The following is a 144,179-nucleotide window of genomic DNA, read 5'->3' as shown; positions in this document are numbered from 1 at the left end:
CTACTCCTGTTATAGTACCTTCACTACACCCTACACTACTCCTGTTACAGTACCTTCACTACACCCTACACTACTCCTGTTACAGTACCTTCACTACACCCTACACTACTCCTGTTACAGTACTTTCACTACACCTTACACTCTGATGTGTCATCCAAAGGGTCCCAGCTATAACATGTAGTGTTGTTTTGTTAGATAAAATCCTTCTTTATATCCCAAAAAGTATCTTTAGTTGGCGCCATCGATTTGAGTAATACACCCGTTCAACATGCAGAGAAAGGAATCCGAAAATATACCCCTAAACTTTGTTTCAACAAGTCAAAATACGTTTCTATTTACTCCTCAGATACCCTAAAATGTAATCAAACTATAATATTTCTTACGGAAAGAAGTATGTTCAATAGGAAATCGATTTTAGCAGGTGCGTCTTGTCTTCATGGCGCCCAAACACGAATTTCCAAGACTGTGTCCCTGTACTAAAACTGAAATTTCTTATTCATTTTGGAAGTTACAAGCCTGAAACCTTGAACATAGATTACTGACACCCTGTGGAAGCCATAGGAATTGCACTACACCCTAGTAGTCGGACGCCGCTCTGGTCTGGTGGAAGTTGCTACTGAGTCCGCTCTCTCTGTGGCTTTTCAGTGTGAATGTGTGTGTGTGCGTGTATCTCAGGTGGTTCTCGTCGACACGCTTCCTCTACATGTCCAGACACAAACACACTGAAAAACACACACTACACTACACACTCACACACATACACAAAAACAAATACACACACATACACATACACACACAATACTCCACATTCACACTGTTTTAAACATTTTGATGAGATTTAATGAAAAGCTTTAGAAGGCACAGTTTATGTACATATACAATAGCTATGTAAATCTGAAAGGTACAGCTGACTATTATGGTATTACTGTCTTCATTATTATAACAGCCAAAATGAAGGCAAAATTATATGACAAAACACTTTCACAAAATCTGGAACTAAAACTGATTTTGAAGTCAGATGTTCATATTTTACATACATTATATACAGTAAAACCACATGAGCTGTTTTAATACAAAATGTCAAGGAGGATTTGAAACAGGAAAGGGATTGTTTTCTTCATGTCATTCCAAGATGGCGGCTCTGTGGTGACAACCCTTCATCTCTCTACAGGGAGCTTCTCTTCATCCCAGATGTCACCTTGTTCTCTATAGAACACTGCCTTTGACCAGGGTCCATATGGGGAAAGATAATAGGGTGTAATTTGGGATGCATCTCTTGTAGAGATTATATACTACGACATTATTTTGGGTGGCTGGGCTGCAGAGTAGATGGCATCTTCTGGAGTGTCTTTAGAGAGGTCTACAGCAGGGTATCTTGTAGATTCTACAGTATCTTTGGGTAGCTGGGCTGTAGAGTAGATGGTGTCTTCTGGAGTGTCTTTAGAGAGGTCTACAGCAGGGTATCTTGTAGATTCTACAGTATCTTTGGGTAGCTGGGCTGTAGAGTAGATGGAATCATCCTGGGATCCACTGGCTGTTGGAGGTCTTGAAGAGACTCTAGAATCTTTGGGTAGATCCACACTGGAGTAGATGAGAGAAGCTGGTTGATCTGCAGTAGAATAGCTTGGATTTATATCATCTTTGTGGCAGCTAGCGTTAGCATAGATGTCACAGTGTGAGACACTGGTAGCATGGCCAGCAGGGTAGGTTGTAGAGGCTTGGCCAGCAGGGTAGGTAGATGGTTGACAAGCAGAGTATGTTGTAGAGGCTTGGCCAGCAGGGTAGGTTGTAGAGGCTTGGTCAGCAGGGTAGGTTGTAGAGGCTTGGCCAGCAGGGTAGGTTGTAGAGGCTTGGCCAGCAGGGTAGGTTGTAGATTTGGTAGGTGAGTTGACATTGGAGTTGACTGAAGAGATGACCACAGGGAGTGTGTCTGTCTGTCTGTCTGCCTCTCTGATCTCCTCATACACACTTTCAACCTGCATACAGAACCAATGACAATAGATACATGTTCAGATATGAAAAGAAGTGGAGGCCCTCAACCATCAACATGTCAGCCACTGTTTTTCTCCATGATAACAGACTACAGTAGAAACCCACTAGAGGCTGTAGACTCACACACTCAACCCTTAGATGGTTAGTTTATCACATTACATTTACATTTAAGTCATTTAGCAGACGCTCTTATCCAGAGCGACTTACAAATTGGTGCATTCACCTTATGACATCCAGTGGAACAGCCACTTTACAATAGTGCATCTAAATCTTTTAAGGGGGGGGGGGGGGGGGGGGGGGGGGTCAGAAGGGTTACTTTATCCTATCCTAGGTATTCCTTAAAGAGGTGGGGTTTCAGGTGTCTCCGGAAGGTGGTGATTGACTCCGCTGTCCTGGCGTCGTGAGGGAGTTTGTTCCACCATTGGGGGGCCAGAGCAGCGAACAGTTTTGACTGGGCTGCGCGGGAACTGTACTTCCTCAGTGGTAGGGAGGCGAGCAGGCCAGAGGTGGATGAACGCAGTGCCCTTGTTTGGGTGTAGGGCCTGATCAGAGCCTGAAGGTACGGAGGTGCCGTTCCCCTCACAGCTCCGTAGGCAAGCACCATGGTCTTGTAGCGGATGCGAGCTTCAACTGGAAGCCAGTGGAGAGAGCGGAGGAGCGGGGTGACGTGAGAGAACTTGGGAAGGTTGAACACCAGACGGGCTGCGGCGTTCTGGATGAGTTGTAGGGGTTTAATGGCACAGGCAGGGAGCCCAGCCAACAGCGAGTTGCAGTAATCCAGACGGGAGATGACAAGTGCCTGGATTAGGACCTGCGCCGCTTCCTGTGTGAGGCAGGGTCGTACTCTGCGGATGTTGTAGAGCATGAACCTACAGGAACGGGCCACCGCCTTGATGTTAGTTGAGAACGACAGGGTGTTGTCCAGGATCACGCCAAGGTTCTTAGCGCTCTGGGAGGAGGACACAATGGAGTTGTCAACCGTGATGGCGAGATCATGGAACGGGCAGTCCTTCCCCGGGAGGAAGAGCAGCTCCGTCTTGCCGAGGTTCAGCTTGAGGTGGTGATCCGTCATCCACACTGATATGTCTGCCAGACATGCAGAGATGCGATTCGCCACCTGGTCATCAGAAGGGGGAAAGGAGAAGATTAATTGTGTGTCGTCTGCATAGCAATGATAGGAGAGACCATGTGAGGTTATGACAGAGCCAAGTGACTTGGTGTATAGCGAGAACAGGAGAGGGCCCAGAACAGAGCCCTGGGGGACACCAGTGGTGAGAACACGTGGTGAGGAGACAGATTCTCGCCACGCCACCTGGTAGGAGCGACCTGTCAGGTAGGACGCAATCCAAGCGTGGGCCGCGCCGGAGATGCCCAGCTCGGAGAGGGTGGAGAGGAGGATCTGATGGTTCACAGTATCGAAGGCAGCCGATAGGTCTAGAAGGATGAGAGCAGAGGAGAGAGAGTTAGCTTTAGCAGTGCGGAGCGCCTCCGTGATACAGAGAAGAGCAGTCTCAGTTGAATGACTAGTCTTGAAACCTGACTGATTTGGATCAAGAAGGTCATTCTGAGAGAGATAGCAGGAGAGCTGGCCAAGGACGGCACGTTCAAGAGTTTTGGAGAGAAAAGAAAGAAGGGATACTGGTCTGTAGTTGTTGACATCGGAGGGATCGAGTGTAGGTTTCTTCAGAAGGGGTGCAACTCTCGCTCTCTTGAAGACGGAAGGGACGTAGCCAGCGGTCAGGGATGAGTTGATGAGCGAGGTGAGGTAAGGGAGAAGGTCTCCGGAAATGGTCTGGAGAAGAGAGGAGGGGATAGGGTCAAGCGGGCAGGTTGTTGGGCGGCCGGCCGTCACAAGACGCGAGATTTCATCTGGAGAGAGAGGGGAGAAAGAGGTCAGAGCACAGGGTAGGGCAGTGTGAGCAGAACCAGCGGTGTCATTTGACTTAGCAAACGAGGATCGGATGTCGTCGACCTTCTTTTCAAAATGGTTGACGAAGTCATCTGCAGAGAGGGAGGAGGGGGGGGGAGGGGGAGGAGGATTCAGGAGGGAGGAGAAGGTGGCAAAGAGCTTCCTAGGGTTAGAGGCAGATGCTTGGAATTTAGAGTGGTAGAAAGTGGCTTTAGCAGCAGAGACACAGGAGGAAAATGTAGAGAGGAGGGAGTGAAAGGATGCCAGGTCCGCAGGGAGGCGAGTTTTCCTCCATTTCCGCTCGGCTGCCCGGAGCCCTGTTCTGTGAGCTCGCAATGAGTCGTCGAGCCACGGAGCGGGAGGGGAGGACCGAGCCGGCCTGGAGGATAGGGGACATAGAGAGTCAAAGGATGCAGAAAGGGAGGAGAGGAGGGTTGAGGAGGCAGAGTCAGGAGATAGGTTGGAGAAGGTTTGAGCAGAGGGAAGAGATGATAGGATGGAAGAGGAGAGAGTAGCGGGGGAGAGAGAGCGAAGGTTGGGACGGCGCGATACCATCCGAGTAGGGGCAGTGTGGGAAGTGTTGGATGAGAGCGAGAGGGAAAAGGATACAAGGTAGTGGTCGGAGACTTGGAGGGGAGTTGCAATGAGGTTAGTGGAAGAACAGCATCTAGTAAAGATGAGGTCAAGCGTATTGCCTGCCTTGTGAGTAGGGGGGGAAGGTGAGAGGGTGAGGTCAAAAGAAGAGAGGAGTGGAAAGAAGGAGGCAGAGAGGAATGAGTCAAAGGTAGACGTGGGGAGGTTAAAGTCACTGTGAGAGGTGATCCGTCCTCAGGAAAGGAGCTTATCAAGGCATCAAGCTCATTGATGAACTCTCCGAGGGAACCTGGAGGGCGATAAATGATAAGGATGTTAAGCTTGAAAGGGCTGGTAACTGTGACAGCATGGAATTCAAAGGAGGCGATAGACAGATGGGTAAGGGGAGAAAGAGAGAATGACCACTTGGGAGAGATGAGGATCCCGGTGCCACCACCCCGCTGACCAGAAGCTCTCGGGGTGTGCGAGAACACGTGGGCGGACGAAGAGAGAGCAGTAGGAGTAGCAGTGTTATCTGTGGTGATCCATGTTTCCGTCAGTGCCAAGAAGTCGAGGGACTGGAGGGAAGCATAGGCTGAGATGAACTCTGCCTTGTTGGCCGCAGATCGGCAGTTCCAGAGGCTACCGGAGACCTGGAACTCCACGTGGGTCGTGCGCGCTGGGACCACCAGGTTGGGGTGGCCGCGGCCACGCGGTGTGAAGCGTTTGTATGGTCTGTGCAGAGAGGAGAGAACAGGGATAGACAAACACATAGTTGACAGGCTACAGAAGAGGCTACGCTAATGCAAAGGATATTGGAATGACAAGTGGACTACACGTCTCGAATGTTCAGAAAGTTAAGCTTACGTTGCAAAAAATCTTATTGACTAAAATGATTAAAATGATACAGTACTGCTGAAGTAGGCTAGCTAGCAGTGGCTGCGTTGTTGACTTTGTTTGAAAGTGTAGCTGGCCAGGTAACTGGCTAGATAATTAGTCTAAGCTACACAAATTGTCTTAGAACAAGGACAGCAAAGACAACTATGTAGCTAGCCAACACTACACTAATCAAGTCGTTCCGTTGTAATGTAATAGTTTCTACAGTGCTGCTATTCGGTAGAAGTTGGCTAGCTAGCAGTGTTAGCAGTGCTAGCTAGCCTCCCTGTCTATCACCTCTACACTACATTATGGACGGACGGACGGACGGACGGATAAAACAAACTATGCAGGGATTTTTCTGCTGACCTACAATTGAGAAATGTATGAATTGAGTCAGAGGAATAAGAACCTTTGTTAACTTTCAGTAAAGTAATTTTGACTTCTGAATAAAACATATCTGAGCTAGTTTAATTTGACACTTAAAAAAATAATAATTAATAACTATGAATGCAAATACACACACGCGCGCGCGCACACACACACTCTCACACACACACACACACACATACACACAAACAAACACACACACACACACACACACACACACACACACACCCCTTTGTATCTCTCACCTCTCCAGTATGGTCAGGTTGTGTGTTGGAGGAGACTGGTGGTGGTGGTGTTCTCCTGGTTCCTCTCCTCTGTCTGTAGAACAGGAGCAGGACCAGTCCTAACACTGTCACCATGACTACCAGACCAACACTGGTCCACACCATCAAACCTGACCACAGACAGGAGGAAAGACTTTACAGAGTGCTGTATCTATTATAGATACCATCAGACCTGACCACAGACAGGAGGAGAGACTTTACAGAGTACTGTATATATCATAGATCCCATCAGACCTGAACACAGAAAGGAGGAGAGACTTTACAGAGTACTGTTTATATCATAGATACCATCAGACCTGACCACAGACAGGAGGAGAGACTTTACAGAGTACTGTATATATCATAGATACCATCAGACCTGACCACACACAGGAGGAGAGACTTTACAGAGTACTGTATATATCATAGATACCATCAGACCTGACCACAGACAGTAGGAGAGACTTTACAGAGTACTGTATATATCATAGATACCATCAGACCTGACCACAGACAGGAGGAGAACCTTTACAGAGTACTGTATATACACTGCTCAAAAAAATAAAGGGAACACTTAAACAACACAATGTAACTCCAAGTCAATCACACTTCTGTGAAATCAAACTGTCCACTTAGGAAGCAACACTGATTGACAATAAATTTCACATGCTGTTGTGCAAATGGAATAGACAAAAGGTGGAAATTATAGGCAATTAGCAAGAAACCCCCAATAAAGGAGTGGTTCTGCAGGTGGTGACCACAGACCACTTCTCAGTTCCTATGCTTCCTGGCTGATGTTTTGGTCACTTTTGAATGCTGGCAGTGCTTTCAATCTAGTGGTAGCATGAGACGGAGTCTACAACCCACACAAGTGGCTCAGGTAGTGCAGCTCATCCAGGATGGCACATCAATGCGAGCTGTGGCAAGAAGGTTTGCTGTGTCTGTCAGCGTAGTGTCCAGAGCATGGAGGCACTACCAGGAGACAGGCCAGTACATCAGGAGATGTGGAGGAGGCCGTAGGAGGGCAACAACCCAGCAGCAGGACTGCTACCTCCGCCTTTGTGCAAGGAGGAGCACTGCCAGAGCCCTGCAAAATGACCTCCAGCAGGCCACAAATGTGCATGTGTCTGCTCAAACGGTCAGAAACAGACTCCATGAGGGTGGTATGAGGGCCCGATGTCCACAGGTGGGGGTTGTGCTTTACAGCCCAACACCGTGCAGGACGTTTGGCATTTGTCAGAGAACACCAAGATTGGCAAATTCGCCACTGGCGCCCTGTGCTCTTCACAGATGAAAGCAGGTTCACACTGAGCACATGAGCACATGTGACAGAGTCTGGAGACGCCGTGGAGAACGTTCTGCTGCCTGCAACATCCTCCAGCATGACCGGTTTGGCGGTGGGTCAGTCATGGTGTGGGGTGGCATTTCTTTGGGGGGCCGCACAGCCCTCCATGTGCTCGCCAGAGGTAGCCTGACTGCCATTAGGTACCGAGATGAGATCCTCAGACCCCTTGTGAGACCATATGCTGACACATGCAAATTTGTGGCCTGCTGGAGGTCCTTTTGCAGGGCTCTGGCAGTGCTCCTCCTTGCACAAAGGCAGAGGTAGCGGTCCTGCTGCTGGGTTGTTGCCCTCCTACGGCCTCCTCCACGTCTCCTGATGTACTGGCCTGTCTCCTGGTAGCGCCTCCATGCTCTGGATTCATTCGATCAGTTGTTTTCTCAGCGGGTTGTTCAGTCAGTCTCTCAGTAAAGCAGGAAGAAAATAAAGGTGTGATAAAGGAGGAGCCCGAAACCTCAAGTGTTGCATCACTTCCTGTAGACTTCTGAATAAACTCACGTCTACACCATATTTTAGCCCCCTGCACTCTGACTCTGTCCTACACCAGAAGAGAGAGAGAGAGAGAGAGAGAGAGAGAGAGAGAGATTGCTTTGGCAATGTTAACACATGTTTCCCATGCCAATAAAGCCCCTTGAATTGAATTGAATTGAATTGAGAGAGAGGGAGATTTGTCCAAAGCATGAACTGTTACATTTGATTTCCTACAGCATTTAATATCACAACATATTAGTTGTAATGTCTTAGATGAGAGATTGGTCATACCTGCTCTAGATGACGGAGGACCATTGACTTCTACAGATGCCAGAAACGTTGTAGAGATGTTAGATAATGTTGCAGAGAGGTTTGGGATGGTTGTGGAGATGTTAGATAATGTTGCAGAGAGGTTTAGGAGGGTTGTGGAGAAATGAGGTCTGGAGGTGACAGTAGACGGTTTAGGAGGAGCTGTGTGTAAAACAAAATAACTGGTATCCACAAATACTGTCACCATTTTGCTTTTCTCTAATGAAGTCATGAAGCCTGTAACAAACATTAAGCTCTGAATTTGTCAAGACAAATGTGATTGAGTGTTAACTTACCATCTGTAACTGTTAGATACACCTCTTTGTATGTGTCTGGGCCATATCTCTCCACTCCACACCAGTAGGTACCAGAGTCTGACTTCATCAGGTTCTTGATGGTCACATAGAAGACTCCATTCCTTAAGTCTTCTATGATGTATCTCTGTTTCTCAATATAATGCTTGTTGCCCTGAGTTTGAACAAGACGATCTCCATGGTAACATTCTCTTCTACAGAAATATTTTTCATTGTCACCTGCCCATGTGTGAGAGCATTTGATTTTGACTTGTCCTCCTACCACCTCCGTCACATTAATGCCAGCTGACTCCACAACACACAGAGCTGTCAAACAGAAACACACAGTATAGTCACAACTAATGACCTGTGAGATATATTTTAACCCTGCTCAAATCTAACTTTAACCCTGCTCAAATCTAACTTTAACCCTGCTCAAAGCTAACTTTAACCCTGCTCAAATCTAACTTTAACTCTGCTCAAATCTAACTTTAACCCTGCTCAAATCTAACTTTAATCCTGCTCAAATCTAACTTTAACCCTGCTCAAATCTAACTTTAACCCTGCTCAAATCTAACTTTAACCCTGCTCAAATCTAACTTTAATCCTGCTCAAATCTGACTTTAACCCTGCTCAAAGCTAACTTTAACCCTGCTCAAATCTAACTTTAACTCTGCTCAAATCTAACTTTAACCCTGCTCAAATCTAACTTTAATCCTGCTCAAATCTAACTTTAACCCTGCTCAAATCTAACTTTAACCCTGCTCAAATCTAACTTTAACCCTGCTCAAATCTAACTTTAATCCTGCTCAAATCTGACTTTAACCCTGCTCAAATCTAACGTTAACCCTGCTCAAATCTAACTTTAACCCTGCTCAAATCTAACTTTAACCCTGCTCAAATCTAACTTTAACCCTGGATAAATCTGACTTTAACCCTGCACAAATCTAACTTTAACCCTGGAAATCTGACTTTAACCCTGCTCAAATCTAACTTTAACCCTGCTCAGATCTGACTTTAACCCTGCTCAAATCTAACTTTAACCCTATTCAAATCTAACTTTAACCCTGCTCAAATCTAACTTGAACCCTGTTCAAATCTGACTTTAACCCTGCACAAATCTAACTTTAACCGTGGATAAATCTTACTTTAACTCTCTACAAATCTGACTTTAACCCTCTACAAATCTTACTTTAACCCTCTACAAATCTGACTTTAACCCTCTACAAATCTGACTTTAACCCTGCTCAAATCTAACTTTAATCCTGCTCAAATCTAACTTTAACCCTGCTCACATCAGACTTTAACCCTACAAATCTGACTTTAATCCTGCACAAATCTAACTTTAACCGTGGATAAATCTTACTTTAACACTCTACAAATCTGACTTTAACCCTACAAATCTGACTTTAACCCTCTACAAATCTGACTTTAACCCTCTACAAATCTGACTTTAATCCTGCACAAATCTTACTTTAACCCTCTACAAATCTTACTTTAACCCTCTACAAATCTGACTTTAATCCTGCATAAATCGAATTTAACCGTGGAAAAATCTGACTTTAACCCTACAAATCTTACTTTAACCCTCTACAAATCTAACTTTAACCCTGCTCAAATCTGACTTTAACCCTGCTCAAATCTGACTTTAACCCTGCTCAAATCTGACTTTAACCCTACAAATCTGACTTTAATCCTGCACAAATCTAACTTTAACCGTGGACAAATCTTACTTTAACCCTTTACAAATCTGACTTTAATCCTGCACAAATCTAACTTTAACCGTGGATAAATCTTACTTTAACCCTCTACAAATCTTACTTTAACCCTCTACAAATCTTACTTTAACCCTCTACAAATCGAACTTTAACCCTACAAATTTGACTTAAACCCCCTACAAATCTGACTTTTACCCTCTACAAATCTAACTTTAACCCTCTACAAATCTGACTTTAACCCTACAAATCTGACTTTAACCCTCTACAAATCTGACTTTAACCCTCTACAAATCTGACATTAACCCTCTACAAGTCTTACTTTAACCCTACAAATCTGACTTGAACCCTCTACAAATCTAACTTTAACCGTCTACAAATCTGACTTTAACCCTACAAATCTGACTTTAACCCTATAAAAAATCTTACTTTAACCCTACAAATCTAAATTTAACCATACAAATCTGACTTTAACCCTCTACAAATCTTACTTTAACCCTACAAATCTAACTTTAACCTTCTACAAATCTGACTTTAACCCGACAAATCTTACATTAACCCTCTACAAATCTGACTTTAATCCTGCAAATCTGACTTTAACCCGCTACAAATCTGACTTTAACCGTCTACAAATCTGACTTCAATCCTCTACAAATCTGACTTTAACCCTACAAATCTGACTTAAACCCTACAAATCTGACTTTAACCCTACAAATCTTACTTTAACCCTCTACAAATATAACTTTAACCCTCTACAAATCTTACTTTAACCCTCTACAAATCTGACTTTAACCCTCTACAAATCTTACTTTAAACCTACAAATCTGACTTTAACCCTACAAATCTTACTTTAACCCTCTACAAATCTGACTTTAACTCTCTACAAATCTGACTTTAACCCTCTACAAATCTTACTTTAACCCTACAAATCTGACTTTAACCCTACAAATCTTACTTTAATCCTCTACAAATCTTACTTTAACCCTACAAATCTTACTTTAACCCTCTACAAATCTTACTTTAACCCTCTACAAATCTGACTTTAACCCTACAAATCTTACTTTAACCCTACAAATCTGACTTTAACCCTCTACCAATCTTACTTTAACCCTCTACAAATCTGACTTTAACCCTCTACAAATCTTACTTTAACCCTACAAATCTGACTTTAACCATCTACAAATCTTACTTTAACCCTCTACAAATCTGACTTTAACCCTACAAATCTAACTTTAACCGTGGATAAATCTTACTTTAACCCTCTACAAATCTGACTTTTACCCTGCAAATCTTACTTTAACCCTACAAATCTTACTTTAACCCTCTACAAATCTTACTTTAACCCTCTACAAATCTTACTTTAACCCTACAAATCTAACTTTAACCCTCTACAAATCTTACTTTAACCCTCTACAAATCTTACTTTAACCCTCTACAAATCTGACTTTTACCCTGCATGTCACGCCCTGGCCTTAGTATTCTTTGTTTTCTTAAGTATTTTGGTTAGGTCAGGGTGTGACATGGGGAATGTATGTGGTTTTTGTTGTGTCTAGGGTGGTTGTAAGGTTTAGGGGGTTTATTAGAGTAGTTGGGTTTATGTTTAGTATAGTTGTCTAGCTGTGTCTATGGTTGTGTGTATGTTTCTAGGTATGTCTATGGTTGAGTGTATGTTTCTAGGGTTGTCTATGGTTGCCTGAGTGGTTCTCAATCAGAGACAGATGTCGTTCATTTGTCTCTGATTGGGAGCCATATTTTAGGCAGCCATAGGCATCAGGTTTTTGTTGGGTCATTGTCTAGTTCTGTTCTATGTCTTGGTCTGTGTCAAGGTTGCATGTGTGCATTTTGTCGGTTATAGCTTCACGGTCATCTATTTGTTGTTTTTGCTTCGTTGGTTATCTTCTAATAAAGAGAAGATGTATTTTTTACACGCTGCGCCTTGGTCCTCTCTCTCTCCCATGGTCGATCGTGACACTGCAAATCTTACTTTAACCCTACAAATCTTACTTTAACCCTCATCAAATCTGACTTTAACCCTACAAATCTTACTTTAATCCTCTACAAATCTTACTTTAACCCTCTACAAATCTGACTTTAACCCTACAAATCTTACTTTAACCCTACAAATCTGACTTTAACCATACAAATCTTACTTTAACCCTCTACAAATCTGACTTTAACCCTCTACAAATCTTACTTTAACCCTACAAATCTAACTTTAACCCTCTACAAATCTTACTTTAACCCTCTACAAATCTTACTTTAACCCTACAAATCTAACTTTAACCCTCTACAAATCTGACTTTAATCCTGCACAAACCCAAGTAAAAGACTCACCTAAGAGGAGATAGCATGAGACAACATGGAGTATCTTCATTCTGGACAGGTACTCCTCAGTTACTATACTGTTAAAGTTACTTTACAATCACTGTTACTATACTGTTAAAGTTACTTTACTATCACTGTTACTATACTGTTAAAGTTACTTTGCTATCACAGTTAGTATACTGTTAAAGTTACTTTGCCATCCTACCAGCTAGTTCAGGTCCACAACAGCTTGTCTGTCAGCTACTCATTTGACAGCAGTGTGTTTCTGAAACTCTCTGTCTTCCTTAAATGAAGCTCTCACTCTCTCTATCTCTCTCTCTCTCTGTCTCTCTCTCTCTCTCTCTCTGTCTCTCTCTCTCTCTCTGTCTCTCTCTCTCTCTCTCTCTCTCTCTCTCTCTCTCTCTCTCTCTCTCTCTCTCTCTCAATTAAATTAAATTCAAAGGGCTTTATTGGAATGGGAAACATATGTTTACGTTGCCAAAGCATGTCAGAGAGATTGAGATAGTGATGGTGGTCATGAAGGGCTGGGCATTAGCCTGCACATCCTAATTTCTCTGTAGTGAGCTCAGTATCTGCAGGTCTATATGTGCTGCAGAGTGAAACTGGTTCAAACCGGCCGGAGGATAGATTTCTAAACCACAAGAGAACTCAGCTAGGTGTGGTGACTAAGTGTGAAAACTGTCAACTTCTCTGTTCTAAAGTTACCATGTTTGTTTCAGCAGAGGAGGAACACATTGTTAAGATGATGACATTATAGTTAAAGTACACATCAATATATTTTATTACATTTTTCTGACATTTAATTGATCCAAATACAGTCTTTGTAAATGATCAACTCAACAGATGAGTTTCTGAACAGAAGAAACATCCCTCCTCTACAACCCAACTCCCCCTTAATGAATGATGTCACCACATAACAGACAAGCTACTGAGATCTCAGTAAACCAACAGAACGACCTCCACATCGCCCCCTACAGACTGTTATCAGTACTGATGAATAAATCTACTATAATCTCCACCACCAGTCGTCTCTCTCTCTATTGATCCTGGGGGACGAGGTTACAGTCTAATAAACTACATGTTTCAACTCAGTCAATTCAGGAAGTGAAGGGAAATTCCATTCATGTATTGAGAATCCACATGGAAAATGATGGTCATCAATGATCAATTGAATTGCTTTTCATTGTCTGTATTGAAATGGAATTAAAGAAAATGTCATTGGACCCCAGCTCTGGTAACAAGAACACTGTGTCACAACCAGACGATCAGATGACCTCTTCTCTTCAGACTACAGAATATAGAATTACATATTAGAACTTAATTACATAATAGACTTTAATTAGTTCTACAGAGTCTATTCAGAGTCAGTAGCTGTGACATCGTCGAGGCTCTGGTAGACAGCCAATGCTTTGTGGTCCTGATTGGTAGAGGGCGGGGTCATGAGCAATGCATTCTGGGTCAGCGTTGGACACAGGCTAAGGGTCCACTGCATTCTGGGTAGAAGTTATACTTTCTTCATGCTCACCATCCTCTTCATCAACATAAGGAGGCTGGTGAGGAGGATCATTAGGTGAAGAAAGACACACACACACACACACACACACACACACACACACACACACACACACACACACACACACACACACACACACACACACACACACACACACACACACACACACACACACACGTTCTCTCTCTCACCTCTCCAGTGCTTCCTGCATCAGGCCTGTTAGAGATTGACCCAACATATATTATTTTTTATTTATTTATTTTACCGTTATTTTACCAGGTAAGTTGACTGAGAACACATTCTCATTTGCAGCAACGACCTGGGGAATAGTTACAGGGGAGAGGAGGGGGATGAATGAGCCAATTGTAAACTGGGGATTATTAGGTGACCGTGATGGTTGAGGGCCAGATTGGGAATTTAGCCAGGACACCGGGGTTAACACCCCTACTCTTACGATAAGTGCCATGGGATCTTTAATGACCTCAGAGAGTCAGGACACCCGTTTAACGTCCCATCCGAAAGACAGCACCCTACACAGAGCAGTGTCCCCAATCACTGCCCTGGGGCATTGGGATCTTTGTTTAGACCAGAGGAAAGAGTGCCTCCTACTGGCCCTCCAACACCACTTCCAGCAGCACCTGGTCTCCCATCCAGGGACTGACCAGGACCAACCCTGCTTAGCTTCAGAAGCAAGCCAGCAGTGGTATGCAGGGTGGTATGCTGCTGGCATGCTACACTACTCCTATTACAGTACCTTCACTGCACCCTACACTACTCCTGTCACAGGTCCTTCACTACACCCTACACTACTCCTGTTACAGTACCTTCACTACACCCTACACTACTCCTGTTAGAGTACCTTCACTACACCCTACACTACTCATGTTACAGTACCTTCACTACACCCTACACTACTCCTGTCACAGTACCTTCACTACACCCTACACTACTCCTATTACAGTACCTTCACTACACCCTACACTACTCCTGTTACAGTACCTTCACTACACCCTACACTACTCCTGTTACAGTTCCTTCACTGCACCCTACACTACTCCTGTTACAGTACCTTCACTACACCCTACACTACTCATGTTACAGTACCTTCACTACACCCTACACTACTCCTGTCACAGCACCTTCACTACACCCTACACTACTCCTGTTACAGTACCTTCACTACACCCTACACTACTCCTGTTACAGTACCTTCACTACACCCTACACTACTCATGTTACAGTACCTTCACTACACCCTACACTACTCCTGTTACAGTACCTTCACTACACCCTACACTACTCCTGTTACAGTACCTTCACTACACCCTACACTACTCATGTTATAGTACCTTCACTACACCCTACACTACTCATGTTACAGTACCTTCACTACACCCTACACTACTCCTGTTACAGTACCTTCACTACACCCTACACTACTCCTGTTACAGTACCTTCACTACACCCTACACTACTCCTGTTACAGTACCTTCACTACACCCTACACTACTCCTGTTACAGTACCTTCACTACACCCTACAGTACTCCTGTCACAGTACCTTCACTACACCCTACACTACTCCTGTTACAGTACCTTCACTACACCCTACACTACTCCTGTTACAGTACCTTCACTACACTACTCCCGTTACAGTACCTTCACTACACCCTACACTACTCCTGTTACAGTACCTTCACTACACCCTACACTACTCCTGTTACAGTACCTTCACTACACTACTCCCGTTACAGTACCTTCACTACACCCTACACTGCTCCTGTTACAGTACCTTCACTACACCCTACACTGCTCCTGTTACAGTACCTTCACTACACTACTCCTGTTACAGTACCTTCACTACACCCTACAGTACTCCTGTCACAGTACCTTCACTACACCCTACACTACTCCTGTTACAGTACCTTCACTACACCCTACACTACTCCTGTTACAGTACCTTCACTACACCCTACACTACTCCTGTTACAGTACCTTCACTACACTACTCCCGTTACAGTACCTTCACTACACCCTACACTACTCCTGTTACAGTACCTTCACTACACCCTACACTATTCCTGTTACAGTACCTTCACTACACTACTCCCGTTACAGTACCTTCACTACACCCTACACTGCTCCTGTTACAGTACCTTCACTACACCCTACACTGCTCCTGTTACAGTACCTTCACTACACTACTCCTGTTACAGTACCTTCACTACACCCTACACTGCTCCTGTTACAGTACCTTCACTACACCCTACACTTCTCCCCCCCCCCCTTAAAATAGTTAGATGCACTATTGTAAAGTGGTTGTTCCACTGGATATCATAAGGTGAATGCACCAATTTGTAAGTCGCTCTGGATAAGAGCGTCTGCTAAATGACTTAAATGTAAATGTGGTTCTAGTCGACACTCTTCCTCTACATGTCCAGACACACACACACTGAAAAACACACACTACACACACACACTCACACACATACACAAATACACACACATACACATACACACAATAATACTCCATATTCACGCTGTTTTAAACATTTCGATGAGATTTTATGAAATGCTTTAAAAGGCACAGTTTATGTACATATACAATAGCTATGTAAATCTCAAAGATACAGTTAACTATTATGGTATTACTGTCTTCATTATTATAACAGACTAAATGAAGGAAAAATTATATGATAAAACACAAATATTTACAATAATGTTGGTTGACTTTCACAAAATCTGGAACTAAAAGTGATTTTGAAGCCAGATGTTCCTATTTTACATATATTATATACAGTAAAACCACGTGAGCTGTTTTAATACAAAATGTCAAGGAGGATTTGAAACAGGAAAGGGATTGTTTTCTTCATGTCATTCCAAGATGGCGGCTCTGTGGTGACAACCCTTCATCTCTCTACAGGGAGCTTCTCTTCATCCCAGATGTCACCTTGTTCTCTATAGAACACTGCCTTTGACCAGGGTCCATATGAGGAAAGATAATAGGATGTCATTTTGGATGCATCTCTTGTAGAGATTATATACTACTACAGTATCTTTGGGTAGCTGGGCTGTAGAGTAGATGGCATCTTCTGGAGTGTCTTTAGAGAGGTGTACAGCAGGGTATCTTGTAGATTCTACAGTATCTTTGGGTAGCTGGGCTGTAGAGTAGATGGTGTCTTCTGGAGTGTCTTTAGAGAGGTCTACAGCAGGGTATCTTGTAGATTCTACAGTATCTTTGGGTAGCTGGGCTGTAGAGTAGATGGCATCTTCTGGAGTGTCTTTAGAGAGGTGTACAGCAGGGTATCTTGTAGATTCTACAGTATCTTTGGGTAGCTGGGCTGTAGAGTAGATGGTGTCTTCTGGAGTGTCTTTAGAGAGGTCTACAGCAGGGTATCTTGTAGATTCTACAGTATCTTTAGGTGGCTGGGCTGTAGAGTAGATGGAATCATCCTGGGATCCACTGGCTGTTGGAGGTCTTGAAGAGACTCTAAAATCTGTAGGTAGATCCACACTAGAGTAGATGAGAGAAGCGGGTTGATCTGCAGTAGAATAGCTTGGATTTATATCATCTTTGTGGCAGCTAGCGTTAGCATAGATGTCACAGTGTGAGACACTGGTAGGATGGCCAGCAGGGTAGGTTGTAGAGGTTTGGCCAGCAGGGTAGGTAGATGGTTGACAAGCAGAGTATGTTGTAGAGGCTTGGTCAGCAGGGTGGGTTGTAGAGGCTTGGCCAGCAGGGTAGGTTGTAGAGGTTTGGCCAGCAGGGTAGGTTGTAGAGACTTGGTCAGCAGGGTAGGTTGTAGAGACTTGGCCAGCAGGGTAGGTTGTGGAGACTTGGCCAGCAGGGTAGGTTGTAGAGGCTTGGCCAGCAGGGTAGGTTGTAGAGACTTGGTCAGCAGGGTAGGTTGTAGAGACTTGGCCAGCAGGGTAGGTTGTAGAGGCTTGGCCAGCAGGGTAGGTTGTAGAGACTTGGTCAGCAGGGTAGGTTGTTGGGTCTTGGCCAGCAGGGTAGGTTGTAGAGGCTTGACCAGCAGGGTAGGTTGGTGATTTGACAGTAGAGTAGACTACACAGATGACCACAGGGAGTGTGTCTGTCTGTCTGTCTGCCTCTCTGATCTCCTCATACACACAGTCAACCTGCATACAGAACCAATGACAATAAATACATGTTCAGATGTGAAAAGAAGTGGAGGCCCTCAACCATCAACATGTTAGCCACTGTATATCTTCATGGAATGATAACAGACGACAGTAGAAACCCACTAGAGGCTGTAGACTCACACACTCAACCCTTAGATGTTTAGTTCACCACCTCCCTGTCTGTCACCTCTACACTATAAGTTATTATGGACACACACACACACACACACACACCCACACACACCTACACACACCTACACACACACACACACACACACACACACACACACACACACACACACACACACACACACACACACACACACACACACACACACACACACACACACACACACACACACACACCTTTGTATCTCACCTCTCCAGTAGGGTCAGGTTGTGTGTTGGAGGAGACTGGTGGTGGTGTTCTCCTGGTTCCTCTCCTCTGTCTGTAGAACAGGAGCAGGACCAGTCCTAACACTGTCACCATGACTACCAGACCAACACTGGTCCACACCATCAAACCTGACCACAGACAGGAGGAGAGACTTTACAGAGTACTGTATATATCATAGATACCATCAGACCTGACTACAGACAGGAGGAGAGACTTTACAGAGTACTGTATATATCATAGATACCATCAGACCTGACCACAGGCAGGAGGAGAGACTTTACAGAGTACTGTATATATCATAGATACCATCACACCTGACCACAGACAGGAGGAGAGACTTTACAGAGTACTGTATATATCATAGATACCATCAGACCTGACCACAGACAGGAGGAGAGACTTTACAGAGTACTGTATATATTATAGATAAGAAAGAAGACAGACAGGCAGGCAGACAGGCAGGGAGTCAGATAGACAGGCAAGAAGACAGACAGAGAGACGGAACATAAAGGTGTGATAAAGGAGGAGCCAAAACCTAAAGTGTTGCATCACTTCCTGTAGATTTCAAGAAACTCAAATCTAAACCATATTTTAGCTCAAATCAGTACACAGACAGACAGACAGACAGGAAATAAAGATGTGATAAAGGAGGAGCCAAAACTAAAGTGTTACATGAAACTTACCAGCCCTCTGACTCTGTCCTGCACCAGGAGAGTCCAATGTAGGATCTACTAGAGAGAGAGAGAGAGAGAGAGAGAGAGAGAGAGAGAGAGAGAGAGAGAGAGAGAGAGAGAGAGAGAGAGAGAGAGAGAGAGAGAGAGAGAGAGAGAGAGAGAGAGAGAGAGAGAGAGAGAGAGAGAGAGAGAGAGAGAGAGAGAGAGAGAGAGAGAGAGAGAGAGAGAGAGAGAGAGAGAGAGAGAGAGAGAGAGTTGATTTCCTCCAGCATTTAATATCACAGAACATTATTTGTAATGTCTGATGTGAGAGATTCATCATTTCACAACATATTAGTTGTAATGTCTGAGATGAGAGATTCATCATACCTGCTCTTGACGAAGAGTGAACACTGATTTCTCCAGATGTCAAAAACGTTGTAGAGATGTTAGATAATGTTGCAGAGAGGTTTGGGAGGTTTGTGGAGAAATGAGGTCTGGAGGTTACAGTTGATGGTTTAGGAGGAGCTGTGTGTAAAACAAAAGAACAGGCATCCACAAATACTGTCACCATTTTGCTTTTCTCTAATGAAGTCATGAAGCCTGTAACAAACATTAAGCTCTGAATTTATCAAGACAAATATGATTGAGTGTTAACTTACCATCTGTAACTGTGAGATGCACCTCTTGGTATGTGTCTGGGCCATATCTCTCCACTCCACACCAGTAGGTTCCAGAGTCTGTCTTCATCAGGTTCTTGATGGTCACAGTGAAGTCTCCATATCTATTGTCATGTATGGCGTATCTTCCTCTCTCAATATAGTTCTTGTTGTTCTGAGTTTGAACCAGAATGTCATTGTAACTGTCACATTTCTTCCTACAGAAGTACTTGTCAATGCTTTTTACAAACCATGTATCTGCATATGAACACTGAATTGTGACCTGTCCCCCAACAACTCCAGTCACTTTGGTGATGACTGACTCCACAACACAGAGAGATGTAAAACAGAAACACACGCTCACTAAAGAGGACCTGTCCCCCAACAACTCCAGTCACCTTGGTGATGACTGACTCCACAACACAGAGAGATGTAAAACAGAAACACACGCTCACTAAAGAGGACCTGTCCCCCAACAACTCCAGTCACCTTGGTGATGACTGACTCCACAACACAGAGAGCTGTAAAACAGAAACACACGCTCACTAAAGAGGACCTGTCCCCGAACAACTCCAGTCACCTTGATGATGACTGACTCCACAACACAGAGAGCTGTAAAACAGAAACACACGCTCACTAAAGAGGACCTGTCCCCCAACAACTCCAGTCACCTTGGTGATGACTGACTCCACAACACAGAGAGCTGTAAAACAGAAACACACGCTCACTAAAGAGGACCTGTCCCCGAACAACTCCAGTCACCTTGATGATGACTGACTCCACAACACAGAGAGCTGTAAAACAGAAACACACGCTCACTAAAGAGGACCTGTCCCCCAACAACTCCAGTCACTTTGGTGATGACTGACTCCACAACACAGAGAGATTTAAAACAGAAACACACGCTCACTAAAGAGGACCTGTCCCCCAACAACTCCAGTCACCTTGGTGATGACTGACTCCACAACACAGAGAGATGTAAAACAGAAACACACGCTCACTAAAGAGGACCTGTCCCCCAACAACTCCAGTCACCTTGGTGATGACTGACTCCACAACACAGAGAGATGTAACACAGAAACACACGCTCACTAAAGAGGACCTGGACCCCAACAACTCCAGTCACCTTGGTGATGACTGACTCCACAACACAGAGAGCTGTAAAACAGAAACACACGCTCACTAAAGAGGACCTGTCCCCCAACAACTCCAGTCACCTTGGTGATGACTGACACCACAACACAGAGAGATGTAAAACAGAAACACACGCTCACTAAAGAGGAACTGTCCCCCAACAACTCCAGTCACCTTGGTGATGACTGACTCCACAACACAGAGAGATGTAAAACAGAAACACACGCTCACTAAAGAGGAACTGTCCCCCAACAACTCCAGTCACCTTGGTGATGACTGACACCACAACACAGAGAGATGTAAAACAGAAACACACGCTCACTAAAGAGGACCTGTCCCCCAACAACTCCAGTCACCTTGGTGATGACTGACTCCACAACAAAGAGAGATGTAAAACAGAAACACACGCTCACTAAAGAGGGACTGGACCCCAACAACTCCAGTCACCTTGGTGATGACTGACTCCACAACACAGAGAGCTGTAAAACAGAAACACACGCTCACTAAAGAGGACCTGTCCCCCAACAACTCCAGTCACCTTGGTGATGACTGACTCCACAACACAGAGAGCTGTAAAACAGAAACACACGCTCACTAAAGAGGACCTGTCCCCCAACACCTCCAGTCACCTTGGTGATGACTGACTCCACAACACAGAGAGATGTAAAACAGAAACACACGCTCACTAAAGAGGACCTGTCCCCCAACAACTCCAGTCACCTTGGTGATGACTGACTCCACAACACAGAGAGCTGTAAAACAGAAACACACGCTCACTAAAGAGGACCTGTCCCCCAACAACTCCAGTCACCTTGGTGATGACTGACTCCACAACACAGAGAGCTGTAAAACAGAAACACACGCTCACTAAAGAGGACCTGTCCCCCAACAACTCCAGTCACCTTGGTGATGACTGACTCCACAACACAGAGAGCTGTAAAACAGAAACACACGCTCACTAAAGAGGACCTGTCCCCCAACACCTCCAGTCACCTTGGTGATGACTGACTCCACAACACAGAGAGATGTAAAACAGAAACACACGCTCACTAAAGAGGACCTGGACCCCAACAACTCCAGTCACCTTGGTGATGACTGACTCCACAACACAGAGAGATGTAACACAGAAACACACGCTCACTAAAGAGGACCTGGACCTCAACAACGTTATACTGTTCTTCTTATTCCTTATTTGGAATGATAGTGTATTTCTTTCTACCTCATGTTATTTATAGTATTACCTTATAGTCAGTCAGACAGCCAGACAGATTACAGACATTATATAGTCTAGTTCTATAGAAACGAATAAAGACTACAGACAGTATACAGTCTAGTACTATAGAAACTGATACACACTACAGACAGTATACAATCTAGTACTATAGAAACTGATACAGACTACAGACAGTATCCGGTCTAGTACTATAGAAACTGATAAAGACTATAGACAGTATCCAGTCTAGTACTATAGAAACTGATACAGACTACATACAGACAGACAGTCTAGTTCTATAGAAACTGATACAGACTACAGACAGGCAGACATACAGGCATATAGGAGGACAGACAGACAGACAGACAGACAGACAGTATTATGGAACCTGATACAGACAGACAGTATTATGGAACCTGATACAGACAGACAGACAGACAGACAGACAGACAGACAGACAGACAGACAGACAGACAGACAGACAGACAGACAGACAGACAGACAGACAGACAGACTGTCACGCCCTGGCCTTAGTATTCTTTGTTTTCTTTATTATTTTAGTTAGGTCAGGGTGTGACATGGGGTATGTTTGTGTTTTGGGTGTTTATTATGGTAAAGGGGGTGTTGGTTTTAGTGTATGGGTTTGTGTTGAGTGTATGTGTCTAGGAAAGTCTATGGTTGCCTGAATTGGTTCTCAATCAGAGACAGCTGGTTATTGTTGTCTCTGATTGGGAGCCATATTTAAGGTAGCCATAGGCTTTAGGTGTTTGTGGGTAATTGTCTATGTTTGAACGTTTGTAGCCTGTGTGTGTGTGCACAACGTTTATAGCTTCACGGTCGTTTGTTTAGGTTATGTATAGTGTTCGTTTCATGTTTTCTCTCTTCTGAATAAAAGAAGATGTTCTTTTCACGCGCTGCGCCTTGGTCCTCACTCTCTTCAGTAGACGATCGTGACAGAATTACCCACCAACGGACCAAGCAGCGTGACAAGCGGCAACAGGAGCAAGGCATCAAGGATTCTTGGACATGGGAGGAGATATTGGAAGGAAAGGGACCTTGGGCACAACCGGGAGAATATCGCCTCTCTCGTGAAGAGCTGGAGGCAGCGAAAGCCGAGAGGAGGCGATATGAGGAGGCAGCACGGAGGCAAGGCTGGAAGCCCGTGAGTACTACCCAAAAATTTCTTGGGGGGGGCTAGGAGGTAGTGGGCCGAGGGCACGTAGGAGACCTGCGCCCACTTCCCAGGCTTACCGTGGAGAGCGAGAGTACGGGCAGACACCGTGTTACGCAGTAGAGCGCACGGTGTCTCCTGTACGTGTGCATAGCCCGGTGCGGGTTATTCCACCTCCCCGCACTGGTAGGGCTAGATTGGGCATTGAGCCAGGTGCCATGAAGCCGGCTCAACGCGTCTGGTCTCCAGTGCGTCTCCTCGGGCCGGCTTACATGGCACCAGCCTTACGCATGGTGTCCCCGGTTCGCCTACATGGCCCGGTGCGGGTTATTCCACCTCCCCGCACTGGTCCGGCGACGGGGAGCATTCAACCAGGTAAGGTTGGGCAGGCTCGGTGCTCAAGGGAGCCAGTACGCCTGCACGGTCCGGTATTTCCGGCGCCACCTCCCCGCCCCAGTCCAGTTCCACCAGTGCCTACACCACGCACCAGGCTTCCAGTGTGTCTCCAGAGCCCTGTTCCTCCTCCACGCACTCGTCCAATGGTGCGTGTCTCCAGCCCATTACCACCAGTGCCTACGCCACGCACCAAGCCTCCTGTGCGTCTCCAGAGTCCTGTGCATCCTGTTGCTGCTCCCCGCACTAGCCTTGAAGTGCGTGTCCCCAGCCCGGTACCACCAGTGCCGGCACCACGCACTAGGCCTAATGTGCGTATCCAGGGTCCAGTATGCCCTGTTCCTGCTCCCCGCACTAGCCTTGAAGTGCGTGTCCCCAGCCCGGTACCACCAGTGCCGGCACCATGCACTAGGCCTAATGTGCGTATCCAGGGTCCAGTATGCCCTGTTCCTTCTCCCCGCACTAGCCTGAAGGTGTGTGTCCTTAGCCCGGTGCCTCCAGTTCCGGTACCACGCACCAGGTCTACAGTGCGCCTTATCCGGCCAGAGCCATCCGTCTCCCCAGCGCCATCTGAGTCATCCGTCTCCCCAGCGCCATCTGAGCCATCCGTCTCCCCAGCGCCATCTGAGCCATCCGTCTCCCCAGCGCCATCTGAGCCATCCGTCTGTCCCGAGCCGTCAGAGCCGATCGTCAGTCAGGATCCGCCAGAGCCGCCAGCCAGACAGGATCCGCCAGAGCCGCCAGCCAGACAGGATCCGCCAGAGCCGCCAGCCAGACAGGATCCGCCAGAGCCGCCAGCCAGACAGGATCCGCCAGAGCCGCCAGCCAGACAGGATCCGCCAGAGCCGCCAGCCAGACAGGATCCGCCAGAGCCGCCAGCCAGACAGGATCCGCCAGAGCCGCCAGCCAGACAGGATCCGCCAGAGCCGCCAGCCAGACAGGATCCGCCAGAGCCGCCAGCCAGACAGGATCCGCCAGAGCCGCCAGCCAGACAGGATCCGCCAGAGCCGCCAACCAGACAGGATCTGCCAGAGCCGCCAGCCAGACAGGATCCGCCAGAGCCGCCAGCCAGACAGGATCCGCCAGAGCCGCCAGCCAGACAGGATCCGCCAGAGCCGCCAGCCAGACAGGATCGTCCAGAGCCGCCAGCCAGCCATGAGCGTCCAGAGCCGCCAGCCAGCCATGAGCGTCCAGAGCCGCCAGCCAGCCATGAGCGTCCAGAGCCGCCAGCCAGCCATGAGCGTCCAGAGCCGCCAGCCAGCCATGAGCGTCCAGAGCCGCCAGCCAGCCATGAGCGTCCAGAGCCGCCAGCCAGCCATGAGCGTCCAGAGCCGCCAGCCAGCCATGAGCGTCCAGAGCCGCCAGCCAGCCATGAGCGTCCAGAGCCGCCAGCCAGCCATGAGCGTCCAGAGCCGCCAGCCAGCCATGAGCGTCCAGAGCCGCCAGCCAGCCATGAGCGTCCAGAGCCGCCAGCCAGCCATGAGCGTCCAGAGCCGCCAGCCAGCCATGAGCGTCCAGAGCCGCCAGCCAGCCATGAGCGTCCAGAGCCGCCAGCCAGCCATGAGCGTCCAGAGCCGCCAGCCAGCCATGAGCGTCCAGAGCCGCCAGCCAGCCATGAGCGTCCAGAGCCGCCAGCCAGCCATGAGCGTCCAGAGCCGCCAGCCAGCCATGAGCGTCCAGAGCCGCCAGCCAGCCATGAGCGTCCAGAGCCACCAGCCAGCCATGAGCGTCCAGAGCCGCCAGCCAGCCATGAGCGTCCAGAGCCGCCAGCCAGCCATGAGCGTCCAGAGCCGCCAGCCAGCCATGAGCGTCCAGAGCCGCCAGCCAGCCATGAGCGTCCAGAGCCGCCAGCCAGCCATGAGCGTCCAGAGCCGCCAGCCAGCCATGAGCGTCCAGAGCCGCCAGCCAGCCATGAGCGTCCAGAGCCGCCAGCCAGCCATGAGCGTCCAGAGCCGCCAGCCAGCCATGAGCGTCCAGAGCCGCCAGCCAGCCATGAGCGTCCAGAGCCGCCAGCCAGCCATGAGCGTCCAGAGCCGCCAGCCAGCCATGAGCGTCCAGAGCCGCCAGCCAGCCATGAGCGTCCAGAGCCGCCAGCCAGCCATGAGCGTCCAGAGCCGCCAGCCAGCCATGAGCGTCCAGAGCCGCCAGCCAGCCATGAGCGTCCAGAGCCGCCAGCCAGCCATGAGCGTCCAGAGCCGCCAGCCAGCCATGAGCGTCCAGAGCCGCCAGCCAGCCATGAGCGTCCAGAGCCGCCAGCCAGCCATGAGCGTCCAGAGCCGCCAGCCAGCCATGAGCGTCCAGAGCCGCCAGCCAGCCATGAGCGTCCAGAGCCGCCAGCCAGCCATGAGCGTCCAGAGCCGCCAGCCAGCCATGAGCGTCCAGAGCCGCCAGCCAGCCATGAGCGTCCAGAGCCGCCAGCCAGCCATGAGCGTCCAGAGCCGCCAGCCAGCCATGAGCGTCCAGAGCCGCCAGCCAGCCATGAGCGTCCAGAGCCGCCAGCCAGCCATGAGCGTCCAGAGCCGCCAGCCAGCCATGAGCGTCCAGAGCCGCCAGCCAGCCATGAGCGTCCAGAGCCGCCAGCCAGCCATGAGCGTCCAGAGCCGCCAGCCAGCCATGAGCGTCCAGAGCCGCCAGCCAGCCATGAGCGTCCAGAGCCGCCAGCCAGCCATGAGCGTCCAGAGCCGCCAGCCAGCCATGAGCGTCCAGAGCCGCCAGCCAGCCATGAGCGTCCAGAGCCGCCAGCCAGCCATGAGCGTCCAGAGCCGCCAGCCAGCCATGAGCGTCCAGAGCCGCCAGCCAGCCATGAGCGTCCAGAGCCGCCAGCCAGCCATGAGCGTCCAGAGCCGCCAGCCAGCCATGAGCGTCCAGAGCCGCCAGCCAGCCATGAGCGTCCAGAGCCGCCAGCCAGCCATGAGCGTCCAGAGCCGCCAGCCAGCCATGAGCGTCCAGAGCCGTCAGCCAGCCATGAGCGTCCAGAGCCGTCAGCCAGCCATGAGCGTCCAGAGCCGTCAGCCAGCCATGAGCGTCCAGAGCCGTCAGCCAGCCATGAGCGTCCAGAGCCGTCAGCCAGCCATGAGCGTCCAGAGCCGTCAGCCAGCCATGAGCGTCCAGAGCCGTCAGCCAGCCATGAGCGTCCAGAGCCGTCAGCCAGCCATGAGCGTCCAGAGCCGTCAGCCAGCCATGAGCGTCCAGAGCCGTCAGCCAGCCATGAGCGGCCAGATCCGTCAGCCAGCCATGAGCGGCCAGATCCGTCAGCCAGCCATGAGCGGCCAGATCCGTCAGCCAGCCATGAGCGGCCAGAGCCGTCAGCCAGCCATGAGCCGTACAGCCAGGATCCGCCAGAGCCGTCCAGCCAGGATCCGTTCCTCAGTCCGGAGCTGCCCCTTAGCCTGGTGCTGCCCCTTATCCTGGTGCTGCCCCTTATCCTGGTACTGCCCCTTATCCTGGTGCTGTCCCTTATCCTGGTGCTGTCCCTTATCCTGGTGCTGCCCCTTATCCTGGTGCTGTCCCTTATCCTGGTGCTGTCCCTTATCCTGGTGCTGCCCCTTATCCTGGTGCTGCCCCTTAGTCCGGTGCTGCCCCTTATCCTGGTACTGCCCCTTATCCTGGTGCTGTCCCTTATCCTGGTGCTGTCCCTTATCCTGGTGCTGCCCCTTATCCTGGTGCTGTCCCTTATCCTGGTGCTGTCCCTTATCCTGGTGCTGCCCCTTATCCTGGTGCTGCCCCTTAGTCCGGTACTGCCCCTTAGTCCGGTGCTGCCCCTTATTCCAGTGGGTTTAAGAAAGCGGGTAGTGACTATGGTGGGGTGGGGACCACGACCAGTGCCGGAGCCGCCGCCGTGGACGGACGCCCACCCAGACCCTCCCCTAGACTATGTGCTGGTGCGCCCGGAGTTCGCACCTTAAGGGGGGGGTTATGTCACGCCCTGGCCTTAGTATTCTTTGTTTTCTTTATTATTTTAGTTAGGTCAGGGTGTGACATGGGGTATGTTTGTGTTTTGGGTGTTTATTATGGTAAAGGGGGTGTTGGTTTTAGTGTATGGGTTTGTGTTGAGTGTATGTGTCTAGGAAAGTCTATGGTTGCCTGATTTGGTTCTCAATCAGAGACAGCTGGTTATTGTTGTCTCTGATTGGGAGCCATATTTAAGGTAGCCATAGGCTTTAGGTGTTTGTGGGTAATTGTCTCTGTTTGAACGTTTGTAGCCTGTGTGTGTGTGCACAACGTTTATAGCTTCACGGTCGTTTGTTTAGGTTATGTATAGTGTTCGTTTCATGTTTTCTCTCTTCTGAATAAAAGAAGATGTTCTTTTCACGCGCTGCGCCTTGGTCCTCACTCTCTTCAGTAGACGATCGTGAGACAGACAGACAGACAGACAGACAGACAGACAGACAGACAGACAGACAGACAGACAGACAGACAGACAGACAGACAGACAGACAGACAGACAGACAGACAGACAGACAGACAGAACTCACCTGAGAGGAGACAGCAGGAGATAACATGGAGAATCTTCATTCTGGACAGTTACTCCTCAGTTACTATACTGTTAAAGTTACTTTACTATCACAGTTACTATACTGTTCAAGGTACTTTACTATCACAGTTACTATACTGTTAGTTACTTTACTATCACAATTACTATACCGTTAAAGTTACTTTACTATCACAATTACTATACCAGTAAAGTTACTTTACTATCACAGTTACTATACTATCACAGTTACTTTACTATCACAGTTACTATGCTGTTAAAGTTACTTTACTATCACAGTTACCTTACTACCACCTGGTGCATCAACAAGCCCAGGTCCACAACAGCTTCTCTGTCAGCTACTCTCAGTCCTACTAATCCATCACCAGTCAGACAGTGTTTGACAGCAGGGGGATTCTGAAGTGTTCTTTCTTCCTCTGTAGAAAGCTCCTCCCTCCTCTGACATCACACCCCACTCATCTCTCTGCATGTCAGACAGATGGAGATAGTGATGAGGGTAACGGTGGTGGTGGAGGGGGTGGGCATTAGCCTACATATCCTGGCTCTGAAATGACTTCAGTGTCATCAGGTCTATATGTGCTGCAGAGTGAAACTGGTTCAAACCGGCCGGAGGTTAGACTTCTAAACCACCAGACAACTCAGCTAGCTGTGGTGACTAAGTGTTAAAACTGTCAACTTCTCTGTTCTAAAGTTACCATGTTTGTTTCAATAGAGGACGAACACATTGTTGAGATGATGACAATATAGTTAAAGTACACATCAATATATTTTATAACTTTTTTCTGACATGTCATTGATCCAAATACAGTCTTTGTAAATGATCAACTCAACAGATGAGTTTCTGAACAGAAGAAACATCCCTCCTCTACAACCCAACTCCCCCTTAATGAATGATGTCATCACATAACAGACAAGCTACTGAGATCTCAGTAAACCAATAGAACAACTTAAACTGCGAAGGCGGAGTTTGTTGACTCCACCCCTTTATCGAGATTCGCTGTCAGTTTTGAGCAGGGCATTCGGCGTTCGCCGCTGGCCTCCTAAATTGCCCATCAAGTGAAACCTCCGCTCACCCAGACAAAACATGCAAACTGTCAGTGAGAGAACAGGAAGTAGAGAGAGAGAGAGAAAGAGACCGGCAGAGAGAGAGAAAGGGACCAGCAGAGAGAGAGAAAGGGACCAGCAGAGAGAGAGAAAGAGACCAGCAGAGAGAGAGAGAGAGAGAGACCAGCAGAGAGAGAGAGAGAAAGAGACCAGCAGAGAGAGAGAGAGAAAGAGACCAGCAGAGAGAGAGAGAGAAAGAGACCAGCAGAGAGAGAGAGAGAAAGAGGCCAGCAGAGAGAGAGAAAGAGACCGGCAGAGAGAGAGAGAGAAAGAGACCAGCAGAGAGAGAGAGAGAAAGAGACCGGCAGAGAGAGAGAGAGAAAGAGACCAGCAGAGAGAGAGAGAGAAAGAGACCGGCAGAGAGAGAGAGAGGAAGAGACCAGCAGAGAGAGAGAGAGAAAGAGACCGGCAGAGAGAGAGAGAGAAAGAGACCAGCAGAGAGAGAGAGAGAAAGAGACCAGCAGAGAGAGAGAGAGAAAGAGACCGGCAGAGAGAGAGAGAGGAAGAGACCAGCAGAGAGAGAGAGAGAAAGAGACCGGCAGAGAGAGAGAGAGAAAGAGACCAGCAGAGAGAGAGAGAGAAAGAGACCAGCAGAGAGAGAGAGAGAAAGAGACCGGCAGAGAGAGAGAGAGGAAGATACCAGCAGAGAGAGAGAGAGAAAGAGACCGGCAGAGAGAGAGAGAGAAAGAGACCAGCAGAGAGAGAGAGAGAAAGAGACCAGCAGAGAGAGAGAGAAAAAGAGACCAGCAGAGAGAGAGAGAGAAAGAGACCAGCAGAGAGAGAGAAAGAGACCAGCAGAGAGAGAGAAAGAGACCAGCAGAGAGAGAGAAAGAGACCAGCAGAGAGAGAGAGAGAGAGGGAGAAAGAGACCAGCAGAGAGAGAGAGAGAGAGACCAGCAGAGAGAGAGAGAGAAAGAGACCAGCAGAGAGAGAGAGAGAAAGAGACCAGCAGAGAGAGAGAAAGAGAAAGAGACCAGCAGAGAGAGAGAGAGAGAGAGACCAGCAGAGAGAGAGAGAGAGAAAGAGACCAGCAGAGAGAGAGAGAGAGAGAGAAAGAGACCAGCAGAGAGAGAGAGAGAGAGAGACCAGCAGAGAGAGAGAGAGAGAGAAAGAGACCAGCAGAGAGAGAAAGAGAAAGCGACCAGCAGAGAGAGAGAGAGAAAGAGACCAGTAGAGAGAGAGAGAGAAAGAGACCGGCAGAGAGAGAGAGAGAAAGAGACCGGCAGAGAGAGAGAGAAAGAGACCAGCAGAGAGAGAGAGAGAGAGAAAGAGACCAGCAGAGAGAGAGAGAGAAAGAGACCAGCAGAGAGAGAGAGAAAGAGAAAGAGACCAGCAGAGAGAGAGAGAGAAAGAGACCAGTAGAGAGAGAGAGGGAGAAAGAGACCGGCAGAGAGAGAGAGAGAAAGAGACCAGCAGAGAGAGAGAGAAAGAGACCAGCAGAGAGAGAGAGAGAAAGAGAAAGAGACCAGCAGAGAGAGAGAGAGAAAGAGACCAGCAGAGAGAGAGAGAGGAAGAGACCAGCAGAGAGAGAGAGAGAGAAAGAGACCGGCAGAGAGAGAGAGAGAAAGAGACCAGCAGAGAGAGAGAGAGAGACCAGCAGAGAGAGAGAGAGAAAGAGAAAGAGACCAACAGAGAGAGAGAGAGAAAGAGACCAGCAGAGAGAGAGAGGAAGAGACCAGCAGAGAGAGAGAGAGAGAAAGAGACCGGCAGAGAGAGAGAGAGAAAGAGACCAGCAGAGAGAGAGAGAAAGAGACCAGCAGAGAGAGAGAGAGAAAGAGAAAGAGACCAGCAGAGAGAGAGAGAGAGAGAAAGAGACCAGCAGAGAGAGAGAGAGACCAGCAGAGAGAGAGAGAGAGAGACCAGCAGAGAGAGAGAGAGAAAGAGACCAGCAGAGAGAGAGAGAAAGAGACCAGCAGAGAGAGAGAAAGAGACCAGCAGAGAGAGAGAGAGAGAGAGACCAGCAGAGAGAGAGAGAGAAAGAGACCAGCAGAGAGAGAGAAAGAGACCGGCAGAGAGAGAGAGAGAGAGACCAGCAGAGAGAGAGAAAGAGACCAGCAGAGAGAGAGAAAGAGACCAGCAGAGAGAGAGAAAGAGACCAGCAGAGAGAGAGAAAGAGACCAGCAGAGAGAGAGAAAGAGACCAGCAGAGAGAGAGAAAGAGACCAGCAGAGAGAGAGAAAGAGACCAGCAGAGAGAGAGAAAGAGACCAGCAGAGAGAGAGAAAGAGACCAGCAGAGAGAGAGAAAGAGACCAGCAGAGAGAGAGAGAGAGAAATAAAAATAAAAAGTAAAAGAGAAATTTGCTAAAAATAGAGGTCAGCGCATATAGTTAAAATATGTCTCTTGTGATTGGTCGACAGTGAGTGTATGTATCTTGTGATTGGTCGCCAGTGACACAAGTGTGTCTGGGTTTGCTGATTGTGGAGTAGATGGGAGGTGCCTCAGAGCAGCTGTGTGGATGATTGACAGTAGAGTAGGCGGGGCTTTTGTTCACAGTAGCATAGTCACATGATGAAGTGCCCTCTGTAGTAATGGCAGCGGTGGTTTCATTGGGGCAGCTGCCCTCTTTAGTGATGGTGTCAGTGGCTTCGTTGGGGCCACTGGGGTTCTTGTGGAAGTTGACGCTGGCGTAGTGGAGAGAGTCAGAGTGACTTGTGGGTAAGTTGGTGGTGGTGTAGATGGTGGAGGTCGCAGCGCCTGAGTCTGACCTTAGGGGGCGCTCCTTTATCTCTTCATAGTCACCGTCACCATGACAACCCTGGAGAGGAGGAGGAGAGAATAGTACGACACTCACAAACACAACAGATAAAACACACTCAATGACATCACTCAATGACATCACTTAATGACATCCCTCAGACACAAAAACTAACAAACACAATACACTGACCCCTTCATTGTTTCCTGTGTCTGGACTCACTCTGTGTGTTGAAGAGACAGATCCTGTGGAACACAACACACACACATCACTCAGAGAGAGAGAGAGAGAACAAACCCATTTTTGATAAACTACTGGGTGAAATACCACAGTGCTCCATCACTGCAGCAAGATTTGTGACCTGTTACCACAAGAAAAGGTCAACCAGTGAAGAACAAACACCATTGTAAATACAACCCATATTATTTTATTTATGCTTATTTATTTTCCCTTTTGTACATTAACCATTTGTAGATCGTTACAACACTGTATATATACATAACATGACATTTGTAATGTCTTTATTCTTTTGAAACTTCTGTAAGTGTAATGTTTACTGTAAATTTGTATAGTTTATTTCACTTGGTATATTATCTACCTCTCTTGCTTTGGCAATGTTAACATATGTTTCCCATGCCAATAAAGCCCCTTGAATTGAATTGAATTGAGAGAGAGACAGAGAGAGATCCATTTGTACATTGTTACAACACTGTATATATATAATATAACATTTGTAATGTCTTTATTGTTTTGAAACTTCTGTATGTGTAATGTTTACTGTTAATTTGTATTGTTTATTTCACTTTTGTATAATATCTACCTCACTTGCTTTGGCAATGTTAACACATGTTTCCCATGCCAATAAAGCCCCTTGAATTGAATTGAATTGAGAGAGTGACAGAGAGAGAGGACGGAGGCAGGGAGAGAGATTAGGAAAGAGAGATAGAGAGAGAGAGGACGGAGGCAGGGAGAGAGAGAGAGAGAGTGACAGAGAGAGAGGACAGAGGCAGGGAGAGAGAGAGAGAGAGAGAGAGAGAGAGAGAGAGAGAGAGAGAGAGAGAGAGAGAGAGAGAGAGAGAGAGAGAGAAAGAGAGAGATGCACTCCCACCAGAATACAGCAGGGGTCAGACACTCCTCAGTGACTATTTATGCTTCTCAACCAGGGACAATGATGACATGCTATTATGCAAATGAATTTATTCGAAATGGAAAGATTTCGAAAAGGAGAACTTTCTCTCCTTTTATAGACCTGTGTGTGTGTGTGTGTGTGTGTGTTTCTCACCTGTGGCCTTGTTGTATTTCCATCTGTAGACTATGATCAGGCTGATCACCAGCAGTAACACTACCAGACTAACAGACACCATGATGACAACTGAGGTACCTGGAAAACACACACACACAGTTACGTAACCGATTAGACAAACCTACTGTTACTCTAACCTACCCCTCATATCATAACACTACATACAGACATGTCTAACACTAACCAAAGTGATACTCAGGCATCTAAATATGTAAACGTTTATTTACCAGATCCGTTGAGTGATGATGATGGGATTAATTTAGTTGTGGGTTGGTCTGTTGTTGCGGTGGTTGGTGCCACTGAAAACAATGGACACAAGTATGAAAATGCTTCCGTAAGGTGAGGAGAGGGAGAGATATAGAGTGATGGAGGCGGAGAGAGACAGAGATGGAGGGTGGTTTCTCTTGTTCCTGTTTAGGTGTCTCTCTTTCCCACCATGTCCTTCTTTTCTCTCTCTCTCTCTCTCTCTCTCTCTCTCTCTCTCTCTCTCTCTCTCTCTCTCTCTCTCTCTCTCTCTCTCTCTCTCTCTCTCTCTCTCTCTCTCTCTCTCTCTCTCTCTCTATCTCTCTCTCTCTCTCTCTCTCTCTCTCTCTGATGACAACTGCAGGTTTCATGATGACATTCATACTGAAACTTGGGGTTTTATATGTTGAACACATGACTGCTTAGTGATACTGAGACAGATATAGAAACACACAGACATTACAGAGGAAGTTACTGTGTTCTGGTCCAGTGTCTTTTCACACCACTACAAACACACAGACATTACAGAGGAAGTTACAGTGTTCTGGTCCAGTGTCTTTTCACACCACTACAAACACACAGACCCACCCAGCCTCCACTAACACACTGACCCACCCAGCCTCCACTAACACACTGACCCACCCAGCCTCCACTAACACACTGACCCACCCAGCCTCCACTAACACACTGACCCACCCAGCCTCCACTAACACACTGACCCACCCAGCCTCCACTAACACACTGACCCACCCAGCCTCCACAAACACACTGACCCACCCAGCCTCCACTAACACACTGACCCACCCAGCCTCCACTAACACACTGACCCACCCAGCCTCCACTAACACACTGACCCACCCAGCCTCCACTAACACACTGACCCACCCAGCCTCCACTAACACACTGACCCACCCAGCCTCCACTAACACACAGACCCACCCAGCCTCCACTAACACACTGACCCACCCAGCCTCCGCTAACACACTGACCCACCCAGCCTCCGCTAACACACTGACCCACCCAGCCTCCGCTAACACACTGACCCACCCAGCCTCCACTAACACACTGACCCACCCAGCCTCCACTAACACACTGACCCACCCAGCCTCCACTAACACACTGACCCACCCAGCCTCCACTAACACACAGACCCACCCAGCCTCCACTAACACACTGACTGCCTGCTGTCCACCACTGAACAACTACTACTGATAAGATGTTTAGATCAATGATACATTTCACTAAACTGGTTGTTGACATGAAATAACAGTTAATAACAGTTAATAACAGTTAATTACAGTTAATAACAGTTAATAACAGTTAATTACAGTTAATAACAGTTAATAACAGTTAATTACAGTTAATAACAGCATATTTACCCGAGGGTCTAGACGTGATGCTGGTTTAAAAGCACAGTATTTCATTGTCAGACATAACATACTGTAGTTATAACTAATATATTGATATAATATAATGCTATATATTATTTACATGGTCAGACAGTATATAACATAGTTACTGCAGGTGTACAGCATGGGTAGCAGAGGAGGCTGGTGAACAGAGATATAGGAGGACTGGCTAATCACAATGGAAGGAAAGGAATGGATGGAACGATATCAAACACATTAAACATGTAAATTACATTAAAAATGTCATGCAATTATCATTTTAATTAAACTACTTTTATCAAATAGATATGAGTGTAACTTGTGTGTTTATGTTCAAATGTTAAAGAGAAAGAATACGTTTATACTCACTTAAAACACGTAGCTTCACCTGTGTGATCAGTGTAATGTAACGTTGTTTTTTCCTGCTGGTTTCTACTCCACACCAGTAGGTCCCAGTATCATCTTCAGTCAGGTCCCTGATGGTCACTGTGGAGAATCTCTCTCTTCTGTTGTCAGACACAGAGAAACGACCAGCTTTTGCAGTTGTCTGGTAAGCAGAGATCATATTAACACAAGTCCTGAAGTCATTGCTTTCCTTGCAGAAATACTTGGTGCTGTCCTTATGGTCCTCTGGATAGTTGCATCTGATGGTAGCTTCTCCTCCCAGGTAGGCCGTCTCTGTGACTGACTTCTCACAGCAGTCACCTGTCAATAGGAACACACATCACAACCTTAGTCTAGTACTATAGACTGACTTCTCACAGCAGTCACCTGTCAATAGGAACACACATCACAACCTTAGTCTAGTACTATAGACTGACTTCTCACAGCAGTCACCTGTCAATAGGAACACACATCACAACCTTAGTCTAATACTATAGACTGACTTCACACAGCAGTCATCTGTCAATAGGAACACACATCACAACCTTAGTCTAGTACTATAGACTGACTTCTCACAGCAGTCACCTGTCAATAGGAACACACATCACAACCTTAGTCTAATACTATAGACTGACTTCTCACAGCAGTCACCTGTCAATAGGAACACACATCACAACCTTAGTCTAATACTATAGACTGACTTCTCACAGCAGTCATCTGTCAATAGGAACACACATCACAACCTTAGTCTAGTACTATAGACTGACTTCTCACAGCAGTCACCTGTCAATAGGAACACACATCACAACCTTAGTCTAGTACTATAGACTGACTTCTCACAGCAGTCACCTGTCAATAGGAACACACATCACAACCTTAGTCTAATACTATAGACTGACTTCTCACAGCAGTCATCTGTCAATAGGAACACACATCACAACCTTAGTCTAGTACTATAGACTGACTTCTCACAGCAGTCACCTGTCAATAGGAACGCACATCACAACCTTAGTCTAATACTATAGACTGACTTCACACAGCAGTCATCTGTCAATAGGAACACACATCACAACCTTAGTCTAATACTATAGACTGACTTCACACAGCAGTCACCTGTCAATAGGAACACACATCACAACCTTAGTCTAGTACTATAGACTGACTTCTCACAGCAGTCACCTGTCAATAGGAACACACATCACAACCTTAGTCTAATACTATAGACTGACTTCTCACAGCAGTCACCTGTCAATAGGAACACACATCACAACCTTAGTCTAATACTATAGACTGACTTCTCACAGCAGTCATCTGTCAATAGGAACACACATCACAACCTTAGTCTAGTACTATAGACTGACTTCTCACAGCAGTCACCTGTCAATAGGAACACACATCACAACCTTAGTCTAGTACTATAGACTGACTTCTCACAGCAGTCACCTGTCAATAGGAACACACATCACAACCTTAGTCTAATACTATAGACTGACTTCTCACAGCAGTCATCTGTCAATAGGAACACACATCACAACCTTAGTCTAATACTATAGACTGACTTCTCACAGCAGTCACCTGTCAATAGGAACACACATCACAACCTTAGTCTAGTACTATAGACTGACTTCTCACAGCAGTCATCTGTCAATAGGAACACACATCACAACCTTAGTCTAGTACTATAGACTGACTTCTCACAGCAGTCATCTGTCAATAGGAACACACATCACAACCTTAGTCTAATACTATAGACTGACTTCTCACAGCAGTCACCTGTCAATAGGAACACACATCACAACCTTAGTCTAGTACTATAGACTGACTTCTCACAGCAGTCATCTGTCAATAGGAACACACATCACAACCTTAGTCTAATACTATAGACTGACTTCTCACAGCAGTCATCTGTCAATAGGAACACACATCACAACCTTAGTCTAGTACTATAGACTGACTTCTCACAGCAGTCACCTGTCAATAGGAACACACATCACAACCTTAGTCTAGTACTATAGACTGACTTCTCACAGCAGTCATCTGTCAATAGGAACACACATCACAACCTTAGTCTAGTACTATAGACTGACTTCTCACAGCAGTCACCTGTCAATAGGAACACACATCACAACCTTAGTCTAGTACTATAGACTGACTTCTCACAGCAGTCATCTGTCAATAGGAACACACATCACAACCTTAGTCTAGTACTATAGACTGACTTCTCACAGCAGTCATCTGTCAATAGGAACACACATCACAACCTTAGTCTAATACTATAGACTGACTTCTCACAGCAGTCATCTGTCAATAGGAACACACATCACAACCTTAGTCTAATACTATAGACTGACTTCTCACAGCAGTCATCTATCAATAGGAACACACATCACAACATTAGTCTAGTACTATAGACTGACTTCTCACAGCAGTCATCTGTCAATAGGAACACACATCACAACCTTAGTCTAATACTATAGACTGACTTCTCACAGCAGTCATCTGTCAATAGGAACACACATCACAACCTTAGTCTAGTACTATAGACTGACTTCATTGACTAGTGGTACTGATCATGTGATAACATATGTAGCTAAATTCATTTAATAAAGTTAAAGTAAAAGTCTCTCACCCTTCTTCACATCCAGCTCTACCTCGGTATAACTGTCAGGTGCAGTAGGTTTGTCCACTCCACACCAGTAGGTCCCTTCATCTTGTCTGGTCAGTTGTCTGATGATCACCTTGAAGTAGTGTCCTCCAGTGATGTCATACAGAGAGAATCTACCACTGTGTGCCCAGGTGTTCTTCCTCAGAGTAGTTATCTTCTTATCACAAATATAAGTCCACTTTGTTCCATTACAGAAATATTTGTCATGACTTCTTTCTTCTGTGGAATAATGACAGTAGATGATGACAGTTCCTCCAGAGTATCCTGTCACTTTGAAGGAGCTCAAACAACCTGTCAATCAGACAAGAGAAAATACCTCTTGGTTTAGTGTTTTGTAATACTAATCAAATCAAACTAAATCTACGTTTATTTGTCACATGCGCCGAATACAACAGGTGTAGACCTTACAGTGAAATGCTTACTTACAAGCTCCTAACCCTAACAGTGCAATTTTTAAGTAAACAATAGGTATTAGGTTAACAATAGATAAGTAAAGACATAAAATAAAACAGCAAAATGACATTGAAAATAACAGTAGCGAGGCTATATACAGGTGGTACCGGTACAGAGACAGTGTGCAGGGGCACCGGTTATTCGGGCTAATTGGGGTAATATGTACATGTAGGTACAGTTAAAGTGACTATGCATAGAGGATAAATGAATTTACGGTTAGGATTCCTACACCAGTGGCATCCTCAAATTATACACATAGTACATACATACACACCATAGTGTTTCCTTATCTGTAGTAGCAGCCTTTATAAGAAAACTAACTGGATGTTATTACGTTGTTATAGAGAGTTATAACAAGCTTATTACCTGTCATGAAGGAGAGGAGGATGACTATCAGCAGGATCCTCATCTTGTTGTGTTCCAGGTTGGTCCAGGTGTCTATAGGTCCTGATATAATGCTGTGTTCTCTCCAGGTTGGTCCAGGTGTCTATAGGTCCTGATATAATGCTGTGTTCTCTCCAGGTTGGTCCAGGTGTCTATAGGTCCTGATATAATGCTGTGTTCTCTCCAGGTTGGTCCAGGTGTCTATAGGTCCTGATATAATGCTGTGTTCTCTCCAGGTTGGTCCAGGTGTCTATAGGTCCTGATATAATGCTGTGTTCTCTCCAGGTTGGTCCAGGTGTCTGTAGGTCCTGATATAATGTTGTGTTCTCTCCAGGTTGGTCCAGGTGTCTATTGGTCCTGATATAGTACTGTGTGTCCAAGTCTACAACTCTCTCTGTTCTCTCTCTACTTATAGGAACTTAAATACAAACTTAATGTACTTCATGTACTCTCTCTCTCTCTCTGCCCCTCCCTCTCTCTAACTCACTCTTTGCACTCTCGTACAACTATGTACTTCCCTATTTCTGCATCTCTCTCTCTCTCTACTAGTTCAAACCCTCCTACCACATGTTATTTCTGACAGCCCCTCCCTCTTCCTCCTTAACCAATCACATCTATGTTCCTACATCACACAGTAGAGAGAGAGAGGGAGGGTGAGAGAAAGAGAGACAGAGTCCTCTATGGATCATAGCACAGAAACACATTCAAACACTCTCATTCAGACTGGAGGCTGTCTACAGAGGAGAGAAACAGAGTTATTCTGCCACTGGAGGCTGTCTACAGAGGAGAGAAACAGAGTTATTCTACCACTGGAGACTGTCTACAGAGGAGAGAAACAGTGTTATTCTGCCACTGGAGGCTGTCTACAGAGGAGAGAAACAGAGTTATTCTGCCACTGGAGGCTGTCTACAGAGGAGAGAAACAGAGTTATTCTGCCACTGGAGACTGTCTACAGAGGAGAGAAACAGAGTTATTCTACCACTGGAGACAGTCTACAGAGGAGAGAAACAGAGTTATTCTGCCACTGGAGACTGTCTACAGAGGAGAGAAACAGAGTTATTCTGCCACTGGAGGGCAGTCTCCCTCCATCTCTCTCTCCCTCCATCTTTCCCTCAATCTCAGCTCTGTGCGTCTAATGACAGTGGTACATGCTGATGAGACAGGTTCAGAGTGACAGGTACTGAGTTTACTGACAGCACCAGTGGAGGCTGGTGAGGGGAGGACTACTTATAGTAATGGCTAGAATGGAACGTATCAAATACATAAATATATTGATGCTTTATTGATAAATACACATAGTCTCATTTCCCAGTTGTCATGACTGTCCTGTGAGGATCAGACTGATGTGGGGGGGGGGGGGGGGGGTGACAGTAACCAGGCCTCTCTCTCTCCAACAGAGAGGAGAGGGGGAGCTGTTGATTCGTCACCTTCACACCCTGCTGTAAATCTCTGGAGGGGGAAACTTTGTCTCTCTACCCTTTAGTATTGGGATTGAAATGTCTTTTGTCTAGAGAGACTTTTGCCCAAAACTCTAACTTTGGAACAGTATTTCTAACATCCGAATGTAGAATGTAGAATGTAGAATGTATATGTCAAGTTTCCATCCAATGGACACTGTAAAATGAAGATAATATTTTTGTTAAGAATTTGATTCAAATTTTCTAACGAGTACATCGTTTTGATGATACATTGCCCATTAAGTAGCCACGCCCGAGGGACGTCAGAGAGCGTTTCAGCATGATGGTAACACCCAATTTTTACCAGAGTATATAAAGGATTGGCTAAGAATTAACATATCAGACCAGAACATTTCTGTGTTGCTGCTGGCGTGTAAAGTGGTCAGGAGCTGAACCCTGAAAAATCAACCTTTAGACCAGAAAGACGTGAGACCATGGAAACGGTTAGAACTTAACCTCAACACGAGGTGAAGAAGATAAACTCACCTTCCTTTAGACCAGAGAGACGAAGAGCTGCAGCTCATGTCCATCTTGGTCCGAATCCTGAGTGCCAACACGAGGAGGAAGAGGCGAGAAGCTCACCTCAGACAATCACTGGTACAGCTGATTAGCTGTCTTAAGTCAGATATCGAGAAAAACTCATCTAAAGGACTATCTTGCTATGCTCATCACCAACTCTCATCACTGTTGACATGGCTGGTTATCTTCCAGAGTGAACAACAGTAGAAGACGGGAAAGGGAAACCCCTTTCGGACAATCAGAGCCAAACAGCTGGAAGGTCAACAACTTTCCGAAAAGGCTTAGTTCCGACCGAGATAAACGAAGAACAGCATTAATGGGAGAATAGTTATGGAATGTGACCATGATAAGTGTCCATTTCAAGCCGTCATATCTTGTTAGTCCACTAGGGACTTTTGTCTCATGCAAGTATGTGTGTGTTCTGTTATTATTAGTTAGTTAGTAAATAAATGATTCAACCAAATTGTATAGTACTGAATAATGATCAAGGTTGGGGTTCTTGCAGATCCAAGAAGGTTACGACTGTTCAGAATGAGACTGATATGAGGTAATAATTAATAAGTGACTGTTCAGAATGAGAATTGATATGAGGTAATAATTAATAAGTAACTGTTCAGAATGAGAATTGATATGAGGTAATGATTAATAAGTGACTGTTCAGAATGAGACTGATATGAGGTAATGATTAATAAGTGACTGTTCAGAATGAGAATTGATATGAGGTAATAATTAATAAGTGACTGTTCAGAATGAGAATTGATATGAGGTAATAATTAATAAGTGACTGTTCAGAATGAGAATTGATATGAGGTAATAATTAATAAGTGACTGTTCAGAATGAGAATTGATATGAGGTAATGATTAATAAGTGACTGTTCAGAATGAGACTGATATGAGGTAATGATTAATAAGTGACTGTTCAGAATGAGAATTGATATGAGGTAATAATTAATAAGTGACTGTTCAGAATGAGAATTGATATGAGGTAATAATTAATAAGTGACTGTTCAGAATGAGAATTGATATGAGGTAATAATTAATAAGTGACTGTTCAGAATGAGAATTGATATGAGATAATGATTAATAAGTGACTGTTCAGAATGAGACTGATATGAGGTAATAATTAATAAGTGACTGTTCAGAATGAGAATTGATATGAGGTAATAATTAATAAGTGACTGTTCAGAATGAGAATTGATATGAGTTAATGATTAATAAGTGACTGTTCAGAATGAGACTGATATGAGGTAATGATTAATAAGTGACTGTTCAGAATGAGAATTGATATGAGGTAATGATTAATAAGTGACTGTTCAGAAAGAGAATTGACATGAGGTAATGATTAATAAGTGACTGTTCAGAATGAGAATTTATATGAGTTAATAATTAATAAGTGACTGTTCAGAATGAGAATTGATATGAGGTAATGATTAATAAGTGACTGTTCAGAATGAGAATTGATATGAGTTAATGATAAATAAGTGACTGTTCAGAATGAGAATTGATATGAGGTAATAATTAATAAGTGACTGTTCAGAATGAGAATTGATATGAGTTAATGATTAATAAGTGACTGTTCAGAATGAGACTGATATGAGGTAATAATTAATAAGTGACTGTTCAGAATGAGAATTGATATGAGGTAATAATTAATAAGTGACTGTTCAGAATGAGACTGATATGAGGTAATAATTAATAAGTGACTGTTCAGAATGAGACTGATATGAGGTAATAATTAATAAGTGACTGTTCAGAATGAGACTGATATGAGGTAATAATTAATAAGTGACTGTTCAGAATGAGAATTGATATGAGGTAATAATTAATAAGTGACTGTTCAGAATGAGACTGATATGAGGTAATAATTAATAAGTGACTGTTCAGAATGAGACTGATATGAGGTAATAATTAATAAGTGACTGTTCAGAATGAGACTGATATGAGGTAATAATTAATAAGTGACTGTTATTGATATATATCTTATATAGCTTCTAGAGTTTAATTTGGGAGATGATAACTCATTAAACAACTTATTCCGTGGTGCCCCAAATCTTAATGAGTTAATTGTTTCATGATTAATTTAATTGGGTAACAATTAAACATAGTTAGTGGATTTAAGCAAAAACATTCATCAGATTAATGAAAGTCAAGTCACGACAGTCAAGTGGAGTAAAAAACTGTAGCATAGTGGAGACAGGCTGGATCGCTGTGGAAGTTGACAGTAGCATAGTGGAGACAGGCTTGATCTCTGGGGAAGTTGACAGTAGCATAGTGGAGACAGACTGGATCTCAGGGGAAGTTGACAGTAGCATAGTGGAGTCAGGCTGGATCTCTGGGGAAGTTGACAGTAGCATAGTGGAGACAGGCTGGATCTCTGGGGAAGTTGACAGTAGCATAGTGGAGACAGGCTGGATCTCTGGGGAAGTTGACAGTAGCATAGTGGAGTCAGGCTGGATCTCTGGGGAAGTTGACAGTAGCATAGTGGAGTCAGGCTGGATCTCTGGGGAAGTTGACAGTAGTATAGTGGAGTCAGGCTGGATCTCTGGGGAAGTTGACAGTAGCATAGTGGAGACAGGCTGGATCTCTGGGGAAGTTGACAGTAGCATAGTGGAGTCAGGCTGGATCTCTGGGGAAGTTGACAGTAGCATAGTGGAGTCAGGCTGGATCTCTGGGGAAGTTGACAGTAGTATAGTGGAGTCAGGCTGGATCTCTGGGGAAGTTGACAGTAGCAGACGTCACACTGTCTGGAGCCTCTCCACCTCCAACGTTGGAGTAGATGGCATCTGGACGAGGATTGGTTGCCTTGGCATAGATGGTGGTGATATCACAGGCTGTTTCTGGGTTATGATTAGTTCCTGTGGCATAGATGGGGTTGGTGATGGTTCCTGTGTCTGGATCCTGGTGGGTTGTCATGGAGTCAGACACCAACAGTCTGGCAGAGCGTTTGGCTGCTGAAGAGGAAAACAAACAGATGATTTATTGTTGATGATTATTTATTTATGTTTTGTTATTAAAATGTTTTTAGTTATAAAACCTTTACAAATGTTTTGACATATTTGTTAAATCTTTAAATAATGATTGTGTGTAATAACTAGTGTACCTGTTGGTCTCCTGTCTCTGTCTCTCCTCTGTCTGAAGAACATGAACAGCAGCAGACCCAGCAGTAGTAGAACAACACCCAGACCAACACCAGAGAACATCACCTAGAACACCCAGACCAACACCAGAGAACATTACATCACCTAGAACACCCAGACCAACACCAGAGAACATCACATCACCTAGAACAACACCAGAGAACATCAGATCACCTAGAACACCCAGACCAACACCAGAGAACATCACATCACCTAGAACACCCAGACCAACACCAGAGAACATCACCTAGAACACCCAGACCAACACCAGAGAAGAAGTATCAGGCAGTCAATGTGTTTTTGTTGTGGTTCAATGTTATTCACTGTCTAGAGGAGGAAGATGTAATGACTAGTTTATACCACAAGGTGGTGTGTCTATAGATTCATAGTTGTAGTTTATGATTGAAGGATAGTTGGTAGTTGTAGTCCATGTTACAGTATGGTGCCTGGTAGTCATAGTCCATGTTACAATATGGTGCCTGGTAGTCATAGTCCATGTTACAATATGGTGCTTGGTAGTTGTAGTCCATGTTACAATATGGTGCTTGGTAGTTGTAGTCCATGTTACAGTATGGTGCCTGGTAGTTGTAGTCCATGTTACAGTATGGTGCTTGATAGTTGTAGTCCATGTTACAGTATGGTGCTTGGTAGTTGTAGTCCATGTTACAGTATGGTGCTTGGTAGTTGTAGTCCATGTTACAGTATGGTGCCTGGTAGTTGTAGTCCATGTTACAGTATGGTGCTTGGTAGTTGTAGTCCATGTTACAGTATGGTGCTTGGTAGTTGTAGTCCATGTTACAGTATGGTGCTTGGTAGTCGTAGTCCATGTTATAGTATGGTGCTTGGTAGTTGTAGTCCATGTTACAGTATGGTGCTTGGTAGTTGTAGTCCATGTTACAGTATGGTGCTTGGTAGTCGTAGTCCATGTTACAGTATGGTGCTTGGTAGTTGTAGTCCATGTTACAGTATGGTGCTTGGTAGTTGTAGTCCAAGTTACAGTATGGTGCTTGGTAGTTGTAGTCCATGTTATAGTATGGTGCTTGGTAGTTGTAGTCCATGTTACAGTATGGTGCTTGGTAGTTGTAGTCCATGTTACAGTATGGTGCTTGGTAGTTGTAGTCCATGTTACAGTATGGTGCTTGGTAGTTGTAGTCCATGTTACAGTATGGTGCTTGGTAGTTGTAGTCCATGTTACAGTATGGTGCTTGGTAGTCGTAGTCCATGTTATATATTGTACTTGGTAGTTGTAGTCCATGTTATAATAAGAGTGGCACAGCGGTCTAAGGCCCTGCATCTCAGTGCTTGATGTGTCACTACAGACACCCTGGTTTGATTCCAGGATGTATCACAACCGGCCGTGATTGGGAGTCCCATACGGCGGTTCACAATTGGCCCAGCATAGTCTGGGTTTGGCTGGTGTTTGCTGTCATTGTTAATAAGATTTTGTTCTGAACTGACTTCCCTAGTTAAATAAAGGTTAAATATATATTTATTTTTTTAAAGACCATGTTAAAATATGATGCTTGGTAGTTGTAGTTCATTTTACAGTATGGTGCTTGGTAGTTGTAGTTTATCACTAAGTGTCATGTGGTGCCGAGGGTTCATTATGTTACCATGGTGAAGCTGTTGTTACTTTGTGTTCTAGTCATGCCTGTGGTGGTGATGTTGTTGTTACCTTGTGTTCTAGTCATGTCTGTGGTGGTGATGCTGTTGTTACCTTGTGTTCTAGTCATGTCTGTGGTGGTGATGATGTTGTTGTTACCTTGTGTTCTAGTCATGTCTGTGGTGGTGATGATGTTGTTGTTACCTTGTGTTGTAGTCATGTCTGTGGTGGTGATGATGTTGTTACCTTGTGTTCTAGTCATGTCTGTGGGTGGTGATGTTGTTCCTACTGTTCCATTGGTCCTATCTGTTGGAACATAATGCGTCAAATATGTAAGGTGAAAGCCCTCCAACAATGAATGAATGAATGAGAGAGAGAGAGAGAGAGAGAGAGAGAGAGAGAGAGAGAGAGAGAGAGAGAGAGAGAGAGAGAGAGAGAGAGAGAGAGAGAGAGAGAGAGAGAGAGAGAGAGAGAGAGAGAGAGAGAGAGAGAGAGAATGCGCCTGCGTACTTGTTAACTTGTGTGGTTTGGGGTGTGTGTTTCTGAGACTGAAAGTAGTTCCCACTCTGTGTGTTTCAGAGGAAGTGGTGTGAACCTTGACCTACAATGACTGTAAATACTAGTCTTTCAATACAGCACCTCTCTGAGTACATTTACAATACTAAAGATAATGACTATAACTACTAGTCTCTCAATACAGAACCTCTCTGAGTACAGTTACAATACTAAAGATAATGACTGAACAGATAATAGGGACTAAATAACATGGGTTAATATCAGTGACTGGAGGAGAGGGAGATGTGAGAGGGGGAGAGGAGAGGAGAGAGTGGAGATGAGGAGATGTGAGAGAGAGAGATGTGAGGGGCAGAGGAGGAGATGTGAGGGGGAGAAAAAAAGGAGGACAGAAAGACAGAGAGAAAGATAACAGAGGAGGGACAGATATAGATGGAGAGAGAGAGAGATGTAGGCCTACAGATAAGTGTGTAGGCTATAGAGAGCAGTTCTACTGAGGGTAATATACCTGCTGTGGAGTTTGAGGAGTCAGTTGTCATGGTGATGTTTGTTGATGGGTGTGTCGTGGAGAGGAGAGGTCTGGAGGTGACTGAGCCAGGGTTGGGAGGAACAGGAGCTGTAGAGAGAGATAGAGAGATAGAGAGTCATGGAGAGAGAGTGTGAGAAAAAGAGAGAGAGAACGAAAGAGAAAGAGAAAGAGAAAGAGAAAGAGAGAGAGAGAGAGAGAGAGAGAGAGAGAGAGAGAGAGAGAGAGAGAGAGGGAGAGAAACAGAGATATAATGCATCAACACAAATATATAATGTGTAAAATATAATCCTCCACATAAACACACTGATAGAAGGTCTAAGACACCAACCTCCGTCCACAGTCAGCCTGACTTCAGTCTTGTGATACCACCACCATGTGTTAATTTCACACCAGTAGGTCCCAGAATCCTCTTGGATCAGGTTAGTGATGGTCACAGTGAAGACTCTTCTCTCTGTGTCGTCATACAGAGAGAATCTCCCTTCATGAGTCCACGCTGGGTGCTGATGCGTTTGGGTTTTGATCACGTCAACCCGGGAGGCCCAGATCCCTTTAGAGAGGTACTTCTGGTTTGTCTCAAACCCCCGGTCATACGGACACTGAATGATAGAATGTCCTCCTTCTGTCCCTCTCTTTGTGATCACTGATGACATCACACAGCTCACAGCTATGAAACAACCACAGAAACACATTCACATCATCTCTACAATAACAGTTGTCATAGTCACCATGTTTCACAGACAGTCAGGTGAGGGAGATAGTTGAGTGACAGGTAGAGAATGTTTAATAATCTGGGACTGAGTGATACAGTACATTTATGTGTTCAGGACTACAGCAATACAGTAAAACAGTGTTGAAGGATAAAGTAAAGTACAGTATTGATCACTGTAGCGTACAATCATACATGCCAAGAATTGAGTGATGTGTTCAGTGAGTAACACAGTTCAATATGGGGTGTGTATTAATGTATTGAGGTCTGATAGTAACAGTTCAATATGGGATGTGTATTAATGTATTGATGTCTGATAGTAACAGTTCAATATGGGGTGTGTATTAATGTATTGAGGTCTGATAGTAACAGTTCAATATGGGGTGTGTATTAATGTATTGATGTCTGATAGTAACAGTTCAATATGGGGTGTGTATTAATGTATTGAGGTCTGATAGTAACAGTTCAATATGGGGTGTGTATTAATGTATTGAGGTCTGATAGTAACAGTTCAATATGGGGTGTGTATTAATGTATTGATGTCTAATAGTAACAGTTCAATATGGGGTGTGTATTAATGTATTGAGGTTTGATAGTAACAGTTCAATATGGGGTGTGTATTAATGTATTGAGGTTTGATAGTAACAGTTCAATATGGGGTGTGTATTAATGTATTGAGGTTTGATAGTAACAGTTCAATATGGGGTGTGTATTAATGTATTGAGGTTTGATAGTAACAGTTCAATATGGGGTGTGTATTAATGTATTGAGGTCTAATAGTAACAGTTCAATATGGGGTGTGTATTAATGTATTGAGGTCTGATAGTAACAGTTCAATATGGGGTGTGTATTAATGTATTGAGGTCTGATAGTAACAGTTCAATATGGGGTGTGTATTAATGTATTGAGGTTTGATAGTAACAGTTCAATATGGGGTGTGTATTAATGTATTGAGGTCTGGTAGTAACAGTTCAATATGGGGTGTGTATTAATGTATTGAGGTCTGATAGTAACAGTTCAATATGGGGTGAGTATTAATGTATTGAGGTCTGATAGTAACAGTTCAATATGGGGTGTGTATTAATGTAATATATTCTAATAGTACTCACCACAGAGGAGGCTGATGTTGACAGACACCAGATTCCTCATTCTTCTCTCTGGCTTCCCTCCTATGTTGTACAAATTATACTGTACTCCACTCACTCAGACTCTCTCCCAGTCCCTCCTAGTAGCTATGAACACAACTCTAACCATGTTTAAGAGTTCTGGTAACTGTTTAGTCCAGAAACACACTCCCCAAACCACACACGTTAACAAGTACGCAGGCGCATTCTCTCTCTCTCTCTCTCTCTCTCTCTCTCTCTCTCTCTCTCTCTCTCTCTCTCTCTCTCTCTCTCTCTCTCTCTCTCTCTCTCTCTCTCTCTCTCTCTCTCTCTCTCTCTCTCTCTCTCTGTGTCTCTCTCTCTCTCTCTCTCTCTCTCTCTCTCTCTCTCTCTCTCTCTCTCTCTCTCTCTCTCTCTCTCTCCATCTCTCCATCTCTCCATCTCTCTCTCTCTCTCTCTCTCTCTCTCTCTCTCTCTCTCTCTCTCTCTCTCTCTCTCTCTCTCTCTCTCTCTCTCTCTCTCTCTCTCTCTCTCTCTCTCTCTCTCTCTCTCTCTCTCTCTCTCTCTCTCTCTCTCTCTCTCTCTCGTCAGTTCCTCTTTCTCTACTGTATGTTGATATCTGTTGTTTTTTTCATGTCAGTGTGTGTCAGTTTTCTTTAGACAAACATGCACACACACACACTTATATTTGGGTGTTTGTTTGAATAAATATACATGATTATGGACACTTGGTTTAGTTTAAGTTTATCTTAAATTATACAACGAGTGGGTATAATCCTTGACGCTGATTGGTTAAAAACTCATTCCAGCCGGTGTCTATTTCACAAGTTACCACCAGCTAAAGCTCTGATGTTGAAATGCCTATTTACTCTCTTCCATCCCACTGCGCAATTCACTGTCTCATCAGCCCAGCCAGGCAATTTGTAAACTTGATCTCCACTGTAAAAAGCATCTAGACATTATTTCACATTTCTTTTAGACTAGCAGTTGGTTTTCAACAGTGGAGATTTGTATAAACGTTGCTGTCTGTCTCTCTGACATTTGCAACATTGTTTCAATATTGAAATTGGATCTCCAGCTGTCACATCGTAATGAACGTGCAGCAGTTGGGAGTCGGGACAAGACAGGCAGGCGGCCATCTTTTCTCAGACAGTCAAAATCATGAATCTGCATCATGTTCATGGATATTTACTAATAAATGTCAATAGAAAACTGGTCAAATGAAATACAGATAGTTTGCAGTCTTTCCAGCTTCAGTTTGAAGTGATTGTGTGGCTGTGTTGTTGGCTAGCTCCTCTGTTGTTGGCTAGCTCCTCTGTTGTTGGCTAGCTCCTCTGTTGTTGGCTAGCTCCTCTGTTGTTGGCTAGCTCCTCTGTTGTTGGCTAGCTCCTCTGTTGTTGGCTAGCTCCTCTGAACAACAGTGTCCTGACGAGAGAGTACATTTTCTATGCCAGGCGAAATCACACCTCATTAGATCATTGTTATGGATGTATCCAAATAAATGTCACTAGAAAACAGCTTAAACAAATGCAGCTACTTTGCTGTTATTCTGGCTGCACTGTTCTACGTGACTGTAGTTGGCTAGCTACCAAGTTGGCTAGCTAGCAAGCAGCAATAGTTGGCTAACTACCAAGCAAGGGACCAGAACGTTACCAGCCAGTATGGCAACAGAACATTTAGAACCAATGACTGGGTCACGTCCATAGATACAGAACAAAAAGACTGAACGACTGGGTCACGTCCATAGATACAGAACAAAAAGACTAAACGACTATGTCACGTCCATAGATACAGAACAAAAAGACTAAATGACTGGGTCGCGTTCATAGATACAGAACAAAAAGACTGAATGACTGGTTCACGTCCATAGATACAGAACAAAAAGACTGAACGACTGGGTCACGTCCATAGATACAGAACAAAAAGACTGAACGACTGGATCAAGTCCATAGATACAGAATGAAATGACTACACCCTCACTACTCCTGTTACAGCACCTTCACTACACCCTACTGCTGTTACAGTACCTTCCCTACACCCTACACTACTCCTGTCACAGTACCTTCACTACACCCTACACTACTCCTGTTTCAGTACTTTCACTACACCCTACACTACTCCTATTACAGTACCTTCACTACACCATACACTACTCCTGTTACAGTACCTTCACTACACCCTACACTACTCCTGTTATAGTACCTTCACTACACCCTACACTACTCATGTTACAGTACCTTCACTACACCCTACACTACTCCTGTCACAGTACCTTCACTACACCCTACATTACTCCTGTTACACTACTCCTGTCACAGTACCTTCACTACACCCTACACTACTCCTGTTACAGTACCTTCACTACACCCTACACTACTCCTGTTACAGTACCTTCACTACACCCTACACTACTCCTGTTACAGTACCTTCACTACACCCTACACTACTCCTGTTACAGTACATTCACTACACCCTACACTGCTCCTGTTACAGTACCTTCACTACACCCTACACTACTCCTGTTACAGTACCTTCACTACACCCTACACTACTCCTGTTACAGTACCTTCACTACACCCTACACTACTCCTGTTACAGTACATTCACTACACCCTACACTGCTCCTGTTACAGTATCTTCACTACACCCTACACTACTCCTGTTACAGTACCTTCACTACACCCTTAACTACTCCTGTTACAGCACCTTCACTACACCCTACACTACTCCTGTCACAGTACCTTCACTACACCCTACACTACTCCTGTCACAGTACCTTCACTACACACTACACTACTCCTGTCACAGTACCTTCACTACACCCTACACTACTCCTGTCACAGTACCTTCACTACACCCTACTCTACTCCTGTTACAGTATCTTCACTACACCCTTAACTACTCCTGTTACAGTACCTTCACTACACCCTACACTACTCCTGTCACAGTACCTTCACTACACCCTACACTACTCCTGTTACAGTACCTTCACTACACCCTACACTACTCCTGTTACAGTACCTTCACTACACCCTACACTACTCCTGTTACAGTACCTTCACTACACCCTACACTACTCCTGTTACAGTACCTTCACTACACGCTACACTACTCCTGTTACAGTACTTTCACTACACCCTACACTACTCCTGTTACAGTACCTTCACTACACCCTACACTACTCCTGTTACAGTACCTTCACTACACCCTACACTACTCCTGTCACAGTACCTTCACTACACTGTACACTTCTCCTGTTACAGTACCTTCACTACACCCTACACAACTCCTGTTACAGTACCTTCACTACGCCCTACACTACTCCTGTTACAGTACCTTCACTTCACCCTACACTACTCCTGTTACAGTACCTTCACTACACCCTACACCACTCCTGTCACAGTACCTTCACTACACCCTACTCTACTCCTGTTACAGTATCTTCACTACACCCTTAACTACTCCTGTTACAGTACCTTCACTACACCCTACACTACTCCTGTCACAGTACCTTCACTACACCCTACACTACTCCTGTTACAGTACCTTCACTACACCCTACACTACTCCTGTTACAGTACCTTCACTACACCCTACACTACTCCTGTTACAGTACCTTCACTACACCCTACACTACTCCTGTTACAGTACCTTCACTACACGCTACACTACTCCTGTTACAGTACTTTCACTACACCCTACACTACTCCTGTTACAGTACCTTCACTACACCCTACACTACTCCTGTTACAGTACCTTCACTACACCCTACACTACTCCTGTCACAGTACCTTCACTACACTGTACACTTCTCCTGTTACAGTACCTTCACTACACCCTACACTACTCCTGTTACAGTACCTTCACTTCACCCTACACTACTCCTGTTACAGTACCTTCACTACACCCTACACCACTCCTGTCACAGTACCTTCACTACACCCTTAACTACTCCTGTCACAGTACCTTCACTACACGCTACACTACTCCTGTTACAGTACTTTCACTACACCCTACACTACTCCTGTTACAGCACTTTCACTACACCCTACACTACTCCTGTTACAGTACCTTCACTACACCCTCCACTACTCCTGTTATAGTACCTTCACTACACCCTACACTACTCCTGTTACAGTACCTTCACTACACCCTACACTACTCCTGTTACAGTACCTTCACTACACCCTACACCACTTCTGTTACAGTACCTTCACTACACCCTACTCCTGTCACAGTACCTTCACTACACCCTACACTACTCCTGTTATAGTACCTTCACTACACCCTACACTACTCCTGTTACAGTACCTTCACTACACCCTACACTACTCCTGTTACAGTACCTTCACTACACCCTACACTACTCCTGTCACAGTACCTTCACTACACCGTACACTTCTCCTGTTACAGTACCTTCACTACACCCTACACTACTCCTGTCACAGTACCTTCACTACACCCTACATTACTCCTGTTACAGTACCTTCACTACACCCTACACTACTCCTGTCACAGTACCTTCACTACACCCTACACTACTCCTGTTACAGTACCTTCACTACACCGTACACTACTCCTGTTATAGTACCTTCACTACACTTCTCCTGTTACAGTACCTTCACTACTCCTGTTACAGTACCTTCACTACACCCTACACTACTCCTGTTACAGTACCTTCACTACACCCTACACTACTCCTGTTACAGTACCTTCACTACACCCTACACGTCTCCTGTTACAGTACTTTCACTACACCCTACACTACTCCTGTCACAGTACCTTCACTACACCCTACACTAATCCTGTTACAGTACCTTCACTACACCATACACTACTCCTGTCACAGTACCTTCACTACACCCTACACTACTCCTGTTACAGTACCTTCACTACACCCTACACCACTTCTGTTACAGTACCTTCACTACACCCTACTCCTGTTACCGTACCTTCACTACACCCTACACTACTCCTGTTACAGTACCTTCCCTACACCCTACACTACTCCTGTCACAGTACTTTCACTACACCCTACACTACTCCTGTCACAGTACCTTCCCTACACCCTACACTACTCCTGTCACAGTACTTTCACTACACCCTACACTACTCCTGTCACAGTACCTTCACTACACCCTACACTACTCCTGTCACAGTACTTTCACTACACCCTACACTACTCCTGTCACAGTACCTTTACTACACCCTACACTACTCCGGTCACAGTACCTTCACTACACCCTACACTACTCCTGTCACAGTACCTTCACTACACCCTACACTACTCCTGTTACAGTACCTTCACTACACCCTACACTACTCCAGTTACAGTACCTTCACTACACCCTACACTACTCCTGTCACAGTACCTTCACTACACCCTACACTACTCCTGTCACAGTACTTTCACTACACCCTACACTACTCCTGTCACAGTACCTTCACTACACCCTACACTACTCCTGTCACAGTACTTTCACTACACCCTACACTACTCCTGTCACAGTACCTTTACTACACCCTACACTACTCCGGTCACAGTACCTTCACTACACCCTACACTACTCCTGTCACAGTACCTTCACTACACCCTACACTAATCCTGTTACAGTACCTTCACTACACCCTTTACTACTCCTGTTACAGTACCTTCACTACACCCTACACTACTCCTGTTATAGTACCTTCACTACACCCTACACTAGTCCTGTTACAGTACCTTCACTACACCCTACACTACTCCAGTTACAGTACCTTCACTACACCCTACACTACTCCAGTTACAGTACCTTCACTACACCATACACTGCTCCTGTTACAGTACCTTCCCTACACCCTACACTACTCCTGTTACAGTACCTTCACTACACCCTACTCTACTCCTGTCACAGTACCTTCACTACACCCTACACTACTCCTGTTACAGTACCTTCACTACACCGTACACTACTCCAGTTACAGTACCTTCACTACACCATACACTGCTCCTGTTACAGTACCTTCCCTACACCCTACACTACTCCTGTTACAGTACCTTCACTACACCCTACTCTACTCCTGTCACAGTACCTTCACTACACCCTACACTACTCCTGTTACAGTACCTTCACTACACCGTACACTACTCCTGTTACAGTACCTTCACTACACCCTACACTACTCCTGTCACAGTATCTTCACTACACCCTACACTACTCCTGTCACAGTATCTTCACTACACCCTACACTACTCCTGTTACAGTACCTTTACTACACCCTACACTACTCCTGTTATAGTACCTTCACTACACCCTACACTACTCCTGTTACAGTACCTTCACTACACCCTACACTACTCCAGTTACAGTACCTTCACTACACCCTACACTACTCCTGTTACAGTACCTTCACTACACCCTACTCTACTCCTGTTACAGTACCTTCACTACACCCTACACTACTTCTGTTACAGTACCTTCACTACACCCTACACTACTCCTGTCACAGTATCTTCACTACACCCTACACTACTCCTGTTACAGTACCTTCACTACACCCTACACTACTCCTGTCACAGTATCTTCACTACACCCTACACTACTCCTGTTACAGTACCTTCACTACACCCTACACTACTCCTGTTACAGTATATTGTAGATTCTACAGTATCTTTGGGAGTATCTGGGGTCTGTATCTGTAGATCTGCTGTAGAGTAGATGTAATCATCCTGGGTTCCACTGGCTGTTGGAGGTCTTGAGGAGACTCTAGAATCTTTGGGTAGATCCACATTGGAGTTGATGAGAGAAGCTGGGTGATCTGCAGTAGAATAGCTTGGATTTATATTATCTTTGAGAAGTCACAGTAGAACAACATGGCAGGTTAGGATAATTAACGTGGGAGGTTAGTAGAAATAAAATAGTATGTTAGTAAAATGTACATTGCCATTCAGGATAACTAACGTGGCAGGTTAGGAGAATCAGGTTAAGGTTAGGAAAAGAGTTAGGGTTAGCTAAAATGCTACAAGGAAGCAGCAAGCAGCCACTCATATAGACATTAAGTGGCCACCAAACTGCCCAATTAGCTGTTAGGTTTCCATAGAACCATTTATGTTGCTCTTCCCACTTATTTGGTAACACCCTGTTTCAAACACACTCCACGTATGCAGTTACACATGAATCTGTGGAATACCTGTGGCAGAGCTAGCAGGGTAGGTTCTAGAGACTTGACCAGCAGGGTAGGTTGTAGAGGCTTGGTCAGCAGGGTAGGTTGTAGAGGCTTGACCAGCAGGGTAGGTTGTAGAGGCTTGACCAGCAGGGTAGGTTGTAGAGGCTTGGTCAGCAGGGTAGGTTGTAGAGGCTTGGTCAGCAGGGAAGGTTGTAGAGACTTGACCAGCAGGGTAGGTTGTAGAGGCTTGGCCAGCAGGGTAGGTTGTTGGGTCTTGGCCAGCAGGGTAGGTTGTAGAGACTTGACCAGCAGGGTAGGTTGTAGAGGCTTGACCAGCAGGGTAGGTTGTAGAGGCTTGACCAGCAGGATAGGTTGGTGATTTGACAGTGGAGTAGACTACAGAGATGACCACAGGGAGTGTGTCTGTCTGTCTGTCTGCCTCTCTGATCTCCTCATACACACAGTCAACCTGCATAGAGAACCGATGACAATTACTACATACATGGTCAATATGGAAAAGAGTGGAGGCCCTCAGCCAATGTGAGTCAAGGTTCAAACCAACACATGTAAATGTAGAACTACATGGTTAATATGGCTGCATTTACACAGGCAGCACTTTAATTGGCTAAATATCTCATCTGATTGGTCAAAAGACCAGTCATTAAGATCAGAATTGGGCTGCCTGTGTTAACGCAGCCTATGAGTCTGAGAATCCATTATCTGTTGAAACTGAGCTGTCTAATGAACAAGTGTTGTTTGCAGCAGGTTCTTCATGTTGACAGATTGAGGAATGATAACAGACTACAGTAGAATCCCACTAGACTCTGTAGACTCACACACTCAACCCTTAGATGGTTAGTTTACCATCTCCCTGTCTATCACCTCTACACTACAAGTTATTATGGACACACACACACACACACACATACACACACACACACACACACACACACACACACACACACACACACACACACACACACACACACACACACACACACACACACACACACACACACACACACACACACACACACACACACACACACACACACACACACACACACACACACACTCAACCCTTAGATGTGTAGTTTACCACCTCCCTGTCTATCACCTCTACACTATTATGGACACACACACACACACTTATATCTCTCACCTCTCCAGTAGGGTCAGGTTGTGTGTTGGAGGAGACTGGTGGTGGTGTTCTCCTGGTTCCTCTCCTCTGTCTGTAGAACAGGAGCAGGATCAGTCCTAACACGGTCACCATGACTACCAGACCAGCACTGGTCCACACCATCACACCTGACCACAGACAGGAGGAGAGACTTTACAGAGTACTGTATATATCATAGATACCATCAGACCTGACCACAGACAGGAGGAGAGACTTTACAGAGTACTGTATATATCATAGATACCATCAGACCTGACCACAGACAGGAGGAGAGACTTTACAGAGTACTGTATATATCATAGATACCATCAGACCTGACCACAGACAGGAGGAGAGACTTTACAGAGTACTGTATATATCATAGATACCATCAGACCTAACCACAGACAGGAGGAGAGACTTTACAGAGTACTGTATATATCATAGATACCATCAGACCTGACTGATACAGAAACTGATACAGACAGACAGACACAAGTCAGTCAGACAGACAGTCAGTCAGACAGACAGACAGTGTTAGAGACGGACAGACAGACAGACAGACAGACAGACAGACAGACAGACAGACAGACAGACAGACAGACAGACAGACAGACAGACAGACAGACAGACAGACAGACAGACAGACAGACAGACAGACAGACAGACAGGCAGGCAGACAGACAGACAGACAGTGTTAGGGACAGACATACAGACTAAGTAAGATATTGATCAGAGTAACTATAACAACAGAGGCCATGGTGTCAGCAGCAGCTCTCCACAAAACCTAAAGTGTTACATCACTTCCTCTAGGACACACATCTACACCATCATCACCATGACAGCACAGTCCCTGCTACCACATAACAGAACACCATTAGACTTCTGACACCACTTAAATCAGTAAACACAGAGAGAGAGATAGAGAGAGCGAGAGAATTACGTGAGAGAGAATTACGGGAGAGAGAGGGAGAGAGTGAGAATTACGAGAGAGAGAGAATTACGGGAGAGAGGCAGATGGAGAGAATTATGAGAGAGAGAAAGGCAGAGAGAGAGAGAGACTATTACAAGAGAGATAAAGATAGAGGTAGGGAAACTATTATGAGAGAGAGAGAGAGAGAGAGAGAGAGAGAGAGAGAGAGAGAGAGAGAGAGAGTTAGTTGTAATGTCTGAGATGAGAGATTCATCATACCTGCTCTTGATGAAGAGTGACCACTGATTTCTCCAGATGACATAAATGTTGTGGAGGTGTTAGAAGATGTTGTAGAGAGGTTTGGGAGGGTTGTAGAGGTGTTAGAAGATGTTGTAGAGAGGTTTGGGAGGGTTGTGGAGAGGTTAGAGGATGTTGTAGAGAGGTTTGGGAGGGTTGTGGAGACATGGGGTCTGGAGACAGGTGAGGTTGTAGAAGTGGGAGGAGCTGTGAGTCAATAGAAAGAGGACACAAATACAGTCACCATTTTGTTCCTTTCTCATGATGCCAGGAAGCCTCTAACAAAAAATAAACTTAGTATTTTTCAAGACAAATGTGATTGACTTACCATCTGTAACTGTGAGATGCACCTCTTTGTATGTGTCTGGGCCATATCTCTCCAGTCCACACCAGTAGGTACCAGAGTCTGACTTCATCAGGTTCTTGATGGTCACATAGAATACATCTCCCTTGTCTTCTATACTGTATCTACCTTGAGTTACATTCTTACTCCCCTTAGTTTCAACCAGAATGTCTCCACCAGAACATGTCCCCTTGCAGAAGTATTTGTTGTTGGTCCCTGCCCAAGTGAACCAGCAGCCGAACATGACATGTCCTCCCACCACCACCTCCTTAGTGACATCTGACTCCACAACACACAGAGCTGTCAAACAGAAACACACAGTACACAACTGATGACCTGTGAGATATACTTTAACCCTGCTCAAATCTAACTTTAACCCTGCTCAAGTCTAGCTTTAACCCTGCTCAAATCTAACTTTAACCCTGCTCAAATCTAACTTTAACCCTGAATAAACCTGACTTTAACCCTGAATAAATCTTACTTTAACCCTGCACAAACCATGTAAAAGACCAACATATCAAACATTCTAAGTTCAGTTCAGTATCATAAGGTACATGTGGAAAACAAACTTTCTGGCTCCTTACAGATAAATACATATCTTCTTCCTATTGTACTATATGATCCAGACAGTATTATAGAACCTGATACATACATACAGACAGACAGACAGACAGACAGACAGACAGACAGACAGACAGACAGACAGACAGACAGACAGACAGACAGACAGACAGACAGACAGACAGACAGACAGACAGGCAGGCAGGCAGACAGACAGACAGACAGACAGACAGACAGACAGACAGACAGACAGACAGACAGACAGACAGACAGACAGACAGACAGACAGACAGACAGACAGACAGACAGACAGACAGACAGACAGACAGACAGACAGACAGTATTATGGAACCTGATACAGATAGACAGGAAGACAGACAGACAGAACTCACCTGAGAGGAGACAGCAGGAGACAACATGGAGTATCTTCATTCTGGACAGTTACTCCTCAGTTACTATATTGTTAACTTTTACTATACTTTTAAGGTTTCTTTACTACCACAGTTACTATACTGTTAAAGTTACTTTACTACCACAGTTACTATACTGTTAAAGTGACTTTACTATCACAGTTAATATACTGTTAAAGTTACTTTACTATCACAGTTAATATACTGTTAAAGTTACTTTACTATCACAGTTATTATACTGTTAAAGTTACTATACTACCAGCTAGTTCAGGTCCACAACAGCTTGTCTGTCAGCTACTCATTTGACAGCAGGGTGTTTCTGAAACTCTCTGTCTTCCTTAAATGAATCTCCTCCCTCATCTGACACCCCACCTCTCTCTCTCTCTCTCTCTCTCTCTCTCTCTCTCTCTCTCTCTCTCTCTCTCTCTCTCTCTCTCTCTCTCTCTCTCTTTCTCTGTCTCTCTCTCTCTCTCTCTCTCTCTCTCTCTCTCTCTCTAATTTAAGGGCTTTATTGGCATGGGAAACATATGTTAACATTGCCCAAGCAAGTGAAGTAGATAATAAACAAAAGTGAAATAAACAATCATGAACAGTCTCGCTCTCTTTCTCTCTGCATGTCAAGGAGATGAGTATAGTGATGGTGGTGGTGGAAGGGGAGGGGCATTATCCTACACATCCTGATGATTTCTCTGTAGTGACCTCAGTGTCTGCAGGTCTATATGTGCTGCAGAGTGAAACTGGTTCAAACCGGCCAGAGGTTAGACTTCTAAACCACAAGAGAACTCAGCTAGGTGTGGTGACTAAGTGGTAAAACTGTCAACTTCTCTGTTCTAAAGTTACCATGTTTGTTTCAGCAGAGGAGGAACACATTGTTCAGATGATGACAATATAGTTAAAGTATACATAAATGTATTGTATTACTATTTTCTGACATGTCATTGATCCAAATACAGTCTTTGTAAATGATCAACTCAACAGATGAGTTTCTGAACAGAAGAAACATCCCTCCTCTACAACCCAACTCCCTCTTAATGAATGATGTCATCACATAACAGACAAGCTACTGAGATCTCAGTAAACCAACAGAACGACCTCCACATCGCCCCCTACAGACTGTTATCAGTACTGATGAATAAATATACTATAATCTCCACCACCAGTCGTCTCTCTCTCTATTGATCCTGGGGGTCGAGGTTACAGTCTAATAAACTACATGTTTCAACTCAGTCAATTCAGGAAGTAAAGGGAAATTCCATTCATGGATTGAGAATCTACATGGAAAATGATGGTCATCAATGATACATTTAATTGCTTTTCATTGTCTGTATTGAAATGGAATTAAATTGGACCCCAACTAACAACAACACTTTGTCACAACCAGACGATCAGACAACCTCTTCTCTTCAGACTACAGACCATAGAATTACATATGGGGGCGGGTAAAAAAAAGTGAAAGAGAGAGAGGCAACACCAGACACTATGGAACACAGAGCTTTTACTATCTCATCCTGGAATATACAAGGTCTGAGGTCATCTGCCTTTGGCCTAAAAAGCAGGATCCTGGACTTTATCATATAAACTGGAAATACAGACATTGTCATCCTACAAGAAACATGGTACAGAGGAGAATGGTTGCCCTCTAGGTTACAGAGAGCTGGTAGTCCCATCCACCAAACTACCAGGTGTGAAACAGGGAAGAGACTCAGGGGGTATGCTAATTTGATATAGAGCAGACCTAACTCACTCCATTAAATTAATCAAAACAGGAACATTTTACATTTGGCTAGAAATTCAAAAGGAAATTATCTCAACAGAGAAAAATGTCCTCATGTGTGCTACCTAAATCCCCCCAATAGAATCCCCATACTTTAACGATGACAGCTTCTCCATCCTAGAGGGGGAGATCAACCATTTCCAGGCCCAGGTACATGTACTCTACTAGTCTGTGGGGACCTAAATCCCAGAACTGGACAAGAACCTGACACTGTCAGCACACAGGGGGACAAACAGCTACCTGGAGGTGACAGTATTCCCTCCCAAATATGCCCCCCTAGACACAACTATGATAAAACAACCAACACAAATGGGTCATAACTCCTGCAGCTCTGTCGCACGCTGTGTCTGTACATAGTCAGCGTTAAGCTTCGAGGAGACTCCTATGGTAGGTACACCTACAGCTCATCCCTTGGCAGTAGTACTGTAGATAACTGTATCGCTGACCTCAACCCAGAGTCTCTCAGAGCGTTCACAGTCAGCCCACTAACACCCCTATCTGATCACAGCAAAACGTTCACAGTCTACCTGAACAGAGCAAGACTCAATCATTAGGCATCAAAGCCAAAGCAACTGCACAATATTAAGAAGAAAGTCAGGGTATAACTTGGCAGTAGAAAGCCTAAACAGTATGGAGACAGAACAACCCTAAGAAAGAAATTGAGAAACCTATCCAACCAAAAACATAGAGACCCAGACAGAAGTAATTATATCATTCGTGCAAATTATGCCTATAGAAACGCAATTGGGCAATTTGGGCTCATTCTGGACAGATTTTGGCGAGAGTGAGCCCTCTCTCTTCGACCTCTTCCTCTCTGCTGAAATGATGTCACCAGAGAAAGCATCAGAGTGAGCGAAACAGCGCCCCTCTATATGTAGACCATGTATCTGATGCTGTGTGGACAGAAATATTATGACATGCCATACTCTGTTTGTCCAGACAGCATCAGATACATGGTCTACCCATACGGAGACAGAGGGGCGCTGTTTCACACAGATGCTTTAACCCTCCATAATCTAAACCCTGTCTAAACCGGCGGGGGTTGGGAGGGGGGGGTCATACCGAGGATCATTTAGTTATTTGATTTGGAATTTTAATAACCATTGAAGTATAAAAATATATATATACATAAATTATTTGAATTTGGCCTTAATTATGTTATCCCATAAACGCATTGACTCACAGATTCACTACATGTCAAACCTCTTGTAGTATAAGAATATATACACTACCGGTCAAAGGTTTTAGAACACCTACTCATTCAAGGGTTTTTCATAATTTTTACTATTTTCTACATTGTAGAATAATAGTGAAGATATCAACATTGTGAAATAACACGCATGGAATCATGTAGAAACCATTTTTTTTTTTTAACAAATCTAAATATATGTTATATTTGAGATTCTCCAAATAGCCACCCTTTGCCTTGATGACAGCTTTGCACACTCTTTGCATTCTCTCAACCAACTTCATGAGGTAGTCACCTGGAATACATTTCAATTAACAGGTGTGCCTTCTTAAAAGTTAATTTGTGGAATTTATTTCCTCCTTAATACATTTGAGCCAATAAGTTGTGTTGTGACAAGGTAGGGGAGGGGTATACATGATGTATGTAGCCGTCAGACCTACCTGGGAGAAATATGACATGTTTACACAGTGTGTTTGCCAAATTACATTTTTCCTGGTTTTCATTTACATTCAAATTGAACCTGTGATCCTTGACGTTGCTAATGCCATGCTCTATCAACTGAGTCAAATCTGACTTAATGTCACGTTCTGACCATAGTTCTTTTGTGTTTTCGTTGTTTTAGTGTTGGTCAGGACGTGAGCTGAGTGGGCATTCTATGTTGTGTGTCTAGTTTTCCTATTTCTGTGTTTGGCCTGATATGGTTCTCAATCAGAGGCAGGTGTTTTGTGTTGTCTCTGATTGGGAACCATATTTAGGTAGCCTGTTTTGTGTTGGGTTTTGTGGGTGGTTGTCTTCTGTCTTTGTGTCTATGCACCAGATAGGACTGTTTCGGTTTTGCCACATTTGTTAATTTGTATTTTGTAGTGTTCACGGTTTTGTCGTTATTAAACATGATGAACACTAACTACGCTGCGTCTTGGTCCGATCCCTGCTACACCTCCTCTTCAGACAAAGAGGAAGAAATCTGCCGTTACACTTAAATTGATACTTTGACTCCATTTCTTTTGCTAAATACCTTTAGCAAGCGCTAGTCGGCTGTACATGCAACTAAACTCCAGTATTTTTCATCCTATATCTATTTTAAATAGTGAGTCAACATGTTTTCAACACTTTTATTTCCATGACTGATCAGAACTCATTTTCTCATGATCTCTTGTCTCTCTGCAGCTGACATATATTAAGTAATATGTTGGAAACAGCAGACATATATTGAGCAATATGATCAGAACATCAGACATATATTGAGCAATATGTTTGGAACATCAGACATATATTGAGCAAAATGTTCAGAACATCAGACATATATTGAGCAATATGTTTGGAACATCAGACATATATTGAGCAAAATGTTCAGAACATCAGACATATATTGAGCAATATGTTCAGAACATCAGACATATATTGAGCAATATGTTTGGAACATCAGACATATATTGAGCAATATGTTCAGAACATCAGACATATATTGAGCAATATGTTCAGAACATCAGACATATATTAAGCAATATGTTCAGAACATCAGACATATATTGAGCAATATGTTCAGAACATCAGACATATATTGAGCAATATGTTCAGAACATCAGACATATATTAAGCAATATGTTCAGAACATCAGACATATATTGAGCAATATGTTCAGAACATCAGACATATATTGAGCAATATGTTTGGAACATCAGACATATATTGAGCAATATGTTTAGAACATCAGACATATATTGAGCAATATGTTCAGAACATCAGACATATATTGAGCAATATGTTCAGAACATCAGACATATATTGAGCAATATGTTCAGAACATCAGACATATATTAAGCAATATGTTTGGAACATCAGACATATATTGAGCAATATGTTCAGAACATCAGACATATATTGAGCAATATGTTCAGAACATCAGACATATATTGAGCAATATGTTCAGAACATCAGACATATATTGAGCAATATGTTTGGAACATCAGACATATATTGAGCAATATGTTTGGAACATCAGACATATATTGAGCAATATGTTTGGAACATCAGACATATATTGAGCAATATGTTCAGAACATCAGACATATATTGAGCAATATGTTCAGAACATCAGACATATATTGAGCAATATGTTTGGAACATCAGACATATATTAAGCAATATGTTCAGAACATCAGACATATATTGAGCAATATGTTCAGAACATCAGACATATATTGAGCAATATGTTCAGAACATCAGACATATATTGAGCAATATGTTTAGAACATCAGACATATATTGAGCAATATGTTTAGAACATCAGACATATATTGAGCAATATGTTCAGAACATCAGACATATATTGAGCAATATGTTTAGAACATCAGACATATATTGAGCAATATGTTCAGAACATCAGACATATATTGAGCAACATGTTTAGAACATCAGACATATATTGAGCAATATGTTCAGAACATCAGACATATATTGAGCAATATGTTTGGAACATCAGACATATATTGAGCAATATGTTTAGAACATCAGACATATAGTGAGCAATATGTTCAGAACATCAGACATATATTGAGCAATATGTTCAGAACATCAGACATATATTGAGCAATATGTTTGGAACATCAGACATATATTGAGCAATATGATCAGAACATCAGACATATATTGAGCAATATGTTTGGAACATCAGACATATATTGAGCAATATGTTTGGAACATCAGACATATATTAAGCAATATGTTCAGAACATCAGACATATATTGAGCAATATGTTCAGAACATCAGACATATATTGAGCAATATGTTTGGAACATCAGACATATATTGAGCAATATGTTTGGAACATCAGACATATATTAAGCAATATGTTCAGAACATCAGACATATATTGAGCAATATGATCAGAACATCAGACATATATTGAGCAATATGATCAGAACATCAGACATATATTGAGCAATATGTTCAGAACATCAGACATATAGTGAGCAATATGTTTGGAACATCAGACATATATTGAGCAATATGTTCAGAACATCAGACATATATTGAGCAATATGTTCAGAACATCAGACATATATTGAGCAATATGTTTGGAACATCAGACATATATTGAGCAATATGTTCAGAACATCAGACATATATTGAGCAATATGTTCAGAACATCAGACATATATTCAGCAATATGTTCAGAACATCAGACATATATTGAGCAATATGATCAGAACATCAGACATATATTGAGCAATATGTTCAGAACATCAGACATATAGTCAGCAATATGTTTAGAACATCAGACATATATTGAGCAATATGTTTAGAACATCAGACATATATTAAGCAATATGTTCAGAACATCAGACATATATTGAGCAATATGATCAGAACATCAGACATATATTGAGCAATATGTTTAGAACATCAGACATATATTGAGCAATATGTTCAGAACATCAGACATATATTGAGCAATATGTTCAGAACATCAGACATATATTGAGCAATATGATCAGAACATCAGACATATATTGAGCAATATGTTCAGAACATCAGACATATATTGAGCAACATGTTTAGAACATCAGACATATATTGAGCAATATGTTTAGAACATCAGACATATATTAAGCAATATGTTCAGAACATCAGACATATATTGAGCAATATGATCAGAACATCAGACATATATTGAGCAATATGTTTAGAACATCAGACATATATTGAGCAATATGTTCAGAACATCAGACATATATTGAGCAATATGTTCAGAACATCAGACATATATTGAGCAATATGATCAGAACATCAGACATATATTGAGCAATATGTTCAGAACATCAGACATATATTGAGCAACATGTTTAGAACATCAGACATATATTGAGCAATATGTTTAGAACATCAGACATATATTAAGCAATATGTTCAGAACATCAGACATATATTGAGCAATATGATCAGAACATCAGACATATATTGAGCAATATGATCAGAACATCAGACATATATTGAGCAATATGTTCAGAACATCAGACATATATTCAGCAATATGTTCAGAACATCAGACATATATTGAGCAATATGATCAGAACATCAGACATATATTGAGCAATATGTTCAGAACATCAGACATATAGTCAGCAATATGTTTAGAACATCAGACATATAGTCAGCAATATGTTTAGAACATCAGACATATATTAAGCAATATGTTCAGAACATCAGACATATATTGAGCAATATGATCAGAACATCAGACATATATTGAGCAATATGTTTAGAACATCAGACATATATTGAGCAATATGTTCAGAACATCAGACATATATTGAGCAATATGATCAGAACATCAGACATATATTGAGCAATATGATCAGAACATCAGACATATATTGAGCAATATGTTCAGAACATCAGACATATATTGAGCAACATGTTTAGAACATCAGACATATATTGAGCAATATGTTTATGACATCAGACATATATTAAGCAATATGTTCAGAACATCAGACATATATTGAGCAATATGATCAGAACATCAGACATATATTGAGCAATATGTTTAGAACATCAGACATATATTGAGCAATATGTTCAGAACATCAGACATATATTGAGCAATATGATCAGAACATCAGACATATATTGAGCAATATGTTTAGAACATCAGACATATATTGAGCAACATGTTTAGAACATCAGACATATATTGAGCAATATGTTTAGAACATCAGACATATATTGAGCAATATGTTCAGAACATCAGACATATATTGAGCAATATGTTCAGAACAGCAGACATATATTGAGCAATATGTTCAGAACAGCAGACATATATTGAGCAATATGTTTAGAACATCAGACATATATTGAGCAATATGTTCAGAACATCAGACATATATTGAGCAACATGTTTAGAACATCAGACATATATTGAGCAATATGTTCAGAACATCAGACATATATTGAGCAATATGTTTGGAACATCAGACATATATTGAGCAATATGTTTAGAACATCAGACATATAGTGAGCAATATGTTCAGAACATCAGACATATATTGAGCAATATGTTCAGAACATCAGACATATATTGAGCAATATGTTTGGAACATCAGACATATATTGAGCAATATGATCAGAACATCAGACATATATTGAGCAATATGTTTGGAACATCAGACATATATTGAGCAATATGTTTGGAACATCAGACATATATTAAGCAATATGTTCAGAACATCAGACATATATTGAGCAATATGTTCAGAACATCAGACATATATTGAGCAATATGTTTGGAACATCAGACATATATTGAGCAATATGTTTGGAACATCAGACATATATTAAGCAATATGTTCAGAACATCAGACATATATTGAGCAATATGATCAGAACATCAGACATATATTGAGCAATATGATCAGAACATCAGACATATATTGAGCAATATGTTCAGAACATCAGACATATAGTGAGCAATATGTTTGGAACATCAGACATATATTGAGCAATATGTTCAGAACATCAGACATATATTGAGCAATATGTTCAGAACATCAGACATATATTGAGCAATATGTTTGGAACATCAGACATATATTGAGCAATATGTTCAGAACATCAGACATATATTGAGCAATATGTTCAGAACATCAGACATATATTCAGCAATATGTTCAGAACATCAGACATATATTGAGCAATATGATCAGAACATCAGACATATATTGAGCAATATGTTCAGAACATCAGACATATAGTCAGCAATATGTTTAGAACATCAGACATATATTGAGCAATATGTTTAGAACATCAGACATATATTAAGCAATATGTTCAGAACATCAGACATATATTGAGCAATATGATCAGAACATCAGACATATATTGAGCAATATGTTTAGAACATCAGACATATATTGAGCAATATGTTCAGAACATCAGACATATATTGAGCAATATGTTCAGAACATCAGACATATATTGAGCAATATGATCAGAACATCAGACATATATTGAGCAATATGTTCAGAACATCAGACATATATTGAGCAACATGTTTAGAACATCAGACATATATTGAGCAATATGTTTAGAACATCAGACATATATTAAGCAATATGTTCAGAACATCAGACATATATTGAGCAATATGATCAGAACATCAGACATATATTGAGCAATATGTTTAGAACATCAGACATATATTGAGCAATATGTTCAGAACATCAGACATATATTGAGCAATATGTTCAGAACATCAGACATATATTGAGCAATATGATCAGAACATCAGACATATATTGAGCAATATGTTCAGAACATCAGACATATATTGAGCAACATGTTTAGAACATCAGACATATATTGAGCAATATGTTTAGAACATCAGACATATATTAAGCAATATGTTCAGAACATCAGACATATATTGAGCAATATGATCAGAACATCAGACATATATTGAGCAATATGATCAGAACATCAGACATATATTGAGCAATATGTTCAGAACATCAGACATATATTCAGCAATATGTTCAGAACATCAGACATATATTGAGCAATATGATCAGAACATCAGACATATATTGAGCAATATGTTCAGAACATCAGACATATAGTCAGCAATATGTTTAGAACATCAGACATATAGTCAGCAATATGTTTAGAACATCAGACATATATTAAGCAATATGTTCAGAACATCAGACATATATTGAGCAATATGATCAGAACATCAGACATATATTGAGCAATATGTTTAGAACATCAGACATATATTGAGCAATATGTTCAGAACATCAGACATATATTGAGCAATATGATCAGAACATCAGACATATATTGAGCAATATGATCAGAACATCAGACATATATTGAGCAATATGTTCAGAACATCAGACATATATTGAGCAACATGTTTAGAACATCAGACATATATTGAGCAATATGTTTATGACATCAGACATATATTAAGCAATATGTTCAGAACATCAGACATATATTGAGCAATATGATCAGAACATCAGACATATATTGAGCAATATGTTTAGAACATCAGACATATATTGAGCAATATGTTCAGAACATCAGACATATATTGAGCAATATGATCAGAACATCAGACATATATTGAGCAATATGTTTAGAACATCAGACATATATTGAGCAACATGTTTAGAACATCAGACATATATTGAGCAATATGTTTAGAACATCAGACATATATTGAGCAATATGTTCAGAACATCAGACATATATTGAGCAATATGTTCAGAACAGCAGACATATATTGAGCAATATGTTCAGAACAGCAGACATATATTGAGCAATATGTTCAGAACAGCAGACATATATTGAGCAATATGTTCAGAACAGCAGACATATATTGAGCAATATGTTCAGAACATCAGACATATATTGAGCAATATGTTCAGAACATCAGACATATATTGAGCAATATGTTCAGAACATCAGACATATATTGAGCAATATGATCAGAACATCAGACATATATTGAGCAATATGTTCAGAACATCAGACATATATTGAGCAATATGTTCAGAACAGCAGACATATATTGAGCAATATGTTCAGAACAGCAGACATATATTGAGCAATATGTTCAGAACAGCAGACATATATTGAGCAATATGTTCAGAACATCAGACATATATTGAGCAATATGTTCAGAACATCAGACATATATTGAGCAATATGTTTAGAACATCAGACATATATTGAGCAATATGTTCAGAACATCAGACATATATTGAGCAATATGTTTAGAACATCAGACATATATTGAGCAATATGTTTGGAACATCAGACATATATTGAGCAATATGTTGGGAACATCAGACATATATTGAGCAATATGTTCAGAACAGCAGACATATATTGAGCAATATGTTGGGAACATCAGACATATATTGAGCAATATGTTTAGAACATCAGACATATATTGAGCAATATGTTTTGAACATCAGACATATATTGAGCAATATGTTTAGAACATCAGACATATATTGAGCAATATGTTTAGAACATCAGACATATATTGAGCAATATGATCAGAACATCAGACATATATTGAGCAATATGTTTAGAACATCAGACATATATTGAGTAATATGTTCAGAACATCAGACATATATTGAGCAATATGTTCAGAACATCAGACATATATTGAGCAATATGTTTAGAACATCAGACATATATTGAGCAATATGTTTAGAACATCAGACATATATTGAGCAATATGTTTAGAACATCAGACATATATTGAGCAATATGTTTAGAACATCAGACATATATTGAGCAATATGTTTAGAACATCAGACATATATTGAGCAATATGTTTAGAACATCAGACATATATTGAGCAATATGTTCAGAACATCAGACATATATTGAGCAATATGTTTAGAACATCAGACATATATTGAGCAATATGTTTGGAACATCAGACATATATTGAGCAATATGTTCAGAACATCAGACCAAACAATAAAATAATTACTTGGGTTTGATGTGTTTCTATGAGATTGTGATATATATATATTAATGTTTAAAACATGTTAGGGTAACTGAGGGCAGGCGCCTCTTTCCCACTGCGTCCCGAGAGGCTAGCAAAAGGCAATTACCAGTTAGCTGATCAGCAGGCAGGCTTGGGGCGGCTCGTCATTGGGTGAAGAGTTCAGAGGTCAGAAGGTCATGTGTTAGTTGCCGGTGGCGGCTCTGTCTGCGGTCACAATCCTTTGGTAAGGATGTGTTTGTCACTGGTAACCTTGTATTTTCACTGCTTGTCTTCTAGGGACCAAAGGGTCAGAGTGAACCAAACAGCACTGCAATGGGACAACAGAGCGCTTCTGTATCTTAACGACTGAGATAATAAAGTGAACTGTACCTTTTTACTATTACATCAGTCTGTTGTGTCATTATATCAATGTCTGCTGTTGACTTTAGGTTAAGCAGAGTTAGGGCTAAGCTGAGGTTCTGAAAGAATTTCATCTTGTTCATGTCATTTATTTTCATCATTATTTTTCGACTTAATGTTTCACAGTTAACGTGACTAAACAGCAGGACTTAAATCATTAAGAGGCGTTGCTTCCTTCTTCCTCTATTAAAGGGTTCATGTATTTTTTGTTGGTCCTAATTTGAGAACGGTAGACCCATTTATTTTATTATGTATAGAAGGATACATGACATGACCATATTTGGTCGTAGGCCCGTTGCTAAGGTGTTGAGTGTTATTTACTAAGGTTTTCTAATTGATTGATCAGGCTTAATGTTATTTGACTCCCTTGTAAGCAATAACAACAATGTTTTAAAGTATGTGCTAAGTTCATAACTGCCAAACCAAGCGGTGATGCAGCCAGTCACGATCCTCTCAATGGTGCAGCTGTAGAACATTTTGAGGATCTGAGGGACAAAACCAAATCTTTTCAGCGTCCTGAGGAGAGATGAAGCGTTGTCAGGCCTCTTCACGACTGAAAATATAAGGGTGCAACCATTTTTGTGCTAACTTCATACATGACTTTCATGGATTCACAGGGACTCTAAACATTAAATACAAAGCTCTCAAATTGTTCAAGCATGTAGAAGTGAGTTAACACTAAAACAAAATAACAAAACTTGCTGTATCGTCTATAAGCCATAGCGAGAGGGATAATGCCTGTGGAACACTATGGATCTGTTTCAAATGGCACCCTATTCCCTATTTAGTGCACTACTTTTGACCATCTTAGTGAACAAAAGTAGTGCACTATACAGGGAATAGGGTGCTATTTGAGTCTGTGTTTAGATGAGTGGGAACAGTTCACCTTTCCCTCAGTGTGAATAGTTGATATAATGTCATCATGGTGACAACTGGCTTTTGTTGGTCATCTAGAGCAAAGAGAAAAGGGTTTGGAATAAGACAAAGGGATCTGGTCAGATCTTTTCCTGTTATTAATCCGCTGATTCAGCGTGACTAATTGGAGATGTATTACGTGAGAGCAACACAGTTGAAACAGGCATATCTATAGTACAAACAGAAGACAAAAAACTGAACGATAAAGGGAACAATGTCAAGAACACTGGACAGTGAGCTCCAAAAGTATTGGGACAGTGACAAGAACACTGGACAGTGAGCTACAAAAGTATTGGGACAGTGACAAGAACACTGGACAATGAGCTCCAAAAGTATTGGGACAGTGACAAGAACACTGGACAGTGAGCTCCAAAAGTATTGGGACAGTGACACATATTTAATTGTTTTGGCTCTGTACTCTAGCACTTTTGATGTGAAATGATTGGCTAACGTCGAGGTTAAAGTGCAGACTGTCAGCTTTAATTTGAGGGTATTTGCATCCATATCAGGTGAACTGTTTAGAAATTACAGCACCTTTTGTAAACGGTCGACTGATTTTAGGAGCCCAAAAGTATTGGGACAAATTCACTTATATGGGTATTAAAGTAGTAAAAAGTACAGTATTTAGTCTCATATTCATAGCACACGTTGACTACATAAATGAGTTGGATGCATTTGCTGTTTGTTCTTGTTGTGTTTCAGATTATTTTGTTCCCAATAGAAATGTATGGTAAATAATGTATTGTGTTATTTTGGAGTCACTTTTAATGTAAATAAGAATAGAATATGTTTCTAAACACTTCTACATTAATGTGGATGCTACCATGGTTACAGATCATCCTAAATGAATTGTTAATAATGAGTAAGAAAGTTAAAGGCATACATTTCATACTCTCACCCCTGTTATTGTAATGGTGAGAGGTTCGCATGTCTTGGGGGTAAGAAGTCAGCCACATGTTAAGTTGTTCTCTGGGTTATTGTCAGACATTAATCACCTCATAAATCATATAGTGTTGACCTAATGCCTCCCATCAGCCACCACACCTGTCCTGTTGATTTAAGGTTTTAGAGATTTCTTTTAAGTTTGCTTAATTCGTTTGAAAACATCCAATTTATTCGACATGCCACCCAACAGAGCATATAGACTTTAGCTTAATCACAGCCCAGGTTTCCATGGTTATCAGGCGATTGTTGCATTCCTTACGTATGAACGTTGATAGTTGCCATTGAATCTCTTCCAGACCCATTGTTAGCCTGAAATCCAGTCAGGTTCGGCTGACGTTTCACTCCTTTACTCAGGGTCATTGCCAAACAGTTTATCATGACAAGGAGTGTCAAGGAGTGGTATGAGAGCTAAACATACTGGGACCCAGGCTAAGGTATTGTCCCTGGGAATATTGCACAATGTGTCCCGTTTCCCCCACTCCCCGATAACCAGGGTATAAATGCCTCGCTTACAGGTGTGTCCAGCAGTCAGCATCAAGATTTGGTAAGTCAGTACTCCTCTCAGATCACTATTCATACTGTATGGTTAAACAAAGTTGTTTTTGGTTTGGTGAAATTAATATATCTGAACTGACTAAGTTTGAAATGTTATATTACCCTCCAGAGGATGTGTGTGTCCACGCTTAATATCTATAGTTGTATTAGATGTTTTGTAACGTGGTTTATTGCAGTCTTGTGACAGAAAATAAAATATTTTTTATCACAATAGGATGACCTGTATAGATACAGTCAAATTAAATCAATTCAAACTTGAATTTAAAAGTGACTGACTATCCAGTATATGTAAATTGTGGATAAATATAATATAATAAGTGTATTTTCCTTCAGGTTGTGTTCCTCGTTTCTGCCCCTGTAGAAGTAACTACTGTTGATGAGGATGATCCTGGTAGCTTTGCTGGTGCCTCTACTGGTTCTATCCAGCGCTGGATATACCTCAGGTACACACAAATATACTATATATTTAATACATCAACAGCTGGACATACCTCAGGTACACACAATTATACTATATATTTAATACATCAACAGCTGGAGATACCTCAGGTACACACAATTATACTATATATTTAATACATCAAAATATTTACAGTACCAGTCAAAAGTTTGGACACACCTACCCATTCAAGTTTTTTTTTAAATGTTTACTATTTTCTACATTGTAGGATAATAGTGAAGACATCAAAACTATGACATAACACATATGGAATCATGTAGTAACCAAAACAAGTGTTAAACAAATCAAAATATATTAAATATTTTTGAATCTTCAAAGTAGCCTCCCTTGCCTTGATGAGAGTTTTGCACACTCTTGGCATTCTCTCAACCAGCTCCTGAGGTAGTCACCTGGAATGCATTTCAATTAAAACTTCTTATGGCTTAGATCCCGCTACCGGGATCGATATGACAACAGCCAGTGAAAGTGCAGTGCGCCAAATTCAAACAACAGAAATCTCATAATTAAAATTCCTCAAACATACAAGTATTTTACACCATTTTAAAGAAAAACTTGTTGTTAATCTCACCACAGTGTCCGATTTCAAAAAGGCTTTAAGACGAAAGCACACCAAACGATTATGTTAGGTCAGTACCTAGTCAAAGAAAAACACAGCCATTTTTCCAGCCAAAGAGAGGAGTCACAAAAAGCAGAAATAGAGATAAAATTCATCACTAACCTTTGATGATCTTCATCAGATGACACTCATAGGACTTCATGTTACACAATACATGTATGTTTTGTTCGATAAAGTTCATATTTATATCCAAAAATCTCAGTTTACATTGGCGCGTTACGTTCAGTAATGTTTTGCTTCCAAAACATCCGGTGATTTTGCAGAGAGCCACATCAATTTACAGAAATACTCATCATAAATGTTGATGAAAATACAAGTGTTATGCATGGAACTTTAGATAAACTTCTCCTTAATGCAACCGCTGTGTCAGATTTCAAAAAAGCTTTACCGAAAAAGCACACCATGTAATAATCTGAGTACGGCGCACAGACACAAAAATAAGCCATACAGATATCCGCCATGTTGTGGAGTCAGTAAAAGTCAGAAACAGCGTTATAAATATTCACTTACCTTTGATGATCTTCTGCAGAATGCACTCCCAGGAATCCCAGTTCCACAATAAATGTTTGTTTTGTTCGATAAAGTCCATAATTTATGTCCAAATACCTCCTTTTTGTTCACGCGAGTTCACAAATCCAAATTCACGACGCGCAGGTCAGACGAAAAGTCAAAAAATGCCATTACAGTTCGTAGAAACATGTCAAACGAAGTATAGAATCAATCTTTAGGATGTTTTTAACATAAATCTTCAATAATGTTTCAAATGGATAATTCCTTTGTCTTTAGAAATGCAATGGAACGCAGGTCGCTCTCACGGGAGCACGCGTGATCAGCTCATGCCAGACACCTGATTAAAAGAGCTCTCATTCCCCCCTCCTTCATAGTAGAAGCCTGAAACAAGGTTCTAAAGACTGTTGACATCTAGTGGAAGCCTTCGGAAGTGCAATATGAGCCCATAGACACTGTATATTCGATAGGCAATGAGTTGAAAAACTACAAACCTCAGATTTCCCACTTCCTGGTTGGATTTATTCTCAGGTTTTTGCCTGCCATATGAGTTCTGTTATACTCACAGACATCATGCAAACAGTTTTAGAAACTTCAGAGTGTTTGCTATCCAAATCTATCCAAATATTACTCTGGGCACCTTATTCATCCAAGCTACTCAATACTGCCCCCCAGCCATAAGAAGTTTTAACAGGTGTACCTTGTTAAAAGTTAATTTGTGGAATTTCTTTCCTTCTCAATGCGTTTGAGCCAATCAGTTGTGTTGTGACAAGGTAGGGGTGGTATACAGAAGATAGACCCTTGAATGAGTAGGTGTGTCAAAATATATATTACATAATGAATACTATATATGACAGACAATATATAATTTGTAAAATAGATTTTCTCATTGAGTGTCTGCCATATTAAGAGATCAAGTATATTTGGTTAGACAGTATAGGGATAAATGTATCATGTATTAAGTATTGTATTTACTAAGTATTTAATAGAGTTTTTATAAACTGGGTGGTTCGAGCCCTGAATGCTGATTGGCTGACAGCCGTGGTTTATCAGACCGTATACCAGGGGTATGACAAAACATTTATTTTTACTCCTCTAATTACATTGGTAACCAGTTTATAATAGTAATAAGACAACTGGGGTTTGTGATATAGGGCCAATATACAGGGCTAAGGGCTGTGTCCAGCTCCACGATGCATCGTGCCTAAGAACTGCCCTTAGCCGTGGTATATTGGCCACATACCACACCCCTTCATGCCTTATTGCTTAAACAACCCACCACACAATTGACTTCTGTATTTTCTCTGCTCTTTAGTCTCAGAACCTTAAAATGGAGGCATCAAAACAATGCAGGTGTATCATGATAACTCAACCTAGAAATGGAGGCATCAAAACAATGCAGGTGTATCATGATAACTCAACCTAGAAATGGAGGCATCAAAACAATGCAGGTTTATCATGATAACTCAACCTAGAAATGGAGGCATCAAAACCATACAGGTTTATCATGATAACTCAACCTAGAAATGGAGGCATCAAAACAATGCAGGTTTATCATGATAACTCAACCTAGAAATGGAGGCATCAAAACAATGCAGGTTTATCATGATAACTCAACCTAGAAATGGAGGCATCAAAACAATGCAGGTGTATCATGATAACTCAACCTAGAAATGGAGGCATCAAAACCATGCAGGTGTATCATGATAACTCAACCTAGAAATGGAGGCATCAAAACCATACAGGTGTATCATGATAACTCAACCTTAAAATGGAGGCATCAAAACAATGCAGGTTTATCATGATAACTCAACCTAGAAATGGAGGCATCAAAACAATGCAGGTGTATCATGATAACTCAACCTAGAAATGGAGGCATCAAAACAATGCAGGTGTATCATGATAACTCAACCTAGAAATGGAGGCATCAAAACAATGCAGGTGTATCATGATAACTCAACCTAGAAATGGAGGCATCAAAACAATGCAGGTGTATCATGATAACTCAACCTAGAAATGGAGGCATCAAAACAATGCAGGTGTATCATGATAACTCAACCTAGAAATGGAGGCATCAAAACAATGCAGGTGTATCATGATAACTCAACCTAGAAATGGAGGCATCAAAACAATGCAGGTGTATCATGATAACTCAACCTAGAAATGGAGGCATCAAAACCATACAGGTGTATCATGATAACTCAACCTAAAAAGACAAAGAACCCATATATTCCCATATTCCCACAGGTACGATTGTCACCAGCTGCGAGGCGTGTCACGAACAAGCCGTCTGCCGCACCTCGCCCATGGCAGGTGACATCACATGCACCTGTAAGAAGAGCTTCTCCGGAGACGGCCTCATCTGTTTACCTGGCCACACCGCCGCCGACCACCACCACGCCCCTCGCCGTGTCCGCCGCTCCTATCCCACCTCCAACACCAACCTCGCCCATGTCCGGTTCACCTGCGGCTTCAACGAGTGCGCCGACGGGGAGGACTGCATCACGGTCGACGGCATCCAGCAGTGCGCCAACCCTTGCAAGATCTACACGGTCCTGAACGACGCCTGGCGTTCCACCAACAACGTCGTGGGCAACAAGCACTGCGACCGCAACGTCCACTGGGACGGCTATTACCGCATGTACATCGGCAACCAGAGCGTGTCCATGCCGGACAAGTGCGTGGATTCGTTCAAGTGCGGCACCCAGGCTCCCTTGTGGCTGGCATTTCCTCCCCCCCAGCAGGTGGATGAAATTGTCCAGAGTGCAGTCTGCGCCAGCTTCAATGAGGACTGCTGCTGGGTGCAGTCTCAGCCCATCCACGTCAAGGCATGCCCTGGGAACTACTTTGTGTACAAGTTCGTCATGCCTCCCGGGTGCTACTTCGCCTATTGTGCATGTAAGGTTTCACCCCCTGCTTTGCCAAGTTCTGAGTGGGACTTGCTGTTGTTGTTCTGCCTTTTGAATTGAAGTTATTGTATTTACTTCTTTAACTGTTTACTGCTTAGTCATTCACCAGCTGGTTATATACACCATGATGTTCTTCTTATGGCCCTAGATATCAACAGTACTCCGCATATTCATTCATTCATTCATATAGGTGTATTGTATGATCCTGGTAATACCAGCATACTTGTTCTTTCAAAACATGAGCGATGAATGTTCCCTCGTAACTGTGTCTGCTGTTTAACTCCTTGTTCCAGATGTGACAGCTCCCACCACAACACCACAACCAGTCACAACAACAACCACAACAACAACCACCACAACAACAACAACCACAACAACAAAAGCACCTGTAGAGGTCACCACGACAACAAAAGCACCTGTAAAGATCCCGACGACAACACAAACACCTGTAAAGGTCACCAAGACAACAAATGCACCTGTAAAAGACACCCCAACAACACAAATACCTGTTACGATACCCACGACAACACAAACACCTGATAAGATCACCACAACACCGCAAACACCTGTTATGATTACCACGATAATGCAGACACCGGTTAAGGTCACCACGACAACACAAACACCTATTAAGATCACCACGACAACACAAACATCCGTAAATATCACCACTACGACAAAATCACCAGTAGATGTTGTCACCTCGTCAAGAACACCAGTAGACAACAATCAGACCACAACAACAACACAGTCACAGGTTGCCACGACTACGCCAAAAGCAATGTGTGGTACCTGCAGAGCGGGGGAGACCTGCGTGAGCAATGATGGGGTCACTTGGCGGTGTGAGAGGCCAGGTGAGTTCTCAGAAAACACCTGCTTGAGGACCTATGTACAATCTTAGAAACAAAGGTGCTATCTAGAACCTAAAAGGGTTCTTCGGCTGCCCCCATAGGAGAACCCTTTGAGGAACCCTTTTTTGGTTCCAGGTAGAAGCCTATTGGGTTCCAAGATGAACCCCTTCCCTAGAGGGTTCGACATGGAACCAAAAAGGGTTCTCCTATGGAAACAGCCGAAGAACCATTTTGAAATAATTTTTTCTAGGAGTGCATATGAGAATTTGTAATTCCTTCTTTTCATTTGGGGTTCTTGAATAACACTCTCCCGTTGTCTTTCTCTTCTCATCCTTCTCTCGCTCTCTTTCTCTCTTACAGATCAGCCTGTTTTGCTGCACCCAGCGGTAGTGTGTGGGCGGAGCCTGGTACAAGTGGGTCTCAACAGGACTAACCTGGAGGCCGCTGGTCTGGATGCCACCACCGCTAACCTGGCCGACCCCCGGTGTAACGCTCACGAAGAGCGTGGCGGCATGGTATGGTACCAGGTGGAGCGCACGGAGGGCACCTGCGGAAACACTCTGGAGGTGAGAACAGACCCCGACCCGTTCACCCCGTTCCTCACCGAAACCTTCAACAGAGAACACTTGCTGTGAGACATGTTGCCATCAACTGAAAATGATGAACAGATGAACTGAAATACAATAGTCCAAGAATTGTATTATTCTGAGGACTGGGGAGAGGTCCTCTCCTGGCTTCTAATCTTCTTCCCTTTTCCCCCTTTCACCAGACAAACGGAACTGACGCCATCTTTACCAACAGTTTATTCATCTACCACATTCACAACGTGTCCTTCAGCCGACCCGTGAGCGTGCCCTTCTCCTGTGCCTACCCTCTGGAATCAGAGACCAGCCTGGATGTGGCCATCAAACCCTACCTGTCGTAAGTGGAGACGTTGCAGTAAACAATGTCAAACATGGACAATGTAACACAACAGGGGCGCAACTTTCACTTGGGACGGGGGGGACATGTCCCCCTCCCCCACATTCTGAAATTGCATTTTTGACCCCCCCCCCCAGTTTTATCATTGGAATGTGATTCAATACAGGCAATGGTGTACTTTAGGACCATGCAGACGCCTCCGAGCAGTCGGGTAGGCTGTTTGGAGTGTTTATACGACTGGATTTAAACATGATAATAATTATGTCCCCCCCACTTCTAAAACCAAACCCTGTAACACAATGTAACATAATGTAACACAATGTAACACAATGCAGGCGAACACATGTCGGACTGTCAGTATCCTGTTAATGTATAGACAGTTTATACTCCAAACCTGTGGTTCTTGATGATCCTTTAGATAACTATATAAGAGTTTTGCACCTCCTCTGTCCACTCATCACAGTACTGGTTGTACTGGTTGTTCTGGTTGTACTGGTTGTTCTGGTTGTACTGGTTGTTCTGGTTGTTCTGGTTGTTCTGGTTGTACTGGTTGTTCTGGTTGTTCTGGTTGTTCTGGTTGTTCTGGTTGTACTGGTTGTTCTGGTTGTACTGGTTGTTCTGGTTGTACTGGTTGTTCTGGTTGTACTGGTTGTTCTGGTTGTACTGGTTGTTCTGGTTGTACTGGTGGTTCTGGTTGTTCTGGTTGTTCTGGTTGTAGTGGTTGTACTGGTTGTACTGGTTGTTCTGGTTGTTCTGGTTGTTCTGGTTGTTCTGGTTGTACTGGTTGTTCTGGTTGTACTGGTTGTACTGGTTGTTCTGGTTGTTCTGGTTGTTCTGGTTGTACTGGTTGTACTGGTTGTTCTGGTTGTTCTGGTTGTACTGGTTGTTCTGGTTGTACTGGTTGTTCTGGTTTTTCCAACAAAATACTCAGTTGAAGCTGGCTGTGTAATAGTGTTAAAACTATAATAATAATAATTTCTTATCTTATCTAAAGTGACTTTGGGTGTCTTGAAAAGTGCTTCAACAATAATGTGTATTTACTATTATTATTATTTTAATTAGAATTATTATAAATAATAATATTAACGATTCATTTTACTGAGCCTGTAAAGTGCATTTCTCGCATTTCTCACCCAAGTCACTTTGTTTGTCCTTCACCATCTCTGACGACATCTCTTATTAACCAAATCTCCTATTTGCCCATTTGACAGGCTGAAGGATGTCCAAGTTGGTAAGGGCTCCAAAGTGGGATCCAACATGACTCTGTACCACAGCGACAACTTCACAAAGGCTTACCCAGCGGGCCGAGTCACCTTGCCGGTGGGTTCCGTGCTGCACGTGGGTGTGTCCGTAGAGGAGTCCGAGACGGAGCGTTTCGTGGTCGTTCTGGAGGACTGCTATGCCACGCAATCCCCCGACCCTGAGGACATCATGCGATACTACATCATTCAGAACAAGTATGTGTGTCTTGGTTTACACTCAAGGAACACATGGAGGTTTTCCCAGACACAGATTATGTCTGGTCCAGGACTAACAACCTTTACATGGAGCTTCTCCATTGAGAATGCTTTTTACTCCCGGACCAGGCTTATTCTGTGTCTGGGAAACCGAACACTAATATTTGTGTATTTTCTGTTGCGTTATCTAACCTAAACCCTGACCCTCCCTGTTTCTTAGATGTCCGACTGAATTCCGTCAGGTGAGGGTGGAGGAGAGCGGCTCGTCTCTCAGGGCTCGCTTCTCTGCTCTGCTGTTCCTGTACCAGGGGGACTACCGGGATGTCTTCCTGCACTGCAGACTCAGCCTTTGTGACCAGAGGAGCTCCTCCTGCACTCCAGTGAGTACTGCATCTTTCCCGCTGTAGTGGTTTCTGACTCTCCTAAGTCTCTCTGCCTCAGTATCTTGTCTCGCTGACTCCTTCTCGTCTCTCTGTTTCAGTGTCTGGTCTCTCTGACTATGACTCCTCATCTCTCTGTCTCAGTGTCTGGTCTCTCTGACTCCTTCTCGTCTCTCTGTCTCAGTGTCTGGTCTCTCTGACTCCTTCTCGTCTCTCTGTCTCAGTGTCTGGTCTCTCTGACTCCTTCTCATCTCTCTGTCTCAGTGTCTGGTCTCTCTGACTCCTTCTTGTCTCCCTGTCTCAGTGTCTGGTCTCTCTGACTCCTTCTCGTCTCTCTGTCTCAGTGTCTGGTCTCTCTGACTCCTTCTCGTCTCAGTGTCTGGTCTCTCTGACTCCTCGTCTCTCTGTCTCAGTGTCTGGTCTCTCTGACTCCTTGTCTCTCTGTCTCAGTGTCTGGTCTCTCTGACTCCTTCTCGTCTCTCTGTCTGGTCTCTCTGACTCCTCGTCTCTCTGTCTCAGTGTCTGGTCTCTCTGGCTCTCCTGAGTCTCTCTGTCTCAGTAGCTGGTCTCTCTGACTCCTCGTCTCTCTGTATCAGTGTCTGGTCTCTCTGGCTCTCCTGAGTCTCTGTCTCAGTAGCTGGTCTCTCTGACTCCTCATCTCTCTGTCTCAGTGTCTGGTCTCTGACTCCTTCTCGTCTCTCTGTCTCAGTGTCTGGTCTCTCTGACTCCTCGTCTCTCTGTCTCAGTGTCTGGTCTCTCTGACTCGTTCTCGTCTCAGTGTCTGGTCTCTCTGACTCCTTCTCGTCTCTCTGTTTCAGTGTCTGGTCTCTCTGACTCCTTCTCGTCTCAGTGTCTGGTCTCTCTGACTCCTTCTCATCTCAGTCTCTGGTCTCTCTGACTCCTTGTCTCTCTGTCTCAGTGTCTGGTCTCTCTGACTCCTTTTCGTCTCTCTGTCTGGTCTCTCTGACTCCTCGTCTCTCTGTCTCAGTGTCTGGTCTCTCTGACTCCTCGTCTCTGTCTCAGTGTCTGGTCTCTCTGACTCCTTCTCGTCTCTCTGTCTCAGTGTCTGGTCTCTCTGACTCCTTCTCATCTCTCTGTTTCAGTGTCTGGTCTCTCTGACTCCTTCTCGTCTCTCTGTCTGTGTCTCTCTGTCTGGTCTCTCTGACTCCCCGTCTCTGTCTCAGTGTCTGGTCTCTCTGACTCCTTCTCGTCTCTCTGTCTCAGTGTCTGGTATCTCTGACTCCTCGTCTCTGTCTCAGTGTCTGGTCTCTCTGACTCCTTCTGGTCTCTCTGTCTCAGTGTTTGGTCTCTCTGACTCCTTCTCGTCTCTCTGTTTCAGTGTCTGGTCTCTCTGACTCCTTCCCGTCTCTCTCCTCAGGTGTGCACCAAAAGGAAATACCGCTCTGTCACCCCCTCTGTCCCCCTCGAACCCCTCACCATCGGACCAATCACCTGTGAGTACGACCTCATACGTTATCAATCAAAACCAATCATTTAATAGATGTCAATCAAACAAATTATGTTGATGTCAATGATGGACACTCAGGTAACTAAGTAACTAAGTAACTAAATAACTAACAGTGTATTTGTTTTTGACTTTCAGGGTCCCAAAATGAAGATTGAACTTCATGAATCCCTGGCATTCTTCCTGTATCCTAAGTAAACAATGAACTCAGTTATTTAAATGATTTATGAGAAGTTCATAGACCTATCTCACCTATACATAATTTATGTTGTAAACCAAGCCATTTCATATTTAACATCTTACATACATCCAGCTATAAATAAGGATATTTTTATATTTTTCTTATGACTAGAATAATTGGGAAAACATTTATTTATTGAATCAACACAAATTAATTGTTGAACCTTTAACGAAGGCGTGAGGCCAGAAAGTGTATGAGCTGGCCACTAATGTTTAAAACGTGAAAATAAATGGACATCTAGTTGGGATTATATCAACACAAACATCTCCCTTTTGTAGTTCACACTGTAGCTATAATATTATGTCATCCTATTACTCTAAAATGCTTTGTATGTGCAGTAATTGAATAGTGTTATTAAAGATGATAAATGTATGTATCAATGTATTAATGTACTGTGCATGTAGTGTACTATTGCTCTAAAATGCGTTGTATGTGCAGTAATTTAATAGTGTTAATAAAATATAAATGATAAATATATGTATAAATGTATTAATGTATGAATAATGTACAGGGAATGTAGTGTACTATTGCTATAGCTTAGTTCTTTCTCTTTGGGATCAGTCAAGACAATGATGAACCAGTAGGTGTCAGTATTACCACAGAAACACTGGTAGAAGTCTGCATCATGACGACACAACAACAGCACACTTACAAAACCTTTTTTATTAATTCAATAATTAACTGGCAATTCCACCAATTTTCGACCTCCTTTTTATTATTTCCAGCACAATACCATTGTCTACATATGTGAAAACTGCAAATTTCTACCTTTTGTAGAAAATAATATAATAAGTTCTCTGATGACATCAAAAGTTTAAAAAAATATATATATTGATTTTCAAATACTGAGATTATGAAAATTACCCTCCTCTGGCTAGAAAAATTACTGCTTTTTTTAAACTTTAGATCCTGACATTTTTTAAGGACCTTTCTTCTTCTCTTTTTAACCACCGATCATAGAAACATGCCATTTTCACATACAGCGAGGTCCGAAATGATTGACATCCTTGATAAATATGAGCAATAATGACTGTTTAAAATAAATCATTCAAATACTGAGCTATATTTAATCCTAAAAAAAAGCGATTTTTTTATTTTTATACTAATACAATTGCTCAGAGAAATAGATTTTGTTTAACAAGTAAAATTATTTACACCCCTTAAAGATTCTTATAAATAATGTAGTCAAAAGTTTAGTATTTTGTCCCATACTCCCAATACATTTTCAACTCCCCTGTTATTGTAATGGTGAGAGGTTAGCATGTCTTGGGGGTATGATATATAATGCTAACCTCCCCTGTCATTGGTCATGGTGAGAGGTTAGCATGTCTTGGGGGTATGATATATAATGCTAACCTCCCCTGTCATTGGTCATGGTGAGAGGTTAGCATGTCTTGGGGGTATGATATATAATGCTAACCTCCCCTGTCATTGGTCATGGTGAGAGGTTAGCATGTCTTGGGGGTATGATCTTTGACCCTCTGTAACTTTCTCACTCATCATTATTCTTCGATTCACATAGGAGTATCCGTAACAATGGTAGCATCCACATTAAATGTAGAGGTGTTCAGAAACATATTATATTCTTATTTACAATAAAGGTGTCTCCAAAATGACAACACATGATTTACCATTACCATCTATTGGGCACATAATAATCTGAAACACAACCAAAACGAACTGCAAATGCATCCAACAAGTTTGTAGTATCACAACCTTGATGTAGTCATTGAGTACTAGGAATATGGGACCAAATACTAAACTTTTGGCTTCTTTATTGATAAGAATTCTTAAAGGGTGCAACTAATTACCTTTTTGAGAGAAAAAGTATTACTATATATATATATATGTATCTGATCAATTGTATTAGTATAAAATAGTTTATACCACAGCATTGTTGAATATTAGTTTATGATTAGTAGCTAGAAGGGCAATCTAGAATGGACATTAAAACAAAAAAAACAAAAAATAATTAAATAAGATATCGGGACACGTTGTAATCAAACTCCGCTCCACCTTGTCCCGCTGCGTCATCCATTGTTTCCGAGGTAATATACAGAACGTCTGCGTTTATTATTTACATCATTTCCCCCCCCAAAAAATAGCATACAATATAGCACAGTATTTGAATTATTTATTTTATACAGTCCTGGTTGATCATATTTTATCAAGGGTGTCAGTAATCTCGTTCCACACTGTACATCGATACTGACATCGTGCTGGAGATAATGAATATGAGGTTGAAAAGTTGAGTAATTGTCCTTTTTATATTGTTTCTTCATGTGTTGAATCTCTTCATCTTTTTAAAAGTAATTGTATTCTCCCGAGCGGAGCAGGGGTCTATTTTGTAAATAAGGTATTTCAGTTGTCATTTTTTTTAACATTTGCAAAAATGTCTAAAAGCTTATTTTCACTTTGTCATTATGGGGTATTGTGTGTATTTTGATGAGGAAAACAATTAATTTAATCTATTTTAGAATAAGGCTGTAACGTATCAAAATGTGGGGAAAGGGAAAGGGTCTGAATACCGAATGCACGGTAAGTATTCAACCACCTAAGACAACACGTGTTAGAATCCCCTTTGGCAGCGATTACAGCTGTGAGCCTTTCTGGGTAATTCTCTAAGAGCTTTGCACACTTGGATTGTACAATATTTGCATATTATTATTTTTAAAAGTCTTCCAGCTCTGTCAAGATGGTTCATTTCTCGACAGCCATTTTCAAGCCAATTTAAGACAAAACTGTAACTAGGCCCCTCAGGAACATTCAATGTGGTCTTGGTAAGTAACTTCGGTGTAGATTTGGCCTTGTGTTTTAGGTTGTTGTCCTGCTGAAAGGTGAATTTGTCACCCAGTGTCTGTTGGAAAGCAGATTGAACCAGGTTTCCTCTAGGTTTTTGCCTGTGCTTATAGCTGTATTCCGTTTATTTTTATCCTTAAAAAAACTCCTTAATTCCTGCCAATGACAAGCATACAGCCATGCTTGAATATGAAGAGTGGTACTCAGAGATGTGTTGGATTTCCCCAAAAGATAAAGCTTTGTATTCAGGACATAAAGTTAATTTCTTTGTTAACATTTTTGGGAATTATGCTTCAGTGCCTCAGGAATGTATATTTTTATTCTATACAGGCTTCCTTCTTTTCACTCTGTCACTTACACTGAGTATACAAAACATTAAGAACACCTGCTCTTTCCAAGACAGACTGACCAGGTAAAATCAAATCAAAGTTTATTTGTCACATGCGCCGAATACATCAGTGAAATGCTTACTTACATTAGTAACCAATAGTGCAAAAAAGGAATTAGGTGAATAATAGCTAAGTAAAGAAATAAAACAACAGTAAAAAGACAGGCTATATACAGTAGCGAGGCTATAAAAGTAGCGAGGCTACATACAGACACCGGTTAGTCAGGCTGATTGAGGTAGTATGTACATGTAGATATTGTTAAAGTGACTATGCATATATGATGACCAGGTGAATCCAAGTGAAAGCTATGATCCCTTATTGATGTCACTTGTTAAATCCACTTCAAATCAGTGTAGGTGAAGGGGAGTAGACAGGTTCATTCCTAAGAGTCTAAGCCATTGGGGGGTTCTACGCTGACATATGGAATGGTTTTAAGATGTTCATACCATAGATCATTTACCTATTTGATTTGATATTTTAGGACCCCTTTAGGTATCCCGAAGAAAAAAAATGATTTCATAAAATATTGAATTTGGCCTTTACTACTATACCCCATAGAAACGCATTGAATAACACAGGAATAATTAGCAAAAAAAGACAGTATAAAAAAAAATCATAATGAAAACAATTTGGAATTGTCTGTCCTTTATCTAGTAGAAATAAGAACGCTCAGCAAATATGTGTTTTTTTTTTAAACATGTATTTAACCCCATTTTTTTGGATAGGTACAAAACTACCTCCATACTTCCATTCATATTTTTTACCGTTACCGGTTACCTTCAGACGAGTCCCATGACACTTGTGGGGGTCATAGAGCAAAATGGAGACCACCATCGTGTTCGTGAGAGTCTCCCCTTTCAATCGAGTGGTAGGCCAAACGGTTTGGACGCTACAGACGTACGTTACAGACGTTCCAAACACCACTCTAGCTCTGCGACACTCCCGGATGTGGTGAATTGAGACGGTGGATTGTTTGGTATACTCAGTATAGATTAGTATTGTGGAGTAGCTATAATGTTGTTGGTCCATTCTCAGTTTTCTCCTATCACAGCCATTCAACTCTGTAACTGTTTTAAAGTCACCATTGGCCTCATGGTGAAATCTCTGAGCAGTTTCCTTACTCTCCGGCAACTGAGTTAGGAAGGACGCCTGTATCTTTGTAGTGACTGGGTGTATTGATACAAAGTGTAATTAATAACTTCACCAGGCTCAAAGGGATATTCAATGTCTGCTTTTTGTTTTGTTTTACCCATCTACCAATAGGTGCCCATCTTCCTCCCTGGGCTTTATGGTTGAATCTGTGTTGTAAATTCACTGCTTGACTGGGGGACCTACAGATACTTGTATGTGTGAGGTACAGATGTGAGGAAGTCATTAAAAAATCATGTTAAACATTATTTCACACAGTGTGAGTCCATGCAATTTATAATCTGATTTGTTAAACTGTTTTAGGATTGCCATAACAAAGTTGTTGATTACTTATTGACTCAAAACAATTCATTTGTACAATTTAAAGAAACAACGTTTAATTCCAGTTTGCCATTTTGAGGTATTGTGTGTAGGCCAATGACACAAAATCTAAATTTTATCAATTTTAAATTCAAGTTCCAACCAAACCTGATTTGCTGTGTGTGTGTGCTGTGCTTTGAGGATGTCAATAAATAACTCTGTATGATGATGCTCATTGTCTAATGATTGTCTATTTGCTCTGCAGTAAACAGTTTACGCCAGCAGGGGTTAATGTAGGCTAATAAATAGACTAGCTGTGTCAAATGGACACCATGCGAGTTTCCCGTCACTTCAATAAACAGACGCAACGTTTGACTTCAAACTGTAGACTACTTATTTACTTATTTCTTCATGTCGGCTATACAGGGCCAGCTGCAGTTGCTACAACAAGTTTTTGATTGAAAAAAAATTCACATACATTTTTATTATTTCAATTCATAGATATTCACACACACACACACACACACACACACACACACACACACACACACACACACACACACACACACACACACACACACACACACACACACACACACACACACACACACACACACACACACACACACACACATGTTTTATTTATTATTTATTTTTCTATTTAACTAGGCAAGTCAGTTAAGAACAAATTCTTATTTACAATGGATGGCCTACCCCGGCCAAACCCGGACGACCTGGGACAGTTGTGCGCCGTCCTATGAGACTCCCAATCACGGCCGGTTGTGATACAGCCTGGAATCAAACCAGGGTCTGTAGTGATGCCTCTAGCACTGAGATGCAGTGCCTTAGACCGCTGCGCCGATCGGCATTTAGGGCCATTTAAGTGTAAATACATCTCTAACAAGAAGTAAATGACTTGAAGTGTAAAACGAGGTAGAAGAATGGCTTCTTCCAACAAGTCCTCGCTCCTAGCCCAATAATGGACTAAAGGAGACTAACGTCACCCCTGTTCTGTTGAAATGGTGAATTATCTCTGGAGTTAATTATTATATTTTTTTCCGTTGATATGAAAAATAAGGTTCTTAATGCTTCCAAAACCGTACGGTTGATGATAGTGATGATAGTGATGATAGTGATGTGTATTAACGGACCAAACTCGTTATGGCACCTTGATGGAAACCACAAACTGATAAGGCAGATGTATCTTTGAGATGGACACAATTATCTACATCACTGGTGAGAAGTTGTACATTGTAACATCTCAAATTGTTCATCAACAACTCGTTCATCAACAACTAGCAGTTCAGTTTAGCTATGGCCCTTCATACCACATGTCACTGATGGCCCTTGATACCACATGTCACTAATGGCCCTTGATACCACATGTCACTGATGGCCCTTGATACCACATGTCACTGATGGCCCTTGATACCACATGTCACTGATGGCCCTTGATACCACATGTCACTGATGGCCCTTGATACCACATGTCACTGATGGCCCTTGATACCACATGTCACTGATGGCCCTTGATACCACATGTCACTGATGGCCCTTGATACCACATGTCACTGATGGCCCTTCATACCACATGTCACTGATGGCCCTTCATACCACATGTCACTGATGGCCCTTGATACCACATGTCACTGATGGCCCTTGATACCACATGTCACTGATGGCCCTTCATACCACATGTCACTGATGGCCCTTCATACCACATGTCACTGATGGCCCTTGATACCACATGTCACTGATGGCCCTTCATACCACATGTCACTGATGGCCCTTGATACCACATGTCACTGATGGCACTTGATACCACATGTCACTGATGGCCCTTGATACCACATGTCACTGATGGCCCTTGATACCACATGTCACTGATGGCCCTTGATACCACATGTCACTGATGGCCCTTGATACCACATGTCACTGATGGCCCTTCAGTGACATGTGGTATGATGGCCCTTCATACCACATGTCACTGATGGCCCTTCATACCACATGTCACTGATGGCCCTTCATACCACATGTCACTGATGGCCCTTGATACCACATGTCACTGATGGCCCTTGATACCACATGTCACTGATGGCCCTTGATACCACATGTCACTGATGGCCCTTGATACCACATGTCACTGATGGCCCTTGATACCACATGTCACTGATGGCCCTTGATACCACATGTCACTGATGGCCCTTCAGTGACATGTGGTATGAAGTGGCATTGTTTTAAGGCTGCCAACACACCCAACCCTACGCAGCCTTCAGGGAGAAAATGGAGAGTAGAATTCTACAGTCACCAACATTTGGTGTCATTGTCAAAGACTCCAGCCACCCTAGTCTCTCTGCTACCGCACGGCAAGCGGTACCGGAGCGCCAAGTCTAGGTCCAAGAAGCTTCTAAACAGCTTTTACCCCCAAACCATACGACTCCTGAACATCTAATCAAATGGCTACCCAGACAATTTGCATTGCCCCCCCCCCCCCCCCCTTCTATTTTACACTGCTGCTACTCTCTGTTATTATCCTTGCATAGTCACTTTAATATCTATCTCTACCTACATGTATATATTACCTCGACTAACCGGTGCCCCCGCACATTGACTCTGTACTGGTATCCCATGTATATAGCCTCGCTATTGTTATTTTACTGCTGCTTTTTAATTATTTACTTTTATAATTTTTTTGTATGTATTTCTCTTAACTGCATTGTTGGTTAGGGGCTTGTAAGTAAGCATTTCACTGTAAGGTCTACACCGGTTGTATTCGGAGCATATGACAAATAAAATTGTATTTGATTTAAAGGGAATTCATTTAAGGGGAATTATCCTAAATGTTTATTGCAATACTGCAGCCAATGTTAATTGGTTATGTGTCCCAAAACGGTTGATATTACGAAAGTTCCCGGCAGGATCGGCCATCAGCAAAAAAAAAAGTTGGACACAGTTTTAATATTTTAATGATTTCTTAGTGGGTAAACTGAGCATTATGCAAAGTAGTTAAGTTATGTATTTTTTTACCTTTATTTAACTAGGCAAGTCAGTTAAGAACAAATTCTTATTTTCAATGATGGCCTAGGAACAGTGGGTTAACTGCCTTGTTCAGGGGCAGAACGACAGATCTTTACCTTGTCAGCTCAGGGGATTCGATCTTGTAACCTTCTGGTTACTAATCCAATGCTCTAACCACTAGGCTACCTGCCGCCCCTACACTCTAACCACTAGGCTACCTGCCGCCCCTACACTCTAACCACTAGGCTACCTGCCGCCCCTAGACTCTAACCACTAGGCTACCTGCCGCCCCTACACTCTAACCACTAGGCTACCTGCCGCCCCTAGACTCTAACCACTAGGCTACCTGCCGCCGCTACTTTATGTCAAGGGACTATAATGTTACAATATGTGCAATGTTACCATAAATAAATCTTACAGTAAATATGGACATTTCATTTAAATGTGTTATGGCCATAAAAACAGACACTGTAGCTGGTACATAGGTCGTGGTGCAGCAAGTTGATGAGGGTAGTGGAGAAGCACAAGTGGGACTTTGAGTGAAGTGACTGAGGGCAGAAAAGGATGTCAGGGTGCCCAGGAACTTGAAGCTGCTGAGTATCTCCATGTCAATGTACAGTAGATGGGAGAATGGTCATTAAGTCTCACCGTTTTGCTTACGCTGAGGCTGTTGTCCTATGACCATTATGGCAGGTCCCACAGCTCCTTCATGTACTGGTGATCAGGTGATCAGGTGTACCATGATCGGGTTGTCAGCCTGTTTAGCTGTTGCGTCCATTCTGGGGATACACATTCTTGTGATAATGTCATTTGTTATTACAGGGTTTACACCCAGAGGCCTGAGTCTGCTAACCGGTTTGTGGGTCAGGATGGTGTTGAAAGCAGAGCTATAAAAGAAAACCCACTATGACATATGTAAAATGCATAATTGACACATTTGTTGGGACAATAAGCAAACTGAAGTTAGTCCATTGAATTCTTGCTACCATGTGCTACACGATATCTATTGTTCCAGTTTTTTAAATCGATATCGACTGGGATGCAGTGGAAACGGTAAGAAGCTCCGATTTCATGGGGACCTAACTTCTAACGTTCTTTCCTGGTACACCCACAGACACTGCAGTTAAATGCCAAGCAGCGCCTCTCCCTCCTACGGTGGCTGAAGACGTTTTGCCTGACATCAAACATTAACAAGAGTGTCGGATTGAATTGTCTGAAACAATTCTAACAGAAACATAAGAGCAGATTTCTTTGTCATCTTTACTGGCACAGTAGGTTTTAAAATAATTTTTAATTGTCGTCACTTTCAATTGATTCATTGACTCCAAGAACCATAGGTTGTTTGTTGTTCATAACATTTACGCACAACTGACATTAAACGTTGCTTGACAGTAGATTGGAATACATGTTTTAATAACATTGGATATTTGATTGGGTTTAATGTTGCATACCTTGTCGTGTTGTGCATGCCAACCAGATGAGAATCACCAGAGTTAAGCGTGATACTTGATGAATCAGGTCTTCTCTGCTGCTTTATCAGCCCCCCCTTGTCCACTCCAAGCTCCTCTTCATTGTTCCCTTCTGCAAGACACAATTGTGTGAAAATAAAGCGGAAGGAATAGGAACCCTATTCCTTTGAAGCAGTACTATATCGTACTGGGTATATGCCTGAAGGTGTTATTTTACCCTAATAGGCTTCAATGAGGTGTAAATATTCTGAAAACGAAGTGAACGTGGACATTAAAGTATATTCTGTTCGAAAGTTGATATGTTGTAGATGTTAGCAAAAGGTTTTACAAGGTTGTCACTGGCCAAATTTGCTTTATGTGAGCTTTTCAGTGTCTTCATGCTAATCGAGAGGTAGCACGGCTAACGCTAGCATTGAAATGACAGCCAGTCAGGCTGAAGAAGTTGCCAACCTTCAGCTGTTGTTTTGCTTAAATACACACACAAAAAACAAGGCTTTGGGCTAAAAACAGAACTCAAAAACATGTCCTGCTTCAGTACTAGCCTATTAGTCACATTTAGGTAGCTTGTCCAAAACAGCCCAAAAATCGACAACTAACGTTAGCAGGATTTTGAACAGGATGTTTTTGGAGTACCTCCGTTGTCTTTTAAAAATCCACCTCTCTAAAAACAAGTCTCTCACCGTTGCCGCCTGCTATAGACCACCCTCTGCCCCCAGCTGTGCTCTGGACACTATATGTGAACTGATTGCCCCCCATCTATCTTCAGAGCTCGTGCTGCTAGGCGACCTAAATTTGAACATGCTCAACACCCCAGCCACCCTACAATCGATGCCCTCAAGATTGATGCCCTCAATCTCACACAAATTATCAATGAACCTACCAGGTACCACCCCAATTCCGTAAACACGGGTACCCTCATAGATATCATCCTAACAAACTTGCCCTCCAAATACACCTCTGCTGTTTTCAACCAAGATCTCAGCGATCACTGCCTCATTGCCTGCATCCGTAATGGGTCAGCGGTCAAACGACCTCCACTCATCACTGTCAAACGCTCCCTGAAACACTTCAGCGAGCAGGCCTTTCTAATCGACCTGGCCGGGGTATCCTGGAAGGATATTGATCTCATCCCGTCAGTAGAGGATGCCTGGTCATTTTTTTAAAATGCTTTCCTCACCATCTTGAATATGCACGCCCCATTCAAGAAATTTAGAACCAGGAACAGATATAGCCCTTGGTTCTCTCCTGACCTGACTGCCCTTAACCAACAGAAAAACATCCTATGGCGTTCTGCATTAGCATCGAACAGCACACGTGATATGCAACTTTTCAGGGAAGCCAGAAACCAATATACACAGGCAGTTAGAACAGCCAAGGCTAGCTTTTTCAAGCAGAAATTTGCTTCCTGCAACACAAATTCAAAAAAGTTCTGGGACACCGTAAAGTCCATGGAGAATAAGAACACCTCCTCCCAGCTTCCAACCGCTCTGAAGATAGGAAACACTGTCACCACCGACAAATCCACTATAATTGAGAATTTCAATAAGCATTTTTCTACGGCTGGCCATGCTTTCCACCTGGCTACCCCTACCCCGGACAACAGCACTGCCCTCCCCTCTGCTACTCGCCCAAGCCTTCCCCATTTCTCTTTCTCCCAAATACAGTCAGCTGATGTTCTAAATGAGCTGCAAAATCTGGACCCTTACAAATCAGCCGGGCTAGATAATCTGGACCCTTTCTTTCTAAAACTATCTGCTGAAATTGTTGCCACCCCTATTACTAGCCTCTTCAACCTCTCTTTCGTGTCGTCTGAGATCCCCAAAGATTGGAAAGCAGCTGCGGTTATCCCCCTCTTCAAAGGGGGGGACACCCTTGACCCTAACTGCTACAGACCTATATCTATCCTACCCTGCCTTTCTAAGGTCTTCGAAAGCCAAGTCAACAAACAGATTACCGACCATTTCGAATCCCACCACACCTTCTCCGCTATGCAATCTGGTTTCAGAGCTGGTCATGGGTGCACCTCAGCCACGCTCAAGGTCATAAACAATATCGTAACCGCCATCGATAGGAAACAATACTGTGCAGCCGTATTCATTGACCTGGCCAAGGCTTTTGACTCTGTCAATCACCACATCCTCATTGGCAGACTCGACAGCCTTGGTTTCTCTAATGATTGCCTCGCCTGGTTCACCAACTACTTCTCTGATCGAGTTCAGTGTGTCAAATCGGAGGGTCTGTTGTCCGGGCCTCTGGCAGTCTCTATGGGGGTGCCACAGGGTTCAATTCTTGGACCGACTCTCTTCTCTGTTTACATCAATGATGTCGCTCTTGCTGCTGGTGATTCTCTGATCCACCTCTACGCAGACGACACTATTCTGTATACTTCTGGCCCTTCTTTTGACACTGTGTTAACAACCCTCCAGGCGAGCTTCAATGCCATACAACTCTCCTTCCGTGGCCTCCAACTGCTCTTAAATACAAGTAAAACCAAATGCATGCTCTTCAACCGATCGCTGCCTGCTCCTGCCCGCCTGTCCAACATCACTACTTTGGACGGCTCTGACTTAGAATATGTGGACAACTACAAATACCTAGGTGTCTGGTTAGACTGTAAACTCTCCTTCCAGACTCACATCAAACATCTCCAATCCAAAGTCAAATCTAGAATTGGCTTCCTATTCCGCAACAAAGCATCCTTTACTCATGCTGCCAAACATACCCTTGTAAAACTGACCATCCTACCAATCCTCGACTTCGGTGATGTCATTTACAAAATAGCCTCCAAAACCCTACTCAATAAATTGGATGCAGTCTATCACAGTGCCATCCGTTTTGTCACCAAAGCCCTATATACTACCCACCACTGCGACCTGTACACTCTCGTTGGCTGGCCCTCGCTTCATACTCGTCGCCAAACCCACTGGTTCCAGGTCATCTACAAGACCCTGCTAGGTAAAGTCCCCCCTTATCTCAGCTCGCTGGTCACCATAGCAGCACCTACCTGTAGCACGCGCTCCAGCAGGTATATCTCTCTAGTCACCCCCAAAACCAATTCTTCCTTTGGACGCCTCTCCTTACAGTTCTCTGCTGCCAATGACTGGAACGAACTACAAAAATCTCTGAAACTGGAAACACCTATCTCCCTCACTAGCTTTAAGCACCAGCTGTCAGAGCAGCTCATAGATTACTGCACCTGTACATAACCCATCTACAATTTAGCCCAAACAACTACCTCTTTACCTACTGTATTTATTTATTAATTTATTTTGCTCCTTTGCACCCCATTATTTCTGTCTCTACTTTGCACTTTCTTCCACTGCAAACCAACCATTCCAGTGTTTTTTATTTTTTATTTTACTTGCTGTGTTGTACTCACTTCTCCTCCATGGCCTTTTATATTTTTATTTATTTATACATATATCTGTTTGCCTTCACCTCCCTTATCTCACCTCACTTGCTCACATTGTATATAGACTTATTTTTTTTCACTGTATTATTGACTATATGTTTGTTTTACTCCATGTGTAACTATGTGTTGTTGTATGTGTCGAACTGCTTGCTTTATCTTGGCCAGGTCGCAATTGTAAATGAGAACGTGTTCTCAATTTGCCTACCTGGTTAAATAAAGGTTAAATAAAATAAATAAATAAATAATCTATGTATGCCTTGTGAAGGATGGTTTTGTTCTCTTTTTAACAAAAATATATGCCTTATAGAAATAGGACATGTTAATCACAAAACATAGCGTGACTGCAGAAAAGCTGTTGCTAATCTAGGGTGTCGACTGTGCAAACCACAAGGTTGAGACAAGATGGAAAAATGCTGAATAACAAGAAAACAGGAACTGAGGAATATGTAGAAACCGTCAACTCAGCTCAATCTTCACAAACATCATTCCGGACATCTGAATCCTGAGTGCTGTGAGGCTGGGACCAGCCTGGGCACCACCGATAGGCTATCAAGTTTAAACCACGCTAAGCCTCTACTGTGACAGGCCAACTCTAAAGTTGGAACTACCTCTGTCACAGTATAAAAGAAGATGTCTGTACTATTTCAGTCAGTTCTCTGCTTTACCCTGCGTGGTGATACAGTGAACCCGTATATACGAAAATTGCATTTACCATTTATCGCTTGTGTTAAATAAAAAATACTTAAAGTATATTCGGTGACTCTGAATCACATTTTATCCTGATACCAGATTCGATTGACGCAACCCTTTACAGCCTGGCCCTGCATTCAAGCAACAATATTGCTAGTATGTAATTTACCTCGATAGTATTAACATAGTCCAATGTGTTTCCGTGGCTGTTATGGTTGACATGTTTTTTCAGCAGGGCTCTTAATAAAACACAAGACTGCGCTGTTCACTGCGGCTAGCAGCATGGCCGGTCAGTTTGAGGCAAATTATATTATATAATATGGCTGGGGTTCGAGGCTACCGATGTTAGCTAAATTAGCTAGCCAGTGCTGATCCTGGTGCTAGATTAATGTTAGCTGAATTGTATAGCCAGTGATGAGAAAGATCCTTCCACTTTAAACTAGCTGATAAACCATTTTCAAAGACAAAAGTTAGCGTGTATATTTAGCAGCTGTAGGTGTTAATTTGAAGTGTGCAGGACCGCTTGCAGCCGTTTATTTAGCACATGTTGGATCGCCTGCAAGCACATTTGCACGCTCTTATTTGACCGTGTAGGCGTTAACTTAACGCGTGCATTTAGCGCCTGCACCTGCTTACTTTACACGCGTAGCATTAAAAATATCACGTTTGGACCACGTGCTTTATGACCCAAACGGCGATCCATGTGAATGCCCCAAGTTGAATTTCACTCTGATATTCTGGGTGACACGTTGGTTGCGCGTCAGCCAGGCTCTTAGATGCACCTATCGCCATTTTCCCCCCACACCTGTTATGAGTTATTTTAGCCAACGACGTTTGATACGTTAGTCGAGAAGTTGAGCTTTGAGTTAAAACATGTTTTGCTTACAACACAGTCAGAAAGACAAGCTTTATTGGCAGAATTAATTGATGGTAGGCTAATTGGCTACTTTCCTGGAGCTGAGCAGGGAAATCACCAAATCTGAAGGCAGGTAACACTTTTTAAAGTAGTCTAGGTTTGAGTGAAACTATGTCTTTCATTATAACTTACTATCTGATTTAATTTCACGTAACGTTATTCGTTGAATAATGCACTTTATCTGAAAGCTTCATTGTCCTTCCATGCCAATGTTTGCGTCTGTGTTTCAGCCAACACGGAAATGTGCTCGTTTTTTTGCAGCCAATACGGAAATGTGCAAACCGAGAAGTTTAGTATTAAATCGTTCATTTAAATAATTATTTAATTGCTTTAGTCAATTTATCACGGCTGTAAGGCTTCTAAGGCGGGCTTGAACCATATTGCACAGTAGCCCAAATGTAGGATTTTGTTTTTGCGCGCAATTTCAAGAGAGCATAGGTTCTCGATTATTCGCCGGCTGGTCCATTTTAGTGGTGAGTGTGGTAATGGAAATGTAGGCTACACACACCAATGATAATACTTGCTGATACATGAACAACAAAGATTACATGACTCATTGCTTACATGTTTAAGAAGGTGAACTAAGACAGGGATAATTATAGTCTATCTGTTCTGGGGGTGTATTCACTAGGAAGTAAACGGGGAGGGACCTACCTGAATTTCTCCAATATAAACACATTTTCATTGCTGAACGTTTTCAATTACGAAACGTTTTGCAGCTGTTTGCTACGGTGTGCACTAATTATTATCACCCCAGGTAAATGACCTGCATGAATTTCTCACATTAAGCCAAATAATAAAAGTGGACATTATGGAGAGTTTGTGTGGTCACTGGTGGAACCAGGGCAGGGAGGGATAAGGGATTGAAGGTACAGGCCTAAACTTCACATGGCTACTCACATTGTGAAATAGAGAGTAAGAATAACCAGACTGTATGTACTTTAAAGTGGAATTGACAGCGTTTTAACTACTTTGCAGATATGAAACAATTCTAATACCAGTCAAAAATATCAAATTCCTAGTTTATGCTTCAAAACCAACTTTATATAAGAGGTTTTAAAAATAGGTTATATTTGAGTAAAAATTCCATGAAGTACAGTAAGGCATTGTTGGCAGAAAAGATGGATGCAGTTCAATGCATGATTAGTATAATTCACCATCACATTTCTTGGTAGTCCAAAAAAATACTGCTATCAGGTAAATCACAGCTGGCCTGGTACATTGTTTGCTGCCTCCACCCAATGGGGAAGCACAGTGTTGTGAAAATTCTTACACAGGGACACTCAAAGTCAATCTTAACTGAATCATTGTTTATTGTCAGCGTGCTGGAGAGGTTCCATCCAACTCAATGCACAACAGTACAATCAGGAGCTCTGCTGGGGCAGTCCCAGCAGGTGTCTTTATATACGGCTAGACACAGACAAGTTATATTTGCATGATTTAGCATAATTCATTCATCATTAGCGTTCTGTTTCATTCATGTGACCGACCAATACTGGTTCATAACATGTGACATACCAACACGAGGACTCTTTCTCTCTAAGTTCAGACCTTGAAACTGAGATATCTTGTCAAAACAACGTCTGGGCGTACTGCCAAATTGCAGCTACTGATAAGCGAGGATTTGTACAGTCAGCCACTTGCATAAACACAGAAAATGGTTATTAGAACAGCACCTGAATAGAACACAGACATTAGTTAAGAGAAAAGTACAAACATTTAAACTGTTCCAATTACTCAATATTTTGAACAAAAACTAAGGCTGGGAATGTCAATACAATCCAACTAGAAAGGGAAATGATCACAAGTCAGTCATAACCCGGCTAATAGGCTGGTGGCAACGTGCCAAACAAGGCCCGCGGGCCAAATAGGACACACAAGTGAGTATACATAAATGAGTCAACAGTTGAGTCGTCTACTTTATGAAATTACAACCTGATGCATCTGAATTCAACTTCAATTGCGCTGCTTTCGTGTGTCCCGTTTACAGCGCACAGCGGAGGGAAAGTACACACACACGCCACAGTCCTAGCAAGGCTGCTAAAATATTGTAGTCTTTGGTTTTAAAAGCTTGACAATGAATAACAAAAAAACTAAACCTGCAACAAAACACCACACAAAGGAGAAACGTATAGGCCTATTACAGTAACAGAGCTGTAGCCTGGCTACTCAACTACAATGCATGTTCAGTGTACCATTCAGCGATGCTGCGTTCAACCACACTGGTGATCCATACAGTCTAAAACAATGAAAATATGTCATGTTACAACAACCTATTGCTACGTTTTTGTCATTAAAATACTTGTTGATTTCTGTTGCATCATATTATGCACATCTGCAAGCATAGCAGCTAAGGCTGGACAAATCTCATTGATCTCTTTTGTTTTAATGTGTTAAAATGCTGTATACAGCATCCTCTGTACATACAGTAAGTGGACTTTAGAAAGGGACATTTTTTTCAAACAATGGCCAGTTTGGGTTGCAGTTACAAGTTTCTTTTGTAAAAAGAAATGGGCTATGTCTGGTCTGCGAATTCATAATTTTCAATATGGCCCATGTGCTGATTCAGTTTGACACACCTGGGCTATTTATTTAGCAAACTAAGAACACAGAGCCTAACAGTTAGCTAGCTGCTGGGAGGATGTCATGTCTTTGGAGGAGTGGGGGGGTGACCAAACTTTTTCCTCATTGTTTGTCGGTGGTTACAGCTAAAGATGGAGGCAGGTGTCATTTGGTTGGCCACCAAGACATGTCAATCACTTTGCTAGCTAGGCTGAACATAAACGACTGATATCCACAATTAACATATCTCTTAGTTGTCAATCAAATGTATTTGGCATTGAACAAATGGGCCGGGAAGCAAGTTCATTCACTTGTCAATGTGGGTTGGGACAAGCATGCATTGGCAGGCTAGTTGTATAAGAACGAGCAGGTTCGCCGTTATCAGTGACGGCCAACTAGCTGAACAAGTTAGAGAGGGTTTCAGTTCCCTTGTTAGATTTTAGATTCTCACTCTGGCTAGCATTAGTTGTTGATCTTGTTGATGTTCATAGGCAACTGAGGGAGAGAGAGAGAGACTACCGTTTCATGGTTGTTTGATCAATAGGACTGTAAAGTTCCCTAATGTAAGCGGACTCCCGTGGTATTTACAGAAATCCATTCAGGTATATTTTGTGGCGAATGCATTCTCATGATCTAAAGTTCAGCTTTTGCTACTTCCTGTAAACACACAGTCCAGTTCAAAGGGAATGATGGCAGGCCCGTGTGGCAAATGGCTTATTTGCATATAGGCTATGGCACCTGTCTGTGTAGACTCTGGTCCTGGACAAGACAGGTGGTTTTATTCACTGCGGTGTCTGATCATTTTCCAAACGCATGGTCACTTTTCCACTACATTGCTGTAGAATTTTCACAAATGCCTTACTATACGTCATTCCCAAACATTCTATGAATTTATGAAAACGTGAAAATGGCCATAAAAATGCTCGCTTGTCAGAAAATGTAATAAAAAAACGTAATTCTTCCTGTATATGAACAGATTCATCAGATTTCATGTTGCTAAAACGCTGTCAGTTCCACTTTAAATACCTTTTTATTTATTTGGGTTTATTTTAAGATGAGGAGCATGGAATCCAAATTGAATCGTTTGAGTTCAAGGAAGTTAAAACGATTTAAACGCCGTCTGAGGAAGAAGTATGACATCGGTGTGAGGAGGATGGAAGTGAAAGCCATTGTGTCAGTTATGACAGACACATATAGAGGAGGTGCTCGTGACGTTGTGTCCTCAATTCTAAAATACGTCAAAGGTCGGAGTAAACGGAGACGTAGACGGCAGGGTGAGTATAGGCATTAAAACTCAATATTAATACTCAATGTTTTTTGTTGCAGGAGGAATTCTTAGATTTTATTGAACCTGTATTACAGTATTTACTCAGTAGCATTTAACTTTTTCCGCTAGTCAAGTGGTTTCAGATAAAAAAATGAGTGTGTGCTTATTTTACAACAGTTAATCGTATGACCTGTGCAGGGTTATTCTGTGTTTTATGGGCCGGTTTCCTGGACCCAGATTGAACCTACTCCTATAAAGGTCGACTTTGGGCAAAAATAATGGCTAAACTTTATAAACAAAATAAGAAAACAATTAAGATAACAACAAACTAGCTATGTTGGTCGCAGCGCACCGGAATGACGCATCAATGAACCACCAAAGGCACACCCCATTTCTGTTGAGGAAGAGGAGTTGGACCGTTGTTCGTGCCCAAAGTCGACCTTTAACTAAAAAGTGTAATAAATTATTGGCAGGTTTTTCACCAAGTTCAGATAAAGATACGCCTTTCCTCCATAGACAATGAGAACGATGGGAATCTGACCTCAACTGCCATTAACGAGGAGGTGGATGACCAACAGGTAGGCATAATGGGCTTTAAAAAATATGTTTGTGAATATGTGTGTGTATGTGTGTGTGTGTATGTATATACAGTGGGGAGAACAAGTATTTGATACACTGCCGATTTTGCAGGTTTTCCTACTTACAAAGCATGTAGAGGTCTGTAATTTTTATCATAGGTACACTTCAACTGTGAGAGACGGAATTTAAAACAAAAATCCAGAAAATCACATTGTATGATTTTTAAGTAATTAATTCGCATTTTATTGCATGACATAAGTATTTGATACATCAGAAAAGCAGAACTTAATATTTGGTACAGAAACCTTTGTTTGCAATTACAGAGATCATACGTTTCCTGTAGTTCTTGACCAGGTTTGCACACACTGCAGCAGGGATTTTGGCCCACTCCTCCATACAGACCTTCTCCAGATCCTTCAGGTTTCGGGGCTGTCGCTGGGCAATACGGACTTTCAGCTCCCTCCAAAGATTTTCTATTGGGTTCAGGTCTGGAGACTGGCTAGGCCACTCCAGGACCTTGAGATGCTTCTTACGGAGCCACTCCTTAGTTGCCCTGGCTGTGTGTTTCGGGTCGTTGTCATGCTGGAAGACCCAGCCACGACCTATCTTCAATGCTCTTACTGAGGGAAGGAGGTTGTTGGCCAAGATCTCGCGATGCATGGCCCCATCCATCCTCCCCTCAATACGGTGCAGTCATCCTGTCCCCTTTGCAGAAAAGCATCCCCAAAGAATGATGTTTCCACCTCCAAGCTTCACGGTTAGGATGGTGTTCTTGGGGTTGTACTAATCCTTCTTCTTCCTCCAAACACGGCGAGTGGAGTTTAGACCAAAAAGCTCTATTTTTGTCTCATCAGACCACATGACCTTCTCCAATTCCTCCTCTGGATCATCCAGATGGTCATTGGCAAACTTCAGACGGGCCTGGACATGCGCTGGCTTGAGCAGGGGGACCTTGCGTGCGCTGCAGGATTTTAATCCATGACGGCGTAGTGTGTTACTAATGGTTTTCTTTGAGACTGTGGTCCCAGCTCTCTTCAGGTCATTGACCAGGTCCTGCCGTGTAGTTCTGGGCTGATCCCTCACCTTCCTCGTGATCATTGATGCCCCACGAGGTGAGATCTTGCATGGAGCCCCAGACCGAGGGTGATTGACCGTCATCTTGAACTTCTTCCATTTTCTAATAATTGCGCCGACAGTTGTTGCCTTCTCACCAAGCTGCTTGCCTATTGTCCTGTAGCCCATCCCAGCCTTGTGCAGGTCTACAATTTTAGCCCTGATGTCCTTACACAGCTCTCTGGTCTTGGCCATTGCGGAGAGGTTGGAGTCTGTTTGATTGAGTGGGTGGACAGGTGTCTTTTATACAGGTAACGAGTTCAAACAGGTGCAGTTAATACAGGTAATGAGTGGAGAACAGGAGGGCTTCTTAAAGAAAAACGAACAGGTCTGTGAGAGCCGGAATTCTTACTGGTTGGTAGGTGATCAAATACTTATGTCATGCAATAAAATGCGAATTAATTACTTAAAAATCATACAATGTGATTTTCTGGATTTTTGTTTTAAATTCCGTCTCTCACAGTTGAAGTGTACCTATGATAAAAATTACAGACCTCTACATGCTTTGTAAGTAGGAAAACCTGCAAAATCGGCAGTGTATCAAATACTTGTTCTCCCCACTGTATATATATATCTCAGCAAAAGCGTCCTCTCACTGTCAACTGTTTATTTTCAGCAAACTTAACATGTGTAAATATTTGTATGAACATAAGATTCAACAACTGAGACATAAACTGAACAGGTTCCACAGACATGTAACAGAAATGGAATACCGTGTCCCTAAACAAAGGAGGGGTCAAAACAGTCAGTATCTGGTGTGGCCACCAGCTGCATTAAGTACTGCAGTGCATCTCCTCCTCATGAACTGCACCAGATTTGCCAGTTCTTGCTGTGAGATGTTACCCCACTCTTCCACCAAGGCACCTACAAGTTCCCGGACATTTCTGGGGGAATGGCCCTAGCCCTCACCCTCCGATCCAACAGGTCCCAGATGTGCTCAATGGGATTGAGATCCGGGCTCTTCGCTGGCCATGGCAGAACACTGACATTCCTGTCTTGCAGGAAATCACACACAGAACGAGCAGTGTGGCTGGTGGCATTGTCAAGCTGGAGGGTCATGTCAGGATGAGCCTGCAGGAAGGGTACCACATATGGGAGGAGGATGTCTTCCCTGTAACGCACAGCATTGAGATTGCCTGCAATGACAACAAGCTCAGTCCGATGATGCTGTGACACACCGCCCCAGACCATGACGGACCCTCCACCTCTAAATCGATCCTGCTCCAGAGTACAGGCCTCGGTGTAACGCTCATTCATTTGACGATAAACGCGAATCCGACCATCACCCCTGGTGAGACAAAACCGCGACTCGTCAGTGAAGAGCACTTTTTGCCAGTCCTGTCTGGTCCAGCGACGGTGGGTTTGTGCTCATCTGGAATGCATTTCAATTAACAGGTGTGCCTTGTTAATTTGTGGAATTTCTTTCCTTCTTAATGTGTTTGAGCCAATCAGTTGTGTTGTGACAAGGTAGGGGTGTTACAGAAGATAGCCCTATTTGGTAAAAGACCCAAGTCCATATTATGGCAAGAACAGCTCAAATAAGCAAAGAGAAATGACTTCATCATTACTTTAAGACATGAAAGTCAGTCAATCCGGAAAATTTCAAGAACTTTGTTCAAGTGCAGTTGCAAAAACCATGAAGAGCTATGATGACTGGCTCTCATGAGGGCCGCCACAGGAAAGGAAGACCCAGAGTTACTTCTGCTGCAGAGGATAAGTTAATTAGAGTTAACTGCACCTCATATTGCAGCCCAAATAAATGCTTCAGAGTTCAAGTAACAGACACATCAACTGTTCAGAGGAGACTGCTTGAATCAGGCCTTCATAGTTTAATTGCTGCAACGGAACCACTACTAAATGACACCAAGAAGAAGAAGACTTACTTGTGCCAAGAAACACGAGCAATGGACATTAGACCAAAGGGAAATATGTCCTTTGGTCTGATGAGTCCAACCACCGTGTCTTTGTGAGATGCAGAGTAGGTGAACGGATGATCTCTGCATGTGTGGTTCCCACCATGAAGCAAGGAGGAGGAGGTGTGATGGTGCTTTGCTGGTGACACTGATTTATTTAGAATTCAAGACACACTTAACCAGCATGGCTACCACAGCATTCTGCAGTGATACGCCATCCCATCTAGTTTGCGCTTAGTGGGACTATGACCCATCACACCTCCAGGCTGTGTAAGGGCTATTTGACCAAGAAGGAGAGTGATGGAGTGTTGCATCAGATGACCTGGCCTCCACAATCACCCGACCTCATCCCAATTGAGATGGTTTGGGAAGAGTTACACCGCAGAGTGAAGGAAAAGCAGCCAACAAGTTCTCCGCATATGTGGCAACTCCTTCAAGACTGTTGGAAAAGCATTCCAGGTGAAGCTGGTTGAGAGAATGCCAAGTGTGCAAAGCTGTCAAGACAAAGGGTGGCTATTTGAAGAATCTCAAATATAAAATATATTTAGATTTGTTTAACACTTTTTTACTACATAATTCCATATGTTATTTCATAGTTGATGTCTTTACTATTCTACAACGTAGAAAATAGTAAAAATAAAGAGAACCTTTGAATGAGTAGGTGTGTCCAAACTTTTGACTGGTACTGTAAATACATTGTCAATTAATTCCAGTGAGAGATCCTGAATATTCCCTCTAGACGTGTACGTGATGACGAGGCTAAGCTGTTATTGTTTCTTTTCCTACACCAATGGCGATGGACGTAACACCGCTGTCTGAGGACAACCAGGCTGGAGGAGCACTCGTTGAACATACTTCCATCACAGCAACTAATAGAAGCAACATGTTTGCACCAATAACAACTGGGAATTCAGTTAAACGGGACCTGATCATTTATTATGGTGAGAGAAGCTCCGGACAGAAGATGGTTTGATTACTGTTTTCATCTGGTGGTGTTTTCTAAAATGTTCCCCATCTCTAGGCCGTGACAGGCAGACAGGCGAGGACCCTGGACCAGAGATGGTTGACCAGGTAATTCATTTTATAATTTATTATACACAATCTTCAGAAGATTGTTCTACATGTTTTGGAAATGTATCTACTGTTCTGTCTTGTTAACTTCCTGTAGATGACACAACCAGGACTGGTGCCACTGAATGACCAGAGCAAGAAGAAAGAAAGTAAGTAAAATTCGGTTGATACCTCAGATTAAGAAAAAAAGACTCCATTAATTTCACCCAAAGCAATATATATATATATTTTTTTTTTGCAGACACCATTCGCCTCAAAGGCAAGATCAAATTAGCCCTTAAGAAGAAGTCCGGGAGCATACTAGAGGGTGTGACACAAAGTAAATCAGCCCTTCACAAGGTCTACACAGAGACTTTAATGGTCACTTGTGATTCTGCCACCGTCAATAAAGAACATGAGGTGTGGCAGGCTGAAACCGCACACCTCCCAGACACTCGGTCATAAAATGTCAAGATATCTTCAAGCATGATGAAGAAGAAGAACCCATCAGATGTGTGGTGACAAAGGGAGTAGCTGGCATTGGGAAAACTGTGGCAGTCCAGAAATTCATCCTGGACTGGGCAGATGGGATAGAGAATCAACATCTAGACCTTTTAATTATCCTTTCTTTACGGGATCTAAATTTGGTTAAACATCGGCAATGCAGCCTGCATGAACTTCTTCAGGTCTTATACACTGAACTTAAGGACATAGACATAAAGATGTATGATGACCATAAGATTTTGTTCATTATTGATGGACTGGATGAGATCCATCTGCCACTGGAGTTTCAAAAAAACATTCCTGTATCTGATGTGTTAGAGTCTGCTACCCTGGACGTTATACTTACAAACCTCATCACTGGCCGTCTTCTCCCTAATGCTCTCCTCTGGATAACCTCTCGTCCAGTAGCTGCCAATCGGATCCCTCCAGAGAGTCGTGATCGAGTGACAGAGATCAGAGGGTTCAATGATTCACAAAAGAATGTGTACTTCACAAGGAAAATCAGTGATCCATTGATGGCCAGCCATATCATCTCAGGCCTTAAATCAACCCGGAGCCTCTACATCATGTGCCATGTACCGTTGTTCTGCTGGATAGCAGCAACTGTTTTTCAGGATATCCTGGGTAAAGTCGGCCCAAAGTCTAGATCTTTACCTACAACCCTTACTGAATTGTACATCCATTACCTAGTGAACCAAACAATTGTCAGTTTTAAGAAGTACGGTTCAACTCATGAAGATGGTACAGAAAATACTTTGTTTTGCTTCAAAGACGTCATTTTCAAATTGGGGCAGCTAGCGTATCATAACCTGTTAATTCAAAACGTGCACTTCACAGAACAGGACTTGAAGGACTGTGGTATTAGTGTCAAGGATGCTGCTAAATGCCCTGGCCTATGTACTGAAGTTGTACAATTAGAGCATGGACTGTATCCCAAGAAACTGTACTGTTTCATACACCTGAGTGTTCAGGAGTTCTTTGCTGCTCTGTACGCATTTCATGAATTTGAAAACGGCAGGATTGACTCAGTGAAAGCCTTAATCAAAAAGAAGAATGGAAGCACTCCCATTGATTTTTTATATTTTCTCAAAGGTGCTCTGGACAGTGCATTAGATAGTAAAAATGGACACCTGGACCTTTTCATACGCTTCCTTTTCAGGATCTCTCACGACTCCAGCCGGGACCTCCTTCAAGGACATTCTGGGAAAAACACCCAGCAGTTCAGAACACAACAAAAAGTTAATTGGATACATCAAGATATTGAAAAGAAAGTCCCTCTCCCCAGAGAGATGCATCAACCTGATCCACTGTCTGCTTGAGCTGAAGGACCCCATACTGCAGAATGACAACCAGGTACCGTCTTCTGACACGCCGCTAACTCCCTTTCAGTGCTCTCTCTTGGCATTTATCTTCATGTCAGAGAAGCCTGAAGAGTTTGACTTCAGGAATAAACAAACCTCGGAGGACGGTTTCTACAGACTGTCTCCTGCTTTGCAGTCTTGCTCTACAGCTTTGTAAGTATCACTGTGAAATGTGTATCATTACATTAAGTATGTATATCAAACATGTTTTAATTTTGCATTGTGATGTTCAAATTGAAAAGATTAAAACAGCAACTTTGAACTCACTCTTTCACAGGCTCAACTGTTGTCACATGACACCCCTGCTATGTGCAACTGTGACCTCAGTTCTCCGATCTCCGAATTCCTGTATTACAGTCCTGGATCTGGGCCACAACAACCTGGGCGATGTAGGGGTGCGACGCCTTTGTGATGGGCTGTGGAACGCCAACTGCAAGGTGAAAACTCTAAACCTCAGCCACAACAATGTTGGAGAGCAAGGTGTCAAGGAACTCTGCAAAGTGCTGATTCGTCCCACCTTGAAGCTTCTGACCTTGGACCTCAGCTGCAATGACCTTGGGGACTTGGGGTTGGAGTCCCTTGCCTTTGCCCTCTACGAGCGTTGCACGCTGCAGGCACTGAGGTATGTACAGCAGTGCCAAATTAGACAATGACACATTAAGGGTTTGCCTTAATCGCTGAACTCTGCTGACCTGTGGCTATAGATGGTTCTTCAATGTTCCTAGTTTTAAAGGTGAAACAAATGTTTATTTCATAATTGTTTTCCCTATTCATTTACAGACTATCTGGTTGTTTGATCACATTGCCTGAGACCGTGTCCTCTGTACTGGTCATAGCTTTGAGGTCCGACCCCTTCCAGATGAAAGAGCTGGATCTGAGCTACAATCCCCTCGGGGACATTGAATTGGATTTCCCTTTTCAGCTGAAGCTGAAGTGAGTTAGATTGTGTAAAAGAATACCAATGTGCTTCTAAATCAAATGTTCACGAGTAGATATAAACGTTGACAGATTAGAACAACGATCTGTTAGTGAATTACCTTTAGCTATGACCCTTGTTACATCCTAGTGTCAATATAATTTGGGGCGGCAGGTAGCCTAGTGGTTAGAGCGTTGGGCCAGTAACCGAAAGGTTGCCAGATTGAATCCCTAAACTGACTTGCCTAGTTAAATAAATACAAAATATACTGCATCGCCTGAGTAGTGTGAGCATTTCCAGGTTTCCATTCCTCCCTCTTTATGTTGTCTTTCAGCCTGGAGCACAGAGGAGAGAGCAGGAATAAACCAGGTCTGCAGAAATGTGAGTAAATATCCATCTATCATTCTCACCTTTGCGAACACAGTAATTCACAGTTGTCTCTGTGGTGTACCGATGTACCAATTCATGTCTCAAGTGTGACAGCAAAGCTTGTGTTGCAGGTTGTCATGTAAAATTGTGTTATTGAGAACTTGATCTTGTTCTCAACTAGCCTACCTGGTTAAATAAAGGTGGAAAAAATAACAAAAATTCACATGTCGTAAAATTTATCCCAGCGTGAAAATGTTCCCAGTTAAATAATTGCACGCTGTGAGAAATTTTACAGTGTGACATCACGATCAGATCGATTGACACTACAGTGGTAGGCTTGATTACCAATAACGACGAGACAGCCTACAGGGAGGAGGTGAGGGCCCTCGGAGTGTGGTGTCAGGAAATAACCTCACACTCGACGTCAACAAAACAAAGGAGATGATTGCGGACTTCAGGAAACAGCAGAGGGAGCACCCCCCTATCCACATCGACGGGACAGTAGTGGAGAGGGTAGTAAGTTTTAAGTTCCTCGGCGTACACATCAGACAAACTGAATTGGTCCACCCACACAGACAGCGTTGTGAAGAAGGCGCAGCAGCGCCTCTTCAACCTCAGGAGGCTGAAGAAATTCGGCTTGTCACCAAAAGCACTCTCAAACTTCTACAGATGCACAATCGAGAGCATCCTGTCGGGCTGTATCACCGCCTGGTACGGCAACTGCTCCGCCCACAACCGTAAGGCTCTCCAGAGGGTAGTGAGGTCTGCACAACGCATCACCGGGGGCAAACTACCTGCCCTCCTACACCACCCGATGACACCTACACCACCCGATGTCACAGGAAGGCCATAAAGATCATCAAGGACAACAACCACCGAGCCACTGCCTGTTCACCCCGCTATCATCCAGAAGGCGAGGTCAGTACAGGTGCATCAAAGCAGGGACCGAGAGACTGAAAAACAGCTTCTATCTCAAGGCCATCAGACTGTTAAACAGCCACCACTAACATTTAGTGGCCGCTGCCAACATACTGACTCAACTCCAGCCACTTTAGTAATGGGAATTAATGGAAATGTATGTAAAAATGTATCACTAGCCACTTTAAACAATGCCACTTAATATAATGTTACATACCCTACATTACTCATCTCATATGTATATGTATATACTGTACTCTATATCATCTACTGCATCTTGCCATCTTTATGTAATACATGTATCACTAGCCACTTTATGTTTATATACCCTACATTACTCATCTCATATGTATATACTGTACTCTATACCATCTACTGCATCTTGCCTATGTCGTTCTGTACCATCACTCATTCATATCTTTATGTACATATTCTTCATCCCTTTACACTTGTGTGTATAAGGTAGTAGTTGTGGAATTGTTAGGTTAGATTACTCGTTGGTTATTACTGCATTGTCGGAACTAGAAGCACAAGCATTTCGCTACACTCGCATTAACATCTGCTAACCATGTGTAAGTGACAAATAAAATTTGATTTGTTTTGATTGGGAACTATTTCACGCTAGGAAGATTTTTACTTGACACAGGTAACTGAAACCTTCTAATTCTAATCTGAACAAATTTCAGATGCATGTGAACTCACACTAGACCCCAGCACAGCGAACGATTTCCTCGTTCTGTCTGAGGGGGACAAGAAGGTGACGCGCCAGAGCAAGAAGCAGCAGTATCCCATCACCCAAGACAGGTTTGATAAATGCAACCAGGTGCTGTGCAAGGAGGGCCTCAATGAGCAGCATTACCTGGAGGTGGAGTGTCTACACAACGTTCACATAGGCATGGCCTACAAGGGAATCGAGAGGAAAGGAACCGGTGAAAGCGTAACACTAGGATGCAATGACAATTCTTGGACTTTGTACGCCTCGAAGTATAAGGGCCATGCACAGCACAAAGACATTCTACACAGGTTACAGTTCCCCAAAATCAAAGCACATGTGCCCTACAGAGTAGGAGTGTTTCTGGATTGGCCGGCCGGCACTTTGTCCTTTTACATGGTCAACCAATTGGGCACAATGACCCATCTGTATACATTCCACACCACATTCACTGAGCCTCTCTATCTTGGGTTTGGACTGAACTCTCTGACCACAACCGTTCATCTCTTATAGTCACAGCCTACCACACAGTCTTACAGACATGTTTTGCTGTGTCACATGGTGGAGTGGGAGAGGGATTTAGACAGTGGTGTAAAGTACTTAAGTAAAAAATACTTGAAAGTACTACTTAAGGAGTTTTTTGGGGTGTCTGTACTTTACTATTTATAGTTTTGACTTGGACTACATTAACTTCACTACATTCCTAAAGGAAATATTGTACTTTTTACTCCATACATATTCCCTGACACCCAAGAGTAGTCATTACACTTTGAATGCTTAGCAGGACAGGAAAATGGTCCAATTCACACACTTATCAAGAGAACATCCCTGGTCATCCATACTGCCTCTGATCTGTTGGACTCACTAAGCGCATGCTTGGTTTGTAAATGATGTCTGAGCCCCTGGCTATGTGTAAGTTTTAAAAACTAGAAAAGGGTGCAGCCTGGTTTGCTTTATAAGGAATTTGAAAAGATTTATACTTTAACTTTTGATACTTAAGTATATTTTAGCAATTACATTTACTTTAGATACTTAAGTACATTTTGAACCAAATACTTTTACTCAAGTAGTATTTTACTGGCTGACTTTCACTTATACTTGAGTCATTTTCTATTAAGGTATCTTTACTTTTACTCAAGTATGACAAGTGGGTACTTTTTCCACCACTGGGTTAAGATTGTATTCTCTTGTATCAAACAGAGCAGATCCCTTGGCTTTAATGTCATGGTAGGGGACACAATGGTTACTGCCAAAGATACTGTAAGCTACCTTGGATGGAAGTTAGATAGGTGACTACCTGTACCACATCATACTGTAATGCAATTGTTTTATGCATTAAAGAAAAAAGCATCAGTGTTGCTGCACAGTCATTGCATGGGCCACGTTCAGTCTCCAGATAGAAATGCCAGGAATAGAGCCGACATGATTCATTGTTTTACATGTCATAGAGACATGTTTGTTCTACATAACATTATTTCTATCTGAAGGTTCCAGAACGTTGTGTCCTGCTGAACACGCCCCTTGTCTAGGCCGTGTGTGTTTTTTATTGCACAAATCACGTCTACAATACAAAACAGATGAAAGTGTAGAATATAAAAGCATAACATAGGCTTTTACAAAAATACCTTGATGTACATCCCACAGGTGTTTTATAACTCTGTTGGTTTCTTAGCCTCTAGCCTAGTTTCTAATGACTGTCTCTGAACAGAACATAAGAACCATGTACAGGAATTTGTTTTTTCTTGGCAAATCATGAATGTTAATCATGGTTACCTGGAGTACTACGCTGCAGTAGATGTGACAGACTCAGGGCAGACAGTGATTTGGAGGCCCATGTCTATAGAGAGCAATAGAAATTGTGTATTTTTGTAGGTACCAATGCTAGTCGGAACTAAGAAACTCAAAAATGTCCTACTTGCTGATTCGTTGAACACTGCACGTATATAACTACTACCAGTTAGCTAGTTGGAAATGTGAGGTTTTTTCTAGTTACGACTAGCATGTGAAAGCAGCGCAACTCTGCCATGGCTCGTTGGCCAAAGCCTATGGGAAAATTAATGTTTTTAGGGGGATAAATGGTGAAAATAAGGTCTATGCCTTGACTAATTAAGCACATAAATAGATTTTCTGTCAGACACATTTAAATCGCTCAAAAAATGTATTACAAACTAACAAGCCTGTCTGAGAGAAATATTTGGATCAGTTCGGCCTATGGATCACCTTTCAATAGGTTACCAGGTATAGTGATGCACATTAGCAGGACAGTCATATTGTTACTGGTCTCCTTTCAATAGGTTACCAAGGTTACCAGGTATAGTGATGCACATTAGCAGGACAGTCATATTGTTACTGGTCTCCTTTCAATAGGTTACCAGGTATAGTGATGTACATTAGCAGGACAGTCATATTGTTACTGGTCTCCTTTCAATAGGTTACCAAGGTTACCAGGTATAGTGATGCACATTAGCAGGACAGTCATATTGTTACTGGTCTCCTTTCAATAGGTTACCAGGTATAGTGATGCACATTAGCAGGACAGTCATATTGTTACTAGGATAAACTGTATATTGGTATTAACATACAATTAGAGTTATGGGCTTCTGAGATACACTGCCTGTCCTGTCCTGGTGGGACATCATTCTTCTGAATGCACTCTAGCCTATACGTATCGCAATTTGAAACATTTCAATCATTTTAAAATCATGGCCACACATTTCTCTATCCCAGGCCCATCGAAACATTGGAGCCCTTGCTCTGCCAGTGGCTACAGCTGAGAGACAGCAGTAGTCAAAGGTACGCATGCAGTCTTTTTCTTCTTACATTTACATTTAAGTCATTTAGCAGACGCTCTTATCCAGAGCGACTTACAAATTGATACAGAGTCCGAAACCCTCCCAGCCCATATCAATTCTCAGAATTTGAGACTCAGCCCAGTAAAAGCCTCAAGCATGAACATTAAGGCAAATTATGTAGGGCCTGTTTTATTTTGTTTCCATAATTATATATATATTTTAAATACATATTTTTAAATAAAGATGGTGGATAAATGAAGATAGCTTACTCAGGCCTTTTATCATTGAAAAACATTGTCAGTTCCAGACTGGGTGACTGCCATAGACACCAATGGAATAGCAGCTGGGTTTGGTCTACTATAGTTCATTGCCTTTAATTGAACCAGAAAAAAAAGTGAGTGGCGTGTCTAGCTTCCGCTTCCGTCGGTTGACTGTTATGCCTAATGGTAAATCTGCCACTGAGACGGGCAATTACAGGCGTTTTCTGATAAAAGCATTTCTTGAGTTAAATTACACCCATTGATGCTCGTCATTGGTCCGTGGCCGTTTCTTTCGCATTGGGGACAACAGCTGTTGAAGACTGGCGATAGCTAGGTTTCCATCCAATTCATGACAGATTTTCATTCGAATATTCTCAAATCCGCATATAAACAATATGCGCATTTTCCCTACAGACAGGTGTTTTCATCAAATTGACTTGTTGCAGATAAAAGGCTGTGCGTGATGACGTAGTGCACATAAAATACCATTTGCTGTAAAATTCCCCATGTACCAAATAAAATAAAGATAAATCACTTTTGCATTGGAACACACAGAATAGTACTCATCAATCCACGTGCTAAATTAAGTCACATCTGTTTTCCCCCGACTTCGCCATAGGCCAGGGAAGGAAGCCAGGTTCCAAATCGAATGCGATCAACTTTCAGCTGGTGTTAAACGGGCGAGATTAATCGAACCTACTCACTGTAGTGAAGCCTAACCCGCCACGTCAGTTATCCTAACCTGCTATATAATACAAATAATTAGTGTCGAGAAACGGTCAGTCTCACTATCATCGGAATTGACCAAAGACAAGCACCAATGGGCGTTTCCTGCTGTCAAGAAACGATCACATCAAGAAACGCCCCGAAATGCGTTCTGCAATTACACCATATTGGAGACTGCGTAAACTACAAAGTGGTTACATGCACACAATAATACGATTATTGTGGATAGTCAGATTAATATAATAGTTCGTTTAAAAACGTTTACATGTTTTGCAAGAATAACGATTTATCTAATAAGCCAATTTATATGGCCACATCTGAAATCAGGATACTGCTTTGCCATTTGATAAATGCAGAAAATCGCCAATCAAAATAAACGTTCTACCACGGGTGACCATGTTATCTTTGCGAAGACTATTTGATTCTGATTTAGGACATATAAAGACAAAGTTTGTCTGTGAATTTTGTTTATAAGATGCATACTTTCAGTTTTTCCGAACTCCTCTCATTCGCGCAAAAGAGCGAAGCTTCGCGCTACCGGCTGCTGGCCCATCAGCAGATTAAATGCACCGCAGACCACGCCGATTCTGCTGTTTACGTGTCCTAATAATGTTTTTAAATTGCTCAGAAACCCAGGTGTGTTAATCAACTTATGCTTACTTCGACCATGACCTTACGCAGATTAAGATCAGAAGAACAAGGTGTTTACATGCCTATTGCCATACTCGGCCTTCATCCATAATCAGTTTAATATCAAATAGTTAGTGTGAATGTGAACGTACTTAGTGATCGATTGACCGACAACCAATTAGAATGTTGTTGTCGAGGAAACATTGTGTCGAGTGGGCGGGGAGAGAACGACAGACCGACTGCTTCACAAACTCTTGACACTTTCACTCACAGTCGCCCTAGTAGGATAACCTACTTTCGCACTTCTGACCCTCGACATGTCAAACAACAACGCCAGCAGCAACTTGGTCGTCGCTCAGAGAGTAGTGAAACAGCTGCGGTTGGAGGCCAGTGTCCGTAGGATCAAGGTAAAAGGGATAGTAGCAGCAACACTAACACCAAACAAACACGGAAGAGCTGTTAACGACACTCCTGTCGCTGGAACAGCGTAGCGGCTTGGAGTAGGCTAGGCTAGTGACGTGAAACAAAGTAACAAACACGACGTTACAATGATGCAAAGGTTGCTTTATGAAGTTGTTATGTTAGGTATAATACAGTCGTACATGTTGCTACCTTGTATCAATGTTGTCATGTTACAAATGTCTATTGAACAGTAGGCTGGTCTACATCGTCGCCTCCTGTCAGTAGGCTAGTATTGTTGACATAGCCAAAAATAATAAAGGAGATCAAATAGGAAAGTAATTCATAATTGCATCAACTTTTGCCTGCTATCGAGACAGTCCTAGGACCATGGTCCTGCATCGGTGGCCTAGTGAACTAGATTGAAAGTCGGGTCAGAGTGTAGGCCTATCTTGGATGAGTCAGTTCACTGACATTCCCACGGGTTAGTAATATTTCGAAGCCATTTTTCTCTTTCTCTAAGTAAACTTGTCATATTACTGCCTCTGCCTAGTGTAACTAGGCTACTCCTAGCTCCCGAAAACCCTTTTCCGCGTGAATGGTTTTCAGCCATTACATTTGGCTCTATGTATGTAAACTACAATTCTGAAGCTGTGCTTTAACGTTATTAATCATCGCTTTCGGAACCTATACTAATATGCCCCTTTTCTTGTCTCAGAATATTTTAAATATATTAATAAATATACAGTTACTGTAGCCATAGACGCTGGTTGGTTAGGTGGTTGGGGAGGGGTTATGTCTACAGTAAGTGTATATTTTTTATTTGAAATATTATTTCTAGCTGACATTAAAGATAAGGGGCATATCAGCATATGTTGCGAAAACCGTTTCGGGAAATCGATGATTAATGACGTGTGTATCTTATTGTAGCCATGGGGGGCGCCATTTCTCCCCGCTCTGCTGACCAGTATTTTGCTCAGCCTTTTCACGAGTAGACTAAAAGGCCTAGTGCACTAATTTGATTTGATGGGGGGGAAATATGAATGACCTTTTATAACTGATTTACCAGGGGTGCTGCAGCACGCCCAGGACCACTCCCTTTGGCTATGTGCATTTCACACTATGTTGAGGTTAAATCTGACTAATTCTTGTATGGATGTCAATCCCAATACTTGTTCACGTCACCAATCAACTGCATTAGTTTAACGACTGACTACCACCAATGATTTCTGTAAGCTAGTTATGCTACCAGTTTATACGAATGGTAGTTAGCATTTAGCAGTCACTTCTTCTAAACCTGAAAAGGAACACCTTCTAAATGTTATACAGTGAAAACAGTCAAATATATCTAAATCAGATTTTAGTAGCCACTCTTACAATACATCAATCATGACGGGTTTGACAAATATCCACATTATTTCAGATTTGTTGGCTGTGCACCAATCCAGCATCCTATCCCCCACTGTCTGCATTTCAATTACCTCTTTACCACATCTATCCCCGATCTCTTTCCAGGAGTTCACACCAATCCCCCCAACTCCACCCCCACCGTCAACCAATCATGTCAATGTGGAGCTATGCGGAGCCCTTCGCATTGTTACGAAATGTGGCGCGCGTTACGCACAGGTGTTTGGAGCAGCTAGATAGGCCGTCACCGTTGCTAATTAGCTATGTCTTCCGCAAACAAGCGCTGTAACATGGCCATGTAGGAACACTAACCGTAACTCTTATGGTGTGTAATCATTTACATGTTGTTGTTTTTTAAAATGTATTTCTCGCTGAAATGATAGATTTTATTTATTTATTTAACCTTTATTTAACTAGGCAAGTCAGTTAAGAACAAATTCTTATTTACAATGCCAGCCTACCCCGGCCAAACCCGGATGACGCTGGGCCAATTGTGTGCCGCCCTATAGGACTCCCGATGACAGCCAAATGTGATACAGCCTGGAATCGAACCGGGGACTGCAGTGATGCGTTCCTTATGTTTCCAAAACGGTACCACAAGCGATGTGTTTTCATGTTTATAGCAAAGCATCAGGGCTCCTAACAAAGATCCCCTGGTCAGCAGACACTTATCCTCAATAAGCACTAGAGTAGTTAGAATCTATGAATGGGGTAGGCTACTTCCTGTACAGGGCATGAAGTACTCTCTTCTTTGCATTGGAAATCCAGCTGTAGCCTAACTGTCGTTTAGTCACTAGAAAATGTATTCAAAACTTCTGTGTTAATCTGTTACTATGGAAATGAGGCTGTGCGGTACAAGTTTTAATGTCACATGCACAAGAACAGTGAAATGCTTTTTTTGTCAACTCAAAACTCGCAATGCAATAATCAATAACAATGTATTACTAGAAGAAAAACACGTGAAATAATAAATATCAAGTACAGGATAAAGTACAGTATGTAGGTCAGCATTCTATATACAGGAAATATTTTAATTCAGTTCCAATACCATATTGACATGTGCAGGAATACTGGAGGGATGGAGGTAGATATGTGTAAGGGGACAGGGATACTGGAGTGATGGAGGTAGATATGTATAGGGGACAGGGATACTGGAGTGATGGAGGTAGATATGTATAGGGGACAGGGATACTGGAGTGATGGAGGTAGATATGTATAGGGGACAGGGATACTGGAGTGATGGAGGTAGATATGTATAGGGGACAGGGATACTGGAGTGATGGAGGTAGATATGTATAGGGGACAGGGATACTGGAGTGATGGAGGTAGATATGTATAGGGGACAGGGATACTGGAGTGATGGAGGTAGATATGTATAGGGGTAATGGGGACAGGGATACTGGAGGGATGGAGGTAGATATGTATTGGGTAAGGGATACTGGAGAGATGGAGGTAGATATGTGTAGGGGTTATTGGACAGGGATACTGGAGGGATGGAGGTAGATATGTGTAGGGGTTATTGGACAGGGATACTGGAGGGATGGAGGTAGATATGTATAGGGGTAATGGGACAGGGCAACAGGATATAAGATACACACTACTGCTACTATGTGTGTGTGTGTGTGTGTGTGTGTGTGTGGGTGTTGGAGTAACAGTGTGTAGGGCCCTGTGAATGTGCATAGAGACAGTGTGTAGGGCCATGTGAGTGTGCATAGAGACAGTGTGTAGGGTCATGTGAGTGTGCATAGAGACAGTGTGTAGGGCCATGTGAGTGTGCATAGAGACAGTGTGTAGGGCCATGTGAGTGTGCATAGAGACAGTGTGTAGGGCCATGTGAGTGTGCGTAGAGACAGTGTGTAGGGCCATGTGAGTGTGCGTAGAGACAGTGTGTAGGGCCATGTGAGTGTGCATAGAGACCGTGTGTAGGGCCCTGTGAGTGTACATAGAGACAGTGTGTAGGGCCATGTGAGTGTGCATAGAGACAGTGTGTAGGGCCCTGTGAGTGTGCATAGAGACAGTGTGTAGGGTCATGTGAGTGTGCATAGAGACAGTGTGTAGGGTCATGTGAGTGTGCGTAGAGACAGTGTGTAGGGCCATGTGAGTGTGCGTAGAGACAGTGTGTAGGGCCATGTGAGTGTGCATAGAGACAGTGTGTAGGGCCCTGTGAGTGTGCATAGAGACAGTGTGTAGGGCCCTGTGAGTGTGCATAGAGACAGTGTGTAGGGCCCTGTGAGTGTGCATAGAGACAGTGCAAAGACTGAAATAAAGATCCGAGGTAAACTCTGTATCTATTTATCAGTCGTATTGCTCTGGGATAGAAGCTGTTCAAGAGCCTGTTGGTGTCAGACTTGATGCACCGGTACCTGTTGCTGTGTGGAAAATAGTCTATGGCTTGGATGGTTGGAGTCTTGGACGATTTTCAGGGCCTTCTTTTCCCACCGCCTGATCTAGAGGTCCTGGATGGCAGGGAGCTCGGCCCCAGTGATGTACTGGGCTGTCCTCACAACCCTCTTTAGCGCCATGCGATCCAGGGCGGTGCTATTGCCATACCAAGCAGTGATGCAGCCAGTCAATATGCAGTACGGAGCCCTTGTTTCCTCCATGTCAGCTCTCCACTGTGTCGACACCTGTCATGTGTTAGTAGCATACAGGCACGGGTTCCCAGGTTAAACCTAGTCCTGGTGTGTCGACACCTGTCATGTGTTAGTAGCATACAGGCCCGGGTTCCCAGATTAAACCTAGTCCTGGTGTGTCGACACCTGTCATGTGTTAGTAGCATACAGGCCCGGGTTCCCAGGTTAAACCTAGTCCTGGTGTGTCGACACCTGTCATGTGTTAGTAGCATACAGGCCCGGGTTCCCAGATTAAACCTAGTCCTGGTGTGTCGACACCTGTCATGTGTTAGTAGCATACAGGCCTGGGTTCCCAGGTTAAACCTAGTCCTGGTGTGTCGACACCTGTCATGTGTTAGTAGCATACAGGCCCGGGTTCCCAGGTTAAACCTAGTCCTGGTGTGTCGACACCTGTCATGTGTTAGTAGCATACAGGCCTGGGTTCCCAGGTTAAACCTAGTCCTGGTGTGTCGACACCTGTCATGTGTTAGTAGCATACAGGCCCGGGTTCCCAGGTTAAACCTAGTCCTGGTGTGTCGACACCTGTCATGTGTTAGTAGCATACAGGCCCGGGTTCCCAGGTTAAACCTAGTCCTGGTGTGTCGACACCTGTCATGTGTTAGTAGCATACAGGCCTGGGTTCCCAGGTTAAACCTAGTCCTGGTGTGTCGACACCTGTCATGTGTTAGTAGCATACAGGCCCGGGTTCCCAGGTTAAACCTAGTCCTGGTGTGTCGACACCTGTCATGTGTTAGTAGCATACAGGCCCGGGTTCCCAGGTTAAACCTAGTCCTGGTGTGTCGACACCTGTCATGTGTTAGTAGCATACAGGCCCGGGTTCCCAGGTTAAACCTAGTCCTGGTGTGTCGACACCTGTCATGTGTTAGTAGCATACAGGCCCGGGTTCCCAGATTAAACCTAGTCCTGGTGTGTCGACACCTGTCATGTGTTAGTAGCATACAGGCCCGGGTTCCCAGGTTAAACCTAGTCCTGGTGTGTCGACACCTGTCATGTGTTAGTAGCATACAGGCCCGGGTTCCCAGGTTAAACCTAGTCCTGGTGTGTCGACACCTGTCATGTGTTAGTAGCATACAGGCCCGGGTTCCCAGGTTAAACCTAGTCCTGGTGTGTCGATACCTGTCATGTGTTAGTAGCATACAGGCCCGGGTTCCCAGGTTAAACCTAGTCCTGGTGTGTCGACACCTGTCATGTGTTAGTAGCATACAGGCCCGGGTTCCCAGGTTAAACCTAGTCCTGGTGTGTCGATACCTGTCATGTGTTAGTAGCATACAGGCCCGGGTTCCCAGGTTAAACCTAGTCCTGGTGTGTCGACACCTGTCATGTGTTAGTAGCATACAGGCCCGGGTTCCCAGGTTAAACCTAGTCCTGGTGTGTCGACACCTGTCATGTGTTAGTAGCATTCAGGCCCGGGTTCCCAGGTTAAACCTAGTCCTGGTGTGTCGACACCTGTCATGTGTTAGTAGCATACAGGCCCGGGTTCCCAGGTTAAACCTAGTCCTGGTGTGTCGACACCTGTCATGTGTTAGTAGCATACAGGCCCGGGTTCCCAGGTTAAACCTAGTCCTGGTGTGTCGACACCTGTCATGTGTTAGTAGCATACAGGCCCGGGTTCCCAGATTAAACCTAGTGCTGGACTAAAAGCATGCTCCATTGAGATTCTCTATTTAAAGCTCATTTTGATCCAGAACTAGGCTTGATATGTGTCCGGGAAACTGGTCCATAGTATATATAGCTCCTGTATGTTTTCACTCCAACCCCAGTTGTAACCAACCTGGTTCAACGTATCAACCAGCTAATTATTAGATTCAGGGGCGCTAGATTAGTGTTGGAGCGAAAACCTACAGGAGGGTGTCTCTCCAGGAACGGGGTTGGAGTGAAAATACAGGAGGGTATCTCTCCAGGAACATGGTTGGAGTGAAAATACAGGAGGCTATCTCTCCAGGAACATGGTTGGAGTGAAAATACAGGAGGCTATCTCTCCAGGAACGGGGTTGGAGTGAAAATACAGGAGGGTGTCTCTCCAGGAACGGGGTTGGAGTGAAAATACAGGAGGCTATCTCTCCAGGAACGGGGTTGGAGTGAAAATACAGGAGGGTATCTCTCCAGGAACGGGGTTGGAGTGAAAATACAGGAGGCTATCTCTCCAGGAACGGGGTTGGAGTGAAAATACAGGAGGGTATCTCTCCAGGAACGGGGTTGGAGTGAAAATACAGGAGGGTATCTCTCCAGGAACGGGGTTGGAGTGAAAATACAGGAGGCTATCTCTCCAGGAACGGGGTTGGAGTGAAAATACAGGAGACTATCTCTCCAGGAACGGGGTTGGAGTGAAAATACAGGAGGGTATCTCTCCAGGAACGGGGTTGGAGTGAAAATACAGGAGGCTATCTCTCCAGGAACGGGGTTGGAGTGAAAATACAGGAGGGTGTCTCTCCAGGAACGGGGTTGGAGTGAAAATACAGGAGGGTATCTCTCCAGGAACGGGGTTGGAGTGAAAATACAGGAGGGTGTCTCTCCAGGAACGGGGTTGGAGTGAAAATACAGGAGGCTATCTCTCCAGGAACGGGGTTGGAGTGAAAATACAGGAGGCTATCTCTCCAGGAACGGGGTTGGAGTGAAAATACAGGAGGCTATCTCTCCAGGAACGGGGTTGGAGTGAAAATACAGGAGGGTATCTCTCCAGGAACGGGGTTGGAGTGAAAATACAGGAGGCTATCTCTCCAGGAACGGGGTTGGAGTGAAAATACAGGAGGGTATCTCTCCAGGAACGGGGTTGGAGAGCCCTGGTATCTAGGGGCAGTTTCCTGGACACAGATTAAGCCTGGTCCTGGACTAACTACATCTTTTAATAGACAATCTCCATTGAGATCACTGTCTAGTTCAGGACTAGGTTTAATCTGTGTCTGGGAAGCCGCCCCATAATGCATCAGTCCCAGTCATATATCTTCTTGTATTCTGTAATGAATAATTATTGTAATGAACCCCCAGGTGTCTCAGGCTGCAGTGGAGCTGAAGAACTACTGTCTGCAGAATGCTCACCAGGACCCTCTCCTGATGGGGGTACCCTCCAGTGACAACCCCTTCAGACCCCCCAAGTCCTGCAGCCTGTTCTGAGGTAGCCTACAACACCTTTGTCCACTCTCCTCCTCTTCCTCCTCTTCTCCACAGGTCGCCTCGAGGTTAGAGCACTGAACCAGTAACCAAAAGGTCGCTGGTTCGGACACCGGAGCCGACAAGGTGAAAAATCTGTCGCTGTACCCTTGAGCAAGGCACTTAACCCAAATTACTCCAGGGGCGCGCGCTATACAATGGTGACCCTGGTCGTGACCCCACAGGGGGAGTTGGGATATGCAAGAAACACATTTACATTACACACTTGTGTAACAGGACAAATATATGCCCCCACCCCCAAATTAAAGTCCTGCAGCTTGGTCCGAGGTAACCTAGTACACAATCTCCTGTCCTCCTCTTCCTCCTCTTCTCCTTCTCTCTCCAGAGTCCTGCAGCCTGGTCCGAGGTAACCTAGTACACAATCTCCTGTCCTCCTCTTCCTCCTCTTCTCCACTCTCTCTCCCCTGTTCCAGTCTCCTCTTCTCCACTCTCTCTCCCCTGTTCCAGTCTCCTCTTCTCCACTCTCTCTCCCCTGTTCCAGTCTCCTCTTCTCCACTCTCTCTCCCCTGTTCCAGTCTCCTCTCCTGTCTGGGTTTTAGGATGGGATAGATGCTGGTGAATTGGCAATATGTCAGATCCTCCTAATTATAATAATTATGTGTGTGGTTGATAGTGTTTTGTTTATTTACCATACCTCTCTGTGCCCCCCCCCCCTCTCTCTCTGTCTCTTTCTCTCTGTGTGTTTCTCTCCCTCTCCCTCTCTGTCTCTCTCTCTCTCTCCCGCTCCCTCTCTCTGTGTGTCTCTCCCTCTCTCTGTGTGTTTCTTTCCCTCTCTGTGTCTGTCTCTCTCTCTCTCTCCCGCTCCCCCTCTCTGTGCCCCCCCTCTCTCTGTGTGTCTCTCTCTCTGTGTGTCTCTCCCTCTCCCTCTCTGTGTCTGTCTCTCTCTCTCTCCCGCTCCCTCTCTCTGTGTGTCTCTCCCTCTCTCTGTGTGTGTCTCCCTCTCTCTGTGTGTGTCTCCCTCTCTCTGTGTGTGTGTCTCTCTCCCCCCACCCCCTCTGTCTGTCTCTCTCTGCAGCAGCAATCAGTGTATGGAGGAGGAGTTGTTGCTGTATGTCCTATGAGGGACCCTTCCTCTTCTCTCTCTACTGCTGGTCCGTTTGTGTGCTGCAGCTATCCCAATGTTAACCTCTAGCCTGATCCCAGATCTGGCATGCCAAGGCACGACAATGACCATATAGATGTTGGCAAGACCGCACAAACAGATCTGGGACCAGGCTAGACAGTCCATGTATTAAGATAAAGCCTAGTAGTGCCATTATACATGTATGTTCAGGATGTTGATGTGATATCCTATTTGTTATGATGATGATGACATTGTATTAGGGTTGTAACTTCCTGAAAATTCCCCAGTTTTCCAGAAATTCCTGTTGGAAGATTCCTGGAATCAGGAGGGAATAAGCAGAAAATCCAGGAATCTTCTACTGGAATTTCAGGAAAATCTGGAAAGTTACTGTAGTTCTGAAACCCTACATTGTATCTATGCACTGTACTTTCCATCAGTATGATATCAGCCTCTGACAGGCAGCCAGTGAATGTGCCTTTTGAGGTTGTCTCTCTTTGTGTCTCCCAAATAGCACCCTATTCCCTATATAGTGCACTACTTTTGACCAGAGCCCTATAGTGCAGTGTATAGAGAATAGGGTGTTATTTGGAATGCAACTTATGTGTCCGACGACATGTACAGCACAATAAGGAAGTGACCAACAGTTGAATGTTTTAACCAGGGTATTATTGATATTTAGCCTACAGTTCTTAGCCTATTTGCCTACATGCTGTCTTGTCACCTTCTATTGCTCGTGTTCCACATGCAGTATACTTCCTGGTACAAACTACCACACGGTACAGGTTGACATTCTCAACCCAGGGATACAGAACCATAGAATTAGAATATAGAATTCATGCAGAACACTAACCACATATTCCCCAGTTGTTCTCTATACAAGAGACTGGCAGGTACATGTTTCTTTTAAACTTTCCTCTACCTATTTTATTTAAGGTTTTATGAAATAATCAGCCTTTTTATCGAAGGGTTCGTTCATTCGGTCATGATGATATTGATGTGATCTTAAATGTTACATTGTTGTGCCCTCCTGTACCTTTTTTAGGAAGACACTCCTGTCCTGGCCTTTCTCCCTGGAAATTCTCATGTCCTTCTCACATTTTTCCACTAGCCTACATTCAGTCACCGATAACACTGTAGCACGTTGTTCCACTGGCCTACATTCAGTCACCGATAACACTATAGCACGTTTTTCCACTAGTCTACATTCAGTCACCGATAACACTGTAGCACGTTGTTCCACTAGCCTACATTCAGTCACCGATAACACTATAGCACGTTGTTCCACTAGCCTACATTCAGTCACCGATAACACTATAGCACGTTTTTCCACTAGTCTACATTCAGTCACCGATAACACTATAGCACGTTGTTCCACTAGCCTACATTCAGTCACCGATAACACTGTAGCAAACGGGAACGTATTTAACTAAGACAAACACTCATTTCCATATGCCACAGCTGGTGCTTCAGCTTGTATCAGATTACTGATTAGCCACATCACCATGACTGCCATTTTTATGATTCCATCAGCCTATATAAGTTTATATTTATATCGTGGAACTGTCTAGCCTAGCTACCTGCCTTGAATGAGGAGTTTTAATTTGATACCTGATGTACTGTCGATCCTCTGTGCCTTAACTTTGTAACTGAGTTTCCAACCTAGTAAATCACATTTACCACTGTGTGTGTGTGTGACTACTTTATGTATGTATGTGGGTGGTTTTCTGGATAGATTGTTGACGCCTAAACATTTTTGAAAGGCATTCTTCCAATGTGCCGACAAAGCAACAAAACAAACGTCAGGTCCTTGGCAGCAGGCCAGCATTCAGGAGTCACCTCTCCACTGTTGAGACTGGTGTTTGGCGGGTGCTATTTAATGAAGCTGCCAGTTGAGGACTTGTGAGGCATCTGTTTCTCAAACTAGACCGTCTAATGTACTTGTCCTCATGCTCAGTTGTGCACCGGGGCCTCCCCCACTTTCTATTCTGGTTAGACCAAGTTGGTGCTGTTCTGTGAAGGGAGTAGTACACAGCGTTGTACGAGACCTTCATTTTCTTGGCAATTTCTCAAATGGAATAGCCTTCATTTCTCAGAACAAGAATAGACTTACGAGTTTCAGAAGAAAGTTGTTTGTTTCTGGACATTTTGAGCCTGTAATCGAACCCACAAATGCTATTGCTCCAGATACTCAACTAGTCTAAAGAAGGCCAGTTTTATTGCTTCTTTAGTTAGCACAACCGTTTTCAGCTGTGCTAACATAATTGCAAAAGGGTTTTCTAATGATCAATTAGCCTTTTAAAATTATAAACTTGTATTAGCTAACACAAAGCGCCATTGGAACACAGGAGTGATGGTTGCTGATAATAGGCCTCTATCCCTATGTAGATATTCCATTAAAAATCTGCTGTTTCCAGCTGCAATTGTCATTTACAACATTTAACAATGTCTACACTGTATTTCTGATCAATTAATGTTATTTTAATGGGCAAAAAAATTGCTTTTCTTTCAAAAACAACAATTCTAAGTGACCCCAAACTCTTTAATGGATATATATATATACACACACATTATTGGACTACACTCTATCCACCAGGTTTGAGAAACAAGGTCAGATAGCCTTGGTATTTCACAAGATGCAGCTTCTGTTATGCCCCGACTGACTGTGGGTGGCAGTATAGCAACAGTTTGCTTGATCGTCAAGTCTGAGCCGACGAAGCAAAGTCAAGTAGCAAAGATGGCGGTATCGGTGTTTCCCTGTGTGCGGTTGCGGTCCATCGGGGACGTGAACGGAGAGATCCAGCGGCACTCCGAGCAACAGCCCCTGAGGTTGGAGGTCAAAAGCACCCCAGACACGGCTCTCCTAAATCTCTCCAATAGTAAGTAGCTGCTATAACCAGCTCCCGGCGTATTGATTATCCGCTAGTTAGCTAGCGCTTCCTGCCTTGTGGTAGCCCGAGAACCCTTCACGATGCTATGAAGAATGAATAGGATTCAGTGAAGCAGCGGCTAACTAACTTTAGCATCTAGCTAGTTAGCCAGGTAGCATTTCACTGTGATGGGCCGGTGCGTTGGGATAGCACAAGTTTACCCAAAATGTGTTTTTCAAAGTGAACTAATGTTACTGTTGTATAAACTGGGTGGTTATTACCAGAATATTGATACACTACATATAAAATAGCATCTTATTAACGTTATGAGATAGCTAGGTAACTAGCATGCTAAGTTTGAGGCTGGCTATGCCTGTACATCTTGGTGGCTTTGTCCTGTAGCTACAAATCTTCATTGTAGAGTAACGTTAGCCCGTCAGTTAGCCTGGAAACCCGACGTTGAATTTCATTGAATTTGATGTTGGGCATAATTTAATCGTTGTGATCAGGAAAGTTAACTCTCGACCTCTGCAAGCCAGAATGTTGAATAAAAATATATTTTAACTTACTTTACCCGTGCGGTTGGTCCATTACATGTAGGAATGAGACAATACAAAAAAGTGTAATTAAATCAACTTTTCAAAGTACTAGTGTGTTAAAATGTCTCTCACCTGAAGCATGTGCACAAGATGAAAATAGAAGCATGCTTGTGCTTGCCAAGCTCTTGCACCTGTTTACCTGCTTCTGCAGATGCTTCAGGTGAAGCACTGATAGTGCAATTTTAACTCCCTACCAGTGCTTTGAAAAGTTGGTTTAATTCGACTTTGTAAATATTGTGTGTGTGTGGCTTTATCTGATCTGTCTGATGGTTTGTCAACAGGCGACGAGACCTCAGTCTTCAAGTGTTCGTTGTCCAGGGAAACGGAATGCAGTCGTGTGGGGAAACAGTCATTCATCATCACACTGGGCTGCAACAGTGTCCTGCTACAGTTCTCCACACCTGCAGGTAGGCTGTGTGGATGTTTACAAACGTTGTGCAGTGATTGCCTCGTCGGTGGTGATGTTCAGTCTGTTTCTAACTGTGTGTGTGTGTGTGTGTGTGTGTGTGTGTGTGTGTGTGTAGAGTTTACTTCCTTCTATAACATTCTGAAGAGTTGCCGGGGCCACAATGCAGAACACTCCGTCTTCAGTGACCGGACGGAAGAGTCCTCTGCTGTGCAATACTTTCAGGTGTGCGCACACACACACACACACACACACACACACACACACACACACACACACACAGCGTTATCAAGTCTAAAAGACATTGGAGATAACTGCTGAATGTTGACTGGTTGGCCTCTGAATGACCTTTGCCTTCTCCCTTTTGACCCTCGTCTCCCTCTAGTTCTATGGCTATCTCTCTCAGCAGCAGAACATGATGCAGGACTACGTTCGGACCGGAACCTACCAACGTGCCATCCTTCAGAACCATGCTGACTTTAAGGACAAGGTACCACACACGGGTCACAGACACACAGGGACTGATTTTATGTGTGCTGCCAATCCAATGATCTGTGATCTCTCTCTCCCCCTCTTCCTCCCTCCCATTCTCTCTAGGTGGTGTTAGATGTGGGCTGTGGTTCAGGTATTCTGTCGTTCTTTGCGGCGCAGGCCGGAGCCAGGAAGGTCTACGCTGTGGAGGCTAGCACCATGGCCCAGCATGCAGAGGTAACACACAAACACTGACCGCCACACTGACCACACTGACAGTACGAGTGTGGGTTTGTTTCTTTTGCTGTGATGTATTTTTATTATGGTGATTTATAGTGATAAAGCTGTTGTTAATTAGACTACACTGAGAGGCCTCCTCAATCACACACACACCCTACCTCACACACACACACACACCCTAACCCCGTGTGTGTGTGTAGGTGCTGGTAAACTCCAACGGAATGGGGGATCGTGTGGTGGTGATAGCAGGGAAGGTGGAGGAGATCTCTCTACCAGAGCAGGTGGACATCATCATCTCTGAACCCATGGGATACATGCTCTTCAACGAGAGAATGCTGGAGAGTTACCTACACGCCAAGAAGTTCCTCAAGCCCAACGGTGAGGAGGGATGGAGGGAGGAGGGAAGGAGGGAGGAATTAGAGAATGCTGGGGAGCTTCCTACACGCCAAGAAGTTGTTAAAGCTGAGAGAGGGAGGAAGTGATTGATGAGGGAGGGAGGGAGGGAGGGGATGATTGATGAGGGAGGGAGGGAGGAGGTGATTGATGAGGGAGGGAGGGAGGGAGGAGGTGATTGATGAGGGAGGGAGGGAGGGAGGAAGTGATTGATGAGGGAGGGAGGGAGGGGGTGATTGATGAGGGAGGGAGGAGGTGATGGATGGATGGATGGGAGGGAGGGAGGAAGGAAGTGATGGATGGGAGGGATAGAGGAAGTGATGGATGAGAGGGAGGGATAGAGGAAGTGATGGATGAGAGGGAGGGATAGAGGAAGTGATGGATGAGGGAGGGAGGGATAGAGGAGGTGATGGATGAGGGAGGGAGGGATAGAGGAGGTGATGGATGGATGAGGGAGGGAGGGATGCAGCCCAACGGTAAGATGGAGGGAAGGATGGAGAACAGGAGATATGGAAGGAAAGAAAGAGGGGGATGAGGAAATGGAATTAGTAGAAGGCGTATACAGGTGTTGCCGACAGCCCTAACCCTCTCTCCTCTCCTAGGTGACAGCCCTAACCCTCTCTCCTCTCCTAGGTGACAGCCCTAACCCTCTCTCCTCTCCTAGGTGACAGCCCTAACCCTCTCTCCTCTCCTAGGTGACAGCCCTAACCCTCTCTCCTCTCCTAGGTGACAGCCCTAACCCTCTCTCCTCTCCTAGGTGACAGTCCTAACCCTCTCTCCTCTCCTAGGTGACAGCCCTAACCCTCTCTCCTCTCCTAGGTGACAGCCCTAACCCTCTCTCCTCTCCTAGGTGACAGCCCTAACCCTCTCTCCTCTCCTAGGTAACATGTTCCCCACTTTAGGTGACGTCCACCTGGCTCCCTTCACAGACGAACAGTTATACATGGAACAGTTCACCAAGGCCAACTTCTGGTGAGTAACCTTTAACCTTTCACTTCATTTAACAAGCTACAGTCTCACTCTTAATTATGCAACTTCTGGTGAATAACCTTTCACTTTATTTACTATATTATTAAAGCTTCATTTTTACCTGGAAAGTGTTAAGGGGGAGGGTAGCGAATTCACCAGGCCTTTGTTACAACTATACAAAAATATTTAATTGTCACTAAGTCAACTAACTAAAGTCACTTCCCATGGTCTCTCTCTCTTTCTCTCTCTCTGTCTGTCTGTCAGGTATCAGCCATCGTTCCATGGTGTTGATCTGTCATCACTGAGAGAAGCTGCAGTAGACGAGTATTTCAGACAACCCATTGTGGTGAGTCTCTCTCTGTCTCTCTCTGTCTCTCTCTGTCTCTCTCTGTCTCTCTCTGTCTCTCTCTCTCTCTGTCTCTCTGTCTCTCTGTCTCTCTCTGTCTCTCTCTGTCTCTCTCTGTCTCTCTCTGTCTCTCTGTCTCTCTCTGTCTCTCTCTGTCTCTCTCTGTCTCTCTCTGTCTCTCTCTCTCAATTCAATTCAATTCAAGGGGCTTTATTGGCATGGGAAACATGTGTTAACATTGCCAAAGCAAGTGAGGTAGATAATACACAAAAGTGAAATAAACAATACAAATTAACAGTAAACATTACACATACAGAAGTTTCAAAACAAGAAAGACATTACAAATGTCATATTATATATATATACAGTGTTGTAACAATGTACAAATGGTTAAAGCACACAAGTTAAAATAAATAAGCATAAATATGGGTTGTATTTACAATGGTGTTTGTTCTTCACTGGTTGCCCTTTTCTTGTGGCAACAGGTCACAAATCTTGCTGCTGTGATGGCACACTGTGGAATTTCACCCACTCTCTCTCTCTCTGTCTCTCTCTCTCTCTCTGTCTCTCTCTCTCTCTCTGTCTCTCTCTCTGTCTCTCTCTCTCTCTCTGTCTCTCTCTCTCTCTCTCTCTGTCTCTCTCTGTCTCTCTCTCTCGCTCGCTCTCTGTCTCTCTCTCTCTCTCTCTGTCTCTCTCTGTCTCTCTCGCTCGCTCTCGCTCGCTCTCTGTCGCTCTCTGTCGCTCTCTGTCTCTCTCTGTCTCTCTCTGTCTCTCTCTGTCTCTCTCTGTCTCTCTCTGTCTCTCTCTCGCGCTCTCTGCTTTATTGGCATGATTGACAAGGTGAATGTTGCTGAAGCCAAGTTACTCAGAACAATTATCAACACAACATTAAGAATAGTGGCTATAATACAAAATTAAAAAACTATATATACAAACAGTTGAAGTCGGAAGTTTACATACACCTTAGCCAAATACATTTAAACTCAGTTTTTCACAATTCCTGACATTTAATCCTAGTAAAAATTCCCTGTCTTAGGTCAGTTAGGATCACCACTTTATTTTAAGATGGTGAAATGTCAGAATAATAGTAGAGAATCATTTATTTAAGCTTTTATTTCTTTCATCACATTCCCAGTGGGTCAGAAGTTTACATACACTCAATTAGTATTTGGTAGCATTGCCTTTAAATTGTTTAACTTGGGTCAAACGTTTCGGGTAGCCTTCCACAAGCTTCCCACAATAAGTTCCTCCTGACAGAGCTGGTGTAACTGAGTCAGGTTTGTAAGCCTCCTTGCTCGTACACGCTTTTTCAGTTCTGCCCACAAATGTTCTTTGGGATTGAGGTCAGGGCTTTGTGATGGCACTCCAATACCTTGACTTTGTTGTCCTTAAGCCATTTTGCCACAACTTTGGAAGTTTGCTTGGGGTCATTGTCCATTTGGAAGACCCATTTGCGACCAAGCTTTAACTTCCTGACTGATATCTTGAGATGTTGCTTCAATATATCCACATAATTTTCTTTCCTCATGATTCCATCTATTTTGTGAAGTGCACCAGTCCCTCCTGCAGCAAAGCACCCCCACAACATGATGCTGCCACCCCGTGCTTCATGGTTGGGATCGTGAATTCGGCTTGCAAGCCTCCCCCTTTTTCCTCCAAACATAACGATGGTCATTATGGCCAAACAGTTCTATTTTTGTTTCATCAGACCAGTGGACATTTTTCCAAAAAGTACGGCCTTTGTCCCCATGTGCAGTTGCAAACCGTAGTCTGGCTTTTTTTATGGCGGTTTTGGAGCAGTGGCTTCTTCCTTGCTGAGCGGTCTTTCAGGTTATGTCGATATAGGACTCGTTTTACTGTGGATATAGATACTTTTGTACCTGCTTCCTCCAGCATCTTCACAAGGTCCTTTGCTGTTGTTCTGGGATTGATTTGCACTTTTCGCACCAAAGTACGTTCATCTCTAGGAGACAGAATGCGTCTCCTTCCTGAGCGGTATGACGGCTGCGTGGTCCCATGGTGTTTATACTTGCGTACTATTGTTTGTACAGATGAGCGTGGTACCTTCAGGCTTTTGGAAATTGCTCCCAAGGATGAACCAGACATGTGGAGGTCTACAATTTTTTCCTGAGGTCTTGGCTGATTTCTTTTGATTTTCCTATGATGTCAAGCAAAGAGGCACTGAGTTTGAAGGTAGGCCTTAAATACATCCACAGGTACACCTCCAATTGACTCAAATTATGTAAATTAGCCTATCAGAGGCTTCTAAAGCCATGACATAATTTTCTGGAATTTTCCAAGCTGTTTAAAGGCACAGTCAACTTAGTGTATGTAAACTTCTGACCCAATGGAATTGTGATACAGTGAATTATAAGTTAAATAATCTGTCTGTAAACAATTGTTGGAAAAATGACTTGTGTCATGCACAAAGTAGATGTCCTAACCAACTTGCCAAAACTATAGTTTGTTAACAAGAATTTTGTGGAGTAGTTGAATAACTAGTTTTAATGACTCCAACCTAAGTGTATGTAAACTTCCTACTTCAACTGTCTATCTCTATCTATCCAATACAGAAATGTAATGATCTCTCTCTCTCTCAGGACACCTTTGATATCCGTATCCTCATGTCCAAGTCTGTCAAATACACCGTCAACTTCCTGGATGCAAAAGAGGGGGATCTGCACAGGTGAGTCCATCACCTCCTCTCTCCTTCTGGGGCCTGTATTTAGAGAGCTCTCCTCCTGGGGCCTGTATTTCGAGAGCTCTCTTCCTGGGGCCTGTATTTAGAGAGCTCTCCTCCTGGGGCCTGTATTTAGAGAGCTCTCCTTCTGGGCCCTGTATTTAGAGAGCTCTCCTTCTGGGCCCTGTATTTAGAGAGCTCTCCTTCTGGGCCCTGTATTTAGAGAGCTCTCCTTCTGGGCCCTGTATTTAGAGAGCTCTCCTTCTGGGCCCTATATTTAGAGAGCTCTCCTCCTGGGGCCTGTATTTAGAGAGCTCTCCTCCTGGGGCCTGTATTTAGAGAGCTCTCCTCCTGGGGCCTGTATTTAGAGAGCTCTCCTCCTGGGGCCTGTATTTAGAGAGCTCTCCTTCTGGGGCCTGTATTTAGAGAGCTCTCCTTCTGGGGCCTGTATTTAGAGAGCTCTCCTTCTGGGGCCTGTATTTAGAGAGCTCTCCTTCTGGGGCCTGTGTTTAGAGAGCTCTCCTTCTGGGGCCTGTGTTTAGAGAGCTCTCCTTCTGGGGCCTGTATTTAGAGAGCTCTCCTGGGGCCTGTGTTTAGAGAGCTCTCCTTCTGGGACCTGTATTTAGAGAGCTCTCCTCCTGGGGCCTGTATTTAGAGAGCTCTCCTCCTGGGGCCTGTATTTAGAGAGCTCTCCTTCTGGGGCCTGTATTTATAGACTTGGGAGTAGGAGTGCGGATCCAGGATCAATTTATCTATTTTTAGATGATAATGAATGGACAGGGGGGCCTGATCCTAGATCAGCAATCTGAGACTGGTTATGAATCCAGGGCCTGATGTTGTTTAGTCTGAGGGTTGTGGTGACTGAGGTTACTGCTGAGAGTTTACTCATCCTTAAACTATTCCATCTCTCTCTCCTCTCTCGCTCCTCGCTCCTCTCTCGCTCCTCTCTCCTCTCTCTCTCCTCTCTCTCTCCTCTCTCGCTCCTCTCTCGCTCCTCTCTCGCTCCTCTCTCGCTCCTCTCTCGCTCCTCTCTCGCTCCTCTCTCGCTCCTCTCTCGCTCCTCTCTCGCTCCTCTCTCGCTCCTCTCTCGCTCCTCTCTCTCTCTCTCTTCTCTTCTCTTCTCTCTCCTCTCTCTTCTCTCTCTCCTCTCCTCCTCTCTCCTCTCCTCTCTCTCCTCTCCTCTCTCTCCTCTCTCTCCTCTCTCTCTTCTCTCTCTTCTCTCTCTTCTCTCTCTCTTCTCTTCTCTCTCTCCTCTCCTCCTCTCTTCTCTCTCTCTTCTCTCTCTCTTCTCTCTCTCTTCTCTCTCTCTTCTCTCTCTCTTCTCTCTCTCTCCTCTCTCCTCTCTCCCCTCTCTCTCATCTCTCTCCCCTCTCTCTCATCTCTCTCTTCTCTCTCTCTCATCTCTCTCTCTTCTCTCTCTCTCTTCTCTCTCCTCTCTCTTCTCTCTCTTCTCTCTCCTCTCTCTTCTCTCTCTCCTCTCTCTCTTCTCTCTCTCTTCTCTCTCTCTTCTCTCTCTCTCTCTTCTCTCTCTCCTCTCTCTCTCTCTTCTCTTCTCTTCTCTCTCCTCTCTCTTCTCTCTCTCCTCCCTCCTCTCTCTTCTCTCTCTCCTCCCTCCTCTCTCTTCTCTCTCTCTTCTCTCTCCTCTCTCTCCTCTCCTCCTCTCCTCCTCTGTCTCTCAGGATGGAGATTCCCTTTAAGTTCCACATGATGACATCAGGTCTGGTCCATGGTCTGGCCTTCTGGTTCGACGTGGCTTTCATCGGCTCAGCGTGAGTCCCTGTGTTGTTGTGTAAACTCTGTCCGTCTAACTGTGTTGTTGTGTAAACTCTGTCCGTCTAACTGTGTTGTTGTGTAAACTCTGTCCGTCTAACTGTGTTGTTGTGTAAACTCTGTCCATCTAACTGTGTTGTTGTGTAAACTCTGTCCGTCTAACTGTGTTGTTGTGTAAACTCTGTCCGTCTAACTGTGTTGTTGTGTAAACTCTGTCCGTCTAACTGTGTTGTTGTGTAAACTCTGTCCGTCTAACTGTGTTGTTGTGTAAACTTTGTCCGTCTTGATTGACTCAGCGTGAGTCCCCTGTGTGTGTTATCATCTAACTGTGTGTGTGTGTCCATCTAGCTGTGTGTGTGTTATGTAAACTCTGTCCGTCTTGATTGACCTGCTGGCCTTAATCGTCTGTGTATGTGTGTGTGGTCATCTGTGTGTCTGTCCATCTAGCTGTGTGTGTGTGTGTGTGTGTGTCCGTCTAGCTGTGTGTGTCCGTCTAGCTGTGTGTGTGTGTGTCCGTCTAGCTGTGTGTGTGTGTGTCCATCTAGCTGTGTGTGTGTGTGTGTGTCCATCTAGCTGTGTGTGTCCATCTAACTGTGTGTGTGTCCATCTAACTGTGTGTGCAGGGTAACAGTGTGGCTCTCCACCTCCCCTACGGAGCCTCTGACCCACTGGTACCAGGTCCGCTGTCTGCTCCAGTCCCCTCTCTTCACCAAGGCAGGAGACACGCTGTCCGGCACTGCAACGCTCATTGCCAACAAGAGGTGAGACACACACACACACACCCGGGTAACTTTACCATACACACGCCTAAACAGGTAACTACCATGCACACCCACCTACACACCTAAACAGGTAACTACCACACTGAACACACACACCTGCCAAGGTTCCCCCTTAAAGGATTCATCTGACCTGTGCTCCCAGACAGAGCTATGACATCAGTATGGTGGCCCAGGTGGACCAGACAGGAAGCAAGTCCAGCAACCTGCTGGATCTCAAGAACCCCTTCTTCAGGTCAGAAGCACTTTTCCTCTCTCTACCTCTTCTCACTCTCTCTCTCTGTTCCTTCCCTTTCCTCTCTCTACCTCTCTTCTCACACTCTCTCTCTCTTTTCCTTCCCTTTCCTCTCTCTACCTCTCTTCTCACACTCTCTCTCTCATTTCCTTCCCTTTCCTCTCTCTTTTCCTTCCCTTTCCTCTCTCTACCTCTCTTCTCACACTCTCTCTCTCTCTCTCTCTGTTCCTTCCCTTTCCTCTCTCTACCTCTATTCTCACACTCTCTCTCTGTTCCTTCCCTTTCCTCTCTCTACCTCTCTTCTCACACTCTCTCTCTCTCTCTCTCTTTCCTTCCCTTTCCTCTCTCTACCTCTCCTCACACTCTCTCTCTCTTTTCCTTCCCTTTCCCCTCTCTACCTCTCTTCTCACACTCTCTCTCTCTTTTCCTTCCCTTTCCCCTCTCTACCTCTCTTCTCACACTCTCTCTCTCTCTCTTCCTTCCCTTTCCTCTCTCTACCTCTCTTCTCACACTCTCTCTCTCTCTCTCTCTTCCTTCCCTCTCTCTGCCTCTCTTCTCACACTCTCTCTCTCTCTCTCTCTCTTCCTTCCCTTTCCTCTCTCTACCTCTCTTCTCACACTCTCTCTGTCATTTCTTCAGGTCAGGTCAGCATGGACATTCTACCATTTCCTTGTTTTCTCCATCTCTTTCCTTTTACAATTCTACTCACTCCCTCTCTCTTACTCCCCCTCTCTTACTCCCCCTCTCTTACTCCCCCTCTCTTACTCCCCCTCTCTCACTCCCCCTCTCTTACTCCCCCTCTCTCACTCCCTCTCTTTCACTTTCTATCCTTCTGTTGTTCCTAAAGCTGTTATTTATCTGCTATCTATCCTCTTCATCGTGGTCTAAAACCTCCTCTTTCCCTGCTAAACATGTTAAAGTCCTTTGTATACTGACTGTCCCTGAGCTCGCCTCCATCTGATTGGTTGATTGTGTGTTCCGCAGGTACACAGGCAGCACGTCAGCCCCGCCCCCAGGCTCTCACTACTCCTCCCCCTCAGAGAACATGTGGAGCAATGGAGGAGTCTACAACATGAACCAGGGTACGTACACACACACACACACACACACGGCATGAATCAGGTACCACACACACACACACACACACACACACACACACACACACACACACGGCATGAATCAGGTACTACACACACCACACACAGGTGAATACAGAATAGTTTATTTCCTGTTGTTAATTTGTCTCTCTGTCTATCAGGGGGGATGCCTGCGGTGTATGACCTGAGTACAGTCATTGGTGGCGGTGGCTCCACCGTGTCCCACAACAATCTCATCCCTCTTGGTACGCTGTGTGTGTGTGACTGACCAATCCCTACCCTCCTTACTGTATAGCCCTTCAATTCACATCTGGATCTCTAAGCCAGTTTCACTGCTTTTTAAAGATGCATCCCTTCTAATCAGGGAGGGATTTCCACCTGGGAGACCAGGTGGGGGTCCAGGTGGGGTCCAGGTGGGAGACCAGGTGGGAGACCAGGTGGGAGACCAGGTGGGGGTCCAGGTGGGAGACCAGGTGGGGGTCCAGGTGGGGGTCCAGGTGGGGGTCCAGGTGGGAGACCAGGTGGGAGACCAGGTGGGAGACCAGGTGGGAGACCAGGTGGGGGTCCAGGTGGGAGACCAGGTGGGGGTCCAGGTGGGGGTCCAGGTGGGAGACCAGGTGGGGTCCAGGTGGGAGACCAGGTGGGAGACCAGGTGGGAGACCAGGTGGGAGACCAGGTGGGGGTCCAGGTGGGAGACCAGGTGGGGGTCCAGGTGGGAGACCAGGTGGGGGTCCAGGTGGGAGACCAGGTGGGAGACCAGGTGGGAGACCAGGTGGGGGTCCAGGTGGGAGACCAGGTGGGGGTCCAGGTGGGAGACCAGGTGGGGGTCCAGGTGGGAGACCAGGTGGGGGTCCAGGTGGGGGTCCAGGTGGGATACCAGGTGGGGATACCAGGTGGGGGTCCAGGTGGGAGACCAGGTGGGAGACCAGGTGGGGGTCCAGGTGGGAGACCAGGTGGGGGTCCAGGTGGGGGTCCAGGTGGGGGTCCAGGTGGGAGACCAGGTGGGGGACCAGGTGGGAGACCAGGTGGGGGACCAGGTGGGAGACCAGGTGGGGGTCCAGGTGGGGGTCCAGGTGGGGGACCAGGTGGGGGTCCAGGTGGGGGTCCAGGTGGGAGACCAGGTGGGGTCCAGGTGGGAGACCAGGTGGGGGTCCAGGTGGGAGACCAGGTGGGGTCCAGGTGGGGGTAATGAGTCATCAGGTAGAAAAGCAGCACTAGTCTAGACTTTACAGTGTTACATGTGAATAGCTCTGCTGTAGAGGGTTACAAAATACTGGCCCCCACGTTTTCCACAAACCCCAGTTAGATTATTCCAGGAAATCCGTTGGTCGTCCTACCAGGATTTCTGTAAAGGTTGGGAAAGTTCCTGGAACGTTGCAACCCTAACTGTGCTGTGTGTAATGGCAGTTGTGTGTCTATATGTTGAACTCCAGCTATATCTGTAACTGGCCTTTTTGTATTCTAGTTCTGCTGTGTTTTGTTGCTCCAAATAAAACGTGTCAATTTGTGAATTATCTCCTCTGTGTGTGTGTGTGTGGGCAGTGAACACAGGGGTAGTGAACCATACATCGTCTAGAGTTGGGTCTATCATGAGTACAGGCGTGGGCCAGGGTGAGTGAGTGTGTCGCCATAGTTACAGAGCTACAGCTGTTTACTGTTGCTAATGTCGTAGTCTTGTCTTCAGTTCGTGGATGGTCTGACATTGTTTTACTGTTTGTTTTATTTGAGATATAAAGTGTTTCTTAGTCCAGGACTAGGCTTAATCTGGGTCTGGGAAACTGCCCCCAGCTGCTCTTTGAAGACCCCAATTCACTTCCTGTTTCTCTCTTCCTCAGGAGTGGCAACTGGCCAATCGGGGCCCGGCAACAGTCCTCAATACCCAATCAACAACAGCCAGTTCACCATGGGCGGGCCTTCCATCTCCATGTCGTCTCCCATGGCGATGCCTAGCAACACTATGCACTACGGGAGCTAAGACCTACCAACCGTCCGTAGCTCCCCTCCTTCCTCCCCTTCTCTGGACCTCCAACAGCTGGAAACCAAACTGGACTGACTCCTCCCGTCATCCCTCCGTTCTCTGGGTTCTGATCTCTCAGGCCCAGTCCAGAATCAACTAGACGCTGAAACGATTGGATAGGTTTAGGGTTGTCAAATGTCCAGGTTTTCCAGAAATTCTGGTTGGAGGATTTCTGAATTCCTACTTATTCCGTCTGGATTGCAACCGTTGATAGGTTTAAGTAATGTTGCTTAAACATATCCTTTTGTCTCAACACCATTCTGAGGCAGACTGAAAGGTGTGTGCTTGTAACCATTATGTTTAATGTATCCACAGCCCTCATAGAAACATTTAGAAGGATCTTATGTACTTACTGTGGCTATAGGGGTTTAGAAACGTACACACACAGTTCTATTATACACACACACACACACACACACACAGTTGTATTATACACACACACACACACACAGAGCCTCCTGCAGGACAGAAATGACTTTGAGCTTCTGTGAAGTTTTACCAATCACTTCCCTCTTCCCCAGCCCGTCGCTTTTGACCCAACGTCCCGATCAATAAATTCTTGAATCCTAACCTTTCACCCAAGGTTACCTTTTTCAACCGACCAAGCAAAGCAAACAGTCTTGAGTGTCTAACCAAACCGGTAGCTGCGAGGGAGAGAGGGTGATCCAGGTTTTAGCCAATCGGGCCAGAAGATTGTCTCTGTAGGGTTGAGTTTGGCCAGGTTTTAGCCAATCATGACAGGAGATTGTCTCTGTAGGGTGGTGTCTGTAGCCGCTGTAGACTAGCCAGGGGTTCTGTAGGGTGGGGTCTGTAGACTAGCCAGGGGTTCTGTAGGGTGGGTTTTGTAGACTAGCCAGGGGTTCTGTAGATTAGCCAGGGGTTCTGTAGGGTGGGGTCTGTAGATTAGCCAGGGGTTCTGTAGGGTGGGGTCTGTAGACTAGTCAGGGGTTCTGTTCTGTAGGGTGGGGTATGTAGACTAGCCAGGGGTTCTGTAGGGTGGGGTCTGTAGACTAGTCAGGGGTTCTGTTCTGTAGGGTGGGGTCTGTAGACTAGCCAGGGGTTCTGTTCTGTAGGGTGCATCGCTGCAGATATATAATAATAGTGCAGCATTTCTCTGTCATGTTAAAACAGGAGTCATGTCACCTTACTGAATATGGCCCCTGTTGTTTAGGGTGTACTGTTTTAGCTGTTTAACAAGTGTTTATGGGGAACTGTGAGAGACGTTGTGCAACCTCCTGGGATATCCCAAATGGCTCCATATTCCCCAGTCTACTCATTTGATTAAGGTCCCTTGTGGCTCTGGTCAACAGTAGTATGCTATATAGGGTGCCATTTGGGACACTGGCAGTCTCCTTGCAGACACATCATGTAGAGTGTTGGTCCCATGTTTCATCAGCTGAAATAAAAGATCCCAGCAATTTTCCATACGCACAAAAAATTATTTCACATTTTGTGCACAAATTTGTTTACATCCCTGTTAGTGAGCATTTCTCATTTGCTAATCTACCTGACAGTTAAGGAATATCAAGAAGCTGATTAAACAGCATGATTGTTACACAGGTGCACCTTGTGCTGGGGACAATAAAAGGCCGCTCAAATATATAAACACAATGCCACAGATGTCTCAAGTTGATGGAGCGTGCAATTGACATGCTGACTGCAGGAATGTCCACCAAAGCTGTTGCCAGATAATTTAATGTTAATTTCTCTACCATAAGCCACATCCAACATAATTTTATAGAATTTGGCAGTACGTCCAACTGGCCTCACAACCGCAGACCACGTGTAACCATGCCAGCCCAGGACATCCATATCCGGTTTCTTCACCTGCGGGATCGTCTGAGGGGTGGTGCTGAGAAGTATTTCTGTCAGTAATAAAGCCCTTTTGTGGGGCGAAACTTATTCTGTTTTGCTTGGCCTGGCTCCCAACTGTGGGCCTATACCCACCCATTGCCTAGTCATGTGAAATCCATCAATTAGGGCCACATTTCTTTCTTTCAATTGACTGATTTCCTTCTATGAACTGTAACTCAGGAAAATCTTTGAAATTGTGTCATGTTGTGTTTATATAATTGCATTCCAACCTGAAGATCAGGATTGGTTGATTGATGGAGTCAGGTGTAGTAACGGGCTGGAGGAAAAGTGTGACACCAATCAGGCCCCAGAGGACTGGAGTTACCGATCCCTGAGCTAAAGACTCAGTCCCCCCTTACATCTTCTGTTTGGGAGTTACCCATCCCTGAGATAAAGACTCAGTCACTCCTTACATCTTCTGTTTGGGAGTTACCGATCCCTGAGATAAAGACTCAGTCCCCCTTACATCTTCTGTTTGGGAGTTACCCATCCCTGAGCTAAAGACTCAGTCCCCCCTTACATCTTCTGTTTGGGAGTTACCCATCCCTGAGATAAAGACTCAGTCCCTCCTTACATCTTCTGTTTGGGAGTTACCCATCCCTGAGATAAAGACTCAGTCCCCCCTTACATCTTCTGTTTGGGAGTTACCCATCCCTGAGATAAAGACTCAGTCCCCCCTTACATCTTCTGTTTGGGAGTTACCCATCCCTGAGATAAAGACTCAGTCCCCCCTTACATCTTCTGTTTGGGAGTTACCCATCCCTGAGATAAAGACTCAGTCCCTCCTTACATCTTCTGTTTGGGAGTTACCCATCCCTGAGATAAAGACTCAGTCCCCCCTTACATCTTCTGTTTGGGAGTTACCCATCCCTGAGATAAAGACTCAGTCCCCCCTTACATCTTCTGTTTGGGAGTTACCCATCCCTGAGATAAAGACTCAGTCCCCCCTTACATCTTCTGTTTGGGAGTTACCCATCCCTGAGCTAAAGACTCAGTCCCCCTTACATCTCCTGTTTGGGAGTTACCCATCCCTGAGATAAAGACTCAGTCCCTCCTTACATCTTCTGTTTGGGAGTTACCCATCCCTGAGATAAAGACTCAGTCCCCCCTTACATCTTCTGTTTGGGAGTTACCCATCCCTGAGCTAAAGACTCAGTCCCCCCTTACATCTTCTGTTTGGGAGTTACCCATCCCTGAGATAAAGACTCAGTCCCTCCTTACATCTTCTGTTTGGGAGTTACCGATCCCTGAGATAAAGACTCAGTCCCCCTTACATCTTCTGTTTGGGAGTTACCCATCCCTGAGATAAAGACTCAGTCCCCCCTTACATCTTCTGTTTGGGAGTTACCCATCCCTGAGATAAAGACTCAGTCCCCCCTTACATCTTCTGTTTGGGAGTTACCCATCCCTGAGATAAAGACTCAGTCCCCCCTTACATCTTCTGTTTGGGAGTTACCCATCCCTGAGATAAAGACTCAGTCCCCCCTTACATCTTCTGTTTGGGAGTTACCCATCCCTGAGATAAAGACTCAGTCCCCCCTTACATCTTCTGTTTGGGAGTTACCCATCCCTGAGATAAAGACTCAGTCCCCCTTACATCTTCTGTTTGGGAGTTACCCATCCCTGAGATAAAGACTCAGTCCCCCCTTACATCTTCTGTTTGGGAGTTACCCATCCCTGAGATAAAGACTCAGTCCCCCCTTACATCTTCTGTTTGGGAGTTACCCATCCCTGAGATAAAGACTCAGTCCCCCTTACATCTTCTGTTTGGGAGTTACCCATCCCTGAGATAAAGACTCAGTCCCTCCTTACATCTTCTGTTTGGGAGTTACCCATCCCTGAGATAAAGACTCAGTCCCCCTTACATCTTCTGTTTGGGAGTTACCCATCCCTGAGATAAAGACTCAGTCCCCCTTACATCTTCTGTTTGGGAGTTACCCATCCCTGAGATAAAGACTCAGTCCCTCCTTACATCTTCTGTTTGGGAGTTACCCATCCCTGAGATAAAGACTCAGTCCCTCCTTACATCTTCTGTTTGGGAGTTACCCATCCCTGAGCTAATGACTCAGTCCCCCCTTACATCTTCTGTTTGGGAGTTACCCATCCCTGAGCTAAAGACTCAGTCCCCCCTCACATCTTCTGTTTGGGAGTTACCCATCCCTGAGATAAAGACTCAGTCCCCCTTACATCTTCTGTTTGGGAGTTACCCATCCCTGAGATAAAGACTCAGTCCCTCCTTACATCTTCTGTTTGGGAGTTACCCATCCCTGAGATAAAGACTCAGTCCCTCCTTACATCTTCTGTTTGGGAGTTACCCATCCCTGAGCTAATGACTCAGTCCCCCCTTACATCTTCTGTTTGGGAGTTACCCATCCCTGAGCTAAAGACTCAGTCCCCCCTTACATCTTCTGTTTGGGAGTTACCCATCCCTGAGCTAAAGACTCAGTCCCTCCTTACATCTCCTGTTTGGGAGTTACCCATCCCTGAGATAAAGACTCAGTCCCTCCTTACATCTTCTGTTTGGGAGTTACCGATCCCTGAGATAAAGACTCAGTCCCCCTTACATCTTCTGTTTGGGAGTTACCCATCCCTGAGATAAAGACTCAGTCCCCCCTTACATCTTCTGTTTGGGAGTTACCCATCCCTGAGATAAAGACTCAGTCCCTCCTTACATCTTCTGTTTGGGAGTTACCCATCCCTGAGATAAAGACTCAGTCCCCCCTTACATCTCCTGTTTGGGAGTTACCCATCCCTGAGCTAAAGACTCAGTCCCTCACATCTCCTGTTTGGTCTAAAATGTTCATGGTTTTGTTTTCATCTCTTTGTTTTCTTCCTTTTCCCCCAAAATAAAAAGTTAAAACAGAATGTCCTCCAAATAGCCAAATTAAACATTACTGGATAACTAGTCAGCTTCCTAATTTATATATATCGTATGGATTCTTCCTAATATATAGTTGTGTGCATTCTCAGATTTCTAATGTATGTGGACTGTCTCATGGCAATGTTAAGTATTTAATGAGCTCCATCCATTTTATAGGGAGAAGGTGATGTATGTTGATACTTTCAAATCAAATGTTATTTGTCACATACACATGGTTAGCAGATGTTAAGGCGAGTGTAGCGAAATGCTTGTGCTTCTAGTTCCGACCGTGCAGTAATATCTAACAAGTAATCTAACAACAACTACCTCATACATACAAAGATGTAAAGGAATGAATAATATGTACATAAAAAATATATGAATGAGTGATGGCCGAACGGCATAGGCAAGATGCAGGAGATAGTATAGAGTACAGTATATACATATGAGATGAGAATTGTAGGGTATGTCAACATTATATAAAGTGGCATTGTTTAAAGTGCCTAGTGATACATTTATTACATCAATATTTCACATCAATATTTCATTATTAAAGTGGCTAGAGATGAGTCAGTATATTGGCAGCAGCCTGTACTGTAGGCCCTAGAACCCTCTGACTCCACTCTGGACCTGGAAGTCAGGTCCCCTGCATTCTTTCCATGGTTCCCCTCTAATCAGGGACTGAGTTAGACCTTGGACACCATGTGGGCGCAATTCATTATTAGGTAGAACAGAAGACCAGCAGGCTCCT

At 43.7% G+C, this 144,179-nt stretch overlaps 7 protein-coding genes, 1 long non-coding RNA gene and 2 pseudogenes across 12 annotated transcripts; 5 read left to right on the top strand and 5 right to left on the bottom strand.

Annotated features, from left to right (window-relative positions):
• Positions 1-12,688, bottom strand: part of LOC139541662 (polymeric immunoglobulin receptor-like) — a 27,237-nt pseudogene extending 14,549 nt beyond the window's left edge.
• Positions 12,689-16,739: 4,051 nt separating this feature from the next.
• Positions 16,740-28,234, bottom strand: LOC139541661 (location of vulva defective 1-like). The gene is made up of 6 exons (XM_071346561.1): positions 28,208-28,234; positions 19,825-20,209; positions 19,553-19,690; positions 19,193-19,237; positions 18,492-18,637; positions 16,740-18,109 (listed from the first exon to the last, which is right to left on the bottom strand). Exons 1-6 carry the CDS (start codon positions 28,232-28,234, stop codon positions 16,928-16,930), a joined length of 1,923 nt encoding a protein of 640 aa, XP_071202662.1. The 3' UTR covers positions 16,740-16,927.
• Positions 28,235-31,443: 3,209 nt separating this feature from the next.
• Positions 31,444-39,356, bottom strand: LOC139568233 (CMRF35-like molecule 1). Its single transcript, XM_071389982.1, has 7 exons — positions 38,827-39,356; positions 37,972-38,298; positions 35,328-35,663; positions 33,555-33,626; positions 33,307-33,405; positions 32,217-32,269; positions 31,444-32,084 (listed from the first exon to the last, which is right to left on the bottom strand). Exons 1-7 carry the CDS (start codon positions 38,867-38,869, stop codon positions 31,656-31,658), a joined length of 1,359 nt encoding a protein of 452 aa, XP_071246083.1. The 5' UTR covers positions 38,870-39,356; the 3' UTR covers positions 31,444-31,655.
• A 3,528-nt stretch (positions 39,357-42,884) lies between these two features.
• LOC139568234 (CMRF35-like molecule 2) lies at positions 42,885-48,817 on the bottom strand. Of its 2 annotated transcripts, none has more exons than XM_071389983.1 (6): positions 48,418-48,817; positions 46,931-47,266; positions 46,582-46,689; positions 45,807-45,866; positions 43,921-44,023; positions 42,885-43,771 (listed from the first exon to the last, which is right to left on the bottom strand). In XM_071389983.1, the coding sequence occupies exons 1-6, from the start codon at positions 48,455-48,457 to the stop codon at positions 43,738-43,740; spliced, it is 681 nt and encodes a 226-aa protein (XP_071246084.1). In that variant the 5' UTR covers positions 48,458-48,817; the 3' UTR covers positions 42,885-43,737. The 2 variants fall into 2 exon arrangements, with proteins under 2 accessions (XP_071246084.1, XP_071246085.1); XM_071389984.1 differs by having other exon boundaries at positions 43,603-43,768.
• Positions 48,818-48,896: 79 nt separating this feature from the next.
• On the bottom strand, positions 48,897-59,524 carry LOC139568231 (uncharacterized). Its single transcript, XM_071389981.1, has 7 exons — positions 59,330-59,524; positions 59,223-59,277; positions 58,255-58,569; positions 57,909-58,133; positions 56,720-56,865; positions 55,582-56,026; positions 48,897-55,209 (listed from the first exon to the last, which is right to left on the bottom strand). The coding sequence occupies exons 2-7, from the start codon at positions 59,260-59,262 to the stop codon at positions 54,986-54,988; spliced, it is 1,395 nt and encodes a 464-aa protein (XP_071246082.1). The 5' UTR covers positions 59,263-59,277; positions 59,330-59,524; the 3' UTR covers positions 48,897-54,985.
• A 14,098-nt stretch (positions 59,525-73,622) lies between these two features.
• On the top strand, positions 73,623-83,380 carry LOC139568230 (pancreatic secretory granule membrane major glycoprotein GP2-like). Its single transcript, XM_071389980.1, has 9 exons — positions 73,623-73,997; positions 77,385-78,035; positions 78,340-78,900; positions 79,258-79,463; positions 79,667-79,818; positions 81,030-81,275; positions 81,496-81,655; positions 83,034-83,109; positions 83,259-83,380. Exons 1-9 carry the CDS (start codon positions 73,931-73,933, stop codon positions 83,276-83,278), a joined length of 2,139 nt encoding a protein of 712 aa, XP_071246081.1. The 5' UTR covers positions 73,623-73,930; the 3' UTR covers positions 83,279-83,380.
• A 13,968-nt stretch (positions 83,381-97,348) lies between these two features.
• LOC139551535 (uncharacterized) lies at positions 97,349-101,999 on the top strand. The gene is made up of 3 exons (XR_011670292.1): positions 97,349-97,572; positions 101,120-101,339; positions 101,849-101,999. It is a non-coding gene; the product is annotated as an uncharacterized lncRNA (long non-coding RNA).
• A 1,570-nt stretch (positions 102,000-103,569) lies between these two features.
• On the top strand, positions 103,570-112,125 carry LOC139568229 (NLR family CARD domain-containing protein 3-like; annotated as a pseudogene).
• Positions 112,126-115,202: 3,077 nt separating this feature from the next.
• LOC139568228 (guanine nucleotide-binding protein G(I)/G(S)/G(O) subunit gamma-5-like) lies at positions 115,203-125,193 on the top strand. Of its 2 annotated transcripts, none has more exons than XM_071389978.1 (3): positions 115,203-115,582; positions 122,600-122,726; positions 123,798-125,193. In XM_071389978.1, the coding sequence occupies exons 1-2, from the start codon at positions 115,493-115,495 to the stop codon at positions 122,723-122,725; spliced, it is 216 nt and encodes a 71-aa protein (XP_071246079.1). In that variant the 5' UTR covers positions 115,203-115,492; the 3' UTR covers position 122,726; positions 123,798-125,193. The 2 variants fall into 2 exon arrangements, with proteins under 2 accessions (XP_071246079.1, XP_071246080.1); XM_071389979.1 differs by having other exon boundaries at positions 115,389-115,582; positions 123,801-125,193.
• A 1,226-nt stretch (positions 125,194-126,419) lies between these two features.
• LOC139568227 (histone-arginine methyltransferase CARM1-like) lies at positions 126,420-139,284 on the top strand. Of its 3 annotated transcripts, XM_071389976.1 has the most exons (16): positions 126,420-126,721; positions 127,593-127,718; positions 127,836-127,942; positions 128,103-128,207; positions 128,315-128,425; positions 128,629-128,806; positions 129,703-129,793; positions 130,055-130,136; positions 132,737-132,822; positions 134,496-134,585; positions 135,210-135,347; positions 135,511-135,600; positions 136,585-136,682; positions 136,859-136,942; positions 138,240-138,308; positions 138,533-138,807. In XM_071389976.1, the coding sequence occupies exons 1-16, from the start codon at positions 126,493-126,495 to the stop codon at positions 138,670-138,672; spliced, it is 1,824 nt and encodes a 607-aa protein (XP_071246077.1). In that variant the 5' UTR covers positions 126,420-126,492; the 3' UTR covers positions 138,673-138,807. The 3 variants fall into 3 exon arrangements, 2 of the variants coding, with proteins under 2 accessions (XP_071246077.1, XP_071246078.1); XR_011673546.1 differs by lacking the exons at positions 138,240-138,308; positions 138,533-138,807 and adding an exon at positions 137,877-138,208 and having other exon boundaries at positions 136,859-137,087; XM_071389977.1 differs by lacking the exon at positions 138,240-138,308 and having other exon boundaries at positions 126,423-126,721; positions 138,533-139,284.
• The last annotated feature ends 4,895 nt before the right edge of the window (positions 139,285-144,179 follow it).

Source organism: Salvelinus alpinus, chromosome 2 (assembly GCF_045679555.1).
Source record: "Salvelinus alpinus chromosome 2, SLU_Salpinus.1, whole genome shotgun sequence".
In the NCBI taxonomy this organism is placed as follows: Eukaryota; Metazoa; Chordata; class Actinopteri; order Salmoniformes; family Salmonidae; genus Salvelinus; species Salvelinus alpinus.
This window is presented reverse-complemented; position numbering and strand designations above follow the sequence as displayed.

What these genes read in the sequence shown, in the direction of transcription:
- LOC139541661 (XM_071346561.1), bottom strand. Translation starts at nt 28,234, where the DNA reads ATGTTATCTCCTGCTGTCTCCTCTCAG. An exon ending in CTCCTGCTGTCTCCTCTCAG is followed by an intron (nt 20,210 to 28,207) that starts GTGAGTTCTGTC and finishes AGGTGACTGGAG; the next exon opens with TTGTTGGGGGACAGGTCCTC. An exon ending in GCATCTCACAGTTACAGATG is followed by an intron (nt 19,691 to 19,824) that starts GTAAGTTAACAC and finishes TTTTACACACAG; the next exon opens with CTCCTCCTAAACCATCAACT.
- LOC139568233 (XM_071389982.1), bottom strand. Translation starts at nt 38,869, where the DNA reads ATGAGGATCCTGCTGATAGTCATCCTCCTCTCCTTCATGACAG. An exon ending in GGTGAAGCTACGTGTTTTAA is followed by an intron (nt 33,627 to 35,327) that starts GTGAGTATAAAC and finishes CATTGTTTTCAG; the next exon opens with TGGCACCAACCACCGCAACA. An exon ending in GAAATACAACAAGGCCACAG is followed by an intron (nt 32,270 to 33,306) that starts GTGAGAAACACA and finishes TGTGTTCCACAG; the next exon opens with GATCTGTCTCTTCAACACAC.
- LOC139568234 (XM_071389983.1), bottom strand. Translation starts at nt 48,457, where the DNA reads ATGAGGAATCTGGTGTCTGTCAACATCAGCCTCCTCTGTG. An exon ending in CAGGCTGACTGTGGACGGAG is followed by an intron (nt 46,690 to 46,930) that starts GTTGGTGTCTTA and finishes CTCTCTCTACAG; the next exon opens with CTCCTGTTCCTCCCAACCCT. An exon ending in AGACATGACTAGAACACAAG is followed by an intron (nt 44,024 to 45,806) that starts GTAACAACATCA and finishes TGGGTGTTCTAG; the next exon opens with GTGATGTTCTCTGGTGTTGG.
- LOC139568231 (XM_071389981.1), bottom strand. Translation starts at nt 59,262, where the DNA reads ATGAAGATACTCCATGTTGTCTCCTGCTGTCTCCTCTCAG. An exon ending in CTCCTGCTGTCTCCTCTCAG is followed by an intron (nt 58,570 to 59,222) that starts GTGAGTTCTGTC and finishes TCTGTTTGACAG; the next exon opens with CTCTGTGTGTTGTGGAGTCA. An exon ending in CCCTGCTAGCTCTGCCACAG is followed by an intron (nt 55,210 to 55,581) that starts GTATTCCACAGA and finishes ATTCTACTGCAG; the next exon opens with ATCACCCAGCTTCTCTCATC.
- LOC139568230 (XM_071389980.1), top strand. Translation starts at nt 73,931, where the DNA reads ATGAGGATGATCCTGGTAGCTTTGCTGGTGCCTCTACTGGTTCTATCC. An exon ending in TACTACATCATTCAGAACAA is followed by an intron (nt 81,276 to 81,495) that starts GTATGTGTGTCT and finishes CCTGTTTCTTAG; the next exon opens with ATGTCCGACTGAATTCCGTC. An exon ending in CACCATCGGACCAATCACCT is followed by an intron (nt 83,110 to 83,258) that starts GTGAGTACGACC and finishes TTTGACTTTCAG; the next exon opens with GGTCCCAAAATGAAGATTGA.
- LOC139568228 (XM_071389978.1), top strand. Translation starts at nt 115,493, where the DNA reads ATGTCAAACAACAACGCCAGCAGCAACTTGGTCGTCGCTCAGAGAGTA. An exon ending in CCAGTGTCCGTAGGATCAAG is followed by an intron (nt 115,583 to 122,599) that starts GTAAAAGGGATA and finishes ATGAACCCCCAG; the next exon opens with GTGTCTCAGGCTGCAGTGGA.
- LOC139568227 (XM_071389976.1), top strand. Translation starts at nt 126,493, where the DNA reads ATGCCCCGACTGACTGTGGGTGGCAGTATAGCAACAGTTTGCTTGATC. An exon ending in TCTCCTAAATCTCTCCAATA is followed by an intron (nt 126,722 to 127,592) that starts GTAAGTAGCTGC and finishes GTTTGTCAACAG; the next exon opens with GCGACGAGACCTCAGTCTTC. An exon ending in AGTCTACAACATGAACCAGG is followed by an intron (nt 136,683 to 136,858) that starts GTACGTACACAC and finishes TCTGTCTATCAG; the next exon opens with GGGGGATGCCTGCGGTGTAT.